This window comes from Oreochromis aureus, linkage group 23 (genome assembly GCF_013358895.1).
Source record: "Oreochromis aureus strain Israel breed Guangdong linkage group 23, ZZ_aureus, whole genome shotgun sequence".
Taxonomy (NCBI): domain Eukaryota; kingdom Metazoa; phylum Chordata; class Actinopteri; order Cichliformes; family Cichlidae; genus Oreochromis; species Oreochromis aureus.
This window is the reverse complement of record NC_052963.1, coordinates 24727216-24871394: the sequence shown is the minus strand read 5'-3', so window position 1 is coordinate 24871394 and position 144179 is coordinate 24727216. Positions and strand designations below refer to the sequence as shown.

The 144179-nt window shown below is 40.7% G+C and overlaps 1 protein-coding gene and 1 long non-coding RNA gene across 4 annotated transcripts; both read left to right on the top strand.

The window, feature by feature from the left end:
• Positions 1-9054: 9054 nt before the first annotated feature.
• Positions 9055-15137, top strand: LOC120436222. The gene is made up of 3 exons (XR_005610251.1): positions 9055-9177; positions 11983-12071; positions 15044-15137. It is a non-coding gene; the product is annotated as an uncharacterized LOC120436222 (long non-coding RNA).
• A 31421-nt stretch (positions 15138-46558) lies between these two features.
• Positions 46559-141381, top strand: LOC116320508 (zinc finger protein GLI2-like). Of its 3 annotated transcripts, XM_039606244.1 has the most exons (15): positions 46559-46574; positions 48066-48519; positions 61305-61413; positions 99711-99816; positions 110722-110924; positions 113248-113430; positions 122845-123046; positions 123466-123658; positions 125813-125923; positions 127705-127845; positions 132195-132344; positions 132928-133092; positions 133865-134143; positions 137322-137673; positions 138422-141381. In XM_039606244.1, exons 3-15 carry the CDS (start codon positions 61314-61316, stop codon positions 140446-140448), a joined length of 4212 nt encoding a protein of 1403 aa, XP_039462178.1. In that variant the 5' UTR covers positions 46559-46574; positions 48066-48519; positions 61305-61313; the 3' UTR covers positions 140449-141381. The 3 variants fall into 3 exon arrangements, with proteins under 3 accessions (XP_039462178.1, XP_039462177.1, XP_039462179.1); XM_039606243.1 differs by lacking the exon at positions 46559-46574 and having other exon boundaries at positions 47748-48519; XM_039606245.1 differs by lacking the exons at positions 46559-46574; positions 48066-48519; positions 61305-61413 and adding exons at positions 85569-85596; positions 85688-85807.
• The last annotated feature ends 2798 nt before the right edge of the window (positions 141382-144179 follow it).

The window sequence follows — 144179 nt, the reverse complement described above, 5'->3', positions numbered from 1 at the left end:
AAATGTCATCTTCAAAGAGCTCCTTTACTTTTCATCAGCCCTTCCCTCTTCCTCTAAATCTGTTATAATAACAGAAACACAGAGAGCACCCCACATCAATCAGGCTGGGATTTTCTATGACCGGAGACTCGGCAGGAGAGTCAGATCCACAGAAAGTAAGACGCAGCTTACCAAAAACATGCAGGTGTTTATTTGGACAGGTTAAGCCTGCAGTGCTCAAGGAGGCCTGCTGACATTTAAGGGAGGAAGCAGCGTCCAGCGAGCGCCCCACATCACGTCTGTCTGCAGAACCAAATGCCACATAACTCAAACGTACAGTGTCTGAGTGTCTTCAGCTGTTTACCTGTGAACAAAGTTTATTTTACCTTTGCGTAGAGTCGTTTTGAAGATGTTCTGATGCGTCATTCACGCTGTATTTTTAAATGAAGCAAAGTTTATTTAAACGCAAGCAACTTTCAGTGCCATTTCCTACACCAGTGGTTCTCAAACTTTTCCCAATGAGTACCCCCTCATAAAATATAAGGCTCTTGAAGTACCACTGTTATGACCGACATTACTGTAAAGTACAGTAGTATAGGCATATTTAACAATTTTATTTCTTATATGAATGTTATTTATTTTAACTGCCATAAACAGGATGTGACAAGTGATAATAATAACATCCCACAACAGGTGGGATATCAGATCTTCTCTTTTGACCTGATGAAACCTGCTTCTGGGTCCAAACTACTCTGCATTTATTAAGGCTGTTGTGTTTTTAACATGTTTTAATGCTTTATATTTTGTTCTATTTAATCTTAACAAGCCTCTAAAAAGGTCAGTGATCACTGTCGGCCTCCCTCGGCTTTTATCATCACTATTCATTTTAAAGCTCAGTTTTTGAAACCTTACAATGTAACTACAGCCCAGCCCATGCAGCAGTATATTAATGACCAACCATATATTGCAGCTGTTCTCCTGACTAAAGTTTGGTCTGTTAACAGCATCCTGCCATGCAGTTTCATTTGTCCATAACCATCGGGAACCCTCATTGAGTGGAAAAAAAAGTTAGCGTTTATCCTCCAGCTTCACTGTGTTTATAACTAACTATACTATCTATAACTAAGGAGCTAACCATAGCTGTGTAGCTAGCTCTGTCACCCTTAGTTCTCATCTTAGACTGTTTTATAGCAAGTAAGCCCTGATCAGATGACCTAAGGCAGCAGTCCCCAACCTTTTTTGCGCCACGGACCAGTTTATGCCCGACAATATTTTCACGGACCGGCAATAAGGTGTCGCGGATAAATACAACAAAATAAAACTAGTGCCGGTACCGAAAAAAAGAAGATTTATTCATAACACACGTGAAAAGACCCAGGAAAACCGAGTTAACGATAAAAACAATAACAAAATAACGCTGAAAACCGATAAAAACCCTGAAAACCATACATTTCACACCTGAGCCTCAACTCTCGCGGCCCGGTACCAAACGACTCACGGACCGGTACCGGTCCGAGGCCCGGGGGTTGGGGACCCCTGACCTAAGGGACCTGCTAGGGACATAGGGCTGTAGCAGATCAGAGATGTAGGCTGGTGCGAGTCCATGCAAAGCTCTATAAGTCAAGACCAGGATCTTAAAATGGACTCTGAATTCAAAAGGAAGCCAGTGCAGCTGATATAGCAACGGTGTCACATGTGAATACTTAGAGGATTTTGTCAAAAGTCTAGCTGCAGCGTTTTGCACAACCTGTAGACGATCCAGAGAACCTTTGCTTAGACACAAACAGTGAATTACAGTACTCCAAGCGTGAGGAAATAAATGCATGTATAGCAGGGGTCCCCAACTCCAGGCCTCGAGGGCCGGTGTCCTGCAGTTTTTAGATGTGCCCGTGATCCAACACAGCTGATTCAAACAGCTAAATTACTTCCTCAACATGTCTTGCAGTTCTCCAGAGGCCCCGTAATGAACTAATCATTTGATTCAGGTGTGTTGACCCAGAGTGAGATCTAAAACCTGCAGGACACCGGCCCTCGAGGCCTGGAGCTGGGGACCCCTGATGTATAGGAATCTCCAGTTCAGAGCGAGATAAAATAGGGCTAAACTTAGCCACATTTCTTAAAAGATAAAAACAAGACCGAACCAGAGAATTCACATGCCCATCCAATGTAAGAGTCAAGTCAAAAGTGAAACCTAAATTCCTGATACAGGATTTAACACAGACTGAGAGAGGACCAAGGGCTTTCTCTATCTGGGATAAATAGAGTACAAATTTTTGGCTTCACGACCCTTCGTAGTTCGTGCACGTCAAAGCTCAGTTTGCTCTTTGTGGCATTTCAGCCATGACACGAAATACCATCATGTGGTGGCCTTGCTGGATCCGCTGTCCACCCGCCGTGTGATGACACTCCTCCAGGATCCCCCCACCCAAGGGAAATACACCGCTTTCAAGGCACAGCTGCTTAGGCGCTACTACCTCTCCAATGCAGAGTGGCAGAGAAACTCCTCTCTCTCTCGGGCCTGGGTGATGTGCCCACTCTTGAGCTCATGGAGAGCAAGGCATTCCCTCATTTGAAGCAGTCATTTGAAAGGAAGCTGATTGCACACAGTTGCAATAATTTTGGTCATATGATATACTCCAACCACTGTTTTACCTAGTGTTCCTGTACTATAAGTGTTCCTTTGCTAATCTCACTGGATGCAGGCTGACTTAACGCAGAACCGTTCAAGAACTGATCACACCACCCTGATCACTGAGAAGTCTAGAGAGCTCTGGAAGGATGGTCGCCTTTTGTCTAAGGAGCTTGGAAAGAAAAGCGTCTGGACTTCTTTAGGTTGCTTGAAGACGTTTCACCTCTCATCCGAGAAGCTTCTTCAGTTCTAGGGTCAAATGGTGGAGAGTCCCAGATTTGACCCTAGAACTGAAGAAGCTTCTCGGATGAGAGGTGAAACGTCTTCAAGCAACCTAAAGAAGTCCAGACACTTTTCTTTCCAAGCTCCTTAGACTACGATGACCTGGATGACTGAGAACCTTCACAGACATGGTCACCTTTACATTGCCATTATTGATCTCAAGGCTTCACCTGACAGCGTCAAACATGCCACATTCTGGAAAATAATGGTGACATTTTGGGACACCTCACAACATTATTTTCCTTGATGCAGCTGTGTTTGAGACAGTGGTAAAGGGTCTGATTGGTTCCCCATAAATCACCGAGTTTGCCAAGGCTGTGTTGGAGCTCCTGATACCCTGATGAGGACTTTGAGAACAGGACACAAGCCTTTCCCAGATAATCTGGACAAAAACAAAGGTTAAATTTAAAGCTTCGAGACAAAATAGATGAGAAGATAAAAGAACTGAATATTTTGACTGCAGTATGAAGCATGTGCACTCTGTTCTCAAGTATCAATGCTGGATTGTTTTTACTTTACATTCTGGTCCATTAAAAGTTCCTCATAAATAACTATAAGGTGGCGTAACGTCACTTCAGCCCAGGGGATGGAGAAATTAGGGCATGACCCCAGTTTGCCCTCCATGTGCATCTCCTCCTCTCCCACCTGGAAACACATCGATCTGTATGTACATGGCACATATTGACTTCCATTCCTCTCCTCTGCCCACACTGTTTCCATGGAGATCATCCTTTAATGTAGGTGTGGAGCTGCTGAGGATGCAGTGGGTTTCTTTACTCTTCAGGTAGGAATGATCACAGTGACGATGTATGTAACAGAGGCTGGGCTCACTGTAAATACTGCATCGTCACACACACTCAAGACACGTCCCAGTGTCTGTGGTGTCTGTGACAGGTCAACGGGACCGTCGATGTGGTGCTAATCAGCTTTATGTGTGCCACTAAAACCAATCAGTGAGGATCAGACGTGCCAGCTGTCTGCAGTACAAGATGATTGTTGCAGGTTTTATGTCACAGTTATGTCAGATTGCAGCGCTGAAGGGACATGAAAGTGGTTTTATGGCTCTGCGGATTGGCTGGCTGAACACAGGTGACTCACCTGCCATCAGATCACCGAGTCAGAATGGAGTGCTGGAGTCATGATGGCGCCACCGCTGCCTCCCTGGCTTCTGTAATCTGTTGGTGGATTAAATGATTCATTAGCTGATTAGCTTAAATCGATTAACGGCACAAATGAAAACAAAAGGGAGGCCTCCAGGGGAGGAAGCTGATCAGCTCAAGGGGGAAAAAAACACCACAACCTGTGTGCAGGCTTAACCTAGAACCTGCTTCATCAATGTTTCGGTGTGGGGCAGTACTGTTTGTAAAAAGTCTCTCCACCGTGTGGTACCATTTTAGCAGATTTTTTACTGTGTGTCTTACCATGTTTTTTCTTTTTACCATGTTTTTTCTTTTCTAAAAAAACAAACAAAACAAAACTGCACAGTTTGAGCTCTTCTAGCTACCGAAACGATCCCAATAAGTATGATAGCACCATGCATTCTGTATAAATGCTAGGCTAACACTCCACCTGGTGGTTAGAAGTGGTATTACATATGAGTACGACCCAGCTCTGTTTCAACTTCAGCTGATATCTCTCCTACAAAACTTTTAACAACAACAAGACATGTTGTGCATAAAAACAGCTGTTACTTAGATGGTTTTAAACTCTTTAAAAAATCTGGTTAAAATATAATTAAAAGTCTTAAAATGGCTTTAATACATTCTTTGTAATAAAAGGCTTAAAGAAAGGGTATTAAAATGTCTTAAACAGTGTATTAACAGGTTTTAAATGTTGTATGAGAACCTCATGTTTGTTCTGATGCCTATAAGGTACGAGGATAAGGAACGTCTTTCCAGACATTGGAAGCGCTACAACCTCTTAAACATGAAAAACAACCATAGCTCACACCATTTGTCCCTACCGGACTAGGTCTGTTGCATTGCATGGTGTGTTTTGAGGTTTAAAATTAGCTTTCTGGTAAAGCATACATATCCTCCATTAAAAAACAGGGTTCCTGTTAGTATCTGTACTGTTTTGTCAAACTTGGCTGTTGCTTGTTGTTCAGAAGTTAAATAAAGTCGTTAAAAAAGTTCAAGGTGTATAGCAGATAACTGTTAAACAGAAAAAAGTGGGGGGAAAGTAAATAGTACAAGATTATTTTTTAAAATAATCCTGTAACCTCAGAAATGCATCTTTCGAGCCTGAGGTACACTGGTTTTGTCAAGTTTTTGGAAGCGGCTGATGTCTGGAGCTATGGTTGAGGATTGGATGGGGTTCTGTGAAGCACTTTTTAAATTTTAAGTTTTAAATGTACTAGTTAAATAAAATGTACTTTTTTAGTACTTACAAGGACTACCAACTATGGCAAAGAAAATATGAACTCTCAGGAGTTTGTGTCCTTCCTGAAGCCGTGCAAAGATGCATTTATATACCTCCACAAGCTGACAGAATGATTTCTGACACTTCCTGTATCTTCTGTAAGATGGACCACAGTCTTGTCATCTTCCAAGAAAAAACAAAACACTTGACAAACAACACTTGGCACTCTCCAGCCAGTAAATGGTAAATGGCCTGTATTTATATAGCGCTTTACTAGTCCCTAAGGACCCCAAAGTGCTTTACACATTCAGTCATCCACCCATTCACGCACACATTCACACACTGGTGATGGCAAGCTACATTGTAGCCACAGCCACCCTGGGGCGCACTGACAGAGGCGAGGCTGCCGGACACTGGCGCCACCGGGCCCTCTGACCACCACCAGTAGGTAACGGGTGAAGTGTCTTGCCCAAGGACACAATGACTGAGACTGTCCAAGCCGGGGCTCGAACCGGCAACCTGCAGTACTGACTCTTTATTGAGTTCTAATTGTAAATGCAAGATTGTTTTCCCTCTGTTGTCTGTTATAAATGTCAAACTTTTGGTGGCTGAGGCACAAACTAAGTGTCCTAACACTGTCCTATGCTCTTTCATCTATTTATATTAATAGAAACAATACAGATTTAGCTGGTGACTGAGCTGTGATTTCTTATGGTTTTTGTGTGAAAGGTTAGAATATTTGCTGTAGAGTAGCTGCTGATTTCTGTGTGTGGTGGTTGTAGTAGATAGAGCACGCTCACTGGAAACAGCAGCAAAAAGAAGTCTCTGGCACCTCCACCGATCGCAGCTGTTTAAAGAATCTTTAAACAAAAAGTACCTTTAAATGCTGACGTTTTAACAGTTAATAGCACTTTATTATTTACTACAACATGTTTTATTATCACTCAGTAACCATGGTACTTAAGGACATTAATCTGGTGGTTTTGTTCTTGAAATAAACAGGAATTAAGGATTTAATGTTGTTTGAAGTGGACATCCCCGTCATGAGAAAATGTTTTTACAGAAGATGGAAGTGTTCGGGGAATAAATGAGGAACTAGAAACTATTGTGCTGGAGAAAAGGGTACTTTTAAATATTTAAAAAATAACCCTTGAACTCTTGAAGGTTGAGTTCATTTCAGACTGAGAACCTGAGGTTAAATTGAGGCTGAGGTCTTAAACATGAAGATTACTAATCTGCTCCTCACAATGAGAGTTGTGTTTATTAGTATCAGATCTGCACTCAGCATCAGGAGATACCCTGGTTAACGTGCAGTCAAGTTTAATTTTGTAAAACCTTTATTGTTATATGTATTTTGCACAAGCCAGATGTGCGACACAACATCTGATCAGAAAACAGCAAACGAGACAGGAGTGGAAGTGTCCTCAAACCTCAGGAGCCATTTTATTTCTGTAGCTGCTTCTACCGCCGCCGTCAGCCTCAAAATGAGAGGAAGTGCAAACCTCACGAATGTTTCTGATGTCACCAAAACACTCGTGCTTATCTCCAGCACACTCCTGCACAGCAGCGACGAAAACAGTCTTCCCAATTATCCGCTAATGACTCCCATGCAGCACTGCGGTGGTGAGCCGGGTTCAGATGGAGTCCAGTCCACACGCTTGCCACATGTTTGAGGCAGGCTCGCTCACCGCATCATCAGTGCTACCATCAAATGTCGCCTGTGAGAGCGCAGACATGATGTGACGTTAAAGTCCCTCCAGTCTGGAGCAACATGTGTCCTGTAGCTTGATGCAGTTACTCCATGAACTTGAAAACACTTCTCAAACATCTGACAGACAGCAAGACCATAAGAAGCAGGTTTTACAGACAGTTTTGGTTTATAAGAATCTGAACTCCTTTAATGTGAAGACCAAGTCAACTTCACCAGTTAGGTAGGTCTTTGATGAACTCAACATATTATGAAAAATGACCCTATTCCTAATAATTCAACCTGCTGAGGAGCCTGTTACCAGGATGTAAAAGGAACCTTTTTTTATCATTCTTCTCTTACAGCTGCTGTCAGTTTCCTGTGAGGCTGAATGTTGAGGCCAAAGACGAGGAGGGCGAGAAGAGCACAAGCTCGGACGAGGTGATGTATGGTTTGAGAGGAGGTGTAATTTGTCTTGTAGCACAGCGTGGCTCTGTGAACCTCACAGCTGGACTCTGTTAGAGGTTTTCACTGGTTAGCACAAAGGGAAGCACATGAAAAGGATCATGGACTCTCACAGAGACACCATCATTTATTTCTGCTTCCTCATTCTCACTTTCCTGACTGTTTGAAATACTGCAAGAGCCTCCATCATACATCAGCAATATATACATGTGTCTGCAGTCATAACATTGAATAAAATGATGCTAGCAAGTATTTACACTGATGTGGCTCATAACTTTATTGTTTTTTGTTGGAAAAGTCCAGCTGGTCCTGAAGACCATAGATATGACGTTTACTTTGGGCCCGGACCAGTAATTTCTGGCTACCACTAGCTTACCTGCTAACCCTAGCTATTCAGCACAACACCTAAGTTGCTAACCTCGGGAAAGCCCATGTGAAGCCCAGTGGAAACTAAAGTGTCAAAACCCGCAGTTTCTCAAAGCAAATCCAACTTTATTTATAAAGATGGAGTCAAAGTCGAAGCCAGTGAAGGGAGGCCAGAACAGGGGAGATATGCTACTGTTATGTTACAGGATCTGATAAGAAGGTGAGCAGTAGATTGCTGAGCTGACCCACTTCACTGAGTAAAACTTTAAATCTTTTCGTTTCACCAGTCAGAAGTTGAGCAGCTACATTTTGAACACTTTGCAATCAAGAAAGATGGAACTGGACAACCTGAATATATGCAGAGAGTTGCATTACTTCAGCTGAGAGGTGATAAATATGTGGAGAGCTCTTTCTAAGAAGTAAAACCAGTTTTAATTTATTTAAATTAATTTAGAGGTTGGTTCTCAACTACCCTGCACAACACTGCTGATTTAATTATTAAAAATCAAGAAGGAAACACCCTCAAGGATTGCTACAGTTCGAACAAATATTTATAAAGAAAAAAACAAGAGTTGAAGGTTGAAGGTTGAAGTTTTCTGCCATCCAGGATTTGAGATCTAGAATACAGTGTTTCTGAAAGATATGACGTACAGTTAGAATAAAAGAGGACCTTGAATGGATCCTTGTGGGACACCACATTCAGAAGATGAAGGACAGTTTCCTCTTTGGACAATGATAGTTCTGCCGTTCAGTGCGATACTTTGTGCAGCAGATATTTTAAAATGATGTCATGGTCAGCTTCTCACTTTCATTGGTTTGCAAGGTGACTGAACGTGAATATTTGGTTTTCATATGGATGCATCTGTAGAAATCAAAGCTTTAAGGATTATTTAAAAAAAAAACATTTAAATACTGTTCTGTGTGGAAAAGTACAGACAGAGAGTAGATTTGCACTGAAGACTGCAGAGGTAAAGCTCTTTTGATTATGTAATCCTTTTCCTCGTAAGTAGAAGATGAAAATTACTGGATCAGCTTCTTTTTTGGTTTATGTAACTGTGCATTAAATCCATGCACTCTTTGCAAATTTATCATTGCAACACAATCTTACACACATTGCTATGAGACATGCAGCAAAAGCAACGCAGAGAGAGAAAAACTGCGTAAGCAGCGTTACAACACAGCAATCATGCACACTGAAGGAAGTCCACAGATTGAGCAACACTGTTGACGCCTCACAGTTACTGTAAACTCGAGTCAGGACCTGCAGCAATGGCATCACTACAACATGAGGAAGAAGTCCAGCGCAGATCAAACACAAACACAAGGGGATGACGCATAAAAACAAACTTCTTGTTGATGTTTTGAACCTCACTTTGAGAAGCGAAACAGTCAGTACCAGGAAGAACTGGTGCGTATTCACTTCGTCGTTATGTTAATCTTCACAGGAGTCAGAACTTGTGCACCTTAAAACTGGATTAGCTGGACATTTATAATTATTTAACCACTGTTGTCAGGGTTAGGATTACAGTTAGGCCGCACTACTGGTTGAACAGCTTATAAATTTAGGTCAAAGCTTTATTTAAGACTGCCTGTTTCATATATTTTTAATGTGATGTTTGGCTTTCATGCAACAGTTTCACAATCCAACATGATTCCCTCCTACAGGAGAGTGCCTTTATTTGACCCCCCTGAGAAACTTGAAAATGTTCTTCAGTTTAAGAGAAGATGCCAACAATATGTGCACATAAAAGAGTAAATGTAACCCTACACATTTTGGGGGGCAAAGATTTAATGTTTCTAATACAATAAGTCAGTGCTCCATTTGCCTAACCTTGTAATGTCTTTCTTCCCTCACCCTTAACCTGTCATGGCAGATGGCTGCCCATCACCCCGAGTTTTTCCTTTCCACTGTCGCCGAGCCCTTGCTAATAGTCATTTGATTATTGGGGGTTTTCTGTATTATCTTAGGGTCTTTACCTTGCAATGTAAAGCAACTTGAGTTGACTTTTGTTGTGATTTGGTGGTATATAAATAAAAGTGAATTGAATTATTTCTATAGCACATTTAAAACTGCTGCATATGCAGCTACTACGGCACATAATGCCCTGTCGTACATCAAAAACAAATATGTATGTGACTGGGCTTGCACAATGAAAAGTAAAGATATTCTGCACAGTGAGAAGAAGCAGGTTGTTAAGAGCGTTTTAGAAAGACGGAGTGACTGGGCAGCTCTTATGTGAAAAGTCAGGCTTTCTAAAGATTAGACGCCACCATCGAAATGCCTCTGTCACCTCTGCTTTTTAGCTTGGATCTAGGAACCTTTAAGCAGCTACTTTGTAGACATCAAAGCTCTTTACAGGAGTGTAGAGCTGCAAATGTTCAGTTAAATAGCACAAGACTACTGATACGCTTAAAAACAAGCAGTAATGACTTTTTACTGCTTGTTACTTACTGGGAGATCAGTACAGGTTTGATGTGGCATTTTTTTCCAGCCAGTAGTGGCAAAACAACAGCTGATCGAGGCTAAGATACAAAGATTGACAGGAATCTAATCAAGAAGTGATGAAGAATCGATTTCGTCAGAGTCATGATGAGGGTGGCAAGTTTTCACCTTCCTGAGGCCCCTTAAATGGAAAAAGCTTGTTGAAACACAACTGTCAAAAATGACATCAAGGTTCCCTGCAACTGGGTGACACTAAGTTTACCAGCATTGCTGAATCTTTTGATCTTTCTGCAACTCTTTCTGGTTTTGTCTGTGGTCAATCTTTAAGTCAGTGCAGTGAGTCATATAACCACCGACTTACCGATCAAGCTTTATAAATGTTTTTTTAGTTTTTTTAATTACTCTGGTTATCACAACTTTTTTATTTACAAATAAAATGCTTGTTTGGGGCTTAAGGCAAGTTTTAGAAGTTGTGAACACCAGAAAACTTTCAACCATGTAGCCCCACTGCCCCCTGTTTTTCATGTACATCTAATTTACGCTACCAGTCAAAAGTTGGACACACCTTCTCATTCAATGTTTTTTCTTTATTTTTACTACTTTCTATGTTGTAGATGCATACTTAAAACATCAAATATATAAAGCAAGATATATGGAATTATGTAGCAAAGAAAAAATGATAAATTACTCTAAATATGTCTTATATTTTAGATTTCTCAAAGTAGTCACCCTTTGATTGGTTGACAACGTTGCAAACCCTTAGTCTTCTCTCATTGAGCTGTGATGTAGTCATGATGTAGTCACCTGAAATGGTTTTCCCTTCACAGGTGTGCCTTGTCAGGGTTCAATTGTGGAATTTCTTGCCTTCTTAATGAGGTTGTGTTGTGCAGAAGTCAGGTGCCAGCTGCCAGCCCTATCTGACAACTGTTAGAATTCATAGTTTGGCAAGAACCAACCAGCTAAGTAAAGAGAAGCGACAGTCCATCATTATTTCGAGAACTGTAAGTCAGTTAGTCCGGAAAATTGCTAAAACTTTGAATGTGCTCCCAAGCGCAGTTGCAAAAACCAAACAAGAGCTAAGACGACACTGGCTGACATGACGACGGCCAAAGGAAAGGAAGACCAAGAGTCACCTCTGCCAGTTACCAGCACCCCAGATTACAGCCCATTTAAATGCCACAGCAGTAGCTGATGAATCTCTGCATCAACTGTTCAGAGGACCATACCATACCAGGAAATATATATACATAGCCAAATGAAATGAGTATTGACTGTCATGTTTTTAGAAATAAATCAGTTCCATTAAATGTTATCATTTTTATTGAATTATTTATTCATTTTATTTTGACAGCTTGTGTCCTCCTTAATTATTTGTAATTGTAATATTTTTCTAATGTAATATATACGATGAATAAAAAAGAAATAGTGCAACAGACAAATAATATATAATAAGAATCTCTGACTCTGAGTTTTCTGGAAGACCTCTTTCTCTTTTACAAGCTTTAATCCTCAGAAATTTAGAGAATAAAAAATTTGCTAAAAACTTGATGTAAAAAAAAGCAGAACGAAGTTTAAAGGAAGTGGAGAAGCGACCGCTAATGTTCCTAGAAAAATGTGTGACATGTGAAAGATGTTTGCTTGTTCTCAGAGCTGCTGTGATTTTCTCCTGTTCTAAGAAAGACAGTGGCCAAAGTCACAAACATGTGGATGTATGCATTTATGTCCTAGCATTATTCCTACAGCTTCATAAATCCTGTTTGGTTTTTCCAGGTGTGTCTTAGGTTCATGCTAACTAAGGAAAAAGACAGTAGTGGAAGAAGTTTGTTTCTTGACTGAAAAGCTTCCAGAAGTCTCCTGAGGTAAGAGGAACAAAGTCTGTAAAATGCTTGCTGTGATGGCTCAATGGATAAATTTAAGATGAGATTCTGGGGTTTAAGGTCTTGTGTGAAACCATAAGTCAGTGCTAACAGATTATTTTTAAACTTAGCTCACTTACTTTAAGACCACCACCATTTATTTACTCTTTGATTTTAGGTGTCTCGGGATCTGGGTTCTGCTATTTGCAGATGATGTGGTTCTGTTGGTTTCCCCAAAAAAATTATTCTGTTTTGTCACTCATCTAAATGACTCAATACAGGGAGTGCAGAATTATTAGGCAAATGAGTATTTTGTCCACATCATCCTCTTCATGCATGTTGTCTTACTCCAAGCTGTATAGGCTCGAAAGCCTACTACCAATTAAGCATATTAGGTGATGTGCATCTCTGTAATGAGAAGGGGTGTGGTCTAATGACATCAACACCCTATATCAGGTGTGCATAATTATTAGGCAACTTCCTTTCCTTTGGCAAAATGGGTCAAAAGAAGGACTTGACAGGCTCAGAAAAGTCAAAAATAGTGAGATATCTTGCAGAGGGATGCAGCAGTCTTAAAATTGCAAAGCTTCTGAAGCGTGATCATCGAACAATCAAGCGTTTCATTCAAAATAGTCAAGAGGGTCGCAAGAAGCGTGTGGAAAACCAAGGCGCAAAATAACTGCCCATGAACTGAGAAAAGTCAAGCGTGCAGCTGCCAAGATGCCACTTGCCACCAGTTTGGCCATATTTCAGAGCTGCAACATCACTGGAGTGCCCAAAAGCACAAGGTGTGCAATACTCAGAGACATGGCCAAGGTAAGAAAGGCTGAAAGACCACCACCACTGAACAAGACACACAAGCTGAAACGTCAAGACTGGGCCAAGAAATATCTCAAGACTGATTTTTCTAAGGTTTTATGGACTGATGAAATGAGAGTGAGTCTTGATGGGCCAGATGGATGGGCCCGTGGCTGGATTGCTAAAGGGCAGAGAGCTCTAGTCCGACTCAGACGCCAGCAAGGTGGAGGTGGAGTACTGGTTTGGGCTGGTATCATCAAAGATGAGCTTGTGGGGCCTTTTCGGGTTGAGGATGGAGTCAAGCTCAACTCCCAGTCCTACTGCCAGTTTCTGGAAGACACCTTCTTCAAGCAGTGGTACAGGAAGAAGTCTGCATCCTTCAAGAAAAACATGATTTTCATGCAGGACAATGCTCCATCACACGCGTCCAAGTACTCCACAGCGTGGCTGGCAAGAAAGGGTATAAAAGAAGAAAAACTAATGACATGGCGTCCTTGTTCACCTGATCTGAACCCCATTGAGAACCTGTGGTCCATCATCAAATGTGAGATTTACAAGGAGGGAAAACAGTACACCTCTCTGAACAGTGTCTGGGAGGCTGTGGTTGCTGCTGCACGCAATGTTGATGGTGAACAGATCAAAACACTGACAGAATCCATGGATGGCAGGCTTTTGAGTGTCCTTGCAAAGAAAGGTGGCTATATTGGTCGCTGATTTGTTTTTGTTTTGTTTTTGAATGTCAGAAATGTATATTTGTGAATGTGGAGATGTTATATTGGTTTCACTGGTAAAATAAATAATTGAAATGGGTATATATTTGTTTTTGTTAAGTTGCCTAATAATTATGCACAGTAATAGTCACCTGCACACACAGATATCCCCCTAAAATAGCTAAAACTAAAAACAAACTAAAAACTACTTCCAAAAACATTCAGCTTTGATATTAATGAGTTTTTTGGGTTCATTGAGAACATGGTTGTTGTTCAATAATAAAATTATTCCTCAAAAATACAACTTGCCTAATAATTCTGCACTCCCTGTAGAATCAACGTTCTAAGATTTCCTTACCTGGATGACTGAACATGAGTCAAGATATTCTGTTGGCTTCATTGAGTTCATTGGCACTGGGGTGTTGTTTACAGCCCAGTGTTATTAACTACCTCCAGACCTGAGCCCATTGCTCTCAGCAGGAAAAGGGTGAATTATAAATGACTTGTGTGGATGAGTTCAAGTATTGTGGAGAAAACTGTTACAGTAAGTAAAGCTTCTTTTTTTTTTATTGAGCCGAGGGGTTGGAAGTGTTTTCAGGTTTTCAGTTATATTTCTACAGAGAAATCAATCTACAGTGCTTAAGCCACACTGAGTAAAAATATGATGCCAACCTCCCGGCAACTAGGAAACATCCAATGATTGCAAGTAGTTGCGGTAACCAACTGGCCACCCAGAGGACGAGGGTGTTACATCTGGGTGGCCAGTTTTGATCCCTAGATGATTGCACAGGTCACCTGGTGTGAGGCAACCTGTTTCCAAACAACTGCACTCTGACTCAGACTGACTGCAATCACTCTCAGACAGCTTGACAAAGGTTTCCAAATCATTAGCATCTAATTTATAAATGTACTGTAGACAGATGTTGCAATCAGGACCAATGAGTCCAATTTACCTGTAACATGTCTCTTTGGAGTAGGGGACTGGACTAATTTGGTTTCCAGCTGGTTATATTTTGGTTACATTCATATATTAAAGAAATGTGGCCAAGCACTTATGTCATTTGGCAGTTACATTGAAATCCTGCAGCAACTACGTCACTATTTGTAGAGGAATTTCTAAGAGTCCCCAAAAGTTGCTTCTGTTCATCACACAGTACGTTTGCAGTACGTTGTGCAGTACCTATGCACAAACAAGTGCAAAGGTACTGTTTATAAGATTTGGGGAAACCTGCAATCAGAGACTACAGAAGTCACTTGGATGAGTGAGGAAACGTTTCTCCCATTGAAAACGCTACATCCAGATGAACAGAAGCAACTTTTTGGGTTTTACTTACCTGGATGATTGAGCATGCATCAAAACTAATTTACAAGAGGTTCTGGTGCACCCTGAATGTAAGCAGTTAATGTGAATTTCTGTGTATGAAGATTAATCGCAGTTAATATATTTGTGTTTATTATCACAAACAGATTGCATTTAATTTTGGTCATGCTGTGGTCTCCAACCGCTGATTTCCTCAGTGAGACGGTTTAAAAGTGCACACACAGAGCTCTGCAACATCATCATCATCTGCAACATGGATCTGTTGTGTAACATCCTGAAATGTTTATCAAAATATAAAATAAAGCTGTTGATGTGACTGTGAAGTCTGACTGAGTAATGCCTGCTCATACTTTGCTCTGTTTGTTGCCACCAAGTGACTGAGGGTTGGACACTCCTTGCATTAACACATCTGAATTCTTCTGCACATGCAACAGGTCAGCTGACAGATTTCAGGTTTATACAGAGGTCTTGCATGTAATACTAAAGCTGTTTTTCTCTGTCTGCCAAAATCCCCTCTTATCACAGGCATATTTAAATGATAGTGTTCATAAAACACAAGCTACACTTACTGGTACATGAGCTTCTAACTCTCAGCGTCTGATTTGTTCTGCTTTTGGTGGCCTAGGTTGCAAATTATTGAACGCAACTGTTGTTGTTTTTTTTGTTTTTTGGGGGTTTTTTTTATGAGTTTGAACATGGTCAGCAGATCAAATGGTGAACTTTCCACACCAATCAGTTTTGCAGACACACAGTAATTTGCCCTGCTTACTAAATCTAGATCCATTTGTTAGAAAGATTTCTGATATATTGATCCATTTTTCATTGAGTGATTTAGTTATTGCTTCTATCTTTTGGCAGCTTTGGTCTTCCATACAGCATTACAGAGGAGAAAAATTTATGTGGCACCTCCTCTGTTTATATCAGAGGCTTTAAAAGTCATAAAAACTTCCTCGCTGTCACTTCCCGGTGACTGGCGAAACTACTTCCCTAAAGATGGCGATCCTGACGTCATCAGGAAGTGTGACTCACCTCCATCGTGAGACAAAAAGAGAAGGATGGAAGTTTGACAGCTCTTTAAAAACAGTTGTAGGAACAGAGGAATTAATGAAATGTCCAAACGGTGGAAAGAACAGACACCTTTTCCTCATCCTTGGATAATCCTCAATGTCATATCTGTTGCTAACAAAGCGAGGAAACAACATTACACAGATCTAACCGCTCGCATCGTTAAGAGTGATCCATGGGGTGAGTCGTGGTAGAAGCCGGCTCCATCCTCAGGTGGAGGCGGAGGCCCAGGCGTGCTGCTCACAATCGGCCTGTCCGATTTTAAGAGGTGGCAGTTGACGGGCTGTAGCAGAAGGAATGCTGGCTGCTCTGCCCGCTGAAGCCCACCTTACAAGGCTCTTCATTTAATCCCTTCACAGAGCCTGATGCTCAACCTCAAAGCTGAACCCAGAGTCCTTCAGTCCACCTTCCCCTCCACACTTTAAACTCCTCGACCTGTGCTGATTGGGTCGAGTGGGACAAGAGGCCTTGACTCAAACTTGTCGTTCTAGAGGAACATAATTCTCAAAATAGCCTTGTCTCTATATTGTATTATAAAGTAATAGATTTAAAAAATTTATGAGGAAATTGTGTTTTTAAAAATTCACCTACAATGGAAATCAGTTCAAATCATTTTGTTTTGTCATTTATTTTGACAACAATAAATTAAAGATCTAAAGTGTCAAAAGAAACAAGTAAATAAATAGCCCAGCAGAAAAATGTCAATAAGGTACACAAATGATCAAATAAAAAAAAAAGTATCAAATCAAAAATATCAATATAGATAACTAAAACTGGATAGTTTAAAAATACATAAACATATGAATTAATAAATGAAGAAGTGATGTTTATTTGCAGTAAAAAACAATTGCAAATATTTATAGGTGTTAATAAATATATAAAGTTTGACAAATTGATATTTGAAATGAAAGTTATGCTAACATCTGTCACTTGAATACTAAAGGAGTATCTCCACATCTCTAAATGATGTAGATAGACAAAGAAATACATTTGGGGAAAATAGGGGAAACATGCAAAGAAGAAAATGACATAAATGCAGCAAACTAATTAATTTATTAATTGGAAAATGAAATAAATCAAAGGAAAAAAAAATTATACATAGGAAAGTAAATGCAGGCTTTATTTTTTTAATTTAAAATGTATTTAACTATTTTTGTTGTTTTAATACTTCTTTTCTGTGGTGTTTGTGTTGCATTTATTTTTATATGAGTTCCCTTTGTTTTTAGTTATTCATCAATTTCTTTATTGTTTATTTGGCAGTTTTCACCCCCCCACTATGCCTCAGAGTGCCTCAGTGTCTCTCTTCTGCTCCCAGTGTCAGCAGTTAAGGCCCTTTCATGTAGGATGTGACATACGTTGCGCTGAGCTAACCCTAACCTGAACTGTGCTGGATGTTGCTGTCATTATTTTGAACTAGAGACGCCGGCTCCCTGCCATTCCAAAACATGCATCTCTCATTTAGAGAGAGATATTAGTGAAGAGTGTGTTGTTTCCTCCCTATATGGATGGAAACTTGCGTCATAAGTTTGTTGAATTTGGATACACACAGAATCAACTTTTCTTTCATGGTTTTTGATATTGTGTGTTTGAACTTAGTGCTTGCGTTGCACTTTCCTCGGTGTGGCCAAAGCAATAGAAAAGAATGACTTTCAGAGCACAGTGTGTGCCATGTACTATGTGAAACTACCTTTAGCAACACTGTTACTTGTTAGATATCAAGTAAGATGGTAGGCTAACATAAAGCTCAGATTAGCTAGCTAGATGCTACGCTTGGTATCAGTGCTGTATTATATTTTATATCATTCTATTTATTATGAATTAGGTTACCTATAAATGCTAGCATTAACTATCAAGCAAATTTTTCCACATTGCAGGCAAAAATTAACATTACTAACCAGAAGAAAGCTAGTTTCATCTCCTGAAGCACATCTACCCAGATGTTGGATTTGTGAAGGGATTGCTTGGTTTTCCGACACCAAGCTATGTATATTTCTTCAGGCTAATGTTAGCTTGCAGACGAATACTCAACTATCTTATGTAATAAAATACTTAAATGGATAAGTTCACTAATGAATCCAAAGTCGGATTAGGACTGATCTGCTCACTTAGCTAACCAATTTCAAATTGTATTGTAAGCTACTGTTGCAAATTAACCATCACCACATACATGCAGTGTGGTTAAATTATAGCTAGCTAATCATCAGCTGTTTGCTGCCAAAGTTGCATCTGAGAGGAAATACTAATTGTCTTCAGTTCTTTCAGCAGCTAGTGTGATCCACTCCTTCTGTATGCTGATTTTATTCATCAATAAATGATGTACCAATACGAAGCAAAGCTGAAAACCTAATGTCTACTTTCTATAGTAAGAGCCAACATGATGGTGGTAAGCTGGCAAGCTTCAAGCTGCAAGAGAAAAGTTAGCTTTCAATTCTATCCTATCTACGATTAAAGTAGGACGTTTCCCACATCCTGTTCTCTATTTCTAATACAGGACACATTTTCCTGTGTTGTTGTTGTTTAATAAAGTTGTTTTGACAAAATATGAACTTATTAGAACCAATTAGAAATCCCTGCACGGAGATTTAAGCTTCCAGTTGATGGCAACTTTAGCTACTATCACCTCCATCTGGTCCACAAAAACCAACAATATTCAGGTTTTCTGACTACTTGTTACTCTTTTTCACAGTTTTGAGCCTTTTATTGTTAGCTCTGCAGATAGGACTATAATCTTGCAAAAACAAAACAAAAAACTGAGCACCCGGTGATCCACACGCCACCTTCAAATCTACTATGTTTACAACTTTAGCTTTAGCCAGAAAATACTCTGCATTCTTATGGCAGGCGCTCGTATCCTGCTCCGAGGGGAGCCGAGTGCATCTGCACGTCCACGCCACCTCATCATTCCTGCCTGTTCCTAAACACATTTCCCTTTTAAAGCCACTTCGGAGCGGAGCATTTGTACGTTTAGCATCAACATTTTGACAGGCGGCTCTGTGAATCCTTGCCAACCCCTTCCTGGGACGCGAAGCGCCAGCAGCCCTCAGCTCGATGAGGAGAGGTCGCAAAGGGTCATGGGTAAAATAAGCACACGGGGGTTTTCTGCTCCCATAAAAATGATCATAAAGGCCGAATGAGAGCACATAAAAATCCAGTGTAAACACACAGATCCACAATCTGAGGAATTTCATCTGCTGTTTCTTCATGCGTGTCAGCTCTTTAACTCAAAGAAAAGAAAATGAGATTACAGAACAAATTTTAGGCTTTAAAAGCTCGTTTTATTTAATAATCAGTCTTCAACAATTAGGATATTTAATCTTCTGGCATCATGAAAATGGCACTCTTGAGTTTTTTGGGATTTCAGGGTTAAAAAATACTATTTTTTTTTTCATTATGTTGCCATCAGGATGGTGTTGATCTGACTTTTCATCAACTCAAAATTAAACTTGATTTATAACCATCTGGAGAAATGAAGACATTCCAGCAGCAAAATCTGCAATTGAAAGGAGGTTTTTCTCAACCACTAAGGAATTACAAGTATTTCCCTAGCAACAAGTTGTTGCCAGGGGGTCACTGACTGGTCTGTAGGCCTTTGGGAAAATGACTGCTAAAGCCACGGTCACAGAGTCTACCATCACGCTCCAGCAACTGATTTGGTCAAAGAATACTCGTTTTCCCTTCATGACCACTGGTTGCCAGATGGTTGCAGACAAATCTTTAGGCCTGTGTGACTTGGGTCACATTTACTCAACCCTAGATTCTCACCATGATTGTAGCACATCCAAAATGGCAGACAAGGTAGTGTCACATGGCTAGTGATCATGTATTTGTAAGAACTAATAAGTAATAAATCCCCACTCAACTTTTCTGTTAATCTCCTTGCTTTGAAATGTCACACTGTAATAATTCCTGAGCTGATTCAGCAAATTCAAAACGTATGTAACTTTTCACACTGCTGTTATTTCCAGTAATAATGTGAAGTCCCAAAGCACAACTCAGCCCTCCACACTTATCTACCAACACAAACACGCCTCAGACTCAACCACTGACACATACGCACACTCTGTGGACGTCCTTATCTGATGCTCCCACACCTTGCAGGGGCCTCTGAAAGCGTTTGGCGTTGGGGTCACGGGGTTAAGCTGAGGTGAAGTGGTCCGGAAAAGGTCCAGAGATCGGGAGATGATAACGCCGCCTCCAACATGAGCTGATCTCCACCTTCGATACGGCCTGATGCCCAGGTCAGCGCTCTCAGGTTACTCGCGCAGGTTTGTTTGGACACCCACACACGTAGACTTGGACGTGGACTTGAGTGTTGTTCGAACGTGAAGGATGGTGGCCAGAGACGCTGCTGGTTTGGAAATGTGACACCTCTGTCTGTGGGTTTTCTGTTTTCAGGTATCATGAAGCTTTAAAATTAGGGAAGTTTTTGTAATTCCTTTGAGTTTATTGGACATTTTTAACATGACATACAACACTCCTAATAACATGAACTAATGAACATTTTTCTTTTGGAAAACTGGAGAAATTTTATATTTTATCGTCTTATCCCCTTTTTTCATTTCTTTTTAGAAGATGTCTGTGTTTTAGGATGTGTTTTGTCTTCAGGAAAAATGTATTGAACCAGAATGAAAACAAAAGTTAAGCTATCTTCCAGCAGTTGTCTCTTGAGCGGAAAAATAAAGGTGTTGATTAGATAAGGAGCGTATTTTCATGTCGTCGAGCAGATAATTCAGTGCGGGCATAACTGAACACTCTCAGTGCTCTGCAGCCCGTTAGTGACAATGCAAATGATGGAAAACCTCTGACAGATAACACAAGTAGCGACCGTTTTTGTACATGCGTTAATCATTACATTAACTAAAGGAGAGAGCGAGCATAACAACACACCTCACCAGCAGGACAGTTCCTATAGGCTCACCTCCACATGTCAGAGCAGGTTACACTTTACAGGGTGTTGCCTTAACCTGTTGCTCTGAATTCATTAACATCTCTGACCTCTCTGAGAGACACAGCGACCTCCTCCTGACCTCTGAACTCTGGAGGCGAGCTGTTAGCTGCCCACTACTTAAGTTTTCTGTGCTGTTTTTCATTGACTGAACAAAAAACATTTGACCGGGGGAACGAGGCACTTCTGAACTTCTGTCATCTCAGAACTTTAAGTGTTGTGAAATAGTTTTGTTTTTGTCTTGCGTTTTTGTTTTGCAGTGATTAGCAGTTTCACCTCACAGCAAGAAGGTCCGGAGTTAGATTTTAACCCGGCGTCTTCCAGCGTGGAGTTTGCATGATCTTTATGTGCCTGCATGGGTTTCCTCCTGCTTCCCCTCACAGTCCAAAGCTATGCATGCAAGGCTGACTGGTGATCCTGAATTTGTCGTAGGTGTGAATGTGAGTGTGAATGGTTGTTGGCCTGTCCCTGTTAGTCCTGTGAAGCTGTCCAGCCCCTGGCTTTATGGAGGTTGGGATAGGCTCCGACATCCCTGCTGCCCAGGACTGAGCAAGAAGAAGATAATGGATGTTTTTTTGTCTTTTATTTATTTATTTATTTTTCATTATTAATTCATTTTAATGTATTTTTTAATACATTTTTTGTACATTATGGTTTTCCATTTTTTCTATTTTTGACATTTTTTGTTTTTTATATTTTGCCTGTGCAGTTGTAAAAATATTTTTTCTGTTTTGTTTTGCTTTTTAAAAGTTTCTGGATTTAAAATTTGCTTCTGTGATTTAGATTTAGAGTTTTAATATTGTTTAGGTTTTATATAATATTATTTGTGTTTTACAGGGTTTGCTGTAATTTTTTATGTTTTCATTTTTAGCATTTGCATTTAATTACTTGCACATCAAACATGCATGTTTTTCCAAATTTTTAAAAAAATGTTTTGTGTTATGTTTCATTTTGGGTTTTTTATGTGTTTTTGTCTGTTTTGTTTTCTGTTTTTCCATAAATTGTGACATTTCTTGGTGATATTTTGTGTATTACTGGTTTTCATGTTTGTATTTTCTCTTTCACCACAAATTGTTTTGTAGTTTTGTTTTAACATATTTTTGTGTTTTATTGGTTTCACACATTTTATGTTGTATCATATTTTATGTTGTCTAAAGTTGTTTTTTTTAAATGTGTCCATAACAAAGCATTTACAATGAGAATCTACAAAAGAAACTTAATTTGTGAGAAAAATGCATATTGCTGTCCTGACTCGCTCCAGTTTATGCTTTTTTTAACAGCTGATGTTTTTTATTTGAGATACTTTGTCCACTGCATATGAAACACAGACGAAAGCTGGCCTCTTGCTTCTCTTCAACAAGACTAAACAACTCCTGTAATTTCTGATTTCCCAACCTCAGCATGTTGGCCAAAGTTTCCCTAAATCGCTTTTGGCCTCAGGAAGAGTTTTCATGTGGGAATCATCATTGACGTGAAGACGCTGATTCAGAAAAAAGCTTCTTCGGTCTATCTATCTCTTTATTTCAAGGTCCCGAGGGGCTGAAAAGCCACTCGGTGCTTTCTGATAAAACTCCAGGTGTCAGACTGTCGTACAGTAAATCAGCAGGAATTCATCTTCAAAACAAGATGATAGCAGCAGGTTTTTGGTTTTTATTTACACTCTTATGGTGTTGCTGACGTCTACATTTACAGTGAGAGAAGAAAAGTGAGACTTCAAGGCTTTCTGCAGATATACTTTTTACAGTGAGAACAGGTCACGCTGCCCTGCGACCCATTCTCACTTCAGCAGGACTCAAACTGAAGGAAAAGTACTTTGCTTCAGCAAACAGGACGGCCAAACCGCAGTTCTGCTTTAAGTAATCTTAAGTTCGGTGTTTACCCAGTGTTTTGGAATATGACCGCTGAAAAACAAATTCTGCGTCCGTGTTTCGAAAGATCTGTTTTTGCTCAACTAAGCAAATCCTTCCTCAATTTTCTAAAATCACTCTCAGAGGGATGAAGCCGTGAGGTTATCCAGTAAAACCCACAGGATAAGACCAGATTAGACACATGATTTTATGTGAAAAGTTTTAGTTGATACAATCTAGAACTGCAAAATCTATTTTCCCTAAAGACTTGTCAATCTAGGAACACCATTTTTAACATTTAAGATCTATTAAATATGCTATATTTCTATGTACAGTTACGTATAAAAACCTATATTACAATCTAATTGACAACCTACCACTGAGTTCCTTTAACTCCATGTGAACATTCAGACCTCGATTCTTTCACGTTTTGCACATTTTGTAAAGACTTTGTTCAGATTTCTCAAAACAGATTAATGTTTTCGTTAATTATCTTTTATTTTCATGGTAATGAGGACTGAAATATCTTTCACATTGTAATACTTTTCAGTCCAAATATTTTTTATTTTTTAAAAGCCAACTCATAGCAACAGTTTCCTGCTGGACACAAAGGGCTGAGGACGATAACGTTTTCTGACAGATATTTGTTGGTGACATTTTTAAACTAAACTAAATTATAACACTAAAAGTGCTTTCCAATGAATAGAAAACAAATATGTTGCCAGTGGAAATTGCTTTCATATTTTTATTTCTTGTACAGGTCAAATTCTCAGGACAAAGAGAGTTTCTACTTTCCGGTGAAAAATGTGAACTTAAATGTCTTCCGTGGAGGTAAATAACCTCACAAACCAATTCCTGCTCTTTTTATTTTTCTTTGTCTTCTTCTCCTGCTTCTTGTGAAGCTTTTCTGACCCCTCTTCATCAGTGTTTTGAAGATCGGTTTGCACATCCTCCCGCTCAGACATTGCCAGCTCTTCCTTAATATGATGGTCAGAAAGCTGTGCTTTCTTGATCTTCTCCAAGGCATCCTTATTCTCTTTGTTATTTTGCTCACAAGGATTCATGCATGTGTTTGTAACCTGCACACTGTCCTCTGGATTTTTACCCTCAGTGGTCAGAAGGCTGGAGGTGGGCTTTTTTTGCTCCACTCTCTCCATCTGTGGCAGGTCTTCTGACTGATGGGAACAATCCTGAATGCTGCACAACTTTTAGAGTCTCCTTCAGCTGGAAAATGAAGCCCTTGTTTCGAGCAGCCTCCAAACTCACTCTGGTGGCATTTTCCTGCATTTCCTTCACCTGATGTTGTAGCCAAAAGTTCTTCCAGCACAACTCCTCGCCGTACTCTTCAGCCTCCAGAACATGCTTGCAACAATTTTGAAGTTGCGCTTTAAATCTCGAATGATGTTTTTGTGGGCTTTGAGGTTTTTACGAGCGCTTGCTTTTTTGCTTTTTTCCTCTTTTAGCATCATTTTGAGGGAAATTATTTCATCCCTCATTTTTCTTGACTCGTCATTATAACTTGTATTTTTACCTTGTAGGAAATCAAGGACTCCATTCAGGGTATGAATTTTCTGTTTCAGACGCTGTCTTTCACATCCGTAACACGGCTGAAGCAGCTTAACCTTGCACTCCTGAAGTTCCTTTGAAACTGAGATCTCCCAGTTTTGGATGTAGGACTTCACATGAATATCCATAGTTTGGATGTTTGCAGTCGTCATCTCTCCTTTTTTCCCCTGTTTTCTACTCTAATGAAGTGTGATGAGTGAAAACTTTGCCTTTGCCTGGTTCATGTGGCTTCGGGGGATTCAAAGGCTTCTGTGTGGCATGAGCAGGCTACAAAATTCAACACATGGTTTCTATGGTAACAGATGTAAACACTGCTTTAGTTTACTTTTTCCAGCCTTCCAAGCACAGACCTACACAAGAAATGTATTTATCTGCAAAAAATGTTTTTACCGCAGTGAACACTCTTAAATTTTTGTATTTAAAAGTAATTTATTTTTTTTTAATGACTATAAACCCAGAATCGACCCAGCAAAGACTCCAATCTGCCCACTTGACATCTTTAGAAATCCTGAAGGACCTTTCTCTGTATTTTCTAAGTTTTATAGTTTTGGGGACTTCCTTCTTGAGTTTCGCGTTCCTAAGATTCTCAGAAAGCTTGACCTCTGACCTTGAGGTCAAGGTCAATGAGAATTGAACTCGTCTGAAATTTTCACCTATGGTAAGAATTTCAAAACACTACGTCACCTCATTGTCACATTAACAGGATTTTTAGGAAACTCAACCTTGACCTTGACATCAAGGTCAAGGTCGAGTTCAGAGGTCAAATTCAAATTCCACCTACTGTATCCATTTCAAACTCCTATGTTGCCTCATGCTCGAGTTATCACGTTCATAAACTTGGGTGTTCATGCCGTCTGCCTACCCACCCAATGTTTTCTGATTTCAAAATATTAGCATGAAATCATTTACAATTAATTTGTTGTTCCTGGTTACTATTATGTGTTGCCAGCCAAACATGTCCAAACCCCACTTTTCTGGGCTTTACATGTGCACTTTACCGTTTTATTGCAATTGTGTTGTTTTCTGAGTTCCAGCATGTATGTAAAAGTATGAAAAACTAGCACGACAAAAAAATCAGAAAGTCTCACATTTATTTTTTTACAATTGAGAAAAAAATATTGACTGTAATTTGATCTCTTAATGATTTGAAAGGGAAAAATGATGTTTTTTCAGGATTTATTACATTCAAGAGTACTCTTGGACGTTTTCCTCTTTTCAAGAGAATTTTAGGTTTAAAGGTTTGATTTGTGTAAAGAAAAGAACATCTTGGGTCTCTCTCACCGACTAAACATGTATAAGAGTATGGACACTGCCGCTGATGTCATGTGTTGTGGTGTCCTCGCTGTCTGCCGTGTCGATGAGCCTCTTTCATCCCTGCACTTCTCATATCACATGACACAAAGCCCAGTCTGAGCCGGCGCAGCGATAAGGTCAAACGGCAGCTTATCGCCGCTCTGAAAAAACGCTCCCTTGACCTTTATACCCTGCGCTCTGAGCCACCAATCAGACCTTATTTCTCCCTCCGTAAACGAGGCAGCGGTGCAGGCTGAGGCCCAGACATCGATGACATGCCAAAGCGACATGTCGCAGACGCACCCGAGCGCCGCCTGTCATCAGATGCATCTATCTGAGAGAGGGGACGCGAGGGCCGGCCGCCCGGCACTGAACTTCAAAGTGACCTCCCGTGTGATTGTGATTCATCAACGCCATGGGAAGAGAAAGATGAGGGTGGAGGGAAAACAAAGGCAACCTACTGACCTTTTCCTCCACACACCTACACCTTCAACAGAAAACCATTCATAAATATCAGGATGACCATCAGGGATGGAGACGTTCAGCACGCTAAAAACACAGGAACAGAACAAAGAACCTGTTGCTTCTCAGACATCAGCTCAGTCCACTTTGTCTTGAGGTCATTTAATGTCTGATATTTTACTTTCTTCATGTATTATACACATTTTAACCTTTTATTATTATACACATTATAACCTTAAAAAGAAGTCCTTCCTGACCCCTCTTTTCCATCTAACAGGATGTGGACTGGTTTCTATAAGAAAGACAGAACCCCTGTTCTCTGCTTTCAGGATCAAGAGTATGCAGCTACAGCTAACATTTGCTTAGAAATGGAGTCCATCAATCACTAAGATCTCCAGTAGATCAGCTCCAACACAAACGTCTCATGAGGACCAAAAGCTAACACTGATGTGACTTCACATTAAATGTTGCTCATCCCTTCAATCTTGTTACTATTTTTAATCCAATAACACTGAGTTCAACCCTGCTACTTGCTGTAATTTTAGTAATATTCCAATAATAACAGGAAATGTGAGTTTAAAGTTAATTAAAATATGCACACAATTTACAGGACAGTCCAAAAATATTAACGTCTTATCAAATCCTAACTTAACTGTATTTGTTTTGTTAAAAAATATGAAGATCGAGGTTAGATATAATTCTCATGACCTGCTTTGGGAGTGAAATGCCAAGTGTTTCTTGGTAAGTGCTCTTCAACCTCAATGTCATCATTGAGTTTTTACAAAAATGCATTTTTGTCACGATCACATTGGGTTCAAATTGTCTGTAACAGGGACGACCACAAAATAGTTCTTAATGAGAAATAAATGCCTAATAAAAAGTATGATTTCATGTTTTGGTGGAAAATCATATTTTCTAGAATATTTAAGGAATCCATTATCAGATGAATATTATTAAATATATACAACTGGAGTACTGTTACTATTATTGGTCATGTTTTCAGAAAAAGTATGATCCAAAGGACTCCGGTCTAAAAGAATCACCCAGGTAATATTAGTGAGCAAACTAAGATTAGCCAGCTAACTCCTAAAACAGGTATCAAGCAACTTGTTAGATTAATGCTAGCTAGGTTTAGCTAATGTTAGTCGAACAGCTAATTTTAACTAATATTACAAGGTAAGCTAACATTACCTCATGACATGTTAGCATGTTAGCTAATGTTAGCTACTAAGCTAACACTAGCTAATATTAGCTAGGGTTAATATTTTAGCTAATGAAACCATTTGATAGCAGTTTTTTGGGTGTGAGGATTAAACCCAACCAGCATGAACTAAAATCAGGCTAATTTTAGCTAAAATCAGACTTATTATAGCTTTCAGTTAATAGTAACATTTACTTTTATTTAAATTTACAGATTTTTCTTCAAATTAAGTTGAACTTTTTAGTTTCCACAATGGATTTGAATATGATCAAATTGCCAAAAACTAAATCTCAAGGGCCTCCTGAAAACCTCCTTTAGTAGTTTTAACTCTGCAAATAACCTTTTAAAAGCTGTGTTTGTGTCACTGCTCTTCATCTTTATCAGATACATTATCAGTGATATCTCATTATTTTAGTATTGTAACTTTAAACTCGTAATGTTTCTGAGGGAGCACGTTTGGAAATTTTCACCTCCTCCTGCTGGTGTTTGGTTCGGGAGGTAGCAGCCTGCACCCCGGGCCACTGTCCCATGTCGGGGCGGCATATCATGTAGCTGCCCGCCTCATCCATCACTGAGCAGGACGGATGTGTGCAGTTTCTCATACACATTGCTCTCATTAAATATTTAGGACGAATTCTGTCAAAACTGACGCCAAAACAAGTCAAACTGATCCTTTAATTTCACGCTGTCACCTCCTGCAGCAGAAAAATACACTCCCGCTCCTGAACGGCAGCTACAAGCAACTAATAGCGGAGAGGTCAGAGGTTAGGAGATGTAATGAAATATCCCTGTGAGCTTGCGGTGGGCTCATATGATGCACAAATGTGAGGAAAGCGGAGAAGAAGAAGTGGGTGGAGGTGGAGAGGTTTGTTAGAGTAAAAGGGTGATGGATGGGAGGAATTATTCTCACCGTCCTGTTCAGTTTACATTTTTAATGAGATCAAAATTTGGAGAAGTTTAAATATTAATGCTACATATCTCTAACAGTTGGCCCAGAGAAGAGGAGGAGGAGTTTTCTGCCATGCTATTTATCGTATGGGGATGATTTAGATGAACACAGCTCCACCTTCATCCGTGAGATGCTACTGTGAAGTCAAAGAGCATGACCTTTGTTAAGGGTTATTATTATTATTATTGTTATTGTTATTGTTATTTCCCACTTTTAGGCGTTTAGTTTAGTTAGCAATGCATTACAACAGAACTGTACCATAAAATAAAGTCAATATATTTTATATAAAATACATTGACTTATTCTTAACCTTCATGGCATCGATTCAACAAGGCGCTGGAAAAATTCCTCAGAGATGATTTTGGTTGTCATGATGGCGTCACAGAGTTGCTGCTGATGTGTCGGTTGTACATTCATGATGTGAATCTCCCGCTCCACCACATCCCGAAGGTGCTCAATTAGATTGAGATGAGGTGTCTGTGGAGGCTGTCTGAGCACATTTGAGCTTTGTGAGATGGTGTATTATCCTGCTGGAGCCATCACTGCAGTCATAAAGGGATGGACATGGTCAGCAACAATATTCAGAAAGGCTGTGGTGTTTAAATGATGCTCAGGTGGTACTAAGCCAGAAGTATACTAAGAAAATATACCATACCATTACACTACCAGCAGCAAGCCTGGATAGATCCCTACTTCCATGTTGTTTACACCAAATTCTGACCCTACCATTTCAATGTGGCAGCACAAACTGAGACTCATCAGACCAGGCAACGTTCTGTTGTCTAGTTTTGGTGGTCCACTGCAAATTCTAGCTTCTGTTAGTTCAGTGTGCTCTTCTGCTGCTTTATCACTTGTCCTTCAAGGTTTGAGTTGTTATCCCATTAAAGCCGTTTGCCAATCTCTTCAGAATTCTGACATCGATAATGGATTTTCACCCAGAGAACTGCAGCTCACTGGATGTTTTCTGTTTTTCAGACCATTTTCTGTAAACTCTAGAGATGGTTGTTAGACAAAATCCCAGGAGAACAGCAGTTTCTGATCTGCTGGGACCAACAACATTGCCAGAGTCACTAAATAACCTTTTACCCCGTTCTGATGGTCACTTTTAACCTCATGAGGTCATTTAGGCCATGTCTACATGCCTAAATGCACTGAGTTGTTACCATGTGATTTGATGATTAGATATTTGCATTAACTTGCAGTTCTATCTAACAAAGTGAATGTAAATATTTAAGTATTTAGATAGTGGTCCCGGAAAGAAATCAAAATGTGATTGTAAATCGTGATAATGTCTCTTGCCATGCTGACTTTCGGTCATCCAGAAAATGATATTCTTGAGCAGCATTTTAGGAATTGATGCTAAATATATGACACAATGACAACTTTAAGACGTAAGAAGTTCATAACTCATGTTAAAATCATCCGATTATCAGATATTATTAGATTTAACTTCAAAGTTCATTAAAAATATTTTTGCTGTAGTTGCTGCAGCAGAAGTTTGCAACTGATGATGTTATTTCAGGAGAACTGGTCTTAAATTTATGAGTAATTTGCAGCAAAGTCAGTAAGGTCAAAGGTCAAGGCTCTCTGACAGCTGATAACATACGACCGTTAATCCGTCATCAGGAAACGGAGAGAAGTGATGAATGTGGAGCTGATTTCTTTCAGCATAGAGAGAGAGGAGAACATTAATATGGAAATAATTAGGTGTGAACCTCGTGGTCACTGCAAACGTACCCGTCAGGATATCACAATGAATAAAGTTTAGATCAAAAAGGAGCCCACAGATGCTGTTCCTTATCTTTCGAGTGTTTCCAATAAAGGAGCTGAAGCATGTTCTCGTCTCTAAATAAAGACGCTTTATGTACACACAGCTCTCAGCCGTGTCTCATGTTTTATCCGACACTCTTGACCCTGCAGCTGGCCCGTTATAGCAGCTCGCCACTCTCCTCGCTCTGGAGGAAGCATGCGATTGACTTCCTGTGCATTCCTCTCCATCTGAAGAATGCTGTCCAATAAAGTGGAGCGCACATGTTTGTGTAAGAGGAGAGGAGCCGGCGTCACCGTCATCTGTCCACCTGGACGTCTGCAGAAGTTGGCCGCGTGCAGTCTCAGGCGTCTGTTTCGGGCTCCAGATGACCGCAGCATATAATGCAGCCCAGGCCTCCAGGATCAAGGCGCTTCCTCTTAACCCCCCCTCTGACAGTGATCCCAGCTTTCATTAAACTTCGATGTAGCCAAAAAGGTCGGGTGGCTCGTCTCCACGAAGCATCTGTTGGAATTCCTCGCCATCTGGGATCAAGGATATGAGGCAGTGGGACCCAGAGAAAAGATGCACATTCCTTAGTTAAGAGCAGCCATAGTGCATGGCCAGAAGATGATGGAAGATGGTTTAAATGTAGACGGACAAAAACGTGAAAGATGAGTCACATCTCAGCTTTAATGTGGAGATTTATGTCGCACAGAATCTTTGAAAACTGCTGTCTGGAGAAAAGTACAACAGTTTTCCCACATTTATCAGCCTATAATGTACGATGTCAAAAAAACAAAGAAAGCAATCACTAAAATGGGCTTACAGCGAGCTGAAACCTCTGGGGCTGAAGTATAAAGTGCCAAAAACTGCAGTAACTCCAATGTCCACTAGAGGCTGGCTCCAAAAGTGAGTCAATCCCCATAGACTCCCATATTAAAATGCCAACTTTGATCAAATTGTCAGTCAACAGTTGTTGGCCAATGAGGAAACCCAGAACAACTCTTCTTTCTAAAACAGAATAAAGTCAACAGGAAAGCATGGAAGCTTGTTTCCAAACACCAGAACTAAGTTGAAATTTTGACTTATCAAAATTTCACGTTACGTATCTCAAACTAAGTCAAAATTCTGAGTAGGTCAAAGTCATGACTTGTGAATTGCATTTTTTAATTTGACAATGAAATTTTAACTTCTCATCTCAAATTTTTACATCAAGTATCTCCAAATGATTTAAAAATCTAAGTAAGTAAAAAATTTTGAGATGCATATCAATATCAAATTTTCAAGCTTTTAGTTTGAAATTTCAAGATGCTAACCCAAAATCTTGAGTTACAGGTGACTTTCTTCTTTTTGTTTGTTTTTCCAGTGATGGTAACAGTCTTCCACAGAAACACAGGAACAGAAGTCTTTCTGCAACTTGGGGGGTTTGCCCCCTGGTGGCCGTTAGAAAGAATGCAAACTCGGAAGCTACGTTCATCTTTTATACAGTCTGAAACGATGCTAACCAGTGCTCCCTCACCTCCAAGCATTTTTTCGTCCACTTTTACAATCACCCCAAAAACACTATGTGGGATCATACATGTGAGTAAGATCACCATAATTAAAAATGCAGCATGTAGAAGAGATTTCCTCTCCGTTAATTAAGGCAATATTTGTTTCTTGGCGGTTCCTTAAGTCAGTGCTCAATATGCACAAAAGAATTTAACCTATCATTCAAACATATAGGAAAAAGAAGGTATTTTAGGAATATCTGGGATTGATTTCTGGAGAAAAACATAAATCTGCTTTTCTTGGCATTAAAAACCAACTTTAGAGCCTCTAGCTGTTTAAAGGAAGTTCACAGACAGCACAGAGACAAGCTTTTGTAAACTGTCTCCTCAGGTCTGTGGTGGAGGCAGACACCTCTCTGCACTGGCCTTCATGTAAAGCTCCATCATTTATGCTGGATGTACTTTAAAACTATGAGCCACTCAGACGTCTCTGCATTCTTCTTCTTCGCTTGTGTATAAAATGTGCTGTCAATAACGTTTTCCACACACAAATATGTATTTGTTTACAGAAACAGCAGTCCAGGAGGACGAGGGCGTCATGTCTTATTTGGTAACTTAATTTTTTTCAAACATTTTAAAGAAAAACAGTCTGGGGTGGGGAAATGCTTTTAAAGATATATTTTGCCTAAAAGGTATTATTCCTACATAGTACCCAGGACTTCATGCTAAAAAAATAACAAAATGTGGAAAATGTGATGACAAGGAAACAAGAAACATGAGGAGGAGAGGAAGTATGACAAGAGAGAAGATGAAGACAAGAAAGAGTAAATTAGTAGAAGGAAATGAAAAAAGGGGAAAAGAAATATAAGGCATTCAAGAAGAAGAAAATGAACAAGGAAGAAGAGAAAAAGGAGGCGTAAAAAGATAAAGGAGTAGGAGTTAAAGAAGAAAATGAAGAAGCAGAAGCAATAGAAGATGAAGAACAAGAAAGAGAAGAAGAGAAGTATAAGGAGAAGGAGGAGAAAAGATTAAAAAAAGAGCCGAGAGAAGGAGGAAGATGAAGAAGAAATAAGAAAAATGAGAAGGCATAAAAGAAGGTAGATGAAGAATGAAGGAAGAGGAGGTGGAGGAGACAGGAAGAGGATGAGATAAATAGAGGATAAAAAGGAGCAGAGGCATAGAAGAAGAATGAGAAACAAGGAGAAGAAATGAAGTAGGAAGTAGAGGAGGGAGGAGGAGGATTAAGGTAAAGAAGACTGTCACCTATGTGGAGGGTGGAGAGGAGAGGGAGGAGCAGGGTCAAAGGTCAGAGACAAGCTACATGTTAGTGAACACCACACAAAGAAACTCTCAGTGTGTGTGTGTGTGTGTGTGTGTGTGTGTGTGTGTGTGATAGAGAGAGATCTCTGTGTGCTGAGTTAAAACACAATGTCTTTAACCATGTGCCTTTATATGTGTTGATTACATTAATATTTACATGTCTTTAATTTGTACTTTTATTTTAGTCGTTATTGTTTCTCTTTATTCAGAGGAAGTCCAGGACATGCTCTCAGGGAATAAGACTACAGAAAGGCCTTTAGAATAAACAAATAAAAATGTATAATTCATGTTAGGTGTTGTAGAGCTACCTTTACATACAACACAGACTTTATACAGTAAATGGCTATACAATTATTTTTGTAAACATAAACGCATTAACTGAAGTTTCCAGATATCAACATATAGATATATCTGCTGTATGCATGGATTTCACTGAACGAGGGGTTTACGTGGAGCAGGATTTTCCAGGATGCACTTGGATCAACCCCCCTCAGGTTTACAGACCTCTCTGTGAAACTGAGCTGAATGTTGTTTCAGGCTATCGCAGCTGCTTACTGCCCTCTAGTGGACGCAGAGACCTTACTTCGTCTCTCAGATGTGATCTGTTTTCCTTTAGCTCACAGTGTCTGTTTTAATTCAGGTCAGGAAATCTGAAACTCCCAATCGACCTGAAGAAGATCACTAAGTTGTGATTTTAATCTGTTTGAGAGCACTTAAACCCTTTAAAAATAACACAACTCTTCCAGTTGGGGTCAAACTCATAAAGGAAATAAAAATGATTGTATGACCCTAACTATTTGGGGAATGTGACAAGCAAGAATTTTATATATATAGATCACCAATTTGTATCTTTTTGATGCAGAAGTGTGTGTATTTAGATGACAGGGTAGAGCTAGTAACCTTAAACCTAGTATTTGTGCTTACATGTGGAAATATTTTCAAAATGATATCTTTGGAACCATCAGCCAGTGCCCAGTCATCAACCTACATGGCTAAAAAAGGAGGAAGTGCCAAAGACTGTATTTCCTTTAGTGACCACTAGAGGCTATCTCCAAAAGTTAGCCAGTCCATATACTTCCATGTTAAAATGAAACTTTACATATGAAATAAACATGTTCATAGCATGTACTGTTTCTAACCATTGCACACGGGCTGACTTTTTGCTAACTCAGGTATTTAAATTTTGTTTAGCCTTAAAGTTTACATTAATACATGTGTGGCCTCTTTGATTGACAGGTGGATGGAGACACAGGCGGCCGGTGGCTGTAGCTTATAGCTGTCTGCTAGGCTTTGCTTCAGCTAATTGGAACCACTGATTTGGAGTGTTTTTGAACTGATTTGTATAATTATTGTCATAAAAAGAATCACATCATCAGCATATGGAGACAGTTCTCAGTTTGTCCTTTTTGGAGCATTTTTATGCAATAATCTGACAAATAATGTGGATTGCTGTGCTGGTAATTGTACTAACAAGAATTCCCAGAATTCTGTACTCCAGTTTAGCTAAAAAAGCTAACTCCTTGTTAAGTGATAAATTAGCACTCTGCCTTCTTGTACAAACACAGTTATTTCTGGCTCTAAAAAACAAAAGAAAGCACAGTAGTGGTTATTCAAACTCGGACTGAGGTTTTCAAAATATTGAGTGTGGTTTAACTTTGATTAACAGAAACATTATTTTTCTATTACTTCATAGACAAAATGAATAAATAAATAACTAAAAAAGCACCAAGCAATAGCTGTTTCCATCAAGAAAGCTGTGCAGGCCTCTAGAAAATACTGGGGGAGAAGAAATAAAACTTAAATGGGGAACTAGGATGAAAAGGATTTGTAGTTCCTCCACTACAGCTGTCCAGTAAACTAACTACATGTCCTATTAGTATCTCAGAGTAAAATAATACAAGTGTTTACAAAGGGTAATATGTAAGATTAACACATTGATGTATCACCATCTTTCTAAAGTTACTATAAGCTACTGCTGATGACCTTATAACTAATACTGCAGCTCCAGTCTAGATTTAAGTCTCATCAGTAAGAAAATAGACCTGTCTTGTGGCAGTGAGATGAGAAAGGGGGGTCTTGCAGATTATGGTTTAGCTGTGTGGGCCCCAACCCTCCTTCTCACAAACCCCCACCACCACGTCACAATGGCTGAGCGGAAGCTGCCCTGCTGCTGTACCAACTGATTCCCAACGCCACAGCACAATAGGCCCAAACCTGCCTCCATCCCTGGGCTCTAATCTCCTCTGCCTCCTCCCTATGCCCCTCATTCAGCCCACCATGCGGTGCGCGGGCACAATGGTGCTAATAACACTGCAGAGTGTCCCCACTTCTCCTGTCAAACAAACGAGGTTTATGTCCCGACAAAATGGCCGCAGACTGAAGGGTTTGAGAGGAACGAGGCGTCTGAGCACAGATCTAATTAAAACACAAAGAAGCAATTACTGCAGTTCTCGGTGTGACACATGAACAGCATCACGCCCAGCATGGACACATGGAGACAATACAGAAATACACACATATGTACAGCTTCAGTCCTCAGAGCACAGATTCACAGAATCCATTCCCTTTCCCTTGAAAACAAGAGAATGTTAAGTGAACTGTGTGTCCAAAGAGCAAAATGGAACATTAAAAAAGGAGATATTAGCGCTTATTGTTAATATGTAAAAATAAGAAGATATGAGCTAACCCTGCAAATTTAGTTAAATGTACCCTGAAGGTTCTCTGTTAGATTTGTTCATAAAGAGACTGTTTCTTTAAAACGTGACCAAACCACCAAATGGTGTCAAACCTGGTAGCTTTTGACAAAGAATGCCCAGAAAATTTATGTATTCTTTAATTTTATAATCATGATGTGTGATTGCTACAATATAGCATAAGCTGAATATTTTTGTAGATATAATCTACAACCAATAGGTTAGCCCATGTATCTTGTTGGTCTCCTGCTAGGTTTAATTTCTTTTCTTTTTCATAAATGCAAAGGGTATGTGAAAGATGCATGTAGCTTCCACTGGTTCCTGGACTCATTTTCATCCATTAACAGTATAGTTTAGTCATTGCAGCTAACTTAGCAGTTTTGTCCATGAATTGCTAATGATAGTTAGCAAACGTCTTTTTATCTTTCATCTTTTTATCGACTACCTGTTTCCCACGGAAGACAAGTATTCAGTTTACTTCCATCTATATTGTCTTCTACGCAGGAGGGGGAAATTGTTATTGTGTACTAGAAATTCTCACTGTGACATGTCTAAAAACATTATTGACCCATCTAAACTGAAATCAGTGGTTTTAATGCATTGTTTTGTATATGAAAGGATTTAAAAACCATTTGAGAATCAAAGATTGTGCCCCAAACAGCAGAGGAAGCATATCTGACCAAACCCTATCAGGTACCACTCTCATAAAGGCCTCATTGGCTCCCAAACAGTCCCCTCAGTGTGACAGAGAGCAGGCCGATGGGACCGGTCAGATGTGACGGGACCTCCACGAGGGGATCCCACTCTGCACTTGACATTCATCTCCTCTCAGATCACTTGAGTGTGACTTTCCCTCGCCTTCGCCCAGCGTGGAGCCCGTGAGTCCTTCTCGGCGGCGCTGACATGCATTGTTGACGTGTCACTGGTTTTTGGAGAGGGCCACGTGCGTCCAGTCGCCTGAGACAAGTGCCTCCATACATGATGTGAGGCCTGAGAACGGACGAAGCAAAACGCGCTCCCAGCTGCAGGGATTGACGGTTACAAAGAGACTTATCTGAGAATCAGGGACCGTTAGAGGCTTTGTGAACAGGATGACGTCTTCGTGTTCAGCAGGAATTTACATTTTTACTGTTCTGCGTGGCTTATGCTCTCATACAGAACCGTTTGTGCAGGGTGAGTGCTTGAGGGTCTTGCTCAAGGGCACTTGAGCAAGAAAAATACTCATGGCATCTGTGGGCTTTTGAATGGAGGATAATCTCTAATCTAAACCAGCAGGCCGTGGAGCCTGTGGATTACGAGGGAAATCAATTAGGAGTAAACACACAAACACTGTTTAGCCGCTTCAGAAAAGTCACAGTGCCTCGTTTTGTCTTCTGCTGGTTTATTTTTATGACAGCCTCAGTTTATCCTGACAGCAGAAACCAGACATTAACCCACCGCCTTCTCACCACCTTAAAACAAATAAACTGTCTGCACTGAAGCTGGAGGAGTAAACAGTAAGTGGGCTGGACAGAGAAGACAATGAAAAATGGACAAAACATGTTTATCTCAAACAAACCAAGTCAAAATAAAAGTTATGATGACACCAGACAGCTCATAGTCATGCACTCTGTATGCACCACTGATGGTTAAAACAGCACCGTTACAGATCACGTTACCTGGGGTTATCATGTAATGAGTATGGCCACTTGTAGCTTGTACAAACATTTATCTCTTAATTATTAATCCTTACACACACACACACACACACACACACACACACACACACACACACACACACACACACAACTGTACTTAGTATTAGTATTTACTGTATTGTATTTATTTAGAAATAAATAAATAAATAAATAAGGCCCCAGCCACACAGGCATAGAGACCCATTACTGACCAATCACCAGCTGCTAGGGAAAAATGTGTATTGTGCAAGTGTATATGGTGTTGCACTAAAAGCATTCTTACAATCTCTTTAGTTGCTAGCAGATTGCTACAGTTTCCCATGGAAGACAACTTACCTGCAAGAACTCAAAATGACCAGAAGTTATACAATGTCCAACATGCAATAAACCCATTTGGGAACCAAGTGGCTACTCTGTTACTTTAGTACCTGCGTGCTTATTTTATTATACTTTATTGTTGTATAGCTTCTGGATAGAACATCTATGGAATATATGTAATTATGTGTAATTGTGAAACAGTTTTAGAAGGCTAATAAAATGCTACACAGACACTGGTTTTGAAGTTCTATTACGGTGAATGCAATCCTTTTCACCAGATGGTTTTCCAGAAACTGCTATAGACAGAAACCAGTTTCCAAAAAAGAAACAAATAAAAAGCACCCCCAAAACCCACCTAAATCATTTACAGAACCACCATCCATATAGTCTGGGTTTTGTTTTAGCCACATGGTAAACAGACATTTTTAAAGACACTAGAAGTCTGAGTGAAGACAGGTGGTTGGGCTGTCTTGATGCAATCAATCATCCAGGTAAGTAAACCTCATCCAGGTAAGTGGTTGGGTATTTAGTTACCTGGTGGAAAGGATGAAGTTATGGTTGAGGTTATGGTTGTTAAGGTTGAGGAATATAAAGTTTGTATTTACTCTATATGCAGAAAAATCAAAAACATCCGACCAAGATTGTAAGCGACTTAAACTTAAGTTAGTAACTGCTTAATGTGCCTCCATCGCTCCATAAGCCACTAACCAAACATCTGAAAGCTTCCTTTCTGGTATCCAGAATGAACTTTAAAGCAAACGCTGCTGCTATCGACAGTTCAGATGGAAGTAAAGTAAATGAGCAGAGAGTGACAAATGGCCTCAGACCTGCTGGGTGTGAATGAATCGGTGTCATCAGTTAGTCAGACAGCGAGACAGGCGAGACGGCAGGGCCGTCTGTATCGACCTCATTGTCCCACCGGACAGAGGCTGATGGGTCTCTGAAAGACTGACAGATTTCACTTGGCCATAAGCCAGCACACACACACATTTACATACGAGCGGCACCCTACACAGCATGGGAACTTTTGGGGCTGCTGGTTTCGATGAATGGATTACGGAGGCGGAGGGCAGATTGTCAAACTATTAGTGTCAAACACGGGATTCAAAATCCCATCTCCCGCCAGTTAATGGAGAAACAAACACTGTGATCATTTATTTTTAATTGAAAACAAGTGAAGTGCTCTCTGCTGAGCTCTCGCTGATGCTTTGAAGTGCTTGTAAATGGAGAACAACGCCCTCTTTACCCTCGCACCATGAAAAATGACACAAAGACAGTGACCAACCAGCACAGGACACAATATGAACACAAATAAATATAACTAATTCCACTTCTAACAGTGACTAATGATGGCTGTGAGGGCTTGTTTTGTCTCGGTTTATGGACCGAGACATAAAAGACAAACAGTGGAGAACGTGAAGGTCAGAGTCAAGCTGCTCCTCACAGAGACCAAAACTAATGGTGTGTTCTGGCGCTCTTTGTCCACTTCAGAGTGCAGTTTAACCAAGTTTAAACAGTAATGCACTGTTATATCAGCATAGATAAAATGTAAGTATGATGAGGTTCTGCAGTGTCCAAAAGCTGACTAAGCCAAAGTAGATTATTGGAAGAAATACAGGTAAACACTAGATGGTTGGTACAAACTGGGATTTTTAATAACTGTTTTTAAAAAAAATCCTTTTTCTATATCTATGCAGAGATGCTCCAGGGTTCCCACCTGGTAGGCCATGCTCCAAAGTCTTCAACTGGCTCCTCTCCATGTAGACTCACTCTTTCAAACACCTTACCCTTTCACACCAAACATGAGCCGTGCTTGCATAATGATGCTTGCATAATAATACTTGCATGAACACAGGGTGAAAAAAACTACAAATAATCACCCAACAGCCAATAGGATGAGGAGAATGCAACTGATAGCTAAGCTAAAAGTTCACATATTTTCAAGTCCCTTTTTTCCTTGATCTTTATAAAAGTAACAAATAAGCTGACTGACGATGTGAGAAGCAAAACTGCAAAATTGTAACATACTGCATAAACTTTTCATGCAATTTGGTTGCATGGATACAAATGAAGGAATGATAAAGACAGAATAGTAAAGCATGCTGAGCTCTCTTCACTGTAGATGATAGATAGGCCAGACAGTAGGTAGGACAGGTAGGCATCAATCCATCTGTCAGTAAGACCATAAGACCCTGAGATAGTACCTAAACTCTTCCACATGAGGTAGGACCTCATTCCCATCCTGCCCTTTTAGACCAGACAGCTATGGACTAGGAGCTGCTAATTTTCATACCAGCCACTTTGTACTGGCAGGAAGACCAGGACACCTGGAGTCTTTCACTGTGACGCTGAGTTATTTTCATGGCGATATTTAGCATTGTCTTGCTGAAATAAGTAAAACCTTTGCTGGCACCTGGAGGCTGCACTCAAGAGGAATCAAACTGACTCTGGATCACCACGGGGGGACAATGCATGGTGTCCATGCAGTGTCCCTGATTTCTAAACACGATGTCAGGACAGTTGTCTTCAGTCTCAGATCATCTTACTTCAGAAAAGGGAGCTAGTGGCATTTCTAGATGTTGTTTCTGTTTTTCTTTGTGTGGTAGAGTTTGAACTTGCTTTGTGGATGCACCAATGAGCTGCATTCACTGTTGATGGTTTTCAGAAGTGTTCCTGAGGTACCAAAGTGATTTTCATATAATCAGGTCTGTTTTCTTTCTCCTTTTTTTGTACATGAGGGCCTGAATGCCATCAATATTCAGTATTGTTTGCAACATTGAAAGCAGGACTCTCTTAGCTGTATATGCTAAGAGAGTCCAGGAAGAAAATATCTGAAATTTGAGACCTAAACTGCAACTTAAAGAAACACTGATGTTCTAAACTCTTAGGTAAAGTTAAAGTATTTGGTTAAGTTTCAGAAAACTATCCAAATGTATTGATTCATGTCAAAAGAAAGCAACAATATTAGATTTTAACTAACAAGACTCATTGTTATTGTTATCCTCAAACCAAAGTACAGTACTTTAGGTATTCTGGTACAAACTGGGCCTCAGCTGTAGTTTGTGTTCAGTGCTAATACAAATATGCTGCTATGTTAGCCTGCCGAATAAAGATGGCGTTGGGGTAAACAGTCTCTGCTAACCATCAGGATGTTAAGGGGGTTACTGTGAAGACCTTGTTATCTGACAGAGCGATTTCTCAATCATTCACCCTCTTTGTCACGTGGGCTCTTCCTGTTTTCTTGACACTGATGTCATCACCCCACCCATGTGAAACAACACTGAAGAAACGGGGCTGAGCTGGGGGCTGCATATTAATCTGCTCGCCCCCCGTATTAAGGTCAATGGAGTCGCCTGGTCAGTCATAGCAAACACAGCAGAGACTGGGGTCTAAATCAATTTACTTAGGAAAACCTGAGGTCACCCAGGGTTAAGTATGAGGAGGCAGGGGGGCAGTGGTGCTCCTCCAGTCAGCATATCTGATTTAATACGCATCAGAGCAGGTGAGTGCAGGGAGGAGGGGCGAACTAGCAAATAAACTTGGCGGATATTAAAGGTCAAAGGGCTGCCTAACATGTGTTTCTCTGGGACAGACTTAGTGAAGGCTGAAGCAGACGAGTCTCAGCTGAAATCAGGGAGGTGCAGACTGAAAATAAGACCTGACTTTACCTTGAACTGTTTAGTCACCAACAGGTATGACAGTGCTTAGATTCAGACGAGATGATGAGTAAATTCGTCAAGGTAACTCAAGAGATTTTTACAGTTATAAATACAACCCTGTTTACAAAACAGAGATTTTTTAGTTTGGAAGTCAAATGTTTAACAGTTCAGGACCTTCGTGGTTGCATTTTGATTTGTTTGAGCACAGTCGAAGAAATCCAGATGACAACACAATCCATCAATCCATATTGCTCCTACACCTGCAGATAACCTTTGGCATCAGTGCTGCTTTCACAGATGTACCAGGAGACTGTGGGATGCATACAGTGTACGTGCCTACCACTGGCGAGAAACATTGGCTGCGAACTGTCTTCTATGCCATGAAGACCTATGTGGGATTCTCCATTCGATGGTAGATGCTAATCTGGGTACCACAAACCACAAGATATCAGAGGAGAATAAGACCCGTGATGCATGGTATGTCAAGCCCATCTGTGATTGGACATGCCCTGATGCCAACAGAAAAAGTCTGCAGCTATGAGTACATAGCTTTACTGCCTTGTAAATGACTTGGAGAAACTAAAGGCTATGGGAGAAAACCAGATGGAAAATCTGCATTGGACAATCGGAAGGACGATCCAGAGAGAAATCCCAGTCCATTAGAGTAAAGTTTTGGTATTGGTTAACTAGCCTGTCGCAGAAAAAAATTAATAAACAAACAATTATAGAAACTACAATACGTAATTTGAGACCAGGGTTTAATCCTGGGAAAATCCAATTTAATGATGAAAAACAGGAAACAAATTAACTTGGGTGCAATACATGAAAAAAAAAAAAAAGAATTTACAAAAACTGTGACTCTCAGAGTGAGAACATCAAAATATGTTTCATGGCTGGTTGTGAATGTATCTTATATTCATACTAATGATAATGACACTGCGTTTGTTAAATTAAGAATATGGATGAATGTATGCATACTTTTGCTTCGCATGTTGTATTTAGTGCTGATTTAAATGCCTGGGATTCCCAGAAAAAGCGGCTTCAGATGCCTGGATTTAAAAAGTCCAAGTTTTGGGAAAAATATTAAACCCTATTTGAGACTTAACTTTGTCTATGATCTACTGGGCGGCTTGGTCAGGAATATGACCAGCATGACATCTCAGTGTCACTATTATCATGAACAATGAAAAAGCAGGTACATTGTTACACAGGGAGTTACCCCTGCTGTGTGCACTAATACTCTTCGTGAGTAAAACGAACAGTACAGTAAAGTATTTGGCTGAGTTCAAGACAACAGTGTGAAAAGTTATTTAGTGTTTAACGCGTTGAACATACAGTGAAGCTTTGTAAGTATTTCTGAACATGAGCTGTAACCAACAAATTGTTTCTGGGACACTGAAATCTTCTCAGACTGTACTCTGTACCTGACAGACACCTCGCTACAAATGTAACCGCACATGAGGTCGCTGTTGCCTGCAGTGACTGTGATTGGCCTGTTCGGTACAATTGTTTCCTGACACACGTTTCTGTTTTCTTCTACTGCCATTTTTCAAATCGACCAGAAGACGCTGAATTAACTTGAACAGAGGAACACCACCGCCAACTAGTGTCTTGATGGTGAAATGACACATGTGAGCCACTTGTAAGTTTAAATGATGAACAACAGATAAAAATCTCATAATTCTGCAAAGTCTGATGTAGTGCCCTCGGGGCCCCGTGGAAATAAACATGCTGGGTTTATCATGTTTACTTGTTATACCTACTTTACTTTTTTACACGTTAAACACTTTTTAGTCAAAAAGCAATCAGTTTTTTGTACTATTTACCCCAAAATGTGTTTAAATCTTACTGTTCAGTCTCTTCAGTTAAGTATGTTTCCAGTGTTTTTGATTTGAATGATTCTTGTACATTTTAACACAAAGCAGATTAAAAAGAAAATGTGCTCATGATATATTTGGCATTGTTTTGTAAACTGTATTTGATGAAGCAGTTTTAATAACCAGCGAAACATTTTGAAAGTTTTTCATCTCATTTTGTTTTTTTAATGTTTCCTATCGCCAAATGTTGTACGTTCATACATCTGAACACTTTGGGAGAGTCCCTTCAGTATGAATGTCCAAACCTGTCTAGACCTGTTTTTACACTTACAGCCAGTAAAGAGCAGAGATGATCAAACACATCTCCAGTGAACAGTTACATGTTCAGAGGCTGATGGACTAAAGCTGTGAACTTTGCCTCCTCCAGCCGCTCTGACGCACTTCACTTTAAACCCCGATAAGTCAGATTTCTTCCTGCTCTGGGGACGAGCACAGGAACGTCTGTGGAAGTCATCAGGATCAGGTGTGGAGATGGGAGACGGATTTCTCACGCTCTACTTTAAACAAAAAAAGATATTCAATATTATTTTTGCTGTGAGGCAGGATTATCTCCATATGGAAGTGATACGAGTGATACATCACCTTTTTTAAAACCGTCACGATAGAACTGAGCTGCTTTATTTTCATTTAATTTGGCCGCACAGATGCAGTCCAGGATCAGACTGCAGATGGTCCAATTTTCTGCCAGGAGGTGACGCCACATGTTTAACTCATCATAATTTATTATTTACGGTAATATGTATTATTATTAATATTATTATTATTAAAGCTAGCAGTAGTAAATAAATAACTGGAGAACCGTGTGGTTCTTATGAAACTGAAGTTCTCAACGCTCACCAGCAGGTGGAGATAATTTGATGAAATACAAAAACATCTCTGCTTTCTCTGATTTTTGTTAGGTCCTCACACCTGGCTGCAGAGTAATCTGAGTACAACAGCTGATGGATGTCTCAGTTCCCAGGATGCATCTGGAGGACTGAGGAGGGTCATCATTCGAGCTGTAATCAGTCAAGCTCAGGAGTGTCCTTAGTGGAAGAGTTTTTATTTTCCATACAGGGAGTGCAGAATTATTAGGCAAGTTGTATTTTTGAGGAATAATTTTATTATTGAACAACAACCATGTTCTCAATGAACCCAAAAACTCATTAATATCAAAGCTGAATGTTTTTGGAAGTAGTTTTAGTTTGTTTTTAGTTTTAGCTATTTTAGGGGATATCTGTGTGTGCAGGTGACTATTACTGTGCATAATTATTAGGCAACTTAACAAAAACAAATATATACCCATTTGAATTATTTATTTTACCAGTGAAACCAATATAACATCTCCACATTCACAAATATACATTTCTGACATTCAAAAACAAAACAAAAACAAATCAGCGACCAATATAGCCACCTTTCTTTGCAAGGACACTCAAAAGCCTGCCATCCATGGATTCTGTCAGTGTTTTGATCTGTTCACCATCAACATTGCGTGCAGCAGCAACCACAGCCTCCCAGACACTGTTCAGAGAGGTGTACTGTTTTCCCTCCTTGTAAATCTCACATTTGATGATGGACCACAGGTTCTCAATGGGGTTCAGATCAGGTGAACAAGGAGGCCATGTCATTAGTTTTTCTTCTTTTATACCCTTTCTTGCCAGCCACGCTGTGAAGTACTTGGACGCGTGTGATGGAGCATTGTCCTGCATGAAAATCATGTTTTTCTTGAAGGATGCAGACTTCTTCCTGTACCACTGCTTGAAGAAGGTGTCTTCCAGAAACTGGCAGTAGGACTGGGAGTTGAGCTTGACTCCATCCTCAACCCGAAAAGGCCCCACAAGCTCATCTTTGATGATACCAGCCCAAACCAGTACTCCACCTCCACCTTGCTGGCGTCTGAGTCGGACTGGAGCTCTCTGCCCTTTACCAATCCAGCCACGGGCCCATCCATCTGGCCCATCAAGACTCACTCTCATTTCATCAGTCCATAAAACCTTAGAAAAATCAGTCTTGGGATATTTCTTGGCCCAGTCTTGACGTTTCAGCTTGTGTGTCTTGTTCAGTGGTGGTCGTCTTTCAGCCTTTCTTACCTTGGCCATGTCTCTGAGTATTGCACACCTTGTGCTTTTGGGCACTCCAGTGATGTTGCAGCTCTGAAATATGGCCAAACTGGTGGCAAGTGGCATCTTGGCAGCTGCACGCTTGACTTTTCTCAGTTCATGGGCAGTTATTTTGCGCCTTGGTTTTTCCACACGCTTCTTGCGACCCTGTTGACTATTTTGAATGAAACGCTTGATTGTTCGATGATCACGCTTCAGAAGCTTTGCAATTTTAAGACTGCTGCATCCCTCTGCAAGATATCTCACTATTTTTGACTTTTCTGAGCCTGTCAAGTCCTTCTTTTGACCCATTTTGCCAAAGGAAAGGAGGTTGCCTAATAATTATGCACACCTGATATAGGGTGTTGATGTCATTAGACCACACCCCTTCTCATTACAGAGATGCACATCACCTAATATGCTTAATTGGTAGTAGGCTTTCGAGCCTATACAGCTTGGAGTAAGACAACATGCATGAAGAGGATGATGTGGACAAAATACTCATTTGCCTAATAATTCTGCACTCCCTGTATATACACATACAGAAGACATAAACTGCCATAAATAAAAAATAAATGCATTTAAAACAAAAAAAACCCCACGAAATTCACCATAAATAATATTTATAAATGGATGAAATTAATAAACATATATTTTTATTTTATACAATTGTATTTTCTACTGTTTTTACTTTTGTTCTTGGTAATTTCTCTATTAATGCACTTACTGTTTACCTACTAAAATACAGATTTATCTACACAAAAGATAAATAGATAGATAGAATAGAATAATCCTTTAATTGTCCCACAAGGGGAAGTTTGGGTAGATGTAGATAGATTCAGACATTTTAATTTATTATCAAATATAACTGATAAAATTTTCAGTTACTTTTATTTCTTCACTTTTTTCATTCACTAAATAACTGAAATGTATTTATAATGATTATAAACATGACTTTATTTACAATATGTAAAAATATATTTCTGATTTGATGTGATTTCAGGCAGCAGATTTAGATTCATTTTTATTTAACATATTTAGTACTTAGTTTTTTAAGATTTAAACATATTTATTCTAGTTACTTATACGGTTTTTACTTTAGTTTGGTGATAAGCTGCAATAACCAGAGCTAAAGAATTGTGATTAGACTCAGCTTTATTGTTATTCAGCCATTGACATGATATGAACTGAGTCTGATTAAATGTCTGTATGTAGACAAGAGTGGCCCAAAGTCACGCACAATCACATTTACCACATTTGGTGTACGGAAATACTCGTTTTAGCCTTTTATGATCAATGAACAATAAGCTGAAGGACAGAAACACCTTGTATTCACCTTGTGTTTGTTGTAGTCACACAGTTTGTCCACTCAGGGGCGCTGTCACAACACAAGTGTTGGTCCCAGCTATTTGTAAAGATAAAATGAGTGTCCGTGAAGAACAATCATGGTGAAGGACACGTGGGGTTCATACTTGTCTGTTTACGGTCAGATACTTCAGCGCCTCTGCTTTACTTCCTGTTTGCTGTCAGTCATTTATAAGATTAATTAATACACTTTAATTTTTTTCTTCTTTTTTTCTTCTCTCTTCTTCTGTCTTTCCAGAAATCTCCATGTAATCCAAAACTGTCTGCATTACTCCTAACTTTATATTTTTTGTTAATTAAAATGGTGTAAAACATGTAAGAATAATTAAATGTGTACTCTAATAATACTCAATACTCAAAAATTAAAATCTTAAAAGAAAATACAAATTTGTGTTATGATTGCATTGTTACCTAAAATACTATTATTGTTCCTGTTATTCATATCATACAAAATAAAGAATAGCAATAATGTTTACCTATTAAACTGTGTGATTATAAAACACAGTACATCTTTAAAAATAGTAATAATTATTATTAAACAAAATAAAAAGTGTACAAATAAAACAATTAGAGCCTCTGCTGGATAACAATACTACTACTACTACTATTAAGAAAAAATTAAATGTATAATAAAAATAGTACATAATAAATATAATAGTCATTATCAATAAATAATAAAATATTATTTCACTGTTAACATAATTACACAATAATAAACCACTGTTGTCATCATTATTAATATATGTACAACATAGATTTTTATTATTGGTGTTACTGTTATGCCTAAGATTAAAGTCAAAGTGATTTAACTTTAACTATAAAATAAAACATTAATTTTATTTAATATTTCGGTGTCTTTTAATCAGAAAGTCATTTAAATTGATTAATTAAATGATTATTTAATTATTAATGAATACATTAATTCATAATTATTTAATATCTCTATGTCTTTGATATGAGAAGGTTATTTTATTTTATCTATGCTTAATTTTTTTTCTACTCCTTTACATTTGGCACGGAGCACATATACATTGACAATAAAGGGCAATTCTATTCTATTCTGTTCTTCTATAATTGTGTTTCTAACAAAGAGAAAGTCATTTCATTTATTTGTTTATTTATTCACTACATTTTACTGTCTTCATGTTCGTGCGTCTGTTATGAGCGACGCTCGTCGTGCAGTGGCAGGCAGCCACCGCCAGGTGTCAGTGTCACACTGAAATGCACCTGTGCGTGTTCTCCTTCCGCTACTGAGCCATCAGAGGAAAACTAAGTTTAAGTAAAACTCTCAGTCAGGAGCCTGAGTCCAGCTTTGAGGACAGCACACACACACACACACACACACACACACAGAAACACTCGGAGTGTGTTTGAAATATTCACCTTCAAAAACTGAGATCGTGTTCGCAAACCTCATTTTTTCGGAGACGCGCTGTTATGTGGCGCTTTTTTTTTTTGCGCCGAGTGGCTGTAAATAGGACACCTGCAAACACACACACACACACACACACACACACAGAGTTTTGCACTAATATTAAACATCAAACTGATGTAAAGTGAGCCGAACACGACTCTGATGACTCTGAGGTAACCTGAATCTCTCTGTTTCAGTCTGAGTTATTGGGAAGTTCTGAGGTTTGCTGTGAGCGCGGAGTCAGAGTCACTCCTCTCCTCTGAGGTGATGAAGAGGAGGTCTGTCCGTCCCATCAGAGAGAGAGAGAGGGAGGAGAGAGAGAGAGAGAGAGAGAGGGGAGGGCGGTGAAGCCATCCAGAGTGACGCTCCGCAGCATCCCCGGACAGAAAAAAAAGTTCCTCCTCTCTTCCAAACTTTGCTGGCGCGTGGAGAGCTGATCGGAGTCTTCCTCTGCTGCTGCGAGTCCCACTCAGGGCGTGCGCTCGGACATCTTTCTGCGGATACTTTTCCACCCGAGGCGCGCACTCCTCCGCGTGTCTGCGTGCACCGCACATGGATTTCAAGCGCTGGGGGTCTTAGATGAGAGGAAAAGTTTGAGTGGAAGGACAGAAGGAGAGAGCAGAAGACTGAGGAGAAGGAGGAGAAGCTCGGGTGAGTCTCCGCTGGTCGGCCATGTGCTCAGTCAGAGCAGAGCGCAGTCTGCAACTTTTAAATCAGTTGAAATATCACACTTGCTTTATTTTCTATCAGTTATATTTTTAAAATTAATTTCAGAGTATTTTTACTTAAATTTGCTTTGAAAAAATCATCTGATTTTAATACTTGATCATTTTCTGGCACAAGAGGAGGTGAGAAACGGTAGAAGAAGACACTTTGGGAGCTTTTATTCCAGGTGATGTTTGAAGGTTTGCAAGGAAGCAGGAATTCCAGGAATGTGCAACCTGATATTTAAGATGCTGTCCGAGCTTTTCCTTTACATTGCTGGCACTTTTTACAGCCTCAAAATCAGATGAATTTAAAAAATGTTCTGATGGAGGCTTCCTGAAGGCCTCAGACAAACATGAGGCGCACTGACACCTCCTTTCCTCCCTCAGCTCCAGTCCACAACAGATTTTTTTTTTTTATTTGAATCCTGAAAGGCCGGTTGCATTAATTTGCATCAGAAAAAAAAGTTTTAGTGCATTTCCATTGTGCAGGATGAAGAGTTCCAGCAGTCAGGGAGGAGGAGGAGGAGGAGGAGGAAGGGGTGCAGAGATGGGAGGAAATAATGGGGGGCCCCCCTTTACTTTATTCAGGATGACATGGGCATGGGCGACGGCGGACGGGGACGTCCACTTTCATCCTGACCGAGGCTGGAAGAAGTGAAAGAGAAAACTGGGGGAAAACGAGGGATTCGGGAAGGAGGAGGGGGGGAGAAAAAGATTGAGGCGAGTGAGGGGGGGGGGAACACCCCGCTGTGAGGCCTCAAAAGTCTCTTATTCCACAAAACAACAAGTCCGCAGCAATTACGCCGTGTGGCCCCGGGGCATCGCTCCTGGTGGGTTTCAGGGGGATGAAAAGCAGAAGAGGGAATTGGAGGGAGAGAAGCAGATTCACCGTTTAGCACAGAAAAAAACACACTGTGGACAACCTGACCTGAGAGCTGAAAAACACATTTGATTGTTTAAAAGTGAAAAATGCCTGAAAAGAGGCTTTTTTAATTGTCTGAACACCAAACTAAACGCACAGATTTACAGCTCCTGCTTGTTTCAGACACAGAAACTCAAAATGACCTTTATTAGATCAGCATCCTCTACGGGCCTTACGAACCATAAAGAAACTCCACTTTTGAGAAAAGAAGCAAATCTTCCATCTTTGCATCCTTTATGATTTTGGCTTGAAACTTTTTGTTATTTTGAGCGAATATTTGCACCAGTTAGCCGCCACTCTGCCATCTTCAAAACGCTCCGATTCTCAGCTGCTGCAGATGTTTCGCACCTGAATCAAAGGTCACGCTTTAAAGTGAGAACAACATCCAGATGTGTCGCTAAAGCCGTTCACTGACGAGTCGGGAGTCGTTTTTTGTTCCAGGATAATATGTGCTGCTTTCCTTCTTCCTAAATGAGAGCAATCTGAGCAGGATTTTTTTAGGAGTGTGTTGGAAAAATAAAATCAGTATGATGTGAATTAACTGAGATTAAAATGTTGAAAGTGCAGATAAATCAGCGATGCAATGATTGTTTTTTTTGTAGGCTTTAACGAGGGGCTGAAAGTGAAGATAAAGCCTGCTTCTCCTCCTCCTGCCTCTCTCTGTCTCCTTTTGGGCTTCAGTCAAATTGAAACACTTCAGGAGTTTAAGGGAAAATAAATAAACTCGTAGAAAACCTAAAAACCGCAGAGAAACTCAAAGATTTTCCCATCTTTATTAATTAAAGCTGACGTGAAGCTCCGTCCGCTGATTTTTTTTTTGGTGCTTTGACTTCATGTTGAAGAACTGAAGCAGTTCGGGCTGAAAACGAACCGCTCTGATTCTCAGCTGTTTGAAACATCTGGATCTGTCGCTGAAATCTGTTTATTAACTGAAAGCGGTCGGCTTCTGTTTCACATATTTTTGCTAAAAGACCTGCTCTGTCATTTCTGCTGCATGAAAGCGGCACATGTTCAGGCGTTTTTGTGTCGTTTTCCCTGAAAACAGGAATCATTAAACAGATTCCAGCAGCTTCACTGACACGTCCGGAACATTTTCTTATGTCTGTCATTCAGATACAGCATGTTTTTGTGCAGTCAGAGATTTATTTCTCTGTGCTTTCGAGAAATATTTTGCTTTTGCTTTCCGAGAAAAGAGAAACGTCCACGTCACAGGCCTTAGAAACTCTAATTAACCTGCAGCTTCTTCCTGACCTAATAATCATTTCTACCCCTGATTTATCTGCAAATTTCCTTAAAGCATCTAAACAGCCTTTCTTTCCCCCCAAAGTCCCTAAAACCTTCTGAGATTTTACAGATTTTTGTGTCATTTGTTCCTGAAAATCACTCCCTGACTCATCAATAAACAGCTTTACCTGCTTTTCTTGTCCCTTTAAGTTTATGGTGGCCTTTTCCCCATAAATAGGTCCACGTAGTTATCTTGATTCATCAGTCACATTAAACATTTAAAGCCAGAATGATGAAGAATCTGTGGACAGAGCTTCCTTTCAGTTTTTCCTTTCAGAGCTGTTTGGTGGTTTTTAGGCTGTGAGGACTTTGGAGGACGCTGATTAAACAGTCTGTTGAACAATTCAAACCTTTGGTTTTTTGTTTGTTTTCGTTGCAGAGAAGAACTTGTTTTGGATGTGATCAGCTTTGCTCATGTTTTCAATAACCAGAATCGGACAATCTTTGGGTTTTAGATCGTTGTTCAGAGAAAGGAAAACATCTTTTCAGTCTCTGAGAGCTTGTCTCAGGCAACAGTTAACCCTCGAAAGGTAAACTGTGCTCAGGTTTTAGTTGATCCTCCCCTGCTCACTCTGCTGGTTTTAAGTGGCTGTTTGCTTTCCTTGCCGACCCCAGCGGGTCAAACGAGGGGAGGATTATTCAGCCGCTCGTGGGGACAAGCTGCAGGAATAAAGAGTCTCTCAGTCGCTCTCAGATCTACAAACATTGACTCTGAAGCTCGCCCCGCTGCTCTTCCACGACACGAGAAAACTTCCTCCCACAGAGGAAACGCGGCCGTCACAGAACGTGTTGACAGCACGCACATGTAGAAAAACACTCGGAGGACCGGCAGAAATCAAAGGTCGCCGTGGTCCGCCGGGGGCCTGTACTTCCTCCTCTTTGCTCTTCAGGATCAGCTTTGATGCTTCTTTTAATTAACTCCTGCAGGGACGGCGAGCTGATCTGAAGGGCGGATGTGAAGGATGCTCCTCGCTGCGCGGATAGACACCCGCCATGACGCGCTGACACGTTAAGGAAACGCTGCATCCTTCCTCGCCTTAAAACAAGCTCTGAAAAGCTGCCAAACTACATCAGCTGACAGAAAAAAACACTTTCTTTTAAATACTCCAACTTCTTTAACACATGGCGTCCCCGCAGGGCTTCTGGGATTCTTTAGCAATCAGTCACCCCTCAGTAGCGTTTGTACGTGGTTGCCAACCCCCCCCGGACACCCCCAAAACTCTGAGACAAGAACCTGTGAGGGGTCGGGGATAGACTTCATCTCCCAGGAGGCTCTGCAGGTATCAGCTCTGCTCTGACCAAGCGACCAAAAACCTCCTCTCAGGATGATGCCTGGTCCACATTCACTAAAGGCCCGTTAGCTCTGAATAGATAAAAACTGATGAACTTTCCTATTTACTAATCATGTTTACTACACAGCAAAAGCATCAGAAGGAGGTGTCGATTTAAACTCTTTGGGGAGAGCACTAAAAGTTCCTTCATGCAGCACTTTGCACACTTTGCACCGCTACCACATCAAACTCCAAACCGTGCAGTCGACACCATCTTAAAGGTCTTAAAGTTTGCAAATGTTGTCATTCAACTAGTAGGATAGCAGTGATGTGCACCTTTACCTGGCATATAAACTCAACAGCTCATCCTCAGTCATTGGTTCAGCAGGAGCTGATTAAAGAGGCATCCACCCAACTACTTCTAATTATTCTTTAATACCGATACTTTGGATTCAGGTGCTATACAGTATAGAAAGTAGAAAAGTGCTATATGAGAACCAGTTCATTTACCATGAACTGGTACCAAGCTTTAATTCTTGCTGTGGGAAGGACACTTCTTATCTGTGTTATCACATCAGGCTTGACTCAAAACGCTTTCCTAACAAATACATAAAAGAATAGGAATCTACTGAATCTGAATTTACTGTATTAGGAAACAAAAATTAATGATTTTGGGGACACAGAAGTGACAGAAACCAAAATATGAGGCGCGCTTATGAGGAGCAGAAGATTCATCAGTGTTGTAGCCGTTTAGTGTTAGCTTGTCACTTCCACAGCTGGTCCGTCAGCTTATTATCTCCCCAAAAACTGTTCTGTTGTGTTTTGTGAGGTTTTCTTTTTTTCGTGTTTGTGTTTCTTTGCTTTTGCAGCACTTTTCTGATGGCTGGTGTTTTCTTAGGCTGCAGTGCGTTACAGAGTGGAGAAGTTAGACACTAGAGAAGTCAAATAACATTAATCAAGTTGTTGAAAACATGTTATGTTACTGTTAGTGAAAGTAAACCTGACCAACAAAAGTTAAACCAAACGTAAGGAGAGAAAAGCTGACAGGGAAACCATCATCATCATCGTCGTCGTCGTCTGAGTTTACTTTAAGCCTGCCGTGACCACTGCTAACAGGTAATATGTGCCTTTTAAAGATGCAGCAAAAGAGAAAATTATGTACATGAATAACCTTTTCCTGCTTTGATCTTTATGGACATAAATCTGAAAGTTCATGTGGGTCAAATGTTACCTTCATAACACTTAAATAATTCAACTGTGAAGACTTTTCTCCTTTTTGGGAAAAACATATTGAATTTATTTAGTTTGATATAATTTATTCATGAAACTTTGGACTTTTATTCAGTCTCCAGTTTATTCACTTTTTCACCTCCTTTACATTCCTTCCTTAGTATCATATCTTGGATAATTATTTACATTTTAGACTATCTTTCCATCCATCTGAATCCTCACTGATTGGATTTACACTTCCACTTTTTTTTTAGATTTTTAAAAAACATCTTTATGAAGTGAGAAGCATCCACACACAAAACCAGTCCTTGTCTGAGCTTCACTGGATCCTTTTTAACATCCTGTCCTCTAGCTCTATTGCAGGTTGCTCTGGTCACACAGCAGTTTGCTCGCTATAATGTCACAGTATTGAACAGTAGTACTTCTAACACTCATTAAGAATGAAAATGTAAGAGTGCAGAGTTTAAAAGAGTTTAGTAACGACATCTAGAGTCAAAATAAGGGTGGTGTTTCCATCAGTAGTATTTATTTATTTGGTTGGGTTGTCAAACTCAACATGACCGTATATGGACAACTAGTCAGAAAAAGCATTCAAGGATGAGGTGGGGATGGGTGTGGGTTGCAAAGCAGCTTGCAGATGCGCAGACACTGGCTCACCTTATAAGATAAGATAAGCAAAAAAAAGGGTGAATGATGTAAAAACTACTCAAAAGAAAGGAGCTCAGTTAAAGTAAAAAATCAAATAAAGGAGCTCAATGAGTAAAAATGTAATTAAAATAAATAACTGCTCATTCAAAACAGCAAAAACAGACTTATACAGACTCTAGTCAACAAAGAAATTATGATTCATCATTCAGACTATGAGGCCTTTAGTTTGATGTAAATCTGTACTGCTGTAATATCCATGATATATCCAACCAAATCTTTATTTGTTGTAGATAATGTAACTGTTATATTAGTTATTTATTGAGCTGTGCAGCAATTGTGTGTCACTATGGAAAATACTAGAACTGTTCCACAATCACCAAAGTTTAGGATTTACTGTAGATCCACCCAGGCAGCGAGGAGGAAGTCTGCGGTCCAAAGTGAGGCTGTAAAACAGCAAGAGGCCGTGCTGTAGACGGACCATTTGGCTGGGGGTCAGGGATCAAAGCGATCGGCCAGCGTGGACTCGACGCCATCGGCACGCTCAGGCGGTCCTTCAGAGTGTAACCTAATAAAAAAGAGGCAGAGAAGAAGAAGAAGGGAGACACTTTAGGTGTTTTACTCAGGGTAACGGGATTAAGTGTCAGGAATCAAACCTGAAACACATGCAGGACTCAAGTAAACTGTGACTTGATCCAGTAATTTACAGCAGTATTATTTTAAGCTGTGAATCATGCAAAGCTATTCAGTGGATCTGCAAATGAGCAGAATAGATCCACTGTAAGGCAGGGCTGATAGATAATCCCTGCTTTGGAGACAGCTGCATTACAGACACTTGAATTAGAACCAAAACTATCAAACAGGATATTTGAGCATTTGTTTTTCAACTTTGATGTTTAATGTTTTTGGGATTACAATTAAAAATAAGAATTTCAGTTAATTTCAGCTGGAAGTGTCTGACCCTTTAAAATCCAGATTAATCAATTAAACGTAGGGAAAGAAGTGAGAACGTCTAAGCTCTGCTTCTTTATCTAAATGAACCCAAATACATTCAATTACAATAAAACAGAAACTTCAAATTCAAACACAGCACAAGCTGAAAGAAATATCTTCCTGATTGATCATCTAATTGATAAAGTAAATAACACATTAACCCTGTTTATGTGTTTCATTTTCACTTCTGTGTCTGAGATGACTGGGTGAGTTTTGTTATTATTGAATTATTGAGGAGATTTAAAATACTTACAGAAAAAAATATTAAAGAATTTTAAACAGAACAGGTAAGGAGAATACAAAACACCAGTCAGACATCACAAAGCTCTACTGTCAAACACACAGATTAAAAATAATTCATACATTTTTATTCATTAAAAATATAGTATATTAAAATACAGTTTTGATTAAGATTAAAAAAAGAATTTCAAAGTTGTGTTCTATAATATTATTGTGTTATAAGTAAAACTAAAGTATGGTTTAGTTAAGATAAACTGTTAGAATTAGAAAATCTATAAATATTTAAATTTGTATCTAATTGTAATAAAATATTATTATGATGTAAATAATGAAATGGCAGTTTGTATTTATTAATAATAAATAAGCAATTTAATAAAAAAAATGCCATAAAAAAAGAAAAAGGTAACAAAACATGGGGACTTCTTGGTTAATTACTTTAAATGTCTCTAAAGTTTTATTTTGATATTTTAATTGGTAGCTTTGATTAAAAGCTTTTATCATGTGTTTTTCTGCTTTTTCTTGTCCCGTAACAGAAAATGTCAAATTAAAAAAACATGGAAAAAGTTTTGACGATCAGGTGATTTGAATGCATCATAAGTTTTAACATCATCACATGAATACATTTTCCCAGGTACAGGCCCTCGTAGTGATGGGTTGAAATTTGATGCTTTTTAATTACATTTACAGCATTTTTCAACAGTAGTACAGGAAATGGAAATATTTTAATTTGAATGGTTTAATGGCTGATAAACACATTTAAGCTCTATAAAGAAACTAAAACCAAACCAATTTTACTGCAGTAACGCTGAGCAGAGACTTCAGAGAGAGCGTTTTTGTTAAACTTTCAGTGCTCATATCACCATGTGGGACAGGCGGCTGGTCCAGACTCCTGGTTGTAGTGTATGAAACATGTCCTTCTTGGTGTATATGTATGATTTTTTCGTACCTATTTAAAACATTTTCTTTCAGGTAAAATGTGGGTTTTATTTCCAGCTTTGAAATAACATGAGTGCTCTGAATTCCTACGAGCCTCGCAGAAAGCTCTGAGCCGCCTCAAAAACAACATAAAAGTGAGGTCAGGGCATGCCATGGCACTCAGGTGGGAGGCATCCATTCATCCCGCCATGCGGCTTTCTCCTCTGAACTCGGCTGCCACATCTGTTTGCTGTTGGCGAGGGCAGGAGGAGATCAGCTACAGGATATTGAACATCCTCCTCTGAGGGGAATCTCACGGAGAAACATCCAGCCTGGCTGATGGTCCGAGTCTGTTTACCATCAGCTGAGGGACAAATGGAGGCCTCGCGGGGGACGTTTCCTCGGTATAAATCCAAATGTCACCGTTAGCCTCTGTTTGTGCTTTCACACAGTAAACAACCACCCCTTCTATTTATTTTATTTTAGACTTGCCACCGACCCCGGCTTCTTTTACGGGATAGCTATTATTCAAGGGAGAATAGGTGTAGGCCCCAGCCATAAATTCCAGCAAGTGGCCCTTGGAAAAGGGGGTACCGCTCCGAGGAATTGACTGCGTGCTCTGTGATTTTACTCCACTGCGCTGTGACCTTTTGAGTCGAGACAGAGTCATTTGTTTGCCTGACAAGAGCTGCTCTAATAATTCAGGCAGACGCCGGCTGATGAGCCAAACTGTACTCGAGTACACCTAGAAAGGAGAGGCATTTGTTTCCCGGACGCAGGGAATACCCTCCCACCGCAGGCCCTTTGATTTCTAGAAGTCATGGCCCTCCACAGGAGGAAGATATATCCTGTGTGTCAGCGGCTGTTAGTTAATTTACACAGTGGCAAAGGTGTTTCTCTCAGGTGACTTGCTTTGAAATTTCAGAGCTGAAGCGAGCACAGAAAGAAAAAAAAAACACAGGTTGTGCAGACTGTGCATGATTTAGACGAGGTAAACAGTTAAAAACTGCACGTTTGCGACCAGGAAAGCCATGAAAATTAAAGTCAGATGTGTTAGTTAAACAAACTGCTGTGTTTGTGATTTAAAGTGAAGGGAAAAGGATGACTTGGCAGGATAAACAGCCGCTGATTTCCTCACAATGACTCTGCAGAAATTGGGGGAGGGACGCTCTGAAGCTGTTTTTCCGTTAAATAACCCCATTGCAGGGCTCTCTTTCTGGGCTTTTCCACTCAAATGAGTCATTGTGAGGTTTTTGAAAGGACCCACAGACAACAGTGGGAGGCCACGCTTAATTACCCCACTGACTGAACTGTTGACTTGCTAACGTGGTTGTTAGATACTTCCACGAGTAAATTCACTGATGCTTTTGCTCACTGCCATGCTCACCATTTAATTTTCACCATAGTTTACTTTTTAGACTTTTTGAGGAATTAAAAAAACACATGTGACCTCCCAGCTCCAGTTACACCACAGAAATCGTGCTAGATAACGTTATTAGCTAACTTTACTAGCTATAAGTTATTAGCTACTAAAGCAAGTCAAGTTAATCGTATGTCTTTAGAGCTACAGAGAAAAAAGGGTAGGGTGCAAGCTCATCTTTTATCAAGAAAATTGCATTAGTGCTTTGGCAGTTCTTCAGCACTTCTTAGCCAATATTTTTGACTAAATAGCCAGCATCACCTGATGACTTAGTACTCCATCATCTCATCCAAATATGGCCACTTTTAATTTACTGATTCTACTAAGCTAGCAAGAGATAGACCTGATGTAAAAATTGAATGGGGAAAAAAAGGATTTTGGTTAAAGTTAGTGAGTGAAATTTTGGTATTTTATTAATCTGTCATTCAACACTAATTAGCTAACAAAGCTAGCAAGCATTAGCTGATAACTTCCCTTTTTTCCTAATATGGTCACTTTTGCAACTTGTGTCACTATGAAACTAACTAATTGTATCTTTGGAACTGCAGGGAAAAAAGTTCAGTTCAGGTTTTATTAAGTGAAATTTGAATAAGTTATAAGTGCGATGCTCACAATTAATTAGTAGGTATATTTGTTTTACCAATCAAGTTAGGTGGTGTTAGCTGGTGACTGACAGACTAATGTGTTGAATCTATACTGTAGGGACGTTGTAAGCCCTCCTAAAACCCTACAGTGTTACATAGATCTAGATTAACCTGACATGCACGTCCCTGAAAGTGTAACTACACCTCAGGTTGGCGCAGCCTACAACTGCCTTGCTGTCAGTTCCTCTTATGCATTTCTATTTCCTTTTTTTAATGCATTGTTGAGAGAATACAAATAATTTCATCAACATAAGAAAATTCTGAATCATGTTAGAAGTTTACATTATAAAATTAATTAACTGTCATATTTGTAAGTTTAGCAATTGGTATTTCTGCCTTTGTGTCTTTATAACAATTTCCCAAGTAATGAATCCCCTTTTTAGGCCAAGAACTGTGACTCTTAGAGACTAATGTTTTCTCAGAGCCCTACACAGCTAAATGTGTGAACAGCAAATGTTAAGCTTGACTAATAATGATTTGCGAGGACACATCAGAGGGCTGTAGGCGTGAAAGGCTGCCATTACGTGCCTCATTTATCACCTCAACTAAAAGAGGTTTGTGTGTGGTGAGGAGCTTCCCATGAGGCTCCACTGCTGTCCTCTCACACCTGTTACTCTGATTCATCCTGAAGACAGCAGGCACACCTGTCAGTCAGACTCCCTGCTTTTTCACTAGAGGCAGTAAATTGACTTTTGGTCACTGACAAACTCAGTGAACTGAAGGTTCATCAAAGTCTGCAACCTACAGCAGCCAGATTGTTGTTGGAGCCAAAAGGTCAGAGGTCTGTCTTCTGAATGTGCCACTAAATTATTAAAAAGATACTGAAGACATTATACATGGGGCAGGACTAAAGACTCTATTAAGGACCAAATCTGCACATGTCAGTTTAACAGGTAAAAACATTAGGTTTTTCAGAAAATGTACTTTAGTGGAAATAATCAGAATCAGAACACTTTATTAACCCCTCAGGAAATTATATGGGTTACAGTTGCTCCAAGACAGTAACAGCACTGCAGTGCAATACTGCAATACTGCAATGTAAAAAGAGTACAAGCAAAAGACTTAAAACAACTTACAGTATATACATTTAATGATAAAGTTATTCTTATTACCATTTTTATTTATTAGCAGTGCATTTTAGCACTGAAAAAATCAAAAATTTTAAGTTGTCAGAATAAAAAAAACCCAGAACATTATGATTTCATTGGTTTCTTTACACGACTTCCAGTCAATTCTTGATATGTAGACTCTTTTTAAAAAAAAAAGAATTAATCCAAAGATTTGTTGTGGTTTTGGTGCAAGCTAGTCCTGAACTAGCATTTCTACTGTGATACGATTTTGCTAATAAAATAAGCAAATATACTAATATTAATAAGCAATATCATTTAGCCAGCTAACTGTCAGTTAGCCTCACCAGTCTGGCGATGTTTAGTGCATAACATTATCTGATAAAGTAATTTGAAAATGAAGTTATTTAACTTATATTACTTTGTTTTATATTAAAAGACCAAAAGATATTATTTTAGACCGATATACCAGCATAATACTAACTGATTACCTGTTTTGGCTCTTGTTGAGTAGGAGGCATGTGGCAAACTCTTATCAGGTTTCTAAATTTATAAACAACTTAAATGATTAGATGTCTGTGTAATTAATTTACACTGACTCTCTTTCGTGTCATGTAAATCGCTGGCTATCCGTATTTTTATCTTTAAATGCATGGGATTGTTGCCAGTGGTGCCCATTGTTTGACAACAGATTTACTTCTGCTGGTTTTGGATCCAGTCCAATCTGATCTGCCAGGCTTACTAAAGAAACAGAAGGAGGAAATCAGGTTCCCAGATGTTTAGTTTTTTCCTCCTTAAAGGAAAATCCCAGTCACACTATAGAAGCTGAATTAAGAGTCCTCTTCATCTCCATCTCAACTTTGAAGATAAAGTTGTATTGTTCCAACTTTTTAAACCATGCAGCAGCTCTGAATAGCAGTGGTGGAAAGGTCAGTAGTCAAATAAACTTTGATGACATGAGAGCTAAGACCCCCACCTCCTTATCCTCTAACCCCTTTAACCCACAAACTGACCCCCATGGTGACCCCCGAGTCCCCCCCTCCCCTCGGCAGTGGAGCAGATTGAGTCGTGAATAGCGGGAGTTTGCAAGAAGACAAAAATCTCGTGTGGTGAGCTGCTGCTCATAGTAAAATCCTCTGACATGTTTGCTTGGTGCTCTGTGAGATTATCTCACCCATTCGTGGGTGACTAACGAATGGTGGTTGGCTTTGAGCCAATCACAGCACCAAGTGGAACTAGCTGATGGTTTATGTTCAGATTTTATAGCAGCACCTTCATTCACAGATCATTCACAACTTTTTCTTCTTCAAGGAAATATTTGATGATATTTCCTCAAATTCATGAAACTATAGATGATATAGTGGGCTTTTATTTGTGTATTACAATCACTTCCTGCAGTCCAACACAGTTTAGCTAAATTCCAACTACAGTTTAAGAGACTCAGTGAAGAGTCAGAAGTCAAAGAACTTTATTGTGTGACTGACGCATTTCGGCGTACAGCCCTGTCAGGGTCATCAGTCGAGGTCCACAAGTTACAGTGTGTTGGCTGCACAGTGCGTGTTTGTGCACTTGCCCCCCTCAGAGTAATTTTTTCCATATACTTATGAATTTACTGTCCAACCAGGATGCTGGCAAAGCTTTAAGGTGCTGAAAAAACATCTTCAGAAATTAAGAGTCCAGAGTTTTTGGAATCTTGAATGGGTTACCTTTCAAATAGTATCTTATATGTCGATTTATGCTGATTTTAAAGTGAAATTTCTGCTTGGAGGTGGAAACTTTATAAAAAATAGAGGTTGATATTAACAGAACCATAACAGAACTTGGTTATGTTGGTCGATGTAAAGAGGTTACCTTAATACCTGTTAGACATGTATTAAAACTACTTTAAAAGGTTCATTTAATATAGCTGCTGATCCATTTTGAGGTCTTGGCCTAAAAAGGCTCTCTTTGGGTATTTTTCAGGAACTTCTAAGTACTCTTAAGTGCTTCCAGAGTGTTTGTGGAGTGTCCTCTTCCTGGCCTAAATGAACACTTTCTTTCGAGTGTGCTCAACTTGGTCGGCTCTAACACCTCTTTTTGTCTCCTCCTGCTTTTGCAGCTCTCGACCATGGAGACTTCACCACAGAGAGCCACAGATAAAAAAGACAAAATGGACGGTAGCGGATTCACCGACCTCCCAAAGAAACCCTCACCCTCAGAGACCAGAGGTAAGGCACTTCTTAAAACTTTCTCCTTAAACCAGTGACTGAATTTGAGTTTGGAGCCCGGCATCAGGCCTCACCACGCTGTGAACCGAGGTCTCCCAAGTGTTCAGCCAGGGGGCAAAGAGGGGAGCAAACCAAGTGATGAAATATACATTTCAAAGACAAGGCGCCAACTAGGGAGCTGATGCTCGTGGCTCTCCTCAGATACCAGCAGCAGTCAGAGGTGACTTACAGTAGATGTCTGATAGGAATCCTAAGTAGACCAAAGCTCAGATGAGCATCATTAATGGGCATCAAGGCCCGGCGTCTACAGTCAAGGAGTGTGGCACCATTTGTAAACGCTGATGAGTGGATAACATGACAAGAGAGGTGGTGGTGATGGGGGGTGTTGGGGCAGGTGAATGTTTGTGTTGTTGAACTAAATGAAGAGTAGCACCGATGCTGTCTCACAAGGGAGGGACCGGCAGAAAGAGAGAACCCATGTTTTAAAGATGTCAGCGAACGTGTGATGAAAGCTTGGCATAATGAGGCTCAAAGACCTTGTTCTTACCTCCAGAGTATAAAGGCAAAAAAAAAAAAAAAGTGGAGCCGACGACACGGAGCTTCAGAGATCGACAAAGATGCAAGCCGATGGGCCGGCTTTGAAATGCAAATTAAACGTGTGATTTAGTGACATTTTTACTCATTCATGAAGGACTTGGTGGCCTGCCATTATAAAGAAACACTCATTAATTGGTAAAGAAGCGACAAAGCTGGCAAAGCGGCCCAAAAGTCAGCACCTTGCCAAATCACAGAGGACTTTCTAGTTATTGCAGCTTGTAGTTTTATTGGATATTATAACTCAGTGCGTTGTTTGAATAGAGACGTAGAGGAAATGGAGTTGGTTTCCTATCATTTTCCAACAGTTAATCTTTAATAATTCAATGAAGAATCCAGCAAGTGTTTAGCCTGCCTGTGCCTTACCTTTCGCAGTGTTTTTGCAACTGTATGGACTTGATAAAGCCCATAAAGTAAATGGGCTTTATTTGTACTCATATGATTATCAGGGATAATTTGATGAAATTAATAATAGTGATTAGTTAAACCGGTTTAAACCACAAATCAGAGGTCAAACTGAAAGCCTTGGTCACACCAACATTATTGCAGTAAATGTGGGTTAAACTACAAAATAAAACTAAGCACGAAGCCTTTTGTGCAAGTTTTTTCTAACAGGAAACCCTACAGTAAGTGAATTGTTGTGTTTGTATTGTATTACTTATTTTGTACGTCTTATTTTTTGCCACAACACAACCTAAAACTGGATTGGGTCAAGAGGTAGAGGAGGCTGTCCGGTAATCGTATTTGGGAAGGATGGTGGTTCGATCCCCATCTTCTCGGTGCGTGTTAAAGTATCTTTGGGCAAAATACTGAACCTGGAGTTGCTCCTGTCTGAGTGACTATTAGGTCCTGAGTGACATCAGTAAATTATTTACTGAGGTCATAATTAATGTGAGAAGTAGGCTCATGTTCCTATAGACTTCTAGTAATGACACTTCTGTTTGCAGTCACATCCTGTTGGATGAAAGCATGATCACTGCACTTCACTTTTGTCATATAATATAATGTGGATCTGCTAATAACTCATAAACCACAGTCTATGCTCAGTCTGTAATAATGTGTACAGGTCTCTGCAGGAGGACTGGATATGAACAAAGATGAGTGAGTTAGGGTGAGGGGATTGCTGGACATTTTTACTAGCCAGATGTTTTGGGGGGTTGTTTTCCCATTAATGGATAAAATCAATATTTTTATTTTAATTATATTTATATAAAATTATTCAGCCTTTTTACAGTTCCACTTTGCTAGCTTTATTTTAGAGCTTAAAGTAACTGAGATTTGCAGAGACGCTCGATTATTACCTCAAATCTTGGTTTCACTGGCCATAGAAATGTGAGCCACTTTACCCAGACTGTACAAAAACAGATTGGTATAAAAAGAGATTGAATGAGTTTGTATAACTACAGGTTTAGATATGGAATTGTAAATCATCTTTTGGCTGCTCCCTTTGGGGGGTCTCTACTCTCACCTCCACACTGCTGCCTTTCCTTCTCTCTCGCTATCTCCTAACATGCCTCTCCCCTCTCCTCTTCCTCTGTCTTCGACCAACAGTCGTACAGTTTCCAACCGCCAACAGGAGCGGAGGCATTTGTTAACTGAATCAGCTTATACCGGCGTTCAACTTCATCTTATAAGAGAAGCCATTTTATCTCATGACTCTTTAGGGTCCCCCTCCCTACAGGCCTGCTTTCTTCTGATTGGCTAACTACAGAAGTAAAAAATAACAATGGTTACTTTTAGATACATGTATCTGCTTTTCTGAAGCTTCAGTGATGTTTAATCCAACGTTGTTTTAATGACAGAAAATAAGGAAAAGAAGAAGATGAAATTGTGTGAGTACCTTCAGCTGAGCCACATTTAGACTACATGAATCACCTGCTGAGGTATTTTCATGATGAATGTCTCGTGAAGTGACATGAGAGGCAGAAAGAGATGCATGTTTTAAAGATGTCAGTGAACGTGTGATGAAAGCTCTCGATAATGAGGTTAAAAGACCTTGTTCTTACCTCCAGTGTATAAAAGGGATGAAAAAAAAGGCCTGGTGGAGCAGCTCTGACGTGGATGCAGAGTGATGGGCCGCGTTTGAAATGTAAATACAGCCAGTGATTTGGTGACATTTCTTCTCTTTATTAATGGAGAACTTGGTGGCCTGCCACAGTGATGAAGAAATACAGCTTTAATTGTTCATATGAGAATACATGTTGGGTTCAAGTGAATGGTGCTCCATTTCTGGACGTGGACTTCTTTAATATTATAATAAAACCACACGCTTTCTTCTTATGGCCAACACTCGGACACATTTTTGCACACTGGGTATCCCCTTAGCCTATCCTTTCAACATGTAGGGTAGCCATCTGGGCACTTAAGGAAACTTACTCTTGGACTTTCACCCAGGAGACTGGGGATCGGGATTGTACTGCATGTCAGACCCAGAAACTGAAAGTAAAAACATGAACATAGCCACTGTGACATTATTGCTTTTTTAAGCATATTTGATGAAAGACTGCAGTTCTCAGCGAGTTCCCAGCTAACAGTACCTAGCTTAGTTGGCAGTTCATTATCCCATAAATAAAACTACAATAATAATCTATAATTTCAATATGTCCAGATTTTAACTGTGGACTGTAAGTATAAAAACAGGACATTTCTGCTACATGGCGATTCATCTAAAGTGAAAAAACAAACAAACCAGGAGCTTTTACTGACCACAAAAATCACCACTTCAAGCAGTTGGTGACCATCTGTCAACCATCCGTCGTAAGAGGAAAAGTGAATAGTTGCTGCACCAAAAACCTTTTTACAATTGCTAGTGCAGATGCTATGCCAGCCTGAAGTTTGCAAACTTAACAAGTGGAACATTTTGTGTTCCACTTTTCAGTTTCATTACAACTCTGAGAGCAGTTGGCAAATGTTTCTAGACAAGCTGACATCTTCTGTGCAAACTGTAGCAACCGTAGCAATCTACTACCAACAGAAGCAAATAGTGCCGCACCATATCGCACCGTATCCCACCGTATCCCTCTTTGGAATCAATTTCAGCATGTGACTGCTAGCAACCACTCACCAACCGGAAAAAAACATTTTTCCCTCATGACCAGTGGTTGCCAGATAGTTGCGAATTGATCTCTAGGCCTGTGTGACTGAGGTCATTCTCATTTTGTTGACCTTTACAACAAAAATGACATCACATCTACTGGTGCAAGCTCCACTTTGTTTTTAGTCACCTCCAGCATTTTGCTGTTGTCACAAAAGCACCATAAGAATAGAATAGAATAGAATAGAATAGAATAGAATAGAATCGAGTAGACTTGCCCATTATTGTCATTGTAAATGTACAACAGAATAGTAACTGCAAGTATAAATGGATGTGGCTGTGTGATGACATCAACATTGGTGCTCAAAGCAATGGGGTCTTAAGAAAGCTGTAAAACTCAAGATAATTCAGGTGAATTTATGCCATTGTTAATGAGAAAAGCCAAAATTATGTCCTATTTCTTTGCATTTTTAAGTTTTTTTAGAGCCACCCAGTGGGCCAGATTAGACCCTAGGTGTATTTGACATCCCTCAAGTCTCTTTTGATTATTATTATTCTCATTTGTTCAAAGATCTGTCAGATTAAAGTCTTAAATAGAGAAAATCGATTGACTTTGAGTCTTTGAGAAAGCACAGCTGCAGTTTGCTGCATCTGTACCTTCTTTGGAGTGAAAACAGTTCGTGTACCTCGTGGCAGAAAAATGAAAGAGAAGCTCCATTTTTCATCCAGAATAAGCCCGCTTTGCATGAACTCCTCTGACCCTCAACACAGCTTCAGCTGAACTTTAATAAGCCTGCACTGTTGTATATTTATATGTAGCCATTTTTAATCTTCTTCCTACCTAAAATAAAACGTCTCTCCATAACTCTTCCTCCCTATCAGCCTTGTGTTTTAATCTTAAATAAACAAGAAGCTTCGATTCTCCAGCCCGCTGCCCGTCTCCACCAATCAGATATCCAGCCTCGGTGCTAAAAACCACAACCGTCTGCCACTGCGTCTCGACAGAGCAATTACTTATCGTGGTAATATGCATTATTATTCCTGTTGCCAGCTCCTGATAAGTCAATATGCAGCATGAGAGGGAGGCAGATGAGCCGAGGTCCTTGAACCTGAGAGCGTATTTCCAAACAAAGCTGGGAAAAGTGGAGGATATACGGCTGCTGTTCGGCGTCTTTTATTGGCAGCATATGCTTTACTGCTGTCTGCAGCATTCCTGTCACCTAAGTCATGCCCACCTCTGAGCCTCGGCTCCATAACAGCCCGCCCTGCTTTATATTCCCATCCCGCGTTATTTATTTAGAACAATTTCCTCTCTATCAAAGGACATGGCTAATGCCGAGTTTTAATATGTTATTTACACATAAAAACAAGCTATTTACAGCCGCGTACGGGTGCAGAAGGGAGGAAAATGAATGGGCCCCCGCGCTCCCTCTCCGATCTGTTATATCACAGTTTAACAATCTGGATTGCTAATAGAACCATTTATCATGGAGCGGTCATTTATTTTACGTGAGCGGCCCGGGTCCCGTTCCCAGAGGCCTATGGAAATGGGGTGCGCATATAATGAAGCTCAAGTGAGAGTCACTTTGTTTAAAAAGTGGGGACGCCACGCTCCGAGTCAATTAGGATGGACCCAGGTGCTCCAGACGCTCCTATCTGCTCCGTTTGATGATCCGCCCTACCCCCTCGCCTTCCCCTCCAGGAGATTTTTTTTTTTTAGAGTGAAACATAAAATAAAACTCTGGCATGGCGGCTCCTGGACCAAAGTTTGCTGTCATTTACCAACACTCGGCCCCGGCAGCGGGGTTTTAAATAATTTTTTAAAAATCTGAACTCCCCTCTCCTCGCCTGGCCGAGCCCGAGGCTCTGCTGCCCAGTTAATAGATTCAAATGAGTGCTTGTATTTCCTTTGACAGCACGCATCTGTCTGCTCATACAGGCCGGGCCACGGCACGCAGATTTACGCCAACTCTGGGACCTCTATGATTTCAGGCCCATTCTCATAACTGGAGGTATTTAGAGGGGGAAATATTACTGAGAAATGTGGGAAAATGACAAAGAAGCCACCGAGCTTTTATTGATGTATGTGTCAGTTTGTAGACGCGGGCCTCGGAGGATTAAAGTCGCCCCGGATTAGGAGTAAAATCCCTCCCCCCCCCCGTTTATATACATATATGTTCAGAGACATTTTATGAAGGCTGAGCTGAAATGTGATTTTGTTAAATTTAGAGTTATTGCCTTTTTTCAGGTAGTCGAGGAAACACATTAAAGGCACACTTGATCCATAAAAGCTCCCATACTACCTGAAAGTCATCCAGTCTGGCCAGTTTGTGAATATAAACACCTTTATGCCTTTAGGCTATTCAAAAACTGTTAGCAATACTAGCTAAAATTAGCTTAGAATGCAGACTTCTAATCACTAATGCCACCAAACAACTGTCTCCCAGCATGATAAGACTCAACATAAGGGCAAAATACTAATGCTGATGTGGCTCCATAGCAGATTTGGGTAGAGATCACATTAGAGACCAAGCTTAGCAAGCTAACTGCTGCAATCAGTTCAGATTTTTAGCTAAAATTAGCTCTCTTCCTTAACGGGTCTAAACCAATTTAAACCAAACTTTGCATGAACATCCTCACGTATACAGCAACTGTTATGCAAAGTAACGTAAAATTTTATTCATATAGCACCTTTGAAGACAAAAGATCACAAAGTGCTTTACACAGAAATACAAGGCATGAAACAAAAACAGATAAAAAGTTAACCAAATGTAGTTCTAAAAAAATGAGTTTTTAGTTGTTTTTTACAAGACACTACTGAGTCCACAGATCTTAAGCTCAGAGGGAGAGAGTTCCACAGTCTGGGGGCCACGGTGGCAAAAGCTCTGTCTCCCTTACTTCTCAGCCTGCCGTAGGCCCTGATCACATGACCTCGGGGACCTGCTAGGGACATAGGGCTGTAGAAGTTCAATAATGTAAGCTGGTGCTTGTCCAAGAAGAGCTCTAAAAGGCAGAACCAGAATGTTAAAATGGACTCTGAATTCAATGGGGAGCCACTGCAGCTGTATTAGCAACGGTGTCACATGTCAGTACTTACCAAAAGTTGAATCTGTTCATCTGGACATAGCGTTTTGTGGGAGAAACGTTTCGTCACTCATCCAAGTGACTTCTTCAGTCTCAGCTGACTGCAGGTTTCCCCAAACCTTATAAACAGTACATTTGCATAATGACTGAAACCAGCCCACTGAAGGAACAATGGGCTGCCCATTGTTCCTTCAGTGAATTTAAAAAGTAGGTACACCATGGCTTCCAAGAACATGCCCATAGGACAGGTATTTCCTTGTAAACAAGAGTGGCCTACAGAACACTCAGTAATCTCTTACTAGGAAAAAATGTGTATTTCCCAACCAGTTGGCAAAAACCTCCTTGTGTTTGCTTTGGTCGCTAACATACAGCTGCAACCGTTGTTTGGATGGAAGTAGCAGACAACTCTTGAGGAATGTGAGCCTGACATCATGTGAAAAACCTCGACATATGAGCTGTCGTTATACAGATACAGACAGTATTTATGCTCTTTGCAGTACAGTATTTGTAAATCTGCAGGTCCAGTGGCTGGACGTGCCAATGAGATCAGTTTGTCTGGATGTTATGCTCACCTAATTCAACCTTATCACTAGGTCCTTTTAGTGGTGCTTCTAAGGATTTCAGTGATACCACATCATCCATCACTTCAAGACACTTTTTCCTGCTTTGACTTCAAAGTTCATTCTTGGGAAATGCAGTTTTTCCTCCTGGTGTATTTAGAGTATTCTTCCCGGGCTGTTCCGATCTAACAGCGTGGTCTTCATCAGTCTCCTCTCCTGCTGTTTCCAGGGGCGGGATTGGTCAGTGAACCTGAGCATTTTTAAAGCAAGCGTGGTATGAAATCCTTTTACATGCTCTGAGAAAAATGGAGGCTGCATCCCGGTGGTTGTGTACTTATTTATTAGTTTATTCTTATCTGGCCCCGGAGCTGATCTGAAACCAGAGTTATTACATGTGAAAACCATGTGACCTTTAAATCCTTCACCGGCTGCAGATTTCTCTCTGTTCTCGCAGCGTTCAGCCGGAGCTCGTCGCTTCCTCTCAGTCTGTGTCGCTAAACTAGGCCAGAGGAAGCTACTGGGTGCTGCTAATGATTTGATTAACTGGTTTCAGCGCCTCCTGACATACATCTTACAGAGAGTGAGTTTGTCATTCGGGAGGGAGATTGATGTGCCGTGGTCGGCGCCCACCGCCTCCCGCCCCATCCGATCCCTCCCTGGTCTATCTGCTGAGCCCGGCTGGTCCTCCGGGAAGGAGCCTAAGTACTTAGCACCTCCTCGGCTGCCCCGGGGCAGGCTGGGTGGGGGGGGTGTTGAGGGGGCAGCACACCTAAATAGGCTGTAGCATTCCTGAGCACATATATTCTGGAAGCCTGTCAGGAAAAATGGTCAGTTAACCAGTTTTTAGCTAGAAATGTATTTTAATTAGCTAAAAATGATAAATATTTCTTTGTTTTACATCGACGCAGGTGGTTATTTCTGGGTTTTTTTTAGCCAAAATAAAGAAATTTTAAGATTTAAAACACCAAAATTGCTTTTTAAAAAAAACAATACTAATGTGAGACGAGTTGCCACGTTTTCTTTGCCCTCACTAAAGTGGTGTGTTTTTTTTAGGAATTTAAACTAATCCTCTGATTGGCCGTGACAGCAACCGGCCTCCTTTAAGGTGCTTAGCAAGTACAAACATCTGCCTCGGGTCTCACAGAGTCAAACTGGAGTTGGGCAGAAACAATGGGATCACGCCGAGCTCCCTCCGTTAGATGAATGGCGACGTGGCTGGGCTGTGTAAATAGTATTTTAAGTGAGCCGGGTTCGTGATAAGGACAGATCTCTTTATCGGGCCGGGTGGACAGTGAGTAATTGATGGTGGCTGGATGCGCGGGGCCCCGCCGCGGGCGAGCGAGCTGCACAGGGAGCGCTCAGGGGGTCAGGCCCGCTGGCAGAGAAAAATGTGACAGGGAAAAAAAAGCTCAGCGTCCACCTCCTCCTCCAAAAGGACGGCCACTAATCTTCCTGAGAAGAAGAAGAAGAAGAAGAAGTAGGAGGAGGAGGAGAAGACGGCGAGGAGGAGGCAAAAGAAGAAGAATAGGGGGCGGTTCTTTTCTCCTTCTCTGCCTCTGTCTAAATGAGGCCCAGCCCAGGGAGACCAGAAAAAGAGCCCCCTGACATCAGATCTGGATTCCTGCACAGACGAGCAGAGCTGACACTGAGCGCTCATGCTAAGCTCATTGTTAGTGTTTCATCATAAAGTGACCCTTAAAATCAAACTTATTTACAAAAACGTTTTTTCCTTCAAGTCCTCTGAGTGCTCTTTATCCATCCAGATCAGGGATGCCAAACATCTGGCACAGGGGCTACAACCGGCCTGCTTGAGGGCCCACTTCAGCCCACTGGATGGATTTACACAGTGTTAAAATCATAATAATAAATAATCTTCTCTGCTCTTCTTGGAATCACTGAATGTTTTCAGAGAGGTTATTATGCTAAAAGTTAACTCTTTAGCCTCCAAAAGTTGATTCTATTCATCTGGACATAGCGTCCCTTATAAACAGTACATGGCTGGGAGGTCAGTTCCTTGATCATAATTATTTATGATCAAGGCCAGCCCATTGTTCCTTCAGTGGTGCTAGTTTCAGTCAGTATGCAAATGTACTGTTTATAAGGTTGGGGAATCCTGCAGTCAGCTGAGACTGAAGAAGTCACTTGGATGTGTGACGAAACGTTTCTCCCACTGAAAACGCTACGTCCAGATGAACAGAATCAACTTTTGGAGATTTACTTACCTGGATGATTGAGAATGCATCAAGACGTTAACCCTTTAGCCACTTGAGATCAGTTTAGATAGGAAGTAAAATGAGTTTTAGACCGGGCCACGGCACGCAGATTTACGCCAACTCTGGGACCTGCTCTGTAGTTACTCCACCCAAACACTCGTTGGCGGCAGAGTTTCTCTCTTCAAGCCGACCTGAAACGTAACAGAAGAACCAATGAAGAAGTTCCTTCTAGCAGGTAGATGGCCTTCTGATGTAACCCAAAGGGGAGTTGTGTCTCTGACTGGAATTGAACCAGCAACCTTGCACTTGCCAAGTAAATGTGGAAGAACCAGTAGCTGGAAATGCACAGAAGGAAGTATTGGAACTGAACAGACCAATCACAGTCATTGTGGGCAGATTACAGGTGTTTCTGGATCTTTGGGTCACAGCTGCATCACCACACATCGTTTTCCAGAGCTTTACCTGAACTAATATGTCTGTACCGAGGCTTTAAAGCAACATGCTCTGACAGGGAATACAGAGAGATAAACATTAGACAAATTTTGGACAAATTTCAAGTAAAATTGAGACAAATGGAAGAGACAGTTCAATTAAAACTTGGCGTGTTACTAAAAAGAATAAAAGCAACACTAGAACAAAAAGAAAGAAAAGATGAACAAATGACCAACAAAACACCAAAGAACGTGTTTTAAGGAGCCAAGAGCCTCGAATGTACCTGCTGGGCTGAGCTCAGATTAAGCCTGAATGTGTCTGCTCTGACACTCAGGAGCAATGTTCCCTCTAAGCTGCGCACGTGCGCAATTGCGCACTGTTGGCACGGTCTCTGCGCAGAGAAAATCTGCGTTGCGCACACAAAAAAAATTCTAACCTGAATTGAAATTAAAGTAAATATGTGCCAACATCGGTGTTTTAGCTAGCAAAGCGTCGTGGTTGATGTGGAGTGAAGCCACGTTAATGACAACGTGTACAACCTTTGGAGATGTGAGCAGGACAGACGAACAATTGACGGAAAAAGTGTGGACTTTATACCAGTTTTTAAATTGTGTTGATAGGCCACGTAAAACCAGAGTTATGATAAAAAAAAAATGCAATGTTTGGTTTTCTTCCTGAATACTGTCGTTGTTCATATTTACTGCGGGAAGAAACGGTAAAAACGGCGTTTTATAAGGAAAACGCTCGAAAGCGCTCTCCGCCTGTGAGCAGAGACGAAACCAAATCACTCCACCCTTTCCCATTGGTCGAAAAATGTACCATGTCGACCAATCAAAACACGGCATTTAGTTGTTAAGAAACGGGAGGAAGTTTTAGGAGTGACGATGGTGTTTTGAGACGTGAGAGATTTGCAACGTTTAGCGCAAATCTTGTGTAGTTAGTGTGTAGTTAGTGTGTAGTTAGTGTGTAGTGTAGTCAATAGTTTTGTTGTGTGTGTCAGAACAATGAGGCGACTGCTGAATGTTACAGGTGTTACAGGAGTGATACATCTCCTGTTGTCAGGCCTGCAGGTATCAGGCTGTTGTTCTCCTTTATCTCATAGTGGACAGAAATTATTTTTTGGAGTGGCATCAGATTTGATGCAGAACAGCTGATTGTTTTGTAAATATTTTGAAATGTTTGTTTAAAAAAACCGCCTTGGCTGCATTTTTAGGTAAACAGCTGCAAAAACTTTGTTGTCAGAGTTTTATTTTTTTTTTAAAAAAAGAAAGAAAGTTGTGTTTTCAAAATTGGAGTTCAAGTTATTTTTACTTCCAATAGTGTTAACATACTACACAGGTCAATGAACAAGATTTTTTTTTAAATTTTCATTGTAAGTGGGCTAAAGCAGTTAATTAAAAGTAGTCTAACAGAAATGTAAATGCTGTAATTTTATTATTTTAATAAACATGTAACTTGGATGGATTCGACGCTGGCGTGACCACAGTGCACACGTCTAATGTCGCTCACAGTGGTCCACGGGATCGCTCAGGGAGAAAAATTAGAGGGAACATTGCTCAGGAGTGTTTACTTGTTGTGTTTACAGGACTGTTTGCTGATCAGCTGTGAAAAATATCTAGATTTTTCTCAGATTTGTGTCAAAAGACGTGATTTTTAAGCCTTAAATCTGGCTCTATGTGTCCCCTGAGCACGGCCCCTCAGTGCAGTACAGTTTCCAGTAATCACAGTGGCTCTCTGCATTTCCACATGTGAACCCGCTGCGTATACAATCATCGAGGCTAATGGGCTTCCTACACACACACACACACACACACACACACATTTCTGCGGCTCTTTGTAAACATTTAGCTTGATGACTTTCCAAGATGCCCTCGTACCATTTTATCTGAAGTTTCCCTCTGGGGACCGGCTGGTCCGTGGAGCCTCGAGATTAGATGAACTGAAGTAAAAGCAGAATTATTTTTTTTTTCAGATTTCGTCTATTTATAGGCGGGTACAGATTGCTGGATAGAAAAAAAGAAATTCTTCTTTCAGACACTTTTTTTTCCTTGTTAGTTGTTTTCAGACTTGCGAGCAGTCATTAAGGAAACTTGTAAAAACATGGCCTAGATTCACAGGATGAACGGCACCTCACATCTGCTGGGAATCTGGCAAGTCCACACCAAACTTTGGCACTTTTAATGCCTCATACCTCCTCTTTAGGCCATTTCCTGGCACCTTAAAGATGATCAGACATCTCCTGTCTAGTTTCCTTTTAACAGAGAAAACAGTAGATAAAGAGAAACCCAGATTAACACAACCAGAGCTGAGAAAGTGGCGTTTTGGGCTTGAGGATCAAAGTATTTGAGGCTCTCTCGGTCCTGAAAAATACAACCACAGGCTTCAGGCGACGTCTGGAGACACTGAGGTTTTCCTTGCACTGGATCCAAAAACAACAGGCTGCATTCCTGCAGATTTACAACTGTGGGGAGTGAGCGCTTGGGAGCGATGTATGGATGTTTTAGAGGATTAAGCCAATACTCCCCCACCACCACCACCACCTCCTCCTCCTCTATGGTGTCCCTCCTTTCCCCATCTACCAGACTACAAATGAGCTCTCCGCCCCCTCTGAGAGGTGGCCTCAGAGGTTTGGGGGGCAGGTCCCAGGTTTGTCTGGGCTCAGCACACAGACACTTGCATGGGGACCAGCTGCTTTGTCACCATTCAGCTGAAAGAGCTATGACTAAATGTATGTGTCGCCTTCTGTGTTTGGAGTTTGGGAGGTGCAGAAATGTCAAAATTCTCACAAATAAGCCACCAAAATCAGTTTGGTTTGGACCACTGTTGTCATAAAAGATTTTTATGTATATCTGCAGACAATATGATGCTGATTACAGCAAGAAACTGCATGGAAAGAGCAGGAATGGTGGAGGAGGGTTGCAAAGACTGCAGGAGCAGCAGCAGCACCTATAGGCTTGCTGACTCATCATTGCCATAACTTTCAGCACATGCAATCACATGCAAAGTCTGTGCAATCAGGTGAATGCAAACAAATCTGAGTTGATTAAACCTCGCAGAAACACATAAGCTGGGATCCTCCTGACAGGAACACCAATATGAAACAGAGGAGGAGCTTATTGATGCACATATTGGAGAACAGTGAGATGACTTGATGGTAAATCCTGAAAATACTTGATTACAGCTATCGGCTGGACTCATGTCATCCTGGTGGCTTCCAGTGTGACTGCGTAAATACCCCATGCTAAGTATGAGAGCACCATTATTGTCTTGTTGTGCATTTATACTCTGACAGAAACTGTAAATACAGACTGCTAATCCAGCTATTAAATACAGCCTACCTCCACCAAGCTGCTCCTTTCATATGAACGACTGTCATGTCTTTGGTGATTGATCCTGATGCTGAAAGAAATAATAAAACCTTCTTTTGATCAAAGCGGTCCTGAACAAGCTGATGTTGGTGGGTTTTAGACAAATTAGACTTTTTCCAGAAACAGAAACGCTGATTTTAATGAAAACATAAAGACACAAATTCATCTATTTGTTATCTGGTTCGCTGAATGCTACTTAAAAAAATATTTAAATCAGCAAAAGTCTCTGCTACAGTATAGATAACCCAGTTTTTTTCCCCGTGTGCCTCTAAGATTTAAGATCTGAATCATCTGAACTCTCCACTGTCTGTTTCTGACAAAAAAAAATCAGTTCAAGTGCCTCCCACTTTAAGCCAGCTTCCCCCTGATTGGTTGCCACTTCTAAACAGAGGAGGATGGGAGGAGCTTCTGTGTCTGAGGTGACCATATTAGTTATTTCCCCCACTCTGTGAGATCATGCAGAGCCAAGAGTAGAAAAAAATTGTCTGAAACTGAGTGTTTACATCAGTCTCAGGTTTGAGGCTTTGATTCACAGGGATGAACCATTTTTAAGATGAACGTCCACCAGTGGAACAAGTCATCTTCATCAGAACAGCATTCAGTCCAACACAAGTGGGAAGAAACTGAGCTTTTCAAAAGTAAAACTAGATGCTAATTTAATAAAAACTTTCTCAAAGGCAGCTGAGGAAGCCAGGGCTCAGCAGACTCGAGACCTGTAACTCAGTCAGAGCTGCTCCGAAGCTCTAAAGTTGACCACAGATCCCCTCTAAACACAGTGGTGGTAGTGGTGGTGGAAGGGCCATCTTACTGTGTATAAACAGGCCGTAGCGGTGGACTTGCTGATGAAGACCCGGACTTCTTTTCATTACTGCAGGCACATCTGCACGAGTCAGACAGAAAACATGTGGAAATGCTGCTTGTGTGTGTTAGTTTAACTTGTGACCCCCAGTGCAAACAGAGGGATCAGTGTATGTGTCACTGTGGAGGCCATATTTGCAAAGCGATCAGAGCGAGCTGAGTAAACCGCCAAAACAAACAGGTGGAGTAAGACAGCAAGCAGTGATGCTGCAGGCGGGGGAGAGCATACAGCATACAGTTATTAAAAGATCCTCATTATCCAGCAGACCCCAACCCTGCACTCGTGCGCATGTGATTGTTGGCTTTTGAGAAATATGTCCTCGAGTCTTAGCGTTTCAAAAACGATCAAAATGATTTGAATAGTTTCCAGAAAAGCTTTCAGTGTTTCTCTGAAACATGAGGCAGGAGGAACATGCCTCTGCAGCTTCACCAGGTCATTAAATGTTAAATCTTTATGTTTGAAACTCTGTGATTCTGACATTTTTGAGGGCACGGCAGAAACTTGTCTGCGTCCACTGCAGGAGCCTCCTCCGGGTAACAGGAGCCACTGGCATGTGTTTATATGCCACTGCTGCAGGACTTTAACTGTCGTCTTCTCTTTGCTTCATTTTGTGTTTGAGGTCTTTCAGATGGCTGAGGCTGGTGGTTGGAGGTCTCTTTCTTCACTCCTGCTCACAGCAGATCATCTGACTGTCAGAGGGTCTCTCTGTTATACTGAGGGCTGTTTGTGCTCCTGTTTAAGTTTATTTCAGACAGCTTTGATGTGAACTGGTGTATATATGAATTGAAGTTTGAGGCTCTCGATTCTTCTCCCTGGATTTTAACAGGAGGAAGCTTGAGCTGTGGTCAGGTAATCTTATATTCAAGAAAATATTTACATCCAAAGTGCTGACTTTAACCCTTTGTCACAAAAGTATTATACATACCAATCAAGTATTATACCTTGATTGGTATGCATTTAGTTTATACCAACCATATTGTTCATAACGATTAATTATCTTAAAAAAAAACCCTTTTTTTATATTTTAGCTGCATGTTATTCAGAATTGCTTCATGAATATAAATCTAAAAATCACTCCTTCCTCTGTGCAGAACACTGTGCAGCCTCATTTCTGACATAAGTCTGAACCTACCACCTCCTGAAGGTGAAAGGCATGTGTTCTCACCATGTTGTTCATGCACTGGATTATTTTTACCTCCTTAAATCACTTCAGCTGTGACCAAACAAGCTGTTATACTAGTTACAATTGCTTATATTGTAATACAGTCATTAACTATAGCGGAAGGTTTCACAGCCGAATGTCTCCCCTCGTTTCTGTCGAGGCCTGAGAGGAGATGACGGGGCAACGCTCGGGGTCAGACTGCTCATGTGCTGCTGATCTGACCTAGCTTTAAATCAGCCTGCTCCCACAGGTCCAATAAACTCATGTAGCAACTGTTAGCTGCTGCTGGTGCTTTAAATCTTTAGCAGAGAGTCTGATTCTAAACTAAAACCCATAAAAATTAAATGTGCTTTGGTTAGAGTGGTGTAAAGAACCATGCAAATACCGGAACAGTGACTGTAGGAAAGCAGAGGGGATTGGAGACGTTGCAGATGCAGAACATTTTCCTCCCCTTCTTCCCCTCCCTGCCAGCTGATGGAAATCCCCAGACCTCTTTCCCTCCAAAACAAACACCAACCGCATAAAGTAAACCTTAAAACACCCTCCACATGTCCTCACATCAGCTCGTCTCAGGTCAGGTCTTATGGAGACGACAGCGCCCTGAAACCTTTACCTGCCCACAAATGTGGACTGCTACCCTTGCTGTCTATCAGCAAAAATCCAATTATTCCACGTTATTCCAGGCTAAAGCTAAGCATGTTTTCCATGTTAGTGAAGGCCTGACATGTCAGGTTGACAGAGTGTAGTGATGGGCCTACAGCCACAACCTCCGTCCTGTGAGGCAGCCGCCGACTGAGCTCCAGCGCTCTTTACACAGTTACTGTGAAATGAGAAGAGGCACGCTAATTGCCTTGTAAGTATTGCAGAAAGCAGCTGGAGATTAGCAATAACAGCTAATTAGCAGGGCTGCACAGAAAATCAAAGCTCGCACATGAGGATAAACACACGGTCTGGTGTTTGCCCGCCGATTATAAATCTTTATGAAGCACCGGCTTGTCACGTTCATGGATTTTTAAAGCTCCGGTCTGAGAGACAGCGAGTCGGCTCGCGTTTCACAAACTTTCCCCTCTTAGCACCAGCGCTCGGCTGCAAAGCCGGCGGCCCATGGCGACCGTTAAAAAACACGCCACAGATGACGCGGCTCTCCGCTCAACACTGAGGAATATTTTCCCTCGTAAACGCGCTGAAGTAAGTGGTTTACACGCTGAAAGCCCATGAAAGTGATTAGAGCCTCATTAAGAGGCCTTTTTGTTGGAGTCGGACATCAGTTCTAACACTCTGAAATGACTCTTTAAAGGATCATGTTCAAAAAGACGTGGACAGACAGGATGGTCTCAATGAACAGGCACAGGCTGCCCGAACATGAAGTTGTAGAAGTTGTAGGGCTGCAAAGGTCCCCGCCAACGGAAATATGCAGAGGACACTGGTGGGGGTTGTAGAGGTAGGATGTAAAAGTCTTCAAGATCTTTTCAAACCGGAGAAACTGAGAGACACGTGATTCTCTTACAAGACTTCCAGACCCCAAAATCACCTGGTTTTATGATCTAAATGCAACTGGGACCATAAAATTCATCAGCAAACACTTTTCTGAGGTCATAAATTGAGTGAGAAGTTTGGAAGTTTCCTGATAGACTTCTAGAGGACTCGACCCCATCGAGCTATTAGAATGAAGGTTCAGATGCTGATTAAATATAACACTTACTAGTTTTTTGGATCCATTCTCATCCTGAAGATGCAGTTGGTGCGTCAGCCGTAGCAATATTGGCCACCGAGAGTTTTAGAGACCTAAAGGAGGGGTCACACATGATGTAATTGGCTTTCTACTCACTGGTTTGGTTTAGTTACTAAATACTGCTTTGTTACGTTTAGGAAAACACTGTATTTTGTGGTAAAATGCAACCGTTAGTACTGCATTAGCCATGTCCTGCTTTGAAGCCTTGACTTTAACCTTGTGGCCGTCAAGATATTGTTCTTTTAGAGCCAATAGTGCAACGGTACGCCCCACTCTAAAGCTAGCCCTGCTTCATCCTCCATTCTGACACTAATGAAAGTGTAATTTACAAAATGAACATTATGTTTTCTTTAAGAAGACTTTAAACCAGTGACTAAGTTCATAAATTCATCTGAAAAGTGTTTACTGAGCTAGGAGATCAGACGAGCATTGGGTAATAGTCTTTGTCATAGTCTTTAATATGGGACACTGGAAAAAACACAGGTTTACGACATCTCGTCATTGAATCCTGGTGATATTCTGCATTTCTGCTGTTGTCAATAAATCCTGTGATTAGACTTTCCCAAAGCGTACTGGTTCATTCTGGTTAAAGAGCGTTGTGTCATCACTCAGGGGTTTATGACTATCAGTCTGAAGCCCTGAACTTTTGATCTATTTAAATGGAAAGTGGCCAGATATGAAGGAGATACTGGAATTAGTAATCCATAATAAGTAGTAAGTTTATAGTAGTCATATAGCAAAGTGTGACTGTAATTCAGTATAACTGGGATACTATATTTTTGCCAGGAAATCTAGACTGCACTGTTTTAAATCCATAGTGACAGATTAGATTGGTTTATGGCACTTCAGACCCAGACCAAAGGAGTTACATCCATTTTATTTACATCCATTTTTATTTCATTTCCTACAGACTAATATTACATTTATCAATCTTTCATAAAAACATCTGAGTGAGCGAGCAGGAACACCTGCCCATCACAGGATAAACACTCCTTAAAGCCTCTGTTTTTTCTGTAAATGGGATTATTTCTCAGTAACGCCTTTTTCTTTCCTTCTTTTATGAAGCTTTAATCTACTTACTGAAGTGAAGCAGTGGAGGAGTGAAGGTGAAAGGGTTACTCGTATTTGTTAACCACCTGTATGGAAAAAGCATTAACAGACGGAGAAAATTTACCAAAATCACGCCTGCTAAGACAACCTTTATTAGCTCTGTGAGCCCATCATCACTCATAGATCGCCCTGATTGATCCTCCTGGCAGAGCAAAGCTCGGGGACTTACAGAGCAATCTGAGAGACGGAGGGGAAGCCCGTGATTAGGAAACGAGAGCTCGGCTGAGGGGATTGGAGAGTGGGGAGGCCTCTTTGTGAACGTGGGCGGGAGGCTGCCTGCAGTGGTTTCGTGTCAGCCCTCGCGGTCACTTAGGCTTGTGTTTCCTCCCGAGCTGGCGGTGCTTTCAGGAGGAGCCGTGATCCAGTTTCCCCGTCAGTAAGAAACATGCCATTACACCCACCCTGCTGTTTCCCTGCGCTCCAGGAGCCGGAGGTGGGAGCAGATTAACTCCTGAATGACAAACTGTTTGGATTTAACTCCTCTTCTCTCCTGTAGTGATCACACAGAAATTAAATGTTAAAACTCAGCTTCACCGTTCTCCACGTCTACAGGTTCAGTAACTGTCAACGTCTTCACATCCGTCACATGTGATGCTAAATGCTAGCACATACTTAATGACCATTAATCAAATGAATGAATTTTTGGTCTAATAATTTATTTTTTTCAAAATTTGGTCATTTGGTTTTTTTGGGGGTTTTTTTTGGATGTTTTTGTCTTGCTAAAGATGAACTGATTTATATATATGAAAAAAAAACAACAATATGGGTATTGGTTAAATATTGGCCTAGTTGACTGATATTTGTACACCCACCATCCAATGTTCCCTCTAATTTTTCATGTGTCTGAGCGAACACACAAACTCCCTGAGCGGTCCCTTGGACCACTGTGAGCGACATCAGACGTCTGCACTGTGGTCACGCCGGCATCGAATCCATCCAAGTTACACGGTTTATTAAAATAATCAAATTACAGCATTTACATTTATGTTAGAGTACTTTTAATTAACTGCTTTAGCCCACTTACAATGAACATTTAAAAAAATCTTGTTCATGACCTGTGTAGTATGTTAACACTATTGGAAGTAAAAATAACTTGAACTCCAATTTTGAAAACACAACTTTCATTCTTTTTTTTTTCATAAAACTCTGACTTGTATTATGAATCTGTGGTCTGGGAGAGAGTCCTGTAACTCTCTCCCTGCAAAATACAGTATATAATGACCAATGTTGGGCAATTAATTATATAGTTACTTCTTCAAAAAAGTAACTCAGTTTTGCAAACAACAAAGTTTTTTGCAGCTCTTTACCTAAAAATGCAGCCAAGGCGGTTTTTTAAACAAACATTTCAAACTATTTACAGAACAATCAGCTGTTCTGCATCAAATTTGATGCCACACAAATTATTTGTGCCACTCCAAAAAATAATTTCTATCCACTATGAGATAAAGAAGAACAACAGCCTGATACCTGCAGGCCTGACAACAGGAGATGTATCACTCCTGTAACACCTGTAACATTCAGCAGTCGCCTCATTGTTCTGACACACACAACAAAACTATTGACTACACTACACACTAACTACACACTAACTACACAAGATTTGCGCTAAACGTTGCAAATGTCTCACATCTCAAAACACCATCGTCACTCCTAAAACTTCCTCCCGTTTCTTAACAACTAAATGCCATGTTTTGATTGGTCGACATGGTACATTTTTCGACCAATGGGAAAGGGTGGAGTGTTTTGGTTTCGTCTCTGCTCACAGGTGGAGAGCGCTTTCGAGCGTTTTCCTTATAAAACGCCGTTTTTACCGTTTCTTCCCGCAGTAAATATGAACAACGATAGTATTCAGGAAGAAAACCAAACATTGCATATATTTTTATCATAACTCTGGTTTTATGTGGCCTATCAACACAATTTAAAAAACTGGTATAAAGTCCACACTTTTTCCGTCAATTGTTCGTCTGTCCTGCTCACATCTCCAAAGGTTGTACACGTTGTCATTAACGTGGCTTCACTCCACATCAGTCATGCCGCTTTGCTAGCTAAAACACCGGTGTCGGCGCATATTTACTTTAATTTCAATTCAGGTTAGAAATTTTTTTTGTGTGCGCAACGCAGATTTTCTCTGCGCAGAGACCGTGCCGCACGTGCGCAGCTTAGAGGGAACATTGCCATCATCCTCCTCTTTTAGTGAGAAGGTTAAAAAATTCAGCAGGGTTTTGTTGGGTTCTCTGTTTGTTTGGCAGGATTACTCAAAAAGTGAATCAACTTGTGATTAACTTCTGGAGGATTTGTTGGAAGGACACTGTATTGAGATCGGATAAATCGGCCCACTTTACTGATATCTGTCAAATATCAGCAGACATCATGAAAGATATTCTAGCAGCTAATCTCTGATCTTTAGCATGAATTTGTTTGTCGTCTACAGGCTCAGATGCTGCTCATAAACTATGGTACTCTGCCTGTTCACCGGTCTTTTATTTTAGCTCCCTTTTGCTTCCCTACACTCCTGGAGCTGGAGGTGGGAGCAGATTGACCCCTGAATGACAAATTGTTATGATTGAACTCCTCTCCTGTAGTGATCACACAGAAATTGAATGTTAAAGCTCAGCTTCACCGCCCTCCACTTTTACAGATTAAATAAACTTAAACCTCTTCACATCCACCAAGTGTAATACTAGACCTTAGCTGACACTAATGACAGTGTTTTGAGGTCAATCTCATCAAAATTGATATAAAAGGTGAAGTTTGTATCCCTCTCCTGTATCTGTTTTTTCTGGCTCCAATTTATTCAGGAAGCTTTTTTTTTTGGACTAATTGTTGTCCTGATGTGCTTTGTCTTCTCACCATTGGTGGTGTTTTCTCAAGCTAATTAGCCACCAAACCAGGCCAAACTGGGCCTGAAATAAGGTCAGGAAATATGCAGATAAGAGCTCTTTCCCAATAAGTCCAAACATGAGTCATTAGTCTGGACTTTTAAGATGAATCACTGCGATGATTTATCTTTTTTTTTGTCTGCATATGCTTTAAAGAGGAGCTATTTTTTGGTCTGAAATGGTGCACTTGATCCCTCCACTTCCCGTGCTTTTGTCCCGTTACGATTCGCTGAGGCAGGTCGAGATGAGGTGCGAGTCAGCGTTTAATTGTGCTCTCATTGTGTGAGGCGGCCTCTTCTTCTTCTCCTCCTCTAAGCTAGGCACTTTATCTTTACACACTGCTCTGCTCGCTGGGCTTTGTGGTGCACGCCGCTCCCATTCAGCAGGGTGAATCGTGCAGGTCAGAGGTCGCCCACTGGGGATGAGATGGAGGGGGAGAGGCCTGATGCAGATCAATAGTACACTCTGCTGAGGAGCTCGATGTATTGTTACTGCAGCTGTTTGAGTGCATCCAGTAGATTCAGTTATTAAAGAACGGTGGGATCATTGTTCTGATAGAGGAAGGTCACAGGTTTGATTCCCATCCTAGGTACTAATTTAGCTGGGTGTTTAGCCAATAGACATGGCTGAAGGAGCATTTCCAGCTATGGAAAGTACAATTACTACAATTTCACAGCTTTTAAAAAATGACAAATTATGGAAGAATACAGCTGTCAAAAAGTAAAATAAAACACTCAATGAAAATATACATTAAACATCACCCATTGTGCTCAAAATGTGACAAAAATTGAAATTTATGTCACATTTGAAATGCTTTAATGTGCTTCATGACTTACTTTAAATGACATCCTCCACAGTGGCATTCTGAAGGTGTTCAACAGAAATAAAGTTTAGGAAAATAAAAACTGGGCAATAAAAAAACAACAAATAAAACAAGTAAGTAAATAAAAATAAATGAATCATGTATTAAAAAATAATAAAGATACGGAACTAAATCTTTCTTACTCTTAAGAAATATTGAATAAATATAAGAATATATACATAAAAACTGAGGTAAAAGGGAAAGTAATTAAAAACAAGAATCTAAAAAGCCAACCAAATTAAATTAAAAAAAATTATGTATTGTTCATTTTATTTTAGATTTTGATGTACTGATATAATGACCAAGTATCGGTGATGGATAAATATCGGCTTTGTTGACTGATATCTGTATACCTTTCATCCTCCTCTAAAATCAGCAGTGGTTTGGTTTGTTACTCCGGTTGTTTTGCCGGGTTATTCAAAAAGCGAGCCAACTTGGAACTGATCAGTTACTACAGGACTATTTGTTACTGCATCACTATTGGCCTGGTTTACTTACATCTGTCAGCAAACATGATGAGTTTTACCAGTGATTTTATCTGCTTGTTGCACATCAACTTTAAGAGCTGAACTCTGATCTTTAGCATGAATTTGTTAGGTTTGTGCACCCACCATCCACCCCGACCTCCTCCTGCAGACTTACATAATGCTCATAAATTCATGTAATTTAGCATTACTGCACCTGCTCAAAGTTTTAGTTGCTAATGACAAGACGATAACTGTGATGAATAACCAAAAAAATAAAAAGCACAAAGATGAGATTTAGCCATTTTTGACTATCATGAACTCTGATTTCTGACTCTGAGCTCCGCTAGGTGATGCAGAGATTCAGGGCAGGTTAGAGAAAAGCAGTTTTGCCTTTCTCAGCTGGAGATTCGTGACTTTTATTCCTCCTAAAATCTATCCAGAACAAATGTTTAATCAACTTCTCTTCATTCCCCATAAAATCCAACCTTCCCTCTCATTCTTCTGTGATCCAGCAGCTGTCTTTACTCACAGACAAATAGCTTCATGACAGCGGGGATTTGCGCTGGCATGCAACCTAACTGCAGACACAATAAAGCTGCTTCTGGTAGCTTCTCTTCTTCTTCTTCTTCTTCGTCTTCTTTTTCTTCTTCATTGTATCACATCTGTAGGTCAAAGCATATCAGATTATCCAATGAGGTCAAAGTTCTGACTGATACACATCAAATTTCTGCAGATTTAAAAAACTGTGACCTTACAGAAGGACCTGGGGCTTCTTCATGCAACGGTTTCTTTGAATTCCCATCATAAAAGTTACGTTTAGATCCACTATTTAGGTAAAAAGGTCAGAGGGATCCGCTCTGAAGCAGGACTTAAGTAACACTGGGATTAACCCTGAGTTATGAATGAATTTTCAGTTTAGTGGAATCACCTGCTTCGAAATTTCCTGGAAGCTGTTCTCCTCAAAAATTTCACCCCAGTCTTTGAGCTGGTTTGGGTTATTGGCAGAAATCTTCAAAGCTTTAAAGGCCCGTGGGTTTTTAAGATGTATGAGATGTGGGATATGTTAAATGAAGAACATTTTGGGAATGTTTTCAGCTGCAGCAACAGGCAGTTTGATTTGGGGAAGCGTGCTTGAGAAACTACATGTAGATGGCTGAGCTTTAGCAAGTTTCAGAGGCGATATAAACCGATGAAAAATGACCCAAAATGTTAACATCAGCCCACCTCCCTTTGAGCCATAAATCCAGGCTGATTTGTGCTGTAAAGCCAGAGCGAAGAGAAGGAGACAGTGAATGCAGGCGGGTCCTCCTGAATGAGAGCCGCTCGGGTCTCACAGGGTGTAATTCTCCCCCTGTTTGAAGCTTCGTGGCAAAGTTTGTGAAACGCTTTGCTTCGTTTTGCTCGATTACAAGCCGAGCGGGCCTTCTAAACTAAACTCGAGTCAGGGACTTGTTTATGGTGGGAGATTTTCTAACGTGTCATCGAGCTGTGGACGTCTGGGTCCTGTAATTTTCAGCTCTGCATTGTAATTCCCCCTCTGTGTGTTCAAGACACTGATCAGAGGGGATGTTGTTGGAGTTTGTGTGAATCCAAACTTCCTGACCTGCAGCGTTTGCACTGAGTGTGTGTGGCTCCTGAAGTAGTGGGAAAGTGTTAATCAGGATTAGAAAGTCAGCTCCCTGCAGCTTTGTCTCCTTTTCTTGACTCTTTTCTCCCACAAGCTGCTGTTTAACACAGAAAGGAAGGATGAAAGGAGAGCTTGAAGTGTCTAAAGAGGGTTTTTGTGAGGAGTGTCAAGAGTAAGAAAACAGAGGTCACACAGTGGTGGTGAGTGGAACAATCTGACTGCATCATTCTTCTTCTGTAGCATCAGTGTATAGATAAAAGTTTTACATTAGAGGTTCTCTGTTTAATACAGAGCTGAGCACATATAGCCACTCATGCTGGATAAAGTTTGTGGTGATTAAACAAGACGGGGACCTCCAGGCTGAAAAGGAAAAAACTGCGGTTCCTCTAAACACCACTAGAGGCTCCAAAGGTGAGTCAGTCCACCATAGAGTCCATGGTAAAATGTTCATAAGTAGAAATATTCAGGCTTAAAATTTGTATGATTAGGAGCTCCTACTTGACTGCTACATTTCCAAGTTACTAAACTGGACCCCTGGAACACAATTAGCAAGGCTAGTACTAGCTACCTTGCCCTTTTGAAGTTGGCCAATCAGAAAACTTGGACTTTTTAGTGAGTATAAATTAACTGACCTTACAGAGATTGGAGCTAAAATAGCTTGTTTTTAGACAAAAGATTCATCAGAAGTAAATTTTGAAAAATATCGATTCCAGGCAATGGATTTAGTCTGCTAATTAAGCTAGCTAGCATTAGCTGTTAACTTAGCACTGCACCAACTTGTCCAAATATGGTCACTTCTGGCTGAACTGACCTATTATGGCAAAAGTTCTAATATTATGACTCCAAAATGAGTCCAAAAACTGATGTGTGGCATCACAGTTTTTTATATACAGTCTGTGATCGCAGCAGTTATTGCTTTGCTTCTTGCAGCTGTTTCTAGGCCACCTTCTTGTCCAAACATGGTCATTTCTGGTCCCAACAACCAACATGTTAAAGACCAGAAGTCCAGGCTTCAAAATGGAAGTCTGCAAACAAATGGGTGATGTCACAGTTACTCCGTCCATCTTTCATATACAGACTACGATGTGACCATGAGCCCTGGTGTCTATGCTGAGGCATTTTCTTGTTTTAGATCAGACTTCTGATTTCTTCAGATTTCCCGTTGTAGTCAGAAATTTAAACCAAAACTTCTTCTGCCCTGTCCGCGCCTGCTGGAGGGTGTTCATTGGAGCCAGGCAGCTCCTGGCTCATCTTTATAGGCCTGATGAAGTCAGCCAGGGGCCTGCTCTCCATCACATGCAGCAGCACAATGTCAAACAAATAAAGTCGGTTCAGAGAGTGGAGCCAGGGGAGCGGCTGGGTCAAAAAATAGAGACAACACTGCTTCAGCAGATTGTGTCAGACGTGCAGCAGAGCGTTTATCAACACGGGAGGTGGACGGGTGCTGACGCCACAGGACGGAGGCTCCATCTATTCTGGTAGATCGAGCCGGAGGTCCGGGGCCTCCTTGGAGAGCAGTGTGAAGACAGAGAAGACGTCTTCTGCTTCCACCTGCGAGACATTCATCATCACAGGCGCATCACTCAAAAGATTCCCCCGTGCTGCCTTCCTCTCATTGTTCACCAACATCTGTACCTGCAGAGGCCTCCGCCTCATTAAGACGCCAGCACAACAACCTTACAGAGCTAATGTGCGCTCAGGTGTTATTCTTAGCTCAGGTTTGTTCCCCTCTCACCCTCCATACTCATTTTCGGAGAGGAACTAGGTCTTTGTTTAATTTACAGATGGCCCATTGGAGTCATTTCCCCCTCAGCTGCTCCACCAGTCCGGGGTGAGGCATAATCCCAGGCGCCCCCCTAGCGAGGGTGCCGGCGGGGTAATATGGATGTTAGCTGGGGAGCATGGTGACAGCCCCAGAAGCGACAATTTAATTCATTGTATTTTAATTATCGCTCTCATTCAGCAGCTCCGAGGCCTCTCTGTGGCTCCTCTCGACAGCAGGCCTTTATCACCAGCCCGTCGCACCACATAATAAACTTTTGCTTTCAGGTAATTACTTAATCTGGACAAACCTGTGTGTTAAGCAGTGCTATTAAGCGAGGGGGTGATAAATCAGGCGCGCAGTGGAGGTGGCTGATTACTCGACGGTGCAATCAGTCTTTGAACCCTCGCCGTCTTTTAAGTACCTAAATTACACAAACAGCATGCTAACAACGTGCTGCTTGTAGGACGGCCCCGTCAGCCCCCGCCGCCTGCCTCGTTTGGTTAATGCCTGCCGCCGCGCCCTCACCTTCAGCCCGTTGATGCATGGAGGTTATTAGCACATGGCCTGAGCCCAGCTGTCCAGGGCTGATAAGTAACTCTGTCCCTCGTGGCCTCCATGCTCCACACAGTCCTGCATGGAGGGATTGGTGGTGGTCTGCCTGCGGTTGAATACACTGATATGCAGCAGGGTGACCACAGGATATGCCAAAAACTTCTTAAAACTCTATTTTTTCAGTTAAATTTAGTTATAAAAGAGAAAAAATAAATTATTTAATAGACAAAAGTATGTGAGCATCAGTGAAAATATGAGGAAACCAACCCCAAACCATCCCTCAATGTCATTATTTTACATTAATTGGCTAATCATGACTGACTTATGGTCAGAAGCAGTGAATGACCTGCGAGACCCCCAGGTTAAGAGTTCTTCAGGACTGCTAGAAGAAGATAATCGCTGCAAAAATCAAAAAGTTTGTTTTCTGGTCCGGGTCAATCAGAATAGCATTTTGTTTTCATGGCAGCAGCGAAAAGCTAACTTTGAGGCCAAAACCAACTCCTTCTTCTATGTGAAGTCCTTTACAGTTGTTGAAGATTTACAGATTGTTGGCTCAATGCAGCATCAATTTTTTATTCCAGTTTGAGAAATTTCCCCAGTGAAACATAAAGTGAGAGGGCATCAGAGACGGTGTTAAAATACATTGGAAACAGACAGACATGTTTGAAGGCCTGACTCATTCCCTCTGTGGTAAACTTCTTGTACCTTGCAAAAATACTAATAAATTTCTGCTCCTGTAGAGCAGGACTTGCTTATCGTCAAGCTTCTGTAAAGTTATGTGATGTTTATACTGAATGGCATTTTTATGGCTGCAGTTTGGGTTCATTTGTCCAGGTTTCGAGATTTTTGCCAAGTCTGTCATGTCTGTAGTCATTCCAACACAATGGAGGTGCCTGTGATGGAAAGTCCCAAACCACCCCCAACTACCACAACCATCAGCTTTGTTCATGAGGACTATGTGTCTGGTAGACAGTAGCTCCAGTTTCACTATTTCTCTAAACATGTGTTGTTTCCATTGAGTTGAGATGGAGGCAGAAACCTCAGAGTTGGATTTTATTTAGCATTTGAGGTAATTGTCATTTTTGTGGCGTTTCTAGTGATTTTTTTTGTCTTAGTGGAGCTTCAAAAAGTTACTGACTGGATTAACAGGTGTTCTGAATTCCCGTTCCCATAGACTTCCAATATTAAAATGTCCCTTTACAGCAGAAATAAGCATGCTTACAGGCTATTTTATGTCTGTAAACATTACATTAGCATGTCTACATACAACTGTGTAGGGGGTGAACTATTTCTAATCTTTATCTGTTTAATTGTATTCTGACCTAAAGTTTAAAATATTAGGGCCATGGCTTCTTTGACAGGTGAATGGCGACACAAGCAGGTACCGATTTCAGCTAAGTTAACTTACTAAACTGGATGTCTGGCCCATTTTTTAATGGTTTATAGAACTTGGTAACAGATAGAATCACATCATCAACATGTAGTGATGGTTTATGCTTAATCCAATCTTTAATCTGGCCCTTTTGGATAGACTCATGTATCTAAACTTTATTAAACCTAAATGTATGCTGTTGCAAATGGCCTGGTAAAGTTACTGGTCCATGCTGTTGTCCAAATACAGCCACTAAGGGTTCTAAAAAAGCAAGGTGGTAATGACCAAAAAGCACAGTCAAGGATTTACAACAAAGCTATATCCTCCTATATAGCTATATCCTATTGATCCTACATCTTTATGTAAAGCCCATTTAAAGTGGAGACATTTTATGTGTTTGTTGCCAAAATGAGTCAGTTGACGTTAATTCCCACCAATTTCAATTAGACATGCTGCCAGTCCAAGCAGTATGAATTCAATACAATTTTGACCAGCCAGAAACTCTGAAGTCAGAATACTTTAGACAGAATGCTCAGTGAATCTTTCCTACAGCACTGGTGATGGTCACGCACTACTTAAGGCTGCACTTAATGGACCTTTGTGTCATAACGATGAGACGTCAGACTTGGCGGACTGTTCTACAACAAAAGATTTCTTTATTTAAACAAAGGCAGGGATCACCCGGGGGGGGTGACTCAGAGGGGTGGGGCTGTGCGATCTGCAGGGAGAGAGAGTGTAAATGAGAGGTAGTGAATGGATCGCAAATCGTGGGGTCAGAATGCTTGGTCTTACTTTAACCACGGGGGTTCCAGAACTGGGAGGGAAGAGTCCATACTACAGTCCAGGATACTGGGGAGTTCGGTGGAGAATGGGCAGGTGGTTGCAGTTAGGGAGAAGTGTTGATGAGTTCAGCTGGCAGGCTAGACAAGATTACAACCGACCACGGCAAGAAATTACCACTAGTAGGTGAACCTCGATACCACAGAAGAGGTGAAGATAATCTGGCAATGATCTGCCACACATGCCACCCTTAAATATTCCATGTCATTACAGACATTACAGCCGAGCAATGTAAACATTATCTTCCATGAAGAGATGCAGTGCAGGTGTGAGGGAAAGCATCCAACTTCCAGACTCCGCCCTGAGGCAGACCCTTCCTCTCCAGAGGAAGTGAGAAAAAAGAAGAGTTTCCACACAAAACAAAAAGAAACAGAAATACCTTGGCCATGACATATTTGATGACATTTCAGAACAGGCCACATGTTTTAAACTTCTAAGAAATACATGTCCTGACTTTACTGTTGGCTGCAGAAAAAGCATATTTAAGCCAACAAAGCCAAAAAGGATTGGATTCAGAAAATGGATTAAGACTTTGACAAAAATGGTGTAAATATGAACATCTGCAACTGTACAACTGAGCAAACTCTCCCACAGAGGCTCTGAAATTGCTGCTCAGAGGACCTTGAAGTAAATTGTGGTGTTAACTGAAACTGGTTATATGCACATATTCTCTCTGCACGGTCATCACAAGCCCTCCTCGCAGTTTTGGGACTAAATTTAGCTCGTGCTTCACTCTAACAGCAGAAAGCCGCGTTTCTGCTGCGTGTGTGCTGAACGGAGGCTGACTATGAAAAACTGTAGCCAGCCCTCTGCAGCGCTTCACCAGCCACTAAAACAAATGTTACCAAGCAAAGACTAATAGATGGCTAGAGCCCGAGCGGGGGCGCGGCAGCGTTGCCTTACGCTGCGTACGCCCAGGGGGGATCGGGGCCCGGTGAATCAGGTAAACGCGCCTCTTGAACTCTCACGAGCACTCGCCTTTTGTTCTTCCTGTGGCGGCAGAACAATGGGGCTGTCTCGGTGATGGAATAAGCCTGCATGGTCAATCCCCGGCCTGGACTCCCAGGCCCAGGCCCACAGAGGAAACCTCAGTGTGGATGGCTGAAAAGCTGACAGAGCGACCGGCTGAATTAGTTCCTCCAAGCCCAACGTTTCCAAGGTGGAAGAGGAGAAATCTATGCTAGAAACTCTTCTAGAAACAAGTCATTACTTCTTGATTTAAGTTTTTTTTTTTTAAAGTCCATTTAGTTTTGACTCAGCTTGGAGTGTATAAAACTTTTCAAGCACATTTATTAAATCTCAGCCAGTTAAATTTTGCATGTCTTCAAACACTTGGCAAAGTTTTACCTGGTTCTAAGTAAAGAAAAAGATTAATTTTCCCTTTTTTGTGCTGCTGTAAACAAAACCTGCTATTTTCAAAGGATATTTATGAGCGTGATGCTCACTTTACTCTTTGCAGCCAACTTTCTTACAACCATCTTTTTTCAACTTTGATCATTTTGCGTCTTTACTTTCTTATCTCCTGCACTTTCCTTCCTGTTCTTCCTACTTTCTTTCATTCTTCCTCTCTTGTTTAATCTCCTCTCTCTCTTTACTTTTTCCAGTCTTAAACTGCAGTGGGGCTTTTATTTGTCTTCCACGGTTGCTTACAGTGGTGTAGAATTAAAAAGACCTCGTCCCCTGACCGTGCTGTTTTGGTGACCCAGATTTAGCTGCTCTTTGTCTCACCCCCCATCCTCCCCTGCCCTCCTCCTGCCCCCCCTCGCTGACCCCCTCTTACAATTCACCCTCCGACTGTTATGAATGGTGCATTAACTCGAGCTGCTCTTTCAATCAATGGGGCCCTTTAGTGCTCTCTCACATGCACACCGAGCTGCTGTACTCGTGCAGTCAGTCAGAGGGTAATTATACCGGAGCGAGCCAAATTACAGCCAGGGATGTCTGGGACAGTCGGAGAGGGCGGTCACAGAAAGCAGGGAGACGAGGAGAGAGAGAAATAGTAAAGAAAAAGTAGAAGAAAGATGAGAAAGGCAAAGCAGACGTTTACAGAAAAATTGGAGGGATTTCTCTCTGAATTGTGACAGAAAGACATTTATATAAAGAAATAACAGTACAGATAGAGACGGGAAAGGAAAGAGGTGTCGACACAGAGATGGCTGTAGAGGTGTAGGACTTATAGAGAGAGACAGAAATAGATAAAGAGAGCAGAGAGCAAGGGAGAGCTATGGAGGCAGATAGGAGAAATACAGAAATACAGACATAAACAAAAATAAACAAGTTTACAGGTCACATAAAGACAAGAAAATTAAATACAGTAATGACTAAGGTGACAAGAAAAGGCAACAAAGTGACAGACTGACACATGAACAGATAATAAAGATTGTAATAGAAAGAATCAATGAAAGAAGGAAAACACAGTGAGAGAAATAAAAATACAATCAAGAAATAGAGACAAATGCAGGGAGAAATGTGGGTCGGAATACCGGAGATAGGAAAAGACAGCATAGCAATGTCAAGATTATCTGAGGTTACAGCATAAGGGAGGAAAATGCAGGACACACAGAGACAGATAAAGATTAAAATAGGAATAGAGAGAGAAAAATTGATAACAGAGGAAGATATATAAAAGATTTCAAAATAAATGTTCAGGCAGATATTAGGATTTATGTGAGGAGCCGACTATAGAAACAAGTAAGAGTTTAAGGCATTTACAGATAGGAAGGCTGGGAGATATAAAGGCACAGCAAGTTGTATTGAGAGCTATGCAGAGCCATCGACGTGGATAATAAGTGACAGGAATGTGAATTAAAAAATAAATTAGATCAAGAAATAAAAATGGATTCAAATGTTACAAGTCAGAATAAAGATAAATGACACTAACAGATATAATATATATATATATATATATATATATATATATATATATATATATATATATATATATATATATAGATATATATATATATATATAATAACAGAAGTGGAGATACAAAGACAAATAAGAGAAATTAGTATCAGCATCTGTTTATAACAAAGAGGAAGAAGAGATTGAAAGCAATAGAAAAATACATAGAAACAGGGCTGGTGGATTAAAAAATAATAATTACAGATGAAAGAGACAAATTTGTCAGAGAGACTGATATCACAGAGATGGATGGAGTGATTCAGGCCTCCATTTTTAGAACTGAGACTTTGAAAAGTCAAATCAAATCCTCTGATTAATATACATCTGAGGATTTGGAGAGTTATTTATCTCTTTTTTGTGTGCGATAGAAATAGAAAAGTAGAGATGGGGTTAGGGAGAGGTGGAGACGTAGCTGTGGAGATGCATAACAGGAAGGAGATAAACAAATAAAACAGGCCGAGGTGAACAGAGACATAACAGAAAACTTAGCCAGGAAAATTAAACTTCAGCCGGATGGATAGAAGAAGAAAGAAGAGAGATGAGGCGAGTTTCACAGAGAGAACAGATTAGAAATAGAGACAGAAATGGAGCTAAAAGAGATTAGAAGGGACATGAAGAATATAAAATTAATATATCATCAAACAGCCAATAAGAACAGAGATAATGGAAGGATAAAATGATGTTAATTAAAGACTAACTAGAGATAAATACAGGGAGAGTGGTGTCCCTAAGTAACAACGATCTAATGAGACATTATTAGATAATATAACAGAAATAGGAGAAGATGATTACCACAGGAAAGGAAGACTGGGTTATGTTGACAGGAGGTAGACAATAAAGGATCAAAAAAGAAGAGTTTATAATGTCGTGAACGGAGATAAAAATGACAAGAAAAGAGATAACCTGTGATTGAAAAACTGATACAGAGGAATTGTAGAGATACAAAGACATAAGAGAATAGCAAATGAAAAAGAAGAAAATGAAACTAATAAACATGGACATATATTCGGATATAGAGATGGCTGGAAATAGCTGTAGAGTCAAGATATAGAGCGAGTTAAACAGCGACATGAATAAAAACAGCAGATGGAAGTAAATTTAGGCAGAAGGATGATTAAAGAAGTTGATTAGGGGCTGTGGTGGCTGCAAATGTAACAGAAAATAGAAACAGAAATTAAAACAGACATAAGACTTACAAACATAAATACAGATAACATTTGTGGAAGGACTTCAGTGTTTTTGACGAGCTTTCAGGAGTTCCAGAGGTCCTTTAAACAGAGATCAGTAGAAATCAATGAAGGTATTGATAAAGCATGAACAAAGACACTGACAGTTTCCTCTCCGCTCCACCACGTGCTGCCAGGGATCGGTCTATTTACCGGCGTAACCTCTCTGCAGCACTTCGCTGCTCGTCTTCTTCACAGCTGCTGCCGTCTGACTTTTGAATGTCACGTTTGGAGCCTTTAATTAATGCGAAGCACTCCAATAAAAACACACGACCGCGGGGCTTTTTCCACGACAAACAGCGAGGAAGAGGAGGGGGCGGCTTCGCCTTTAACACGAGTCAGTCATGACTGGAACTCACAGGAACAGAGACAAGCCTCTTCACTGCTAACCGCAGATCAGTTTCACCCATTTAAAGATATTTATTTCTGCAGATTTGGTGCTAAAATGATCCAAAAGGAAAGCAGGACGGATTCTAATGAGAAGAATATTTGAGAAATGTGGATTTCTACTTGATAAAGTATAAATCCTGTCCACTTCTTCTTATTTTCTAACGAAATCCGACTTTTAATCCAATCAATAAAAAACTAATAACCATCAGAACTTTTTCAGAAGAGGAGGAAAAGTAGGACTTTCCCACCTGTATTTCATTAGATTTGGCTCGTTTGTTGAGCTCTGCTTCATCTTCATCATCACATGAAATATTAGGTAAACACAGGTGTTACTGACCACATTATCAAACTGCACTTAAATCCCACAGAATCATCTTTAACACTGTGAGTAAAACCTGTTTGTCTATTTCATGAAGCAGAACTTTGTTCCTGATGTTTCTTCATCTTCTCTGGTGTATATCATAAAGACCTCGGTCTTGTTTGGTCACACTCTCTCTTTGTTAATAAAAGGTAGGAACAGTCAGTGCCTCGTCATGTTGGAGTTTCACATAATGCTGTTTTATTTCTTTTCACTTCAAAATGTGTGTGTTAGGGGGTTGGTGGGACAGCAGTTGTATATGTTGGATTGTAGCTCCTGGTTGGTTTTAGAAACTAAGATGTCTTTATTAAATTTGTCTTCAGTAGGTTTAGGCAATATAAATGACTTTCCTAAGTTTCGGCATGGAAAACTACCAGTTTGGTTTAGGAAGAAGTCTTGGTTTGAGTAATTAAGGATGGGAATTGATAATAATTCAGCAAATATGGTTCCATTATCGATATCATTTATTGATTTGATTCCTCATTAAATTGGAAAACCCTTTTCCTTCCATCACTGTCTCATACTCAGAAATATTATACCTTAAGTTTTAAAAATGTTTAAAAAATGTTAAAATATTCAAGTTTGCTTGTTCTATTTATAAGAGCTTATATGACCTTGCCCCGCACACATTGGGTGAGTTCTTCACGTTTAAATCCAACATCAGTAGAAGAGTAACCACAGCCTCTATTACACTGTAAATAACAAACCAAAGTAAAGCTTATTGAAGATAACTACGTTAGGACAACTTATTCATTGCAAGCACACAGTACTAAGAATAAGTTGATTTTTCTGAGTGAGCAGTACTAATTGTTTACCCACTGACAAACATTTCAATTTCTACTAAATTAAAAAAAGATTTGTGGCAACTTATTATTTTTAATTTTGCTTACATACGAATTGAATGCAAGTAAATCACTTCATGTTTTATCATCCTTGAACTTGAGAGATTTCTAGTGTAACACTATAAACACTATAAACACTGTATGTGAGCGTGATTCACAAAGAATAATAAAAAAAACTCTGGTTATGGAGTTCAAATCAGAAAATTGCTGCTTTCGATTCATTTCTCTTCACTGCCATTTGAGTCTCTTTGGTTTTTGGTCTCTGGGTTGAACAAAGAGGCATCACCTCAGATTTTGGATAGTTGTGGTGGACTTTATGTTGCTGTATTTTGTCATATCAGAGACTAAACCAGCTCTCCTCTGAATTTTGAAGCCAGCATTTGATTAAACTCTCTGTGTTTATAATGTCTCAGCTCAGCTGATGGTTTATACTGGTACATGCTGTCATTTTTGTGGCATTTGCATTTATTAATACCAGATGTGTTTGTCAATGTCAGGAAGCAGGGTTTAGTCTTCCGTGATGACTACAACAGAGTTTAAATGAAAGAGAAGCTTTCTTGTTTTTTTCTGCGCTGTTTTATCGTAATGAGACACTGCTGAACCAAAAGCTGCTCTTCGAGAACCCTAGGACTCGATTAAGGGGATAAAGTTATTTGCCAGAAAACCAAATGTAATGTTGTTCCTCCATGATTCACATCCAGGAGATGGATTTGAATCAGAGTTTCAGTCGCATGAAGCCATATCACAGTCCACCTCCTTCTCACCATTTAACCAGAGTTCACACTCGCCTAAATAAACTGAACTGAGTTTATTTAAACCCAACAAACGGGTCAGTTGCGAAAGCACCAAAAAAACATTTAGCGTCTTTCTTAATTCCCCCTCCTGCTCTGATGAGTGACAGCGATGACCCAAGCACTTCATTCAGAGACATTTCCACACTGAAAAAGTGAAAGCGGTCACTCGTTCCAGCTGTCGGCGACAGGAAACCGGCTCCCTCCTCGGCAGAGTCTCTGAATCGCGTCTTCCTCCAAAGCAAACACAGCCCAGACGATGGTGTGACAAGGCCGAGCTGGTCGCCTGAAGGAATCCAGCCCCCGTCCCAGCGGGCCCCCTGCGGCTGGCCCAAAATGAAGTAAAGTGGGCTATTTCTGCAGGCGTTCAGGGACCGGGGCTGTCCGTCACGCTGTCAGGGCGCAGAGTGAGAGGAATGGACCTGGAATGCTGACTCACTCAGGTCTGAGGCCCCCAGAGGCCCCAGGAGGCCACGTTATCCCCTCCCGCTGCTCGGTGGAGAGCAGATAATGATCCGTGGCCCTGACCCCACCGCTCCCAAATCCCAGGTCACCCTGAGAGATTCCCGCAAGAGCGCCCGCGCGTGTGTGTGTGTGACACAGGAAGAATTTTAATGCAATCCAGAGATCAGCTGGCTCACCTCCTCCTCCTCGCTCTGTCTTCTTCGTCTCTGATCAGGCAGCCCGGAGTCGAGACACACCAGGATGCAATTAGCAGGACGTGAAAACTGCAGCGAGGACGAGCGAGGAGACGATGAGAAAAGCATGTAGAGAGAGAGTCAGGCAATGCCCTCGTGGAGCTTTTCCAGATTAAAAACCTGAGAAAAATGTTAACAAGAAACATAACTCCATAAAGCTGAGCGGCCCCCAAAAGGCTCCGTTTATGTGGTGGTAAAATAAAGACACGACATCTTCTGTGGTTTCGTGTTATCGCAACAGCTAATTAGTTCTGATGTTTTGGGTAAACTTCCCAGATCCGAGAAGAACCCATGAAAGGAAAACAGCGCCTTAATGAAAAATAAAAAGGGCCATTAAAAGGATGCTCAGAGCTTATAAAAACAGACGGCTGGGTAAATGAGAAGCAGGAATGCACCTTTATTAAACACAACCTGGGCTTTGTCTTCATGCTTATCTGAAACAAACAGTTTTTATCTAACGCAAGAGGAATCTGAGTTTACAGGAAAAAGTTAGATGCATTTGGAAATTCTGCTTGTATAAAAAAAACAAACATCTGTTGCTACAGTTGTTAGCTTAGCGTTGCATAAAGACTGGAAATGGGGAACCATTAGCATGGCTCTGCTAGAATGCAACAAAACACCAATCAGCAGCTGGTTTGTAACTTATCGTTTGTGGGCAAAGTCAACATTTTGTGGCTTTCTGTGACATCAGAATTTGATTTTCTGTTAGCTAGTCATTGTTTGTAGCTTAGCTACAATTGTGGATAGCTTTAGAGATTTTAGCTAATGCCTTTCTTTGTTCTTTCACAGCCAAAGCTTGTTGAAAAATGACTTTGTCAGCTCAGGCTGTCTTGCTTACTAACAGTTTCAAATCTCTCCTGAAACCTTTAGCTTTTTAAAAAAATTTAGCTCTAACTCACAGCTGTATCTTTCAGTGATAGGTATAGGTTGTTACTTTTAATTGTGCAACACTTTGGTCAACGTCTGTTGTGCTTAAATGTGATATAAAAACAGACTGGCCTGGCTTTGTGTTGAGAGAAAATGATAGCAAAGAAAACCAAATTATGAATAAAGGTTGCGAAAGAAACCAGAACTATGTTTTTCAAAGTGAACAGCAATTACACAGAGAGCTAAAATAATCCTGACGTAGTGAAATATGTTTTTAGCTCCTCTTTCCCCTGATGACCCCTCCCCTAAGCCTGGATATAGAAAATATGAGTTCTTCCTCACCACAATCAGCAAATGCTCCTCAGAGGGGATTGTTTGATTGTTCAAGTATTGTAGGGTCTTTATCTTCACTTTAAAGGGCGCATTATACCAACGATAGCACATGCTTAAAGTGACGTCACATTAGCTGGCCCAAGTCACACTTTGGTGTTGTTTCGGCATTCACGTCTTAATTTTTTGAACCTCAAGCATGTAGCATGGCCAGGTTGAAGACACCAGTCTGTTGTCATTTCAATGATAAACCAGTGGAATGATACAGAGGTCCTTAGATTATACAAAGGGAGATGTTGCAAGAGCTTGAGAAACAGGTTTTGTCTGAGTGGCAACAACTGTCATTCAGGTTGGTTTCTCGCATTGGACCATGAAAGATGATCAGGAAACTGCCGGAGTACAACATTTATTGTATTGCAGTTTGAAGTGATATGGGTGGGTTGGATTTGTGGCTGAGATGAGGACGTTTCATCACTTTGTGTTGTTGCACAATTTAGCATGTTCACTCAGGTGTCTTCCCATATGGACAGCTGAGTGTTGTTTCCTTTCCCTGGATGATAGCAGGTGTTCATCCATCATGTACTATAGAATCAAGGGCCCTGAAGCTTTAATTGCCTCATGGGAAATGTAGGATCCAGCGTTTTTGGAGCTTGACTCATGCCTTGGATGTTGGATGAAAAAAAGTCCAGATACTCGGGCCTTGGTTGTTTTAAGTTTTTGGAATTACACCTCAGTAATTTATCCCAACACTGAGCCGACAAACACAGATCAGGAACCATGCATCTGGCTCAGAAAGCACAGTCACACAATTTCCTCCTCTAGTAATTATGTCCTGAAAAACAACCAAGAATAAGTCAGACACATGCGCTTGTGTTTACACCCGACACAGGGGGAGTGTGTGGACTCTGTGTTGAGTCAGTTAAGGGCTTTAGCTGTGTTTTATGAGCCTGTTTGGAGCTCCAGAGGAGACTCAGGCTGTTTGGATGGAAAGAGCGTGAGCAGAAGAAAGCATTTTCCCAGCGCTGTCAGTCCCAGTTTGAGTCGGGGCTGCAGCTTCCCTCCACACAGTCCATCATCCCGTCTAGTTCAAAGACCGTCTAGCTGCAGGTCTTTGTCAAAAGCCCAGTTGGATATCTTTTATGTTCAAGATGTAGGATTTCTTAGGACGACTTTGATTATTTATTTATTCCACTTCTCTTGTGTGATAGTGCCAATATTTTACACGAAAGTGCTCAGCTTGCTCTGAAATTCATGTTGCTTTATTGTAGCCCTTTTGCCTTTGAAATTTCTCTCTTCGTTTTTTGAAGTCTCCTCTCTCCCTCTCTGCCTTCCTCGGCTAACTCTCTTCTTCTTCTTCTTTGCCTCTCTGTTGTTGCAGCCCCCCACCACATCTTCCCAACCTTCCACACGCCGATCCCGATTGACATGCGCCATCACGAGGGGCGATACCACTACGAGCCTCACGCACTCCACACCATGCACAGGTAAGTGACCGCCTTCTTCTTCTTCTTTCTGGGTAATTATCTCCAAAGAGGCTTCTTCACTAAACTGGCTTCAAGTCATCAGATCTTCTTGATGCAAATAGTTATTTCATATTCAGTTACTCCAGAACAGTACAGAGGTTGTTTTTTCTTTTTTTTTTTTAACTCTGGAGGATTTGCTGTGATAGCACGCTAGCTGATGAGAGCTGAACGTTTGCCAAGTTCAATATCAAAAGCTTATGACAACATGCTGACTTCCAAAGTGAATAATCAATGCTAGTTCCTAAATTTCCCCTCTACAGCCCTTGTTTCCGATACAGTTTGATTATGTGGGCAAGCTTTGCTCTTCTGGCTCCAGCCGTCTGGGGATGAAACACTCTGATGCTTGAGAAGTCTGAAGTTCAGCTGCTGGGATCCAAACTGGTAAAAATCTCACTGAGAAGAGAGGAAAATATTCTCCTTTAATAGCTGAGGTGCCACTAAGCAAGGCATTTTACCAGCAGGAGGAAGATTTCCAGCTTTAACTGAAGTTCCCTGTTTTCAGTGGTGTTGAAAGTATTAAAGTTTTACTACACTGGAAGTTTATGTCCTCAGTTTGGTACAAGATTTACGGACTTCTTATGTAAATGCATAGCTCTTTAAAGATTGTTGTTTTCCTTTTAAGAAATAAGTTATATCAGATCAGGTCTACCAGTAAAAAATAAGAATAAACATGCCCACAGTGCCTGAATCAATATACTAGTTACATTTATGGCTACTACTAGCTATATTTATTTCCCTTTCTGTTTCTGACTAAATGAAAAGTTTAATAAAATAAGTTGGATGGTATCAATCTGCAGCTCGCTCCATTAGCAGCAATCGGCAGGGCCGGATCCATCACTGATGACATAATACACCCCACCTCCGCCCAGCACCTCTTTATATTCATTAATGGCTTGTTGTGGAGCTAATCTGTGTGGTGCAGGCCGTGTTGCCCCCGAGCTAGCACCGTAATTAAACTCCTGGAGTATAGAGGTCACAAAACAGGCTTCAGTGCTGGTGGTGAGTCCGACTTCTGGGTTGCAGTGAGGTTCAGTCACAGATGAAATCCCATTTATTTTCTCTAGGGAAATTCACTTTGTTGAGAAAACACAGTGTCGGTTTTGTTCTTGCTTTTATTTAAAAGTCAAACCAGAGTTTTTCCCCTGAATTCTCCAAAACCTATAACCGTGCAACAGACTGAATTAGACTTTGGTTTCACTTCATTTCACAGTTTGAAAGATTCTGAAAATGTGTCTGGTTTAAAGTTGGTTCTCAAAACAGCGGTTAGGAAATTCACTCCTTACGTTTTCAACTTTTACGGAGCGCTTTTGATCAAAATACATGAGTTTCATCAGCAGCTGGAGTCGTTTGAAAGGTCAGGAATGAACTTCACAACAGTCTTGCTAACTCAGTCTGCTGATGAGGTCCATTTAGCACAATTAAAAACTCCAAAAAGACTTCTAAAGAAACTTTACAATAAAGCCATTATCACACAGAAACTGGAGCCATGAATTTTATCGGAATCTTAAACCTCCCAGCTATTTGGGAAAAGTCCTTAAGATGTCAGGTTAACCCCAATGGGGAACAGAACTGTTTCAAGTGGTGAAGTCTACCATCATCCGTGTCCAAACTGCCTTTGACTCAACATACTTTATATGTAGATACATACTTCACTGATCTAGGTTTTAGCTTTGTTTCTGTTTCTGATTTTTATTAGATTTTCCTCTAAAAGGATGATGAGTCCACAAGAGGGGTGGACCATGTGGCTAACATGGTCCATTGATTGTCTGTCCATAGATGTCTTGGTCTGTTGGGGTGGTTGAAGTCTGTTGAAGTGATATCTGATTAGGATGCTTCTAGGTGAGGAATTTTGGGTATGTCCTCCTTGGCAGACCCAAGCCAGGCAAGAGATTATATCTCTTGCCTGGCTTGGGGATGGAGAGAGGGAGCTCTGGGCTTCTCTCCTTAGACTGCTATCCCTGTATCTTGACCCAGGTAAGTGTACTTGGATGGATGGATTTTTATTTGTTAAAATTAAATTCACTTTTATTTATGTAACATCAATTCACAACAACAGTCATTTCCAGGTACTCTAGTATCTAGTATAGTAAGGTACAGAGAAAACCCCACCAACCATAAGATCATCTGTAAGCATCACTATGATGATTCACTCTCATTGGTAATTACTTTAATTGCTGGATTTGAAGTTTAACTCGGGACCCGCCCACTACCCTTTAGATGAAGTATACGAGTCTGGTGATGGCTGCTTCGTGACATTACCTGTCAAAATAATATGTAAAAGGCATTAAGGTTCATTAGGGGTCTGATGATTGATGGCAATATCTGAGATTATTGACATTCAGGTGGTTCTGCAGGTTGTTTCGACATTATTGCATTAAATTTCATAGTTATTGGAAGATTTATGTTTGATTTAATCCATCACTATAATTTCATGTTGGTCTCTTGGAATGAATTTGTATGTAAGGAGCAGCTACACTGGCAATCCTAATTAAAACAAGAGAGAAACCAGGAGGAGGGTATTTGTTTTATTGACTTTAAACTAGAGCAGAGACATTATACACAGTCTATGGGACAATCTTGAAACACTAAAGATGGTTTTCCTACCCCTGCCCCCAAAGAGCTAATAAAAAAGCCAAAATGGGAAACCAATCCTGACACATTAGAGGTTTACACTTGTTTCAGAAGTAGCTGTAATGTGGAGCTGTGCGCATGAATAAAAGTATAACACGTAGGGTTGAAAAGCACTTCATGGAAGATAAATTTCTCTGTATGTCTCTTTTTACTGTGCAACACTTCTGAGAACACATGCACACAGTGTATATTATACAGGGTGGACATCGCTGCCTTCTCAAGTGCGTGGGAGCAAAGGTTTCCGTTGTTGGCGACCTCACAGGGAAAGGATGAGACTGCAATGAAGATCACCCAACACTACCACAAACAGAAGGAAGAAACGCATAAACTACAGAATAGAAACAAAAGTTAATCATCAACGGGCTGATCAGTTATTGGATTGTTTAATAAAAAAACTCTGTAGCTCTCTTTTGGCTGCTCTCGATTTCATTGGGGCGGCTCTTATTAGCCATGTCAATTTTTTTTTTACTTGTTTGAACGTGTTTTCTGTTTTATGGGTGTGTGTTTTCTTTATTGTATTTAGTTTTAATTATTGGATTTTGAATCATTTTAAATTTCACTGATCTGCATGAAAGACGCTAAAGAAACAGAGTTTGATTATTGATTACTTGACTGGTTTGTGCTGCCTCTTGAAGACTGAAGTGGAGTATTCCTGCTGTGTCCCATATTAGAATAAGGACAAATGTTTTGTCCCGAAAAAGACATTGTTAGCAGGAGTGAAGGCCTGCCAGTGTTAGAAAACTTGTGGTGAAATCATCAAACTTAAAGTATTTTAACAAAAACAGCAAACAGAAACTGCACATCTTAATTGTAAACTCTTAAAAAAAAGTGAGCTATATAAAATCAGGCAGAGGGCTGCCGCATTCGTGGCACACTTTGAACAACGAGGAGACTTCAGAGTTACTTTATCACCGAAGAAAAACTGGCGGCGGGACAAAAAAAGTCAATAGAATCCTCCAAATAGTACTCTTACATTTAAATTCACAGATTTGATGGTGATGCATACTTCGCGCCTGGCGGAAGCAGGGCTATTCATCACGCCGGCTGGGAGAAGGGAGGGAGGGGGTAGGGAGGGGATGGCTGTCCGCGGACTCGGCCACCTTGATTAATGTGATTTGATCTTGACAGTGGACCCCTAATTCATCAAGACCTTGATCTAGCTGTCGCTCCCCCCTGCCTGTGCCAAATTCACCTAATTACAGGAACATTGCGCAGCAAATTAAGTGCGGTGTCATTTGTCGCCTGCCGCGGCACTTTATTACACACTCGTGGCAGCGTGTCAGAGGTCCCCTCCTTGATTGTCTAACATGACATCTCGCCGCCGTCCCCTTTATCATTGTTTGCATATACCGTAATGAGAGGGCTGGTTATTTTGTCAGGCCTGTCATAAAAAGCAGCCGAGGGAAAGCTTCTTCTTTTTTTCCCTCCACCGGATGCACAGGACGCTTTTTCTTCCCTCGCCGTTGCCGGCAGATGACAGTAAGGCAAGAAGGTTGCAGATGAGGAACACTTCCTCCTCCGTGATGGTGTCTCTGCGGACGGAGCGAGTCTGCAAACAGCATCATGTATAAGGCAGGGTTCAGATCTACATATTGAAACTTTTGGTGGAACGAAGTAACTTTTCTGAGAAGACATTTTTAGTTCTGTAGATGGGGCAATGAAGGACACTTTCCTCCTGCTTTACAGTTTACCTGCTTGTGCGGCACTTTGACAAGTCCACATTACAAAGTGATTCACAGGGGCAAGAAAATAAAAATCAAGAAAGATATAACAAAAGACTAAAGCTCAAACAAAATCAGGAAAGTCTTTACCCTAGAAGTTGGTTTAAGATCAACTTTCCTTTAACTTTAAAGTAAGTTATTGACACTACCAATCTGAGTTCCTGGAGATTGTTCCAGATGTTAGGGTCCTGTTCGTTTTCTGCTGGTTGCTTGAATCAGCCTACAAACCTCTCAGAGATGTAGCTAGAAAACAGGCCATTTAAGGCCTTGGAAATAATTAACATCTTGCCATCTCCAGACCATCCAGGCTAAAGATGGGAATTTTTTCCTGTTTAAATGAAGAAAATCTCCACTTTATGGACATGCATCAGTATTTATGAGACTGGACAGATGAAAAGCCTTCTTCAGGGGAGTAAAAGTAAAAGAAGGGGAAATTGATCTCAGACAACATGGAAAAAAAGAACAGAATTCTTGTTCTAAGACATTCGTTAATAGATTTTTTCTGCAGTAATGGAGAGTAATGACAGTGTTGTAAAATACTAAACTCAGTTCTTTCTGTCCTGGTTAAAAGCCCAGCATCTCAGTTCTGTTCGATTAGATTTTTTTTTTTTTAGATGCCTTTGTGTCTGTAGATGCTAAACCCAACAAGAAATTTCACTTCTATACCTACACTGGAAAAAGATAAGCTAGGAGTTACAGCAGCTCATGAGTCATGGACTTTGTGTTAAATTAAGCTAAATGCTTCCTGTTGCTTTTAGTGTCTTCCTGATGAGCTAACAGTATGTTTGTGTTAAAATTTTGACTCAGATTTTTTACCCTTCATTTATGATCAGTTGTAGTGAGGTAATAGCCTGCTTTTTGCTGAGCTAGTAGTACCGTTGTTCCAACAGATACTTGTTGAAAACCTTTCACCATCTGAGATAACAGTTTGTAATTAGTAGTTAAACCCAGTATTTTTTAGCAAGTTTCAGCTAGTTTCAGGTGACTTATTTCATTTTGCTGATTCAGTCTGTTCATTTGGAAAAAAAATACTGTCCATCCAGCTTAGAACTTCATGAAGGCAGCCACTTAGAGTGTGAGATGATCTAAAGAGTGAGTATATTATGGGCTCAAATTGTGGTCATAAATATTTTGTACTTGTAAATCAAATGCGTAGTTATGAACTGAGTTTTGTAAATTTGTCAAATTTGTGATTGACATGACATTGACCAATCAGCTGAAAGGAAGAAAAATTGGGTCAAAATTTGTACTTGTAAGTTGAAACTCACACACAGCCAGGGAAGTTGAGCGCAGAGTAGTTTTTTTGCTTTGTGTCTGTAACCAGACCTTAACAAAAAAAATTTTTAAGTTGTGCAAATATTTTTCACAAACTTTTTTACACACACACAAATTCTCATCTATAGATGCGCAAACATAAAATTTTCACATATTTTGGTTTACAAGGTTACAAAACTCAGTTCACAACTAAGCATTTTATTTACAAGTACAAAATATTTATAACCACAATTTGAGCCCATAGTATATCAGTGTGTCTTCAGCAGTAACTCAAATTACTTGAAAGCACAACATATATAAAGAAAATAAATGTGGCCCAGAAACAGACTCCTGTGGCACACCATAACTAACAGATACCTAAGAGACACACAGTTTCACAGGTATATGACAAAAATGAAAACAATGTTCATGTCAAAACAGTACCTCTGTCCATACAATTTTTCAGCTCAGAAAAAACCTTCTCAAAGTTTTTTTTTTCAATTTCAATTTAAAGCTAGGCTTACATCTGCTTGTTAATATGGATTTTTTTGTCATTGCCTGACATGTCAAATGGAAAACACAGTTTTATATTAATATTTAATAGAAAGACATCCAGAAAGATGTTATTTAACAATAAAAACAACTTCTACACATCAGTGTGTAGACTGAATTTCTAAACTTATCCATACTTCATTAAAATTTGGTTTTTAGTGACGCTCATAAATAAAATAAATCTCATCAAAGCTTTAAAGAGAAAACAAACTGAGGATGAAATGATGAATTGACTTCTGAAGCAGGCCCTGATTTGCAGCCCCATCTTCTGTTTGTTTGTATCTAGGTCATTTCTTTTACTGCATGAGGCGTTTGGGGGTTTCAGGTTGGCGATGGTGGAGGAGGTGGAGGGGGCGTTGTTGCCTGTTAAGTTTGAGAGGTCTGCTTCACGCAGCAGACTCATAAACCTACAGTGGAAGTTTATTCAGTGGCGCACTGCTGCACGGCGTGATTTATCTAAATCAGAGAGCTCGCCGGGCCCGACACCAGAGACGAGAGTCACTGTCACACTGTAATTCATCTCTGGTGTCGTCCATGTATATGTGCACGCACACACTCACAAATAAAACAAAAATAAACAGAAGGATGCAGAAGAGTCCATATAGCTCAGATGCAACTTTTACTGCACACGAGTTTTTGAGGACCAAAAGACAAGATATGAAGGTATGCTGTTCATGTAGAGGTTTAACTGCGAAAAATCAAGTAGAATTAAGTCATAATAGCATTAGAGATCAACTCAGTGAAACTGCTGTTTCAGAGTCTGTCTGCCAGTCTGTTACCTCCAGTTTAAAAGCTTTGTAAAACACAGGAACAATCACGGCTCGGCTGTTTTTTATTGTCTAACTTCATGATCCATCAGCAGCACTAACAACTTGGGAACCAGACGAATCCAAGAGCTTATGTGCAGAATGCCTCTGGCCCTCCTCTTGTTCAAACCAGGCCAATCACAGCCGTTTATCTAATATAGAGTAGGCCTAAAAAACAACCAAGATGGCTGCTGCTGATATGGAACGGCCTTTTGAATCTGCCGTTGTCCAGTAAAAGAAGTGGTTGGTAGATTTCCTCTAAGAGAGCAATTAAATGGACCTGAAGTCTTTGTTGATAAGAAAAACATGCTGGTTGCACTGTGTCCTACATCCTGCTATACTTCTGTTCTTTAGCTAGTTAAAGATTAATGTGTATAATAATGCATAATAGTGCACTGTAGGCTAAAAAGAGAGCAGAAGGGGTGATATTCAGAGAAAAACATTCAGAATTTCAAGTTAAAGTCATAAATTTGTGCTAAAATTAAAATTAGATTATTTTTACATGGAAAGCATTAGATTTGCAAAAACAGTATCAGAAATCATCAGACATAAAAGTCAATTTTATGAACTTTGCCAGGTTAAAATAACACTGCAGTGTATTTTGCCTGCAGTTAATGGCGTGATTGCTTCTACTGTGAAATTTAACATTTTAATATGGGAGTCTGTGAGCACTGACTTACCTTTAAAGTCGCTTTCAAGTGGCCATTAGAGGAACTGCATTTCTTTGCGGTGCTGCATTTTTCAGTAAAAGAAGTTGCCGCTTCATTGCATGCAGTGATGTAAAAACTTTTCAAAGTTCAGAAATGTGTGTTGTACATTTAAGTTGCATTAGATCAGATTTGAATGCTTGCAGATAGAAAAGCAGCTGTAAAAGAAGTAACAGTAGATGGAAAAAAGTCTCCCGATGCACAAAACAAATTGTGCTCATTATAATTTGAAGAACTGAGATGTATACCATAAGATTACATTTTTTTCTCCAGAGACAGAAGACAGGGATCCTCTTTGTAACCACCATCTATTTCCGCCTCTCCCGGACGGCTCCTTCCTGTCTCAGCCTGCTGCATGGCGCCAAACCAGGACACGCTTCGAAGGTCGAGCATTGTGCTCAACCTGCAGCCTGCCGGCACCTTCTGAACATCTGAATATTACATGACTAGCTCTTAGTGTGCTTAAACAACGCTTTCAGGTTAGATTTAAAGAGAGAAATATTTATATTCTCATCTGATTCAGACTGTGATTGTTGGAGGAGCTTGTTATCACGGTAAACAACCCAACTTAGGCTGGATTCAAAGACAGACAGGCCTCAGGCTGTTACATGACGAGAGTGTTAATATTTCAAACTGACCGAGGGGATGATTATGTTTTTGGGTGGAAAATCAGATCTTTATCGTGTGCATGGGGAGACAGAAAAACATTGCCTCAGTCGTGATGCAATCCAACGCTCTGGCTGTGAGGCAGTCGAGTCTTTGTTGGATGGACGGACAAGGGAGAGAGTGTATTTTTAATGAAGCAGCCAGGTGAGACATAGAAAAGATTTGGTGAACGTTAAGCAGAGGTCGTCACACAGATGTGGAGATGACTGACTGAAACATCAGCTGTGGGTTCAGATTCAAACTACTTGAATGAATGATGATAAGAACTTTTTCATTTTGATTAAATGTTCAGTAGTTTTATTGACATTTCTAACTTTGAAATTGGTCAAAACCCCGAAAGGTTTTTCAAGCCTGTGGTTAATAAGAAATAAAAGCATTCTTTTCATCTAGCTGAGAAACTTTCCTCCTTCACGAGAGGTTTTTGCTGACACCGATGATTGACTTTGGCAGCGACTCTTTGAAATTCCGCTGTCGTGGTGAAACATGAGATCAGCACATTTTAGTTCAATTAATGCTTGATGATAGAACTTTTATTTTCTCTTCCTGCATCATGTTCTCCATTAACCATTGGCTTTCAGGATAAAATTTCTATTTTTTCTAAACACATACTATGGTTTAATCAAAAAGTGCACCTTCAAACTATGAACTCTCTCTTTCTCTTGAATTACTCATTGGTTTTTGCCACTTTGACAAAGCCCCTCTGGACTTCCAAGCTCTTTGGAAACCTGGTGTATTTTATTTTATAGATATGTTTAATACTATCACTGGGGACATAGACCAGGAGCAGCCACACCTACCAGAGAAAAAAGCCTGGCAACTCAACACAATGAAGCCTGTTACAGAGCTATACATGTACTGACAGAACTGGAAGTACATCCAGTGAGTACTGCTTTCTGATTGTTTGAGGCAGTTCTGCATCAACAAATCCATACAACTTTTGCTCCAACTTATCCAAAATGCTCCAGAACCAGTGAAATTCTAATGAGCCCAAACCTGAGTCACAAACCAAAGACAAAGTGAAGAATAAAGTGAAATCAAGCCAAAAGCCAGTCCTAAAACCAAGAAGTTCAAAACTAAATCTGCAGTCAAGCCCTAAACCAAATACAAAGTCAAAAATAAAATTATAAGATAACCAACTCTAAAATGAGTCTAAAACCCAACTCTAAACTGGAGCAAAACCAGGCTAAAAACATGTGAGGACCAAAGACACGTCAAGAAACTAGTCTAAAACAGCTGAAAATCCAGCTGTTTTAGCCAAACCCAGCAGAAATCTCCAAAGTCCCAAATGGCCCAAAGGTGAGCTGAAAAATCTAAAGTAAAAGTCAGAATGTAATCCAAAACCATGTGCAAGAGGTTCAAAATGAAGTGCAAAGCCATGTTAGAAATCATATAAAAAGGAAGAATAAAATAAGGTAAACAAATTAGTCCAACACCTGATCTAAAGCCAAGTTCCAACCGCAGTGTAAAACAAAGTCCAAATTAGAATGAATCTAGTCAAAAATGTATGAAACTAAGACCAAAGACAAGGCAACAGTGAGAGTGAAAAAACCTCAAATAATGTCAAAAACAGTCTAAACTATGCACAAAGCAGTCCGAAGCCAAGTTAACACCTAAATATGAAATCAAGAATAAAACACGGCATTACAAAGTCTGAAACGTATCTTAAATCAAAGACAAAGTGGAAGCTTGTCTAAAACCAAATGCAAAAGCAGTGTATGGCATGTGTAAAACCAAGTACAGACATGCAATCCAAAAATCGTGCCCTGATCTGAACCTCATGGTGTCAGTCTGAGATGAAATGACTGTGACAAGTAAATCTGACAGAAGAACTCTGAGAACATCTCCAGTTTTTCAAAGCTTGCTTACTTCACATTTAGTACAAATATACTTTTGTGCATATATTTGTGTGACTCTGAAGTTCACAGATTCAGGACAAAGGTGTCAGCTTTGCATTCTTTTATCAGGCTCATCTTCCCAAAACCACAGAATCAGCCGTCTTCCAGATAACCTTACACAGGTGAAAGACACCCACAAAAGGCCCCGTGGACACAAGTGTAATCTGTAGAGGCTGTTCTCCTCGCCTTGCAGCGCTTCCTCCCCCACTGTCTGCTCGTCCCATGACCCTGATCTCACCCCTTCCTCCTACTCTCCCAGATCAAAAGCTCGATAGAGGAACCGCGTTAGATGCGATATCACTCTCAACACTCTGTGCACACTGAGGTGGATGCTGGGAGGATTGGGTTCGCAGATGGATTACTCATCGTCACCGCAGGAGTTTGTGGAGTGTGAGGGCGCATCAGGTGGTCATGTCAAAGCGTGCTTCATGTTGATGGCACGCAGCTTTTAAAGGGGGAGATCCTAAATCTGGAAGCTAACAAGTATTATGTTTGTATATCCAATTCCTCTTTGCTCCATTGTTACAAAAGTGTGAACATAACCTCTGGAGCTGGTTGCTGATTGGGTTAAAGAAGTGTAAAGATCAACTGCAGTATGCAGCAGTTTGCATATAATTTGTCTTCTCTGTTCCAGCCCTGCAGGTTTGGCTGGCAGCCCCGTCATCTCCGACATCTCCCTGATTCGCCTCTCGCCAGCTGCAGTGGCCACGGGTGACTCTCCCTTCAGCCCGCCTCACCCCTATGTCAGCCCTCATATGGAGCACTACCTGCGCTCTGTGCACAGCAGCCCCACCCTATCCATGATCTCAGCGGCCCGAGGACTCAGCCCAGCGGACTGTAAGTTCACCCATCTTCTCTTTTTTATCTGTGAGACAAAGAAAGACATTTATTTATCTGTCTTCTTTTACTCTTCCACATTGTCCAATCATTTTTCAGGGGACAAATTCAACCTATATTGTTGTAAAATGTAACATTATTTCAATTGATTTTTAAGCTTTATACATCATTTAGACATTTTACCATCTTTGGCTTAGTTTACCTTCAGGACCTTAAAATCCTTATTTACTTTTATATAACTGTATTTTACTGCCATCTTCCCAAGCTGGCAGACAAAACCAATACGAGTCAGTTAATGTTTTTTATTGTGCATTTTCATAATTCATTCACGCTTTGGACAAATCAGTTATTGGAAGATCTCTGCAGAGTATTAGGTATTGGAGAAGGATATCCGCTTTGTCTCCTTCTAATTATGCATACATGTAACCATTTTAATATTTCTAACTAGTCTTTAAGCTAAAATCAAAAACAAATCCCAGCTAAACTGAAGCTTGTCTAATCTAAGTGTTTCTAAGAAACCAAACTGCAGGTTCTTACCATTACAATACAAGTGCCTTGAGGTGACTTTTGATGTGAGCTGGAGCTATATGAATAAAAGTATACGAATTGAATGTATCATAACCGAGCCATAACCTTTTCAAAAATGTAGATATTTTAAATTCTATTGAATAAATCCTAAAATATGAAACCATTGGAGAAAATAAATGACCTCCAAGCAAGTTAGGCTAGTTATATTTTGTATTTATCAGGTACCACTTTATGGTTTTATTTCCACTGGTTGAAAACTTCTTTGGAGCATCGTTAAGTAATATTGTGATTTTAGAAGGAACTTCTTATGACTCAGTCGGCAGTCTGGGTTTGAAGTGTTTGGTGACATGTTTTGGGGTCTTTCTGCAGGGAAACCTTGACCTCCTCATCCTTCCACATCGATACTGAGAGGATCCTTTTAGAAACACTAAGTTGAAATTGATAAAACAGTGCTGGCAAACCCTCAACAACCCCCTACCCCTCCTCAAAATCTACCCGGACGTGATGACAACTCTTTCCTCAGTGCTGAATTACAATAACAGATTGGAGCGCGGTGGTGGGACGGGGTATAAATCTTCTTTTACAGTCTGTCAGTGGTAATGTGGCAAAGCTTTTAAAGTGAAATAAGCAGCCGCGCCTGATAAAGCTGCACCAAAGGAGAAAAGATGGCGAGGGAACGCAAAAAGATTGTTGAAAGACAAGGTGTTGAGTTTGGAAATGAAGGCCGCTAGCTTCCAGCCTAAGGTGACCTCTTTATTCACCTCAGCATGGAGATGTGACTTCCTGTTATTTTCACATCACTGTTAAAGGACACTTTGGCAACAAAAAGTTTTAATATGTGAAAAAAAGTCAACTGGAGCTCGTTTAAATAAGCATCTTTTTGTTTTTTGGAGGTTCTGCAGTTTTTAACCTGCCGGCTCTCTTCCTGCACTGCGTCTCTTTTCCCACAGCTTCATCTGATTAACTAGCTCTCTGGTCATCATTCAGAAGTTTTTAAGGTGGAAATATGATCCTGTGAGGGCGAATTAAGGGCAGCTACTTCAGCTATGAAGTCAGCACGAGCACGGCGTCTGCTCTTTTTTACGCCCAGAGGCCTGATGTCGTCTGAAAGATCGATTAGGACTCGAGCAGGAGGTAGAGACCCTGAAAAAAGGGAGCAAGACACAATGTGAGGACGTGGAGGAGAAAACCAGATTCATAACTCAGACTTTGAGGTGCTGACACATTTAAAAGGATCTTACGATGTGCAGATGTTAACACCAATACGATTCACGTCTTGAGTTTGCATCATAAAGTAGCTGTAGGCTGCCTTTAAAATCAACAAACTAGATTAATTAGCAGATTAATTAAGTGGCTGCAACCACCTTAAAAACTGAAGAAAAATTAGTGAAATTAGGTAAATAAACTCATGATGTGAAAGTTCCTCCACTGTCCATCAAAATAATCAGTAAATCAGAACTAATATTTACACTCCGGAGTCTTTGACCTTAACATACACCAACACCATAAAGACTTGTTTTCCTTGTGTGACTGAAGAAATGGGGGGTTGGTGGGTGGGAGCACCTACACGGGCTGTTGCACATCAGCGATCCAGCTCCACCCCACTGGCCCCTCGCACCATTCAGAGATCCCCTCAGTGTGAGGCACCAGGAATTTACCCCTCTCCCCCTTCCCTCCCTCCTCCTGTTTAGCCATTCACTCCATCCCTGCATCCATCTATCCTCCCTGTCCTAATTTCCTGTTCTCATAGCTTTCTTTACCCCTGCTCATTTGCACCCTCTGCTTGCTCCTGCAGTGGCCCACGAGCATTTGAAAGACCGTGGGCTGTTTGGACTTCCTCCTCCTCCACCTGGAGCCAGTCCGGCTGAGTATTATCACCTAATGGCGAGCCACCGGAGCCCCTATAGCGAGCTGCTCATGCAAGGGGCCGGGGCCACGGCGGGGGCCCACCTGTCTGACTACATCGCTCCCATTGATGGTGAGTACCTCTGAGATTTGACTTGAAAGGTTTCCAGCTGCAGTTTCAAAGAAACATTTCCTAACCCCTCTAAGCCCCTAGTTTTGGTTTTCTGGTTTCCTGTGATTTTTAGGCTAAGAAGTTCAGACATAGTAGGATGACAGTAAATGAAAAAATGTGAAACTGCAGTTCCTCTCATTACCAGTGGAAGGTGCCTCCAAAACTGAGTCAGTCCCCATAGACTGCCATGTTAAAATGTCCAGCTTTACAGCAGTGATGCACCCATACATTCTATTTAACTTCGCCCTTTTGCCCTAAACAGGTAGCAAAAAAAGGAAAGGAAAAGGGGCTTTAAAATATCAAGGATGTGAGTGACAATGCACGCCACCATATGCTATATGCAAATGGTAAAATTTGTGAAAACAGTTTTAAAGTTAAAATAAAACCTTCATTTGAACCTCTTTTGGCTTTTCATATTGTTGATTTTGACTTTCCTATTCCTGTATAGAAAAAACAAAACAAACATTTCAGTTAAGTTTATCTTAGTTGTTTTGTCTTTTCTTTGGGAGATGAATCACAAACCACAAGTTATCTAATCTGGTTATAAGAGTTGTATATACTACTGATAAAAAGCAGTGTATCTGTGTATCTTATGTGTTTTTATAGGTTATTTAGGGTGTTATTGTGTTGTGAGCGTTATTTCAGGTGGCAACTCCTGTATCACGTAAAAAGTCAGTTCATCCAGCTGACTAAAGCTGACTGTAGAAAGGTCTCTTTTCCCACCAGCCCACCCGGCTCTACCCAATGAGCTGCTTTGACCCCGATTAGGGAGATGAAATTCGTATCACGTTGGAGATGAAACAGAGATCACAGGAGAGGTGTATAAATAAAGAAGCCCTGTGTACATTTTTCATGTCAAACATCTTCAAACATCTGAAGGGCTTCAGGTATTGGACATGTGCTGAGCGGCTTGCCTCCACACCGGGCCTCCACCAGCACTTTTCCGTAAACATGGAGGACTTATTGTGGTGCTGTGATATTTCCACTGTGGGGCACATTTGGCTGCAGTAGGTATATTTAATGTAATGGATGCCTGCTTTGATCCTGCGCTTTGCTCTGCACCTTAAAAGGGTACCCGTGTCTGAGAGTGAGACTAATGGTGGAGGGGAAGTCCTGGTGATGAACACCAGAAAACTTCATCTGTCTGAGTCATTGTGATAATACCTGCCAGCTTAACGCCTCTGCACTTGCACAGATGTGACATTTCCTGTTAGTGTTTCTCATACAGTAAATTTCTAACTGGGTTGTTGGATATTTATGGCCATCTTCCTGCTCATCCTTTACTCACCTTTGCTTTTCTAGGTGCTTTACATAACTACTGCGCACCACAAGACTCATATAAAAACACAGCAGGGAGAGAATTAGGTTCCTCTGGAAAAAAAACAGATTTAGCACATGCTAAATAAGCAAACCTTGAGAAAGCAGTTGATGTTAGGTTTCAGGAAAGTCTCAAACACTTGTTCCAATGCTACTCATGGATTCAGATTGATTTATCTGAAGTGCAATTATGGATAACATTTGTAACCTGCCAAGGGACTGCACATATAAATTAGCTTTAAGCTAACTTTGCAGCAATGCATCAAAAGGCAACATGTGTTAATATTGCACATGTTCCCTTTCAATTAAAGTTTAAATAAAAATCAAAACAAAAGCAGCTTACTCTCTACTCACCAAAGCAATAAGCTTATGCATTGCTTTTCAGCTGGCAGCTGGTTTCCAGTACTTATCTCAGGCCAGTGGTTGCCTTGGTAACCCGGTCACGTGTGCTACTTTTCCAGAGGAAGTTGCTTTAATTTATTGTTAATTTGTTGCCTCAGTGATGGGACTGATAATTCCAACAGCTATGTGGCGAAGTTGGTGACCTTCATTGACATTGGATAATCTCTCATTGCTGCATAGCTGTTCATACACCCTTTAGTAATATTCTATACAGCACTAGTTACACATTTTAACCATCCACCGCGTTTTACTCAAAAGGGTTTTGAAGGACACATTCTTCAGGCCCTCGTGTTTTTCATGACTTACCTGGTTAAGTAAAGGTTATACTTACTCGCTGCAACATCTTGTGCTACTAACTGGTTTTACATAAAAGTAAAGATTGTCACCAGTTTAGCTTCCAATTGATATCTCGTCAACACATAGATGTCTTTCATTAATTTTGGATGATTTGGATTTTAAAGTATTTTGAAACATAGTAAACACACTAATGTTAAAAGTCTACCTTTAAGTCACCAGGTCTTGTGTGACTCCTGCATATATTTGCTGTCTGCTTGGAACAATCATTCTCCCCTTCTTCTTTACAGTAATATATGTAAATTCCAAAGCAGCTCAGGAAGTCTGAACTCACAGAAGAAGGCACAGTGATGTTTCCTGCAGTACTCATATCCTCTATAAATGAAGTGTAATGAGCTTAAAGGACAGAACAACACATTTGTGTGGGAATTTTAGGTCTTTGCATTTCTAAAACCTTTACATGTGGTTTCTTGCTGGAGTATCCTGAGGTTGTAAAATGAAAAGGAGAACTCCAGGTTGTAACTTGCAACCAATCTATGAGGTCCACAATGACACTGAAAACATAGAGCACGTCTGAAATTAGATATAAAAATACAATATATAATGTACAAATAACTGGTGACTTTAGGCCTCACCCCAAGTTTTACAGTGAGTGAAACGGTTGCCTGCTGAGCCGCTGAACGAGCCGTCAGCGTGGGTTAAACTCTTCCCCACAGGCTTGTGAATGAGCTCGCTGTGTTATGGTGTCGGAGGCCAAAGTTGTGCTGCTGAGAGCTAAGGCAGGCTGCCAGCAGCGTGAAGCCGGCCAGCCGCGCTCACTAAAGCTGTCATAACTCAGTTTCCAGCCGTCCCGAAACACTGTGCAGGCACTGGGGCCAAAGCAAACGGAAAGCACGTTTGGCTCCGTCTCGCCAAAATGTCATTGTTAAGATATTCACTGAAACTGTGAGTAGGGAGCAGCAAGATCACTCTACCTGCCAAATGCAGTGAAATATTTCCATTCTTAGAAACGAGGGGAGGAAAGCTGGTGATGTTTGAGAAAAACTACTCAAAAGAAGCAACACAGCAGATATCTGTCTAACAGGAATGCTGTCTAAGATGATTTCTTCATAGTCATCTTCTGTGGTTGCACTCAGTCCTACAAATATTTAGTTTTCTGCAAATCTGTTACCAGGCTTTTGGCATCAGAAGGTTTTGATTGGTTTGTTTTTGGACTTTGGCTAAAGCTGAGTAAAAATTCAAGGCGGAGATATTCAACACGTGCAGCAGATCTACTAATTTCTGTTTTAAGATCTTTAAATCATTTTTGTGTGTGTGTGGGTGAACAGTTCCTCTCGTGTCTATCTTTGACACCATCTGTGGTAGTTTCATGTTGAATAAGTAACCTCAAAGTTTGTTGTTTTTGAAGATAATCTTTCACACCATCAGATCAGTTTTGTCTTCAGTTTGACTTGTTTATATTATAATGATTTAAAAACTTTCTGTTACAAATAAAACAGTCTCACGCTGCAGTTGAAAGAATAGAAACTTGGCAAAGTCATAACATGAGATTTTATTTTATAGCGATTACATCTTTATTTTCATGAGAAAAGGTAATTTTTTTTTAGGCATCGAATTTACTCATCTGTTAGACGTTTTCATGGTCGATGGTCTGGTGTCTTTTTATTAGCTCCAGAATGAGAGATGTGCAAAGTGCAATCATGTAAAGTTAACCCAGAGAGCCGACACATCTGGGCCTAATCCGGGCTTCTTTTGGCACTTGGGGCGCTGGCGAGTGTCGTTTCTCAAAAACAGAACATCCTTGACCTCTGGCTGCGTTGTGGCAGCCATGCTAACCCCATGTTTATGCAGTCATTCAAGGCCAAAGAAAACTGCAGATGTGGGCCACATCTGGGCCAAACATTCACTTCTATCTGGGAAGCATCTTTGACTGGTTTTCTTCATATTTATTGCCCACATAAGGAAAATATTTTTGGCTATCATTTAGTCACTTTTGCTTAAATGTTTATTTAAAATTAACAGATGTCATAGTTGACAGACTCCTTGTGAGTTTTTTTAAGTGCTTATGTCAAAGTTTGACCCCAGAATAATCGAAAGTGTAAGCAGTTTATTGATTTTTATCTAAAGTTTATGACTTTCCTTTAATTGAGAGCCCCCGTCTTCCCAAAATGTTTCACCAACACACTTCACCCCCCCTCCCCAAAGCAGCTTCTAATATAAATCACAATGGAGAAGTGGGGGAGGCGGCAGTGGCAGCAGCGAGCGAGTCGAGCCGGGGTTTTCCATTGGTCCATTTATCAGTGGAAGTGGCACATTAATAAACACATCTCCCCAGAGGTGAGAGGAAGTAACAGAGATGAATATGGCTGCCAGTCCTGAACGGCGTCATACGAGCCGCTGCCGCCATCACCGATAACAGTAGGAAAAAAAAAAGAAAATCTCACCCCCACCACCACCATCAGCATCAACCTGAGCTTTATCTGAGTTTCATCTGGTTAAATGTCCAAATTAGCATCCAGCAACACCGGCTGCCCCTCAAACAGTAACAAACCTCCAGAGCTAAGATATCCCTCGAGAATCGAGCGCTGATGTTTTTCCTCTTCTGTGGATTTTTTAGATCATCATTCAAATTCCATATGTCCCAGCATAAAGATGCCTCCTCCTCCTGCTCCTCAAGTCTTTAAACAGATAACACATGCTGCAGGACGTAGTTGGAAAGACTCTCCGAGGCCCATCGTTAATAAGGACGGCAGTGAAAGCAAACAAAGCAGAATTAATTGCTTGCCGAGCTCCTCGCTGTCGCAGGAAAAGCTCAACGTCAGAGCCTCTAGTTTCTGAGTCTTGGTGACAGGAAGTGAACCAGATGTGGTCCAGGAGTCCCCTCAACTGTTTCTTTGTAAGGAACAAGGACAGATTTTAACATTTATCTTAACAGCCCTTTTCCAGGCAGGATTTAGTGTCAGGTGTCCAATACAATCCTTTAATGTGCTTTAATTAGCTCAGTTGTTGAGAACATGAATAAACTCTTTCTTTAAATGTAAATTTTTTAAACGTTCCCATCTTTGAGGAAGATACCAGCTTCTTTCACTGTTATTATTTGGTAATTTGATGTGCAAAAATAAAGGGCAACTTTTAAGGCTTTCATTTATTTATAAGTAGCAAACAGATATGGCTGTGTGCACTATGTAGACTTGCCTAAAAACAGCCACAGATATGAGTCAGTGCACATGTTGCAGATTAAAACCAGATTAACCAGCCACATTGTAGTCATTACCAGGGTTTCAGAAAACGTATTTGAATCTTCCCAGAGGCTTAGCTCTATACATGGTAATACCCACCATGATGTCACCCGTGAGCTTGTTAACTCATATTTTGAAGTACTGTCTTCAGCATTGGGCTGTTTTCTTGTTTTTTAAAATCCAATTCCAGAGGGTAAAGCTCTACATTATCAGCTAATAATGCATCTCTGAGTTGTATGAATGCAATGCACAGACAGAGATACCTGGTAATTAGTTCTATGTAAATACCTTGTAGGACTCCATAAACTATAAACACACAATTTTTTTTGTTCCTGTCTCTTTATGCCCCCTCTCCCCAAAGGCCTGCTTTCTTCTGACTGGCCAGTTTCAGGAAGCCTGCTGAGGAGCAGAATCATAGACTTGAAGTAAAAGATGTCGCTGCGCTTTACTCATAGCTCATGCATGCTGTTATTGCACCCACATACAGTGGCCAAATGTAACATCACACCTACTGACAGCTGATTTGCTTTGGTGTTGTTTCAATCTCACTTTTTGACACAAGTGTACGACTGTGTTGGTCTTTACCACCATTTCATTGACAGAGCTCAGAGATTCCAAGATTGCAGAGAGGGAGACGCTGACACAAGATTTTTTAGGGAAAAAAATAATTAAAAAGTTTATGAGCGGTAACAGATGTCATTCAGGATAATAGTGCTAATTATAAATATTGCTAATACTGTAATTTGTCAAATAATTGTGCTAATCTATGTGATGCACTGTTACAGTTTATGGGTGCAGCTTGCTAACCAAGCTATACCAACCAGCATTAGCTCATAACGTCTTCTCATCTCATCCTTTCATCTGAATGTGGTCTGACTCAGAAACCCAACATGGAGATTATTCAGTCTGCTCACTTTAAGGGTTCACCATGCCAGAAATACATGGCTGACATCATAGTGGCTACTTACATCTTTTATATACAGTTTGTGGGGATTGACTCACTCTGACTTTATAGGAAAAAAATATCTATAGTCTCAGGTTGAATCTTTTAAAATCTGTTTATTTACTTATGTCACATTAAACATTATTATTTAACCATAACACCTAAATACAGTCAGTGTGCTTCTTCTTGTCTTCTGGACTAGCTGGTTAGGAAAAAAATTACAATAAAGCATGCAATGAGTTCTGTAATTCCTCCCAGTGTTACAACTTAAAGAAAAAGGAAGTTTGGAGCCTGTTTTCCCTGCTTGAAGAAGAGTTTACTTGTCTGAATTTACATGTCAGAGCTGAGATCGATCAGATGGTTCTGCATACATTTCCTTGCAGTTGAAATCAATTCTTTGTAAATTGCCCTCATTTAGCATCGTGAAGTCCAACCTGGACTGGGTGATGTTTATCTGGAGTAATTACAAGGAATTATTGTGGGAAGATTGATTGGTCGTGTCTGAATCTTAATGAGGTCGCCACATGTGGGCAGATGTGAGAGCTGCATTGGATTTCATGCAGACACATGTTTGGACTAAAGACTAAAGTTGTGAAATGTAATGATCAGAGAGCTGCAGAGGAGGCTAATTCCCTGCTTCACTCTAAGGCCTGTGAGAACTGAAATGAGGGTTTTTCTCCAAAAGAAAACTTGGGAAAAAAAACATGTATTTGTCTGTAATTTAAGCCCTTCTCACGTTAATTTTTTAAAACAATAAACAGCCGGTACATGTTGACCTCTGTCAAACTCTCCCGAATCCAACCAAGAAACACATTGATAAAAAAATTTGCCTAATTTTTCTGATTCACCCAGAAGTCAGTTTTATTGATTACTGTTTAAACAGCACCAAATACATGTTAACGCTGTGATGGTGGGGATATGTTTCCCTCATTTTTCACCTTTATGGCAGCCCATTAAGGACCCATTTCATTGCAGTGCATTTGTATAAAATACAACCCCTTACAGATGGTAAAATGACCTGCCTGTGAGTATTAGGGATGTCTCAGTAGGATGAGGCACTTTGGGTACCCAAAGATTACACACATCAGCCGAGCAACAGCATTCACCTTTCAACCACCAAACAAACAGTTTCATATAGATGCATGTAAATTATGGTTTAACTACAGTTCTAAATTTGCCATCAAGGGACTAAGTCCTGTTGTTAGCATATTAGCTTCCTTGTAAGAAAAACAAATTATTTACTGATGCTTCTTATCTACATGGACATAATAAATGTGGGGTCCTTTGTCCATTCGCTCAAATTGATTGAGTGCCATTGTGATGACAGCTGTTTTTAGATTAAAGGCATTGACAGGAACTGGAGTGACTCTTGGTAGATTAGTTTTGCAAACTGATCACCTGATGCAGCCAACAGGTGATTAGTTTAGCACAGATGGTGAAAAACACTTCCTGCTGTTGTAGTGACATAATTCTGTTAAACCCAAACTATCATAGAGTGGATAGAAAACGAAATCATAATGGAAGTAGCCATTGTGATGCTAGCTTTGGCTTCTGAACTTCAAGTTCTGAAGGGTCAGTGTCAGTGTTTTAGTCTCTGTGTTGGTTTTTTCAAGACAGAAATGAGCATATCAGAATGAGAGGGTAAGTTCAGCTAACACAGACGCTGATTCTTGCTATTTAAAAGCCAAATAAAATCAGAATTTTACAAAAACTGGAGGGATGGTCTGTTAGTACAATAACTACACAATAGGCCATATTATCTGTCAGATGATCATACGAAAAGTGCACCAGAAGGAACAAACTGATCGCAACCTGTAACTGTAGGCTGATGATCTGATTTTACTTATTACCAAATTAAACAAATCCTTTTAAACTTGGTCTAGAGGTCCATTCAGGAACTCCAATTAGCTGAGGTGAAGCCTAGCAGACAGTTAGCAGCTAAAGCACCTGTCAGTCAAGGCAGCACGACCTCTAATAATGCCTTAATGCAATTTAAATAGGTGAATTATAAAAAAAAAATTATTCCCCCGTATAGTTGTCATGAGGGGAAATTAACTATATAGGCTAAAAATGTTTTTTGTATTAAGCTGTAAACACATTTATTTCTGCTGGAACTAAAAAAGTTGGACATTTTAACTTTTGGAGCCCACACCTAGTGGACATTAGCGGACCGGTTTATCTCCGACAATATTTTCACGGACTGGCCTTTCAGGTGTTGCGGATAAATACAACAAAATAAAACCAGTATCGGTACCAAAAAAACAAGATTTATTCATAACACACGGGAAAAGACCCAGTGAAACCGAGTTCATGATAAAAATGATTTTAAAAAATAACGATAAAAACCAATAAAACCCCTGAAAACCATACATTTCACACCCGAGCCTCAACTCTCGCAGCCCGGTACCAAACGACTCGGTACCGGTCCGAGGCCCGGGGGTTGGGGACCGCTGACTTAGACTGTACAGTAAAGACAGTTTTCATATAATGTTATGCAAATAAAGCCAGGTGTCATCATTGTTATACTCTATTCCCTATGTAAAGACAAACTGAAACCCAACCTGCAACTATTTGAATTCTCCCTCCACTCAAAGTGTTCTTTACTTATTTTAGGAAAGTAGGGAGTTGTAAACCGAAATACCCTGGAAACATGGTGATTCTTCTCAGTGTTGTGCAATCAAACAACAACTAACCCCCTCGACCCTTCTCCATTTAAAATTTGTGTCAGTGGGACAGATCCAGTCGGATGTAGGTCACTTATTCCAGAAGATTGCTTCTACAGTGCAATTCCTGCATCTTTGAGGCTTGACTTTATTGTCTGATATCTACAGTAATATCTGCCAGGCTCTGTTTGCGTCAGTGGAACAGATAGTTTACTATATTCGCTGTGAGCACTTATTGATAGGGCTGTTGTGAGTCCGCGGGGTTTTGGGTGTCACAGCGATGCTGCAGCAGCATCCATCACAGCAAGCATGCACTTCCACCCTCACCGCTTTAATGCCTCCACCCCAAAATAGCACAAACAGCAGACACAGGCTGATTCTAAGTAGACTGCATTCAGGTGGAGAGTGACTCGTTAGATTTAAGAGTCTTTCCTTTAGACTCCTCTCACTGCTAACCTACATGTTACCAGTGTGATGGATAATATCACCTGTTCACCCACCTGTGTGTCATCCACAGTGTCGCGGTTCTCAAGCCCCAGACTGACGCCGCGGCTCAGCAGGAAAAGGGCGCTGTCTATCTCGCCGCTGTCCGACGCCAGCATCGACCTCCAGACGATGATCCGCACCTCGCCCAACTCCCTGGTGGCATACATCAACAATTCACGCTCCAGCTCGGCCGCCAGCAGCTCCTACGGACACCTGTCGGTCGGCGGGCTCAGGTATCCGCACCCACACTGATGTCAGATAACGTAACACCTGGACCTGTCACTCAAAGGTGCAGATCCACTGAACTTAAATCTTCTCATGAGACAAGTTTTGATTCTTTATCTCAATCACTGAACCCTTGCAGAGTTTGATCGCCTTCACAGACTGAACAGGTTTAATCAGCTCAGGTGTCTGATTATCTCTCACTCTCTCTCCTGATTGGTTGATATGTTGCAGACGGAAAAAGCCACAAAGTTTTTTCTTCTTTCTTTCTGATTTTCGTTTTTAATTTGATTTCCTCAAATAATTAAAGAATGAAGGTTAACTGCACAGTAAACCAAAGTTTAATTTATTCATTGTAAATATAAGTATCAAGTTTTATGTTTAGCGCTGAGATTCTCTTTTATACAAAAATCTGTTTTTCCTCTTGCAGCCCGTCCTTCCCCTTCCCTCACCCCATCAATCCCATGGCCTACCAGCAGCTCCTCTCCCAGCAGCGAGGCCTCAGCGCCTTCGGCCACACTCCGCCCCTCATCCAGCCGCCGCCCACCTTCGCCACCCGCCAGGGGGCCCTCGGCCTCTGCTCGCTGCCCGCCTCCACCCAAAACAGCGACCTGGTATCCAAGGTATAAAATATATAAAGGGGCAAGAGTTTGATTCCACTTCGCATCATTTTCTCCATTTCATTGCCCCTCGCCGTCCTGCTTTCCTGTGTGCTCTGTCATGTCCTCTCCAGTACAGGAGAAAAAACGAATTCACAGAAATGAAAGAAGAGTTTGTGCTAAAGGATTGTTTAACTGGTTTGTGACTAAAATTAAACACATTCACATTTCTGAGGAATGCTCAAAGCTGAGAAATGAGTCAAAATTTTTTTCCCATAAATGTGATTCAGTTTTTTTCCCTTTCAATATATTTTCCATAGACACGTATAAATATATGAAGACTGTAGAAGATGCTGTCATATTGATTTGGACAGAATTTAGCAGCAGTTTCTGTTAGAAACAAGTTCAAATAATCTTAAAGTGAATGAGAGCTTTTGGTTTTCCACCTCTTTTAAAGACAAAATGCTTTTTAAAGATTTTTTTACACATATATATATATTTTTTTTGCTAAAAAAGCCCTACTTGTTCTTTTTTGTTTAACCTGTCACACAGGACCTGGTTCTGGATTCATTTTTCAGAATTAATAATCCAATTTTATCTATTTTTTGTTGATTTTCTTTTTACTATGTAATGCTCAGGGGCTACACATTTTTCTCTTCTTAGTTGTTGCTAGTAAGGATTATTATTTTTAAATTTTTTTACTCAGAGTTTCTGGTAGTCGCTGCATTTTCCTTCTATAAAAGTCATTTTTAAGCACATTTTCACTGGTTCAGTAACATCAGCTTTGTTGAAACGTTCTTATAAGGCTGTTGTTAATTTTCTATTTTGACTAAGCAGAAGTAAAATGTTTATTCTTACAGTATGACTGCTGTTTAGGTGGAAGTCATATACACACCGACATCTGAATACTGTCATTACTGGATATTGTAGTTTTCTTATACATTTTTATTTCTTTTGCTGTTTTAAAAAACAAGACTGTAAACATCTGCCTCTTATATTTGAAACAGTACTTAAAGTTCTTCAAACGAAAGACAGTTTTGTCTGGTTTGATTTTAAATAAACAGAGAAAATAATATAAGTTTAAGACAGCTGTAAGCTGACAGACTTTTGTGTACTTGAAACTTTCTGGATGATTGAAGCCTCTGATTTCTGTGCGGTTGCAGGAAATTCCCCCCTTTTTGTTCCCCAGGTATTTTTCTCCATGCCAGCTGCTGAAACAACTGTTTAGCCAAACCCTGAATTTTGCAGCTCCGGTTTCCAGCTGTTTGTGCTCACTGTAGATTTTGTTTGTCATCATACCGCCCTCGCTCGCTCACCGGGTCACGGCGCTCGCAGTGTTTTGATTTGCGGTGTCAGCCTCCGCACATGCTCGCTGTGCGCAGTGTCCCCCTCAGAGGTAAACTCTTGGGGGTAACCCATCATTTCTCTACTCCCACACTTGGTTTCTCTGTCTAATCTCGTCGTCTAATCTCGGGGTCAGGCTCAGATTACAGATGTTTGTGTGAGAGGTTAGGAAGGGCATCGTGTAGATCCTGCAGGAGGGAACAGGGGCAGGTGATTTGCCTTGTGTTATATTTTGAATTGTATTTGCCCTTTTTAGAGGCCTTTTTCAGCTGAGAATATGAATTACTCTGTGATAAATATAGAAATGTTTGTTTATTTTTATTTTTGTTCTAGTGGGGTTTTGTCTTGGTTGCTGGTTGTTGTTATTATTATTATTATTAGTAGTAGTAGTAGTATCACTATTTCATTTATATTTTTAAATCTACTCCACAGGGTGACACCATATTGCATTTAAAGTAAGTTAGTGTTATTTATATAACCCAGTATCACACATAAAGCAGCATAAAAACAATAAATAAATACAGTAAGAAAAAGTATTAAGTTAGAAAGTAAGAAAATTACTTACATATTAAAACAAGCAAAAAATAAATAAGTAAATAACAATAAATATACACACAAACAGAAGGAGAGCAGTAGATAAATCACTCAAAAATGTAATATTGTCCTCCACGGGCTTCCCTACATTTTGAACTTTAGGTTACAGTAACCCTCCTGTAAAAATATGATTATCGTGCAGGAGTAACAGGATTTTTTACTTCAATTCACTTAAATCAGTTCTAGATGTTCTTGCATAACATCTTAAGGTGTCTGATCCTGAATCTTTCCCCTCCTCAGAACCACGGGGGTGACTCGGCCGTCAGCAGCACAGTTGACCCCATGAACACCAAAAGGTCAAAGGTCAAGCCTGAAGCAGAGGGACTGAGGCCATCGTCTCCCTGTTCACCGGTATGAAAGAATAAGAGAAAACTGTGTTTTACTGCTTTAAGTTTGCTTCAGGGTTATATGGAGTAAAATGACCTTTGAGTTAACCGAGACTTGAACTGTAAATAGATAACAATTTGCTCAACAGCACAAAAAATGTGAGAATATTTCGGAAAGTCTGGACGTAGTTTCAGGAGTGAAGGCTCTTTGGAAAGAGGCATTGTGTGGAAAGACGGGACTTAATTTTGAAAGAAACTTTGGCGCCATTCATTACAAATGGGGATGCTTTTAAAAAAGTCACGACCTTTTTAAAGAGTGATTAGATGTTTGTAAAATCAGGACCTTTTTTGGATCATGAGGTGATGTTTTTGGACCGTTTTGAGAAGCGTGGGAGTTTGGACAGGAAAGTGGGAACATTTGTTTGCCTTCGTTCTCTGTGTCCTGATCCGTGGCCCCTGATGTGCCACAGCCTCCTGTGACCTTCTTGTAAATCGCATCTCGGATACAGAAAAACTCCACATGATAAGAGCTTTGCATCCATTCGTTTGGCTCCCCCTCCCTCTCCCTCCGCGGCCACTGTAAACTGTGCCAGAGCACTTCATTTTCATGAAATATTGGCCGGGCTTTATTGTCATGTGAGGAGCCTTTTCCTCTTCCTTTTGACAAATTTGCGGCTTCTCTCCGATAGCGAGGCAGGTTTGGGCGTGATGCATGGGGACGGCGGTGCGCGCAGTCGTCTTGGGGCCACCAGAATTGATGAAGATAGCGTGCGTGGGGCAGAGACAAACATGCTGCAGTCAGCACCTTGCGTGTCAGTGTGTGTGTGCGTCTTTGTGTTGGTGGAAGTGTACGGGAAGCCACGTGGGACAAACTACGTGTCAGTTTGTGTCTCAGACATGTGTGAGCGTCCCTGTACATTTGTCTTGGTGAGGACCCTGAGCAGGAGAACATTTTAAACAGTGACACTTCCAGGAAGTGGGGACATCTGAGGAAAGTTTCAATTTTTTACAAAGTTGTGAACTGGAAAGTCTGGGAATTTTTTGGAACGCGAAGATATATATATATATATATATTTTTAGGAAAGTGAAACGTTTTTGGTTGGAATGTTGATCACAACTCTGGGACATTCTTTGATTTTTATTTTTATTTTTTTAGAAAGTAGTGAAAGGAAAAGTGGGAACAATTTTGGAAATTCTGGAAGGTTTTTAGACAGTGAAAACTGGGGAAAGTGGGGGCGATATTTAGAAAACTGTGTAAGCTTTTATCAAACTGAAAGAACTGTTTGAGAAACACAGTTTCTCAACAGGTTTACCAGAAGATTTGCCGCTGTTGAAGACGAGCCCGGATGCCTGATCACACACTCAGAAACACAAAGCTGACGATGTGAGATTTCAGTGTTTGGTTCATTTACGTTCACGCTGCTGAATTAATTACAAGCTAACGTGGAGTTGTAAACAGAAGTCACGCGTGTGTGTTTGTGGTCGAGGTTGTCAAAACAACTCTGATGCCAACCTCTTTAACTTCAGTGAAGCATGATGGAGCGGTGCGAGCTTTAATCTGTAATTTACCATCTCTGGTGTTCGTGGCAGGTAAAACATATGAACAAACAGCTGAATGTGACTCCTAACAGCTGGGCAGTAAACGCTTCCACATGTGCTTGGTGCAAACAAGCTCTCAGATGACGGCGAGAAAATGTACTTATTTCAGTTCAACATAAATAACTCTTGGTGTTTTTCATTTATATTGAGAAAAATAAAGGACAGCTTGACATGTGTTTAACAGTGTTCTGTCTGGATTCTCTACAGAACCATCACAGTGGCTTGTTGGACCTGAAGGATGACGTGGATCGGGACGATTGTAAGCAGGAGCCCGAGGCTGTTTACGAAACCAACTGCCACTGGGAAGGCTGCACCAAAGAGTACGACACGCAGGACCAGCTGGTCCACGTAAGTGTGCGACTGCAAAAAAACCACCGTCTGCAAACTGAAAAATATTCTGACATCTCAAGACCTTTGCTAACCTAAAAGAAATGAAGCTGACAGAAACATTTGTTCCAAAACCATGAAAATCCGGCCAATGAAAACCCTATCAGGCTGTTGAATAAATACCATATGAACAACGTAGCTTCTGAAAACTCAGATAAAGATATTAAATCTAGATTATGTGAGTTTGGTTTGGCTCAGTTGTGGTTAAAAATCAGTCAGTTTGAATTCCAACAATCAGAATGTCATATCTGAATGATATTAGTCATTTTTTCTTGCATCACTCACACATCATGCACCAAGCACTCATTTAAAACAAAAGTAAAATATGAAAGTCCCAGAAAGTTGATTCTGTTCATCTGCACATAGCGTTTTCAGTGGGAGAAGACATAAAACATGCAAGCTGTGATAGATAACTGCGACTCAAACTGTATTCTAGAAGAAACTGTGTTGTTGCTTAACAGGTTAAAATGACTCCTGTTTCGACTGGTGACCTTGGTTGGGTTCCTCTTGTGGCAGCCAAACTACGGTCTCCTTAAACCTGACCAACCAGCAACTGCAAACAAAAATTAGAACCATAAAAATTATGATTGTCACATATTATATACAAACCTCAGTTTCCGTGTGAACATCCAACACATTCTTATCTCACAGCATGAACTACTGCCATTCTGGCAGATACTGCTGCTGACAAAGAGAGAAGTACAGCACATGATTCAATAGCTTGTTGAACCACCTTCAGCAGCAATAACTTGAGGTAATGGTTTACTGTATGACTTGGAGTTTGGGGCCAATCTTCTTTGCAACATTACTTCAGTACATCGACTTTTGCCACTGAAACACCTTTATCATTTTCTTTTTCAGTCATTCTGTTGTATATTTGATGCTGTTCTTGGGATCATTGTATGCTTTACCTGTCAAACAAAAGGCTCATATTTGACTCTAGAATACTTTGGTATACAGAAGAGTTCATAGTTGACCTGATGACTGCAGGGTGTGCAGGCCGCTGTGTTTAGTTTTGTGCATTACGACCAAACGTCTCCATTATGGTCTGACCTATCCAAAGGACATTGTTGCTGAACTCGATTGTTTTGTTCAATGCAACATTATAAACCTAAGCTGTGCTACCACAAAGAAGCATGAGGAGCACCAACCCTTCCAAACAAGCCACACTTGTTCAGTCTTTTTCTAAGTGTGCTATCATGAGCTTTAACATTCAACATGCTAACTGAGGCCTGTAGAGTCTGAGATGTACCTCTTCGGTTTCTCTGAGTATTGCACGTCTGATCTTGCTGGGATTCCCACTCCTAGATAGATTGTGGTGTTGTGTTAATACACACCTGAATGCTGCACATCAGAAAACTGACAAAACCTCTGCTTTTGTAGAGGTGCTCTAGCTTGATGATGATCAGTTAATCAAGCTAATTTACTTACCCGCTTAATTTCAGTGGAAGCAGTGAGCTTGTTCTTAGTTTTTCACAGGACAGCAGAGAGTCAACAGTTTTGCAGATGATAAATCATTTGAAATTTGGCCTGCTAAGTTACCAGATGGTTTGGATGGCTAGCTGACCTTTTCCACTCAAGAGATGGAATGCTAGTGTTAGCTTTATGGCTGTAAAAACAATCTGCATTAGCTGTGTTCTCCTACCTAGAGAAATAAGTTGACTAAATATAACAGCAACATTACTTCTATACAAATAAGAGATGAACGTAGGTGCTGTAACGTCTCCTATTTGGTCTTGACATTATGAAGCTTCAAGTTTAACGCCGACCTTGCTGGAAGACAACTCAGGATCAGATTTGATACTGAAAATGAGAAAATCTGCCCTGAAACAAGGGAAATAAAATCTTTTAATTCCTAAAAATGTTGACTAGAGGACTTTTCTCTTCCAAAGGTCAGGAATGAGCTCTTTGATCATCTACGTGAACATCTACCTGAACACTGAAAACAACCTCTGTTCATTCAGTTCTTGTACATGCTTGTTTTGAGTTTTTCCTCTGGCTGACGAGCTGACCTCCAAACCATCATCGCTTTCATTTTTTCCCATCGCAGCACGCAGTCTTGGCTGAAAGGGTCTTAGGCATTCCTCAGTTGCAGTGAAGCAGAGAGAGAAAAGAGGCAGCAGAGTGAGGAGGATTAGTGAGGGTCCTGCAGGGCTGGGAGGCTGCTGTCCATCATTCATTAAACCCTGATTCTTCTGTCCGTCTGAGGAAAGTCTCACATAAACCAGCTCTGTGACTGTTTACAGACTTTTAAAGCTGCTATGTGTGGCATTTTCAAACACCGGAGCTTCGGATTCAACATGATTCTGATGCTTTGATCGCAGCACTGTAAACAAATGAGTCTGTGGTCGAGGTAATTGTCAGCTGTGCCCTTGTTTTTCACAAATCGAGACCACATTTCCTGTAAACTTCATTAGATCCTATCCTCTCCCTGGCAGAGCTCCGCTCATTTTTTTTCTTTAGATTCAATGGTAAACATGTGAGGAATCATTTTTCCATTGATCAGTAACATGATCAAAACCTGTGCTCACTGGCTGGATCTGCATACAAAGACACAGCACGGAGGTGGAAAGTGGATGGATACACTAGTCTTTACTGCGAGATATCAGCAGGTGACTCATCCTAACACTACTAAAATCAGTCCTGTGGCTTCTCTGAGGAATTTGGTTAAATGAGTCCATCCATCCATTCGCTTCCGCTTATCCTTTTCAGGGTCGCAGGGAGCGCTGGAGCCTATCTCAGCTGTCATAGGGCGAGAGGCGGGGTACACCCTGGACAGGTCGCCAGTCTGTCGCAGGGCCAACACACAGGGACAGACAACCATTCACACTCACATTCACTCGCACATTCACACCTAGTGACAATTTCGATTATCCAGTTAACCTATCCCCACAATGAGTACTTTATGTAATTGAAGGAAGTTTTTTGGGGGGACTTGTCTGAAATAAATCATGTAAGCATATTTCCCAACATTGCTGGCAGCTTATTTAAAGCAAGAATTCATCCCAAAATCCATTTTACATATTTTTCTTCTGATCTGTAGTGATGCTCGTCCATCTAGATAGTTTAGGCGTGAGTTGTCCAGTTTTTGGGACATCAGCAATCTTGGCTTTTTGAAACCAGATGTTTCACTTTAATTTGGGATCATAGTTTACATCACCAAATCACCAACCTTCTGATTAGCAGATGACCCAATGTATCACCTGAGGCACAGCCACCCCAAAGAAACCTACTTTAGTCATAAATACATCAACCCTCAGACCAGTAAACACAGTGATATTCTTTAAAAAAAAAATACAAGTTAAAGTGGTTTAAAAAAGCTAAATTTGGACTTATTCATTTCCATCAAAGTGAGCAGTTGGAGACAGCCAGAACGGTCACAGGTTCACGACCCCTACTTTATGCTCTCTGATATTAAAAATCCACAACTGTGTAGGGGCTACAACATGTGGGAACTATTTTCTTTCACTGTCTACATCCACCACACATGTGAAGATTGTGGCTCACCTAAAGGTGCACGCGACATCCTGTCACAGATATATGCACAATTCCTTCTGCACAATGATACATATAGCAAATGTTATTTGGTAGAAAAAAATAGTTGATGACTGTCGTGATTTCTGAAAAGAGATATTCCTCAGGTCTTCAAGTGCATTTTACTTCAACTATACTGACGAAAAGGCAGAATTTCTGACAGCTGATAGCTTTAAAACAGATACCAAATCAAACTAGAGCACGAGGAAAGAATACTTTATTCTGGGGTTGAACAGTCCTTAAAAGAGGAAGCCAAGCAGTTGTAATCAAGAAAATAAGTGTGTGTGTTTGTACAAATATTACAACAAACTGTCTTCCACTTGGGTTAGATAATCAGGTAAGTCAATAACCTTCCACAGGAGGCTCTATTGAGTTTTTGAGGGCATTTTTTCTCTCAAAAATCTGTTAAAGCAGGAATAAATTTGAGGTTTCAAAGACACATAAGAGAGAAAAAGGTGAATTTTGAAAACACTCACAATAAAAGGATGAAGCTTGTAGAAAATGCTAAGAAAAATGTGATTTCTTTTAAGAGGAAATAATTTTTACTGAGCTGTCTGATTTCGCTCTTTAACCCATGTTCATTTCCACTGTCGCAGACAGTCTTCGTATTCCCAATTAGACTTTCCTCTGCTGCAGCGTAAAATCCTTTGAGATTTCCGCTGATAAGACGGATTTCCACAGAAACATAAAACCGGGAACAACGTAAGAGCCTCTTAGTGGACAGCTCTCCCCAGAAAATCCTCTCATTTCTCTTTGTGTGTGTGTGTGTCCCACAGCACATCAATAACGACCACATCCACGGAGAGAAGAAGGAGTTCGTGTGCCGCTGGGAGGACTGTTCGCGGGAGCAGAAGCCCTTCAAAGCTCAGTACATGCTGGTGGTTCACATGCGCCGACACACGGGGGAGAAACCACACAAGTGCACGGTGGGTAACGGATGGCCTCTGCGCCCTCTTCAGGCTCCCACGGGGCCCCTCATGCTCTCTAAACACCAGCAACTGCACATATGTACACATCTGGATTTTTTTCTTAACAAAGATAAAACACAGATTTTTTTCCTCTTACTGAAGCATTCATCATTTTACTGTCAGATTAAAAGAATTAATACCCCACACAACATCTGTAAACCCCTGGTTTTGACCCAAACCCCAGTGGATGGATTTAAAAAGCTGTAACAGTATATTTAAGTTTTGTTCCAAAAAAATCGCTAAACTGCTGCTTTGCAACCAACTGGTCTCCAACTGGTTTTTCTGCCTGTGTGACTGAAGGTTTAATCATAAGTATGATGCCAGTCTCACGATATGATTTAAAGTCTTTACTTGCATAAATAGAAGTGAATATCTACTTTTGAAGTGCCACACAAACTTTAGGATGTCCACTATGAAGGTTTTGTGTTACCCTGTTGGTTATTTAACTGTTTATCCAGACAGTTAACTGTGTTTTGTCTTTATTTTTTTGCTGCCATTTGTTTGTTAGAGTGAGTTAAGTATTTCCTGTTTTCCTGTGCAGTTCGAGGGATGCTCTAAGGCCTACTCCCGCCTGGAGAATCTAAAAACCCACCTGCGCTCGCATACCGGCGAGAAGCCATACGTCTGCGAGCACGAAGGATGCAACAAAGCCTTTTCAAACGCCTCGGACCGGGCCAAGCACCAGAACCGGACGCACTCAAACGAGGTACAAAAGCTCACTGAAACTTCACACAGACTCTCTTATGGAGCTGCATAACAAATTCTCTCAGAGTGCTGCGATTGAAGTGGTGGAGATGTGAGGCTGCAGGTAGCGACAGCAGTTCACCTCCACCTCAGGTGAGCTGAAGGCTTCACGTTGGGCAGCAGGTTTGTTCCTTTGTGTCTGTACGAAGTGGTGCCGGCAGCCTTTGTGTCCCCCTGTGCAAGTCTTGCAGACATTTGTGAGTAAATAATGAGGTGGAGGCATAATGAGCTCCACGGCCCACAATGCATTAGGGCGAATCATGCTTGCCGCCCCTGCAGGAGCCAGACCACCTGCAGGAGCAGAAAATGAATCCTGGCAGTGTTTCAGAGCGCTCAGTGGGACTGCAGAGTGGGAATTCAGCATCGCTGCAACAACCCACGGACACACTGAGCTGCTCACATGCAGCTCAGATACAACTCAATAAAAACATGTCCGCAGCATTAGAGGGGGAGTTAAAACCTGCAGGTTGCCTCTGACTGCTGAGAAATCCCAAAGTCACTGATTGTTTCTGCTGATTTCCTCATTAAACGTTCAGTGCTAACAGCTGTTGACAGCAGATCCGCACAGCCTGCTGGAGTCACAGTTTACTACGTACCCTCACAGTGAATATGCAGGCTCTAATGACTGTATATACAAAGATGGATGTGGCCACCATAACATTTGGGAACTGCAGTTTTCGATAGTTTTCACTCTTTTATTTCGGTGTTGAATAATTTTTTCTCTGCACCTACAGAAACCTTACGTATGTAAGATCCCCGGGTGCACCAAGCGCTACACCGATCCCAGCTCTCTCAGGAAGCACGTGAAGACAGTACACGGCCCTGAGGCCCACGTCACCAAGAAGCAGCGCAGCGACCTGCCACCCAGGCCGCCGCCCCCCAGGGAGAACAGCGAGAATGAGACAGGTCCAAGAGAGCGAATCCACAGGGAAGACAAAATATTGGATAACAGCTCCCCCAGAGGTGTGGAGGACTACCTGCAGGTCAAATCCATCAAGACAGAAAACTCTGTGGTAAGACCGCTCAAATCTGCACACACACACACACAGGGACACAAAGTAAGACGAGTTATGTACTGCATGCTGACTTTATTACACAGCTTTTGATTCTAACAACTCTAGTATAAACTTCTTTCTTTTTAATGAAGTATTTCTCTTATTTCTCTTCTTTTAGTCCAGCATGCCTCTTTATTCTAACCTTTCTTCAGCTTTCTGCCTCATTGTTTTCATTTCTCTCTCCTTTCTGACTTTCCTTATGGACAGACCTTACTGAGGTGAGCTCACCTGTGGCTTATAACTATTGTACATCATTTAAAGTCATGTTTTTTTTTTTTTTTTTTACCATCTTTCAACTTCCTTCCTTTCCATTACACTGATTCACTTCCAAAATTACATTATGACCAGAGAACAGCAGCTTCAAAGTCCCAAACACCTCTAGATTTATTCTCCCCACTCTTGTTGTAAAGCGATCTTGAGTTATGCCTCATTACCCTCTCTCATTCCTTTCCTCATTTTCATTCCAAGGTGCCAGATTTTCTTGTAATGTTTTGAAGTGGCTGTGAGCAATATTTGTTCAGGCTCTTTGAAGGTCTTTCAATTTTTTATTTTAAACACTGGCTACTTTTTCATTAATTTTCAGTCCAGTCCTTGTACCTGACCATTTCCAGAGGATTGTTAACTCTCAACAGAAGAACCAGTGCTGTGTCTACACCAGGGGTGTCCTTGATCCAACACAGCTGATTTAAAATGGCTAAATGACCTCAACATGTCTTGAAGTTCTCCAGAGGGCTGGTAATGAACTAATCATTTGATTCAGGTGTGTTGACACAGGGTGTCAACACACCTGAATCAAACAAGTTAGCAAAGAACACATTTTGAACTGCATCTTTGGCCACTTTATTACGAGCTGCCTGTCACATAAACACGTAATTTATGTGCCAAAGATGACTCAATTTGACAGACCAAAACTTTTGAACCAAGGTGATTCCCAAAGAGCTATTAGCTGATAACCCAGCATGGTGTGCAGTGTGTCCTTGAAAATATTAAGATATATCTGGCCTTTCACTGAAGCCTTGTCAGAAATGGTCTCAGTGGAAGTTTGGCTGATAAGAAGCCATTTTTAATGAAGGGAACCAAGGAGAAAAGACTGAGGCTGGATTATACAAGAACTGGACTGAAAATCAGCAGCAGCTCTGATAGAGTGTTGAATCCAAATAAAAAAATCTGTGGTGAAAATCATTATCAGTATGTACAGAGGTGGTCAGGCGAGAAGTACAACAGTGAGTGTCTACAGACATCTGTAAAACACGGTGGAGGCTCTGTCATGGGTTTGGGCTGCATATAACTCAGTGGTGTTGGAGATCTTGTCAAAATTGATGAGATATGAACACAGAAAAGTACCATCAAACTGTGATCCACCATGCAATATTTTTCGAAAAGCATCTGATCGATATAAGCACCTTTTTCAGCATGATAATGATCCCAAACACACTGCCAGTGCAGTAAAAGAAACACACAGTGCAGCACTATCAGTCATTAATGAAATGACAAGAAACCTGCCTGCCTTTCCAGCTCATTTGAATTGCCGTATGCTTTATTTCCATTTTTGAGTCCAGTTGTTCCCCTTTTCTTAGCTAAGTCTAAAGAAATGAGGTGAGGCTCGAGACTTTTGCACAGTACTGCATAATCCAAAAATGGTCACATTTAATAAACCGTTGATTTAAGCAAGTGTGTAAAACACTTGTGTGTGATCATGTTGAGTCAGGTTCAGAAGTTTCGTTTTTAGCAACTGCAGTATAATCTAAACAACTTGAAATACTGCTAGAAATACTTTAAATCTCATGCTTTTCTTTTTAATGCTGGTATTCCAGAAAGACAAACGGAGCATTTTATTGATAAAACTGCAGTTTTTTTTCACTGTAATTTGCTTGATGAGACTTTGCCACATATTTGCCACCATTGCCATAGGCTATATATACAAAACGGATGAAGCCACTACCCAAAAAATAAATTCTGTAATTTCACTCATCAAAACAGCCAAATATGTCAGATAATTGCATTTAAAACATGCCAAAAGGCACGCAAAACACAAACATGGTGCAAAGGTCAATTTCACTCCAAAGCACTAGGCTTGACCTCAGGCATGGGGGCTGCTCCTTGATTAACATCTGAGAAGCCCTGCCCTATTTCAGTAACAGCTGTTTAAAGTACCAAAAGTCAAGAAGGACTTTAATCATTTTCAGGGTAGAATATTAAAAACAACTCTAATTTACATTGCATAATGTCTTATTGAAGTAGCTTTTCTTGTTTTTTTTTAATGGGGTTTGTTTAATTTGTGTAATTAAATTGGAATTAATTGAATCCAGTTAGTTTCTGAGATATTAGTCATCTGAAACAAGCAGGGAGTTATTTATACATGACGTTGTTATCTCATAATGGTACTACGGTGTACATTTTTCCATTACACAGGATTACATCCACAGCAGAGACCTATCAAACACCCATCACAGACCATGATAAAAGTCACTCCTGGATGAATATTCAAACACTGGGAATTGGTTGTGCAAACTGAGCCAACCAGCAAGCTGTGATCAAGACAGCTTTTTTAGCAGCGAATATATTAGAGACTGCAAGGAAACAGGCCAGGCAGTGGATATACACCGTCTAATTATTGCTGTCCTTAGTCCGATTGGAGAGGTTTGTCATCATGTTAAACCCTCTGTTAACTCGGATTTGACGTAAACAAAACTAACATTGAAAGATGTAGTTGTGAAGGTAAGAGAACAACAAGCTTCACCTAAATGCTTGAGCAGCCTCCACCCTGACAGCTGATTTTTTGGAGATCACATGTTGTGATGATTGGCCCGGCACTCTGGCTCAGGCTCAAGCAGCCTTTCATCCTGCCCATTTCTAATTCACAGACAGACTAAGACAGTCTGTAATCTGTGGTGCGCCCCCACCTCTTCACCCCCATCCCCAAAAAACACACTCATTATTTACAATTAAGCTGGGGGAGGATAAAAGACTCACTGATTCACTGTTTTTCATGCCATGTTAACCACTGTCCCACTTTTGTTCTGTTACAGAAAAACTGTTTTTAGGACAAACTATTGTGTCTCTTTCTGTTTTGCTCATGTTCTTTTTTTAAAATCTCGTTTTCTGCATTCCTTCTCTTTCTCTTCTTTCTTCATAGATGTATCAGTCCAGCCCTGGCGGTCAGTCATCATGTAGCAGCGAACCATCACCACTTGGCAGTGCCACCAACAATGACAGTGGAGTAGAGATGGCGGTGCACAGCGGGGGGAGCCTAGGGGACCTCAGCACCCTGGACGACCTGCCGTTTGTGGAGTCCTTGGGCTTTGAAGATTCCACCAGTGGGGTCGCAGCGGTGGGTCTTCGCTTTAGAAAGCAATTCAGCACCAGCCAGCGCCTGGAGCATCTCAAGAAGGAGAAACTGAAGACAGTGAGGGACTCCTGCCGGTGGACCAACAACCCAACACCACCTGTGGTCCTCGGGACCAAGCTCCCACCCATACCGGCAGGCGGTGAGTTGATAGAAAGGCTAGATTAAAGCTGCTTTGACAGTTATTCACTTCACTTCAACCTTTCACTAAAAATATAGAAACTTTTCCATAGTTAACACTTTTCTTAGGTGATTTGGTTTCCAATCCAAGAACTAATTAGTAAGGAGGTGGATACTTTACTTCCATGTTTCCCACACATGAATAGACTTGGACGGGACTTTACTTGGACAGTCCTCCTATAACCGTGCAGTACCCGAAGTATCTGACTGGACACCTAAGAGAGATGTTTCAATTATGTCCAACCAAGGCAGACCCAGGGATCCTTCACATTATACAGGTGCTTTTCCAGTTCTGAGTGGTAGTCCTTTTACTCTGGAGGATGGAGGTTTATACTGCTGTGCTGATCTCACTGAAGCTGCAGAGCACAACAAAGGACTTCCATCAAGACCACGGACTAGAATGAGAAACTGCCCAGGGAGCTATCTGAATATTGATCTGTTATTTATTGCGAAAAAGTATATGTGGTATTACTTGTGGCATTAATTGACTTAGAAAGAGCAGGTGCACCTTCTTTCATATGAACACATACACCCACTGCCCCCTCAGATAGAATCTAATTCAATGAAGCACACTACATTTGGTCCACTAGCAAGTTCCTACTATTTTATGTTTGTTCGATTGAGTTTAAAAATACTTGAAAAATAGCTCCATAAGCTTGAAAAAGTAGCTCTAGATCTAGAGTTTCTCATTCTCATCTGTTTGTTTACAGGTTCCCTCCTGGAGAGCCAAAATATGGGTGGTGGTCAGGTGTCCTTCCCTGGTTCTAGCTTTGGTGAACTGAGCTCTAGTAAAATGACTGTGCTAGAAAACCTTTCCGAGAGACGTGACAGCACTTCCAGTACCTTGAGCTCAGTCTACACCCTCAGTCGCCGATCCTCAGGCATCTCCCCTTGTTTCTCCAGTCGGCGCTCCAGCCAGGCCTCACAATTTGGTGCCAACCGCCCCAGCAACATCAGCTCTGCGGACTCCTATGACCCCATCTCTGCCGACATCTCACGGCGCTCAAGTCAGGCCAGCCAGTGTGGTGGGAGTGGCGGAGGAGCAGGAGTGTTTGGAGCAGTGGGTCTTCCCAGCCCTCTCAGCCTGACCCCAGCCCAGCACTACCGTCTCAAGGCAAAATATGCAGCTGCCACTGGGGGCGCACCACCTACACCTCTTCCATATATGGACCAAATGTGTCTGAAATCCCATGCAGCCCTGTATGAGGACTCCCGGAAACCCTCCACCAACAAAGGCCTACCTTTCAGACAGTACAGCAGTTATGCCACAAGAAGTTTGATGCCCCACGAAGTCCCATCTAACATCCCCCGTCGAGCCAGTGACCCTGTGAGACAGGTTGCCCCAGAAACTTTAAACCAGTCGCAGTTGCACCGCTACAACAGCATGGGCACGCTGAGTGGAAGGGTGACAATCCAGCCTTGTCCACCTCCTGCAGCAGATCACCGACATTTATCTCAGCAAGACTGCCATCGATCAGATGGTCTTCACCACTACCCTTATAGTCTGCGACCACCAAGCATTTCAGAGAATGCTACCATGGAGACAACAACAAGTCACATCCCTGATAATGGAGACAAGACAAATGCAGATTTCCAAGGAGCCTCGGCTATCCAGCAGCAGCACTTCAGTCAGAGAAGGATGGCTGTTGTGAATCTACTCTCACAGATTTTACCCGCTTCGAGGAATAGTCCAGGTCAACAGCAACAGATGTGTCCACCTTCGCCATCCATTGTTCCAGCACATTCAGGACTCATGGATGCCTCCCAGCAGAACTCCAGACTGCAGGTCCGAGGGAACCTGGCTGTGCTCCAGCAAAACCAGAATTTTGGATCTCTTAGCAACCTTTTCAGCTCCAACCAGCAGTTGAATCAGAACCTCACAATGCAGCAGAGGTACATTCAGCTGAACTCCGAGCCAGGAGCAAACTGCCTCCAGCAACAAGGATTCCAGCAGCCATCGAATCTCAATGAAGCCCTGTTAAATGAAGGCATCCAGCCCTATGACAGGAATGGTAACACCACCTATAAGCCTTGCATTAACACCGTTAGTGGGATCAACTGCAAACAGGAGCCATGTGACATGGAGACCTTTGACTTGCACTTTGCTGATGCTGGATTTCAGCCTGTGCAGATAAAAATTGAACACACTGACACATCAATATGTAACATGAACTCCCAGAATCCCTCACAAGTTGGAAATCAGAACAATTTTCAGCCAAGGCCGCCAACCGAACCGAGATCTCTGAACAAGAACCCTTCAGTTACAAAAGTGACGCAGCAAATGATGCAAGCTGCTAATGCTAACTCCGAATTATCCACTGCTGGAGTTTTAGGACTTCACCGCAGCGATAATGCTAATGACAATGCCTTGTACTACACAGGGCAGATTCAAGTATATGAGCCTAATTGTAATGTAAACTGTAACATGGTGGTGCCTCCCACTTCAAGCACCAATCAGACGCCAAGAACCAGTGACTGTACCACAGCACTGGAGCAGGCACAAATAGACTTTGATAGCATGCTGGATGATGGGGATCACTCCAGCCTCATGTCGGGAACGCTAAGTCCAGGTCTGCTCCAGAGTTTGTCCCAGAGCTCCTCTCGCCTCACGACGCCCAGGAACTCGGTCACGTTGCCTTCGGTGCCTGCGGGGACAGGGAACATGGCCATCGGGGACATGAGCTCACTGCTGACTGCTCTAGCAGAGGAGAGCAAGTTCCTCAACTTGATGTCTTAGCCTCAAACTGTGTGCAGACATTTTGAACCCCTGATGCAGAATAACCCTTCAACCCCGCAGTTGGAATTGATGTGATTGTGAGCTGAAAGCTTCTGCAGCCTGCTTGTTGTTTCCTTGTACAGTCTTGTTTATGAATTATTTAAAATGGCAGTTTTTTTAATCTTTTCAAAAAGCCATATCATTCTTTTTTTTGCCTTAGGTAGCAAAAATGATGAACAAGGGAGTTTATTCAGTTGTTGTACAGGTCTGCAGTAAGATCAGTTTACTAAGTGCCTGCCTCAGATACAACAAACACATGTTGTGCGTATAGTTATATTCAAAAAAATGTGCAAATTCAACCAGGTAATTATCTGTGTACTCAATTAAAACCTTTCACACTGTAAATTACTTGAGTTCAACTTTAATATTTGTCAAGGAGAAAACAGTTCACCATTCGTTTTTTTTCCATCTATCATCAAGTTTACAGCCACTTCCCTCGGTGAGCTGTGATTTGATTGCTGCATTGCTGCTGAGATTAACTGTGGCGTCTCAGATTTGGGCATCAGAGACTTGATTTGTGACTGGAATTATTGATAACTTGGCCGTGCTCTCACAGAGAGAAGAGGAGAAGACTTCAGAGCAGAGACTCTAGCTTTCTTCTTTTTTACACTGTTGAAAACAGTTTGTTGTGCTCATTATATGTAAATATCCTTTGTATATTTCTAAGAAATACAGTATTGACTTTGATTTTTTTAAATGCATGTGTTTTGTGTTGTCCTTCCAGCCCAGATTATCCACAGCAGAATCAGAAATACAATTTTTTTTTCAGTATATAAAAAAACTATTTGGCTGTAGTTCAGGAAACACCATGCAATGCCATGCAAAGGGCAATATTAATGTTTAAAATGCACCTACTTAGCCAATTTCAAGCAATTTTTTTTTCCTGGGCCCAACAGAAGGCTTTGAAAGCAGGCAGATTGAGCTTGTATGTCTATGTTTGCCATATTACTGACCTCCACTCTAACATCATAAAGATCTAAGAGTAGAAAAATAGTGTATGAAACAGAGTGTTTGGAGCAATCTGAAGCCTCAGCCTTCGGCTGGCTGGGATTACTTTGGCCATGATTAACTTAAGCATCCAATATTCCAACAAAATATAAATGACAGGCCTAAAAATGTAGTTTTAATGTGTATTGTAGGGCTTAAGGACCACTTTTGTAACAATTAAAGAAACCAACTGAGCCCAACCAGCTCTATATGATGTTTGCAGAGCTATACAATGTCAAACTTTTATTCTCATAAATGTGATTGTCACAAGCTATTCCAACAAGATATTTATTTTATAAATAAATATATAGATATATAGATATAAATCCAAGATATCTCTAGAAAATACCAAAGGTTTGTATCCAGCTCAGTTTGTATTTAGCTCAAAGTGTGCCTGATTTAAGCTGTTTTCACACATGATGGTGTGGGGAGAAGTTACATGTAGCACATAGCAGAAAATAATCAACTTCAGACCTATTCTCACTGCTGAGAGAACTCTGGTTTGGTCAAGGTAGCTATCATGAGAGCATGCAAGGTGCAGCACACATTATCAGTACCACTGAGAGAACTGGTCTCTTACCTGCGCATTGATCACATTCTCAAACAAGACTGGCCAATGTAAACTGTGACTCCTTTGGACATTTGCATTTTCACAATCTCTAATCTGTAGAGATGTTCAGGGCTGGAGTGTTTAAGATGTTTTAAAATGGTTCCACTTTAATGTAAGCATTTTTGGGTCACATGAGAAACTGGGGCTGTTGTGAAGGGGCCCTACTGGTGGACCTATTAGTCCTCCTAAACAGTCCCAGTTTTTCATGTAGCTCCTTGGGAAAATGAATTGCCCACCCCTGAAGTCCAACACAATAGGACTAGACAGTCTTTAACCTTTTCACTTTCACATAATTTAGACCATATAATGTCCCACATTCCCATGTGAGATAAAGCAAGTCTAGAGCATTAGCACCAAGCAAGTGGCCATCATAAGTTATTTTTTACAACTCACTTGTTTAAATGTTATTAAGGCTTAAAAATATTATTTACTCACAAATGGTTGGTGACACAGGTGGCCAGGCTTCACCTGAACTAACTGGAGTCCCTGAACTGGACCTCTGGACCTTGTTTGTGCTGTTGGAACATTTCAATAGAATTGTCTGACCAATAATATACATTCTGTGCGGTTAACTGTACTTACAGACCATCTAAGAAGTCTGTGCTCTATTTTTTGTAAATAAATTTCTAGGATTTTATTTGGATATAACTTAATTACCAGTTATCTGTGTCTATGTGATGCATACGTACAGTTTGTCAATACATCCTGCTAACCAAGCCAGCTGATAACTTAACAGCCACTCATCCATATACAGTCACTTTTGGATCCCTCAAACCAACATGAATCTAGCCTAAAACCAACATAGTGATGTCCACAGTGACTTTTATGCACAGATTATGATCTGGACCTGATTCTCTCAAAATCTTATGTAGTTTGTAATTTATGAACATGGTTAAAGTATGTTAGGAAGATTTTCGTAGTCGGGTGTTTTGGTATTCCTAGGCACTGATTCTCAAGTGTTGAGCTCTACTAGAGGGATGATCCCTGTTCCTCCAACACTTATACCATACCCTCCTTTAGTGTTTTAACAATGATGCTGGAAGGTCCAGCATCTACCATGTGGGGTGGGGCTCAGGAGGTAGAGCAGGTCATCTACTAATCGGAAGATTGGTGGTCGTTCTTTGGGTGCTCCAGTCTCCAGTTTTAAGTATCTAAGGGCAACATGCTGAATCCAAAATTGCTTTTCAATGAGTCCATTGGAGTGTAAATGTTAGATAGAAAACATTTAGGAGTAGAAAAAAGTGTTTGTACAATAAGGTGTGAATGGGTGAATAAGGCATGTTGTATGAACAAGTGCATGCTCAAATAGAGTTGAAAAGTGCTATAAAAGAACCAGTCCATTTACTTTTTACCATAGCTGTTCAGTCAAGTTGAGATCTGGTAAACATGAAGGCCACAGTTCTGTAGTGCCATAGATGGATGGTACTGTCATCCCAAATCCCAAAATATGGCAGACAAATGTAGGGTCAAGGGTTCAGGTTCAGGGTTTTCCTTGAATCGATCACCTGTCAAACTCTGAGGCAGCAAGAGGATGGCTATCAATTTCATTCCACCTTTTTGCTAACAACTCCTGCTCTGGTAATGAGCCCAGTCCAAAAACATAAAGCCTACTCTCATGTAAATCAAATAAAGCGTCAACTCAGCCTGTTTTCCAGCAGGTTCTGTCGTCTCCTGGTTCTCGCTGTGGCTGAGTAAATATTATTATTCATCAGTTCGCCCCTTGATCATTTCCTGCAGGAGGAGGAGGAGTGTTGATCGCTTCAATAATTCAACAACAAAACTTTCGTCTTTGAAGCCATGTTCCCACACCCCGTGCCGACAACGCACTTTCTTCACTCCTTCCTTGTTGAATGTCAGGCTGAGGCGCCAACACATTCTTAAGACGACCTCTTTCAGGGCGGCTTTGAAATAACTTCCCCTGACCTCGTCTTGCCTTGCCGGCGAGAACAGGCTTGACATAATGTAAATCCTCTCTGGTAAGCTGATGAAAAAGGACGCTAACAGGAGGCGAAAGGGCTCGATGAGTGCAGAGCGGCGGCTGCTGCTGCAGTTAGCCTGTGTGTATTCCAATATTGGCTCTGACAGAGTGGCCCAG

What these genes read in the sequence shown, in the direction of transcription:
- LOC116320508 (XM_039606244.1), top strand. Translation starts at nt 61,314, where the DNA reads ATGGAGACTTCACCACAGAGAGCCACAGATAAAAAAGACAAAATGGAC. An exon ending in AGAAACCACACAAGTGCACG is followed by an intron (nt 132,345 to 132,927) that starts GTGGGTAACGGA and finishes TTTCCTGTGCAG; the next exon opens with TTCGAGGGATGCTCTAAGGC. An exon ending in CCCACCCATACCGGCAGGCG is followed by an intron (nt 137,674 to 138,421) that starts GTGAGTTGATAG and finishes GTTTGTTTACAG; the next exon opens with GTTCCCTCCTGGAGAGCCAA.